The following is a 140,097-nucleotide window of genomic DNA, read 5'->3' as shown; positions in this document are numbered from 1 at the left end:
AAAAAAAACTTCCCTGGGGGATATAAATACCTTCCTGGCTAAAGATAGGACGGGCGCATGTGATGTGGCCCGCAGGCTTGGATGGCCGCCGGGCCCAGAGGGCATCTGGACACCTGTGTGGTCATTCACTTCTGTTGAGAGACTAGTGACAAGGGCCGGTGAGATGGTCCAGCAGCTAAAGGATCTTGCTTGCGAGCCTGGTTGACCTGGTTTCAACCTGGAACCTACCTAAAGGGAAAATCCACTCTACCAAGTTGTCCTGTGGCCTTTGTATTAGCACTGCGGAATTCATGCCACCTCCACACAGACTTTTTTTTTTTTAAGTCTCTCGGATAACTTTTATTTTAAAGGAATAATCGGCGACAGTACTAAGTAGCTGCTGTATACCCACTGCATGCCGGGTCTTGTCAGGCCTGCTTGTAAACATACCCTATTTAACTGGCACCGGGGCAAACTGTGTGCCCTTATACAGAGCATGTGCCTAGCCTCTGTTTCCTCATCTTTAAGATGGGGTCAGTAGAATCACCTATTTACAGTACTGGGACAAATTCCGTAAAGTGTTGTGAATGAAGCCTTGTCCAAGGTCATTCTGCTGAGGACAATCGTACATCAGCTCAAAAGAGTGGGGAAGGCAGGTTGAAAGGAGAAACCAAGTGAATGGTTCAGGCCAGGGTTCTAAGATGTGCCCATTTTTTTTTTTTTAAGATTTATTTTATTTATTTATTTATTACATATACAGCATTCTGCCTGCATACCAGAAGAGGGCACCAGATCTCATTACAGACAGCTGTGAGCCACCATGTGGGTGCTGGGAATTGAACTCAGGACCTCTGGAAGAGCAGCCAGTGCTCTTAACCTCTGGGCCATCTCTCCAGCCCCCATGCTTGCTGGTTAGCCCAGTCAGTCCCCTACTCATGTTTTGCCTGCATGTAAGTGCATCCCATGCACTGCCTTTGGATGCCGGAAGGGGCCTCAGACCCCTTGGAACTGGAATTAAGGACAGGTGAGTCACCTTGTGAATGCAGCTGGAAGTACTGGGAATCGAGGCCTGGTCCTCTGGAAGAGGAGTTGAGTGGTCTCTGGAGCCCTGCCTGAATCTCTTTTTCATGGAATGGAGCATCCAGCAAGCTCCTGTAAGTGGAAGCCACCCCTCGCTTGGGATGGAAGTGGGAAGCTGGAGTTTCCTTTCCACCTGCCTGACCCCTCTGTGGCTGTCATCTTGAGTGTGTAACAGCGTAGGTGCTGGGAGGACGGTGCACTTGTGGATGAGATCTTTTTCACACAGTAACAGCTACACTTAAAGTGCATCACATAAGCAGATTGACTCCTAGTCTTTGTAGTAGTTACTAGGGCCCTTCCCCCAATTTCCCTGTTGAATAGACAATATCCACTTACTTTTTACAGCAACCCTCTGAGCTGGATTTCCCCTCTAGATGGGGTCTGATATGTCCTAGGCTGGCTTCAGACTTGCTGTGCAGTGAGGATGACCCCGAACCTCCAGCCTCCACTTCCCATGTGCTGGGATCACAGGCGTGTGCCAGCATGCCCAGTTTATGTGGTGCTGGGGTTGACCCCTGAGCTTTGTGCATGGCAAGCGAGGACTCTGCTTGCTGAGTCACACCGCAGCCCTGAACTAGATGCTGCTAACACTGGTTGATAGATAAGGAGACTAAGAACCAGGGGGTCAGCCCATGACCAGCAGGTGGAAGATTTGGGGTTTGACCCTAGTGTATGTGCCCTTAAGCATGCTCCTCTGTTGCCTCCTGTGCTGTGAGTCTGGGGCAGTGGAAGGAACCAGAGTGTAAGAAAGAGCCATGCCCAAGGTCTTGCAGCTTGGGACACTCAACCCCAGGCCTGCCACAGTCCAGTCCATGGCATGTTTCCTAGTGCATGGCTTTCCTAGTTGATCACCTAATCAGAACGAAAAGAGTTTGATGACTCCTGTCTCCTTCCACTCCACGCTGCAGGTAAGAAAACTGGGGACCAGACTTTCATAGAATGGTATATGCCCTTTGGGAGAGGTTTGGCTTTGGTCCACCTTTGGGAGGATGGAATAGTTACCCATTACCAGAAAGGAAGTAGAAGGAGAGCAGCAAAGAACATAGACATAGAACCTACAGATGAATCTGCAAGACCCACAGCAAATGTGCCTCCCCTAAGGCACTCCCTAGCTCTCAGCCCATCAAACCAGGCCTAGGGTGTGGGGACCACTTGTGTGAGCCTGGGAAGCCAGAGGCCTGGAAGACAACTGCCAGAAATATCTCCGAAGCTCTGCCCCAGGGACCAGGCAGGAAGAGGGAAACAGATGGGGGTGGGGTGGGCAGAAGTCCCATGAGTACTGTCCCAGGCCCTCTGCCAACATCCCTCCTTCCCTGAGACCAGACATTGTCTGGAAGGGCCTAGAATGTTCCAGGCCGTAGGTATGACAGCCCTTTCTTGGGGACAAGAGGACGCTGTTGTGTTAGATCTTTGCCTATGTCCTTGTTAGGCCTTGGTGACAGGAAGAGTGTCTGGGAGGCTTTCAGATTTTGGGGGAGGTGTGTGTGTGTGACTATGTCTTCCGGCCCTATAGCCTGCTCCCCCACCTAGCCTGGCCTCATCTCTCCGCCTGCCTAGCCTTGCCTCAGAAAGGAGAGGGGCTAGAGAAGGCAGGCTGTCAGGACAGAGCTGCTGCGTAGTTGCCCTCAGCTAGCCTGTTCAGACACCTAGTGGAAGCCAGACTGAGCCAGATGGAACCATCACAGGCCTCTCCTAAGAGCAGGAAGCAAAAATCACAAAACTCTTGCAGACTGAATGAAGTTTATCCTTCAACCCATTTTTCCCCCAAGTCAAGACTTCTTGAGTGGGCGGGGGCATATGCACACACCCTGTTCCTGCCTTCCACAGCCTGATGATGGGGAGGGGTCCGCATAAGGTAAGATCATGGTTCTGATTCTGAGCCGAGGCTCTGCCCTTTCGCCCCACCCTCAGGGCCCCAGCTGCTGCTGTGTGGGACTTTCCTCCTCCCAGATCCTGAGTGGCCCTCTGGGATATGGAGAGGACAAGGAACTGTCTTGGCTGTGGGCAGCTCACAGAGTTCCCAGGCCCTGCCCGACCCCTGCCCGAACTCTAGCAAACCCCCTCTCCACTCTGCACTCCCCACACTGAGAGACATGGGGGTGGGGAGGAAAGGCAGGCAGGCAGGCAATCAGGCTCTGAGCCCTGGAGGGGCACAGTCCCAGGCCTTATTCACATCTGCAGCCACACGCTCAGCACTGAACAGAGTCCCTCTCTCTCTCTCCCTTCCCCCCAGTGCTGGGGTTACAGCCTGGCTTGAGCCTGGCTCAAGCAAACCACAAACTTTTAAAATATTTACTTATTTAATTTTTACATGTATGTGTGTTTCGCCTGCATGTATGTATGTGCACCAAGTGAGTGCCTGGTGCCTGCAGAGGTCAGAAGAAGGTGTCAGATTCTTTAGGGCTGGTGTTAAGGATGGCTGTGAGGCTGGAGAGATGGCTCAGAGGTTAAGAGCACTGGCTGTTCTTCCAGATGGTCCTGTGTTCAAGTCCCAGCCACCACTTGGTGGTTCATAACCATCTGTAATGAGATCTGGTGCCCTCCCCTGGTGTGCAGCTGTACATGCAGATGGAACATTGTCTATGTAATAAATAAACCAACAAAGCTTTTTAAAAAAATGGTTGTGATCCACCAGGTGGGTAACGGGTACCGAAACTAGACCTTCTGCAAGAGCAATAGGTGTTCTTAATTGCGGAGCCATCTCTCTAGCAGGGTCTATTCAAGGGAATCCTGGGTCCCAACCTGTTGGAATCCCCAGTGAGCTGAGGGAAATCCAGTTTCTGTCCTAGAACTTTGCCTGATGGAGGAGACATAACTGTGTCCTTGGAGAAAACACTGCATGAACTGACTCGCGTTCATCCGCTGCTGGACCCAGCGGCGCAGCCTCCACATTTTGGGTGTCTGAAGTCCTCTATAAGTGCCTTGATTGAGGGGGCCAGACAAGGAGAGCTGGGTCACTCTCCAGCACTCCTTCAGTGAGACAAGCCTTCTCCCCCGGGACCCTGTCTGAAATGACTGCACAGGACTGTAGCCAGCCCAGGGATGTAGCTACAACTTGGCTCTTAACTTTCTCAACTCCTACAATCAGAGGAAAGCCCTTTTATCCATTAGTTCTTCAAGCAATTCTGGGCTGAAGGTATAAACAAATCTCTCTGGAACCTCACATTCCTTATATCGGCTAGTTTACTGTGATTCCCCTCAACAGCTAGACCAACTCCAAATTCATATTCTGTCCAGAAAAAAATATTTTTTCTTTTTGGATAGGAGGAATACCACCAGGCTGGAGAAACAGCTCAGCAGTTAAGAGAACTCAGTGTTCTTCAAAAGGACCCATGTTCAAGTCCCAGCACCCACATGACAGCTCACAACTGTCTGTAACTCCAAGATCTGACACCCTCACACAGACATACATTCAGACAAACCACCAATGCACATAAAATAAATAAACTATTTTTTTTTTAAAAGGAGGGGTTCTGCCATCTTGCTTATACTCTGGATCCGCTGCCAGCTGGCCAGGTTTCCATGGTTGTTTGTTTGTTTGTTTGTTTGTTTTTTTCTGGTGGGTGTAACAGGGCCCCCAAACTTAATAGGCCCCTAACACAACTGATGCATGATGGAAATGCCACTCAGGACATAAGACTCAGCACGTAGACAGCACCACCTGCCAAAAGAAAAACAAAGACTTAATCCATCTAAGTCCATGGTTCTGGAAAAGTCTCCAAATTTCTTTTTGCTTCTGTAGTTCTGATTCTGGCTAACTTCTTTCTGAGGTTTGTCATCCAAAGATATCATTTTGTGCTTAAAAGCTTCACCCTGAGAAAGGTCCAGGGCTACGCTGGGATTCCAAACACCCGGTACAGTTGCTGGCAGCTAATAAAGACTTTCTATTGGTTTAAACTAACCATGCCTGAGCAGCCTTCTCCGGTGGGTTCCCAGAGTGAATGGGGATCAGCACATCATTTGGGGCAGAACTGGGATGAAGCTAGTAAGCCCTCCTCCATGCCCCCGTGACTGTTTTCCAGCATACAAGCCCTTCAGGGTTCTAGAATGCACTCAGGGCTGCCAAAATCACACCGGAACATTTTGTATTTATTTGCCCATTAATATTTATAGATGGGGACACCAGAACCCAAAGAAGTGGATGATTTGCCCAAAGTCACCTAAACAGATAGGTTCTTGTGTCTTATCTCCAGCATGACCAGATCTACCCCGAGACCCCGGGGATGACCCCCACTTCATCAAGCTCACCACCAAGCTCAGAACCGCTCCGCTGCTCCAGAGCTGGGGAGGGCGCTCGGCACAGACACAGTCAACTCTTTACTCTCATCAGGAAGCAAAAGTGATCCGGGATGGATTCGACTTCCAGAAGCCAAACCCATATGAACTGGTTGCTCTAGGTTTACTGGCATTCATCAATTAAGCATAATAATGAGTTTGGTTGTGACATTTTCACACAGGCGTATACCGTACTTCCATCATTTCACTGCCCCATACCCCCTCTCGTGCCCCTACCACACACTTATCGCCTCCCTCTTCCCAATTAGCCCCCTTTCAATTGTCATGCCTTTTAAATTAATTTCTTGGCGACCCAATGAGTTAAATTAGGATTAGTTACAGGAGCATGGGTGAACCGTTTACTGTTTGCTTTTGAGCCGGTCTCGAATGTAACTCAGGCTATCCTGGAATTCACTACGTAGCCCAGGCTGGCCTCCAATGCACCGGAGCCCTCCCTCAGCTTCCCAGGTGTTGGGATTAGAGGCATAAAATACCACACCTGACTGGGCCATGAAGTCTTACCAAGGGGCCCAAATCCTCTGTCCCAGGAAGAGTTCTGCAGTGATGCTACGTGGAGTCGCCCACGCAAAACACGGAAGTAGAGTGCTGAGGCTGAGCTGTCTGTGGTCTAAAGCAAAAGTGGTACAGAGACCAGCCGGGAGTCAGAGAGTGATCCTGGCTGCAGGGTGCGCTAGGCAGGGCTCAGCCGCGGTTAAAAGGTGTCTGGAGCGCGCAGGCCACGCCCAGGCCACGCCCCTCCCACAGCGGGCGGACACCGATGGGTCAGTCCGAGGGTGAGTGAGGGCGCGCAGCTCGCAGCCCGTCGGCGGGAGACCAGCGTGGCCATCTGCAGCTTCGCCATGTCGTCTGTGTTCGGCAAGCCCCGAGCCGGCAGTGGGCCGCACAGCGCGCCCCTCGAAGTCAACCTGGCCATCCTGGGGCGCCGCGGAGCGGGCAAGTCTGGTGAGTGGCGCGGGGCGCCGAGGATGGGGGCAGCTTCACGCGGCAGCTTCCAGGAGCTTGCTTCCCCCGTGGCTGGGTGAGTCCCTGTGACTTTGCTCTTTGCCTCAGTTTCTCTGTTGCCGAGCTCCCACTCACCTCGCCACTTTGTTCTCAGCTTCTCCATCGCTCACGTCTATCTTCAGCGGCTTGCCTGGCTCTTCCTCTGCCTCTGTTCTCCCGCCCGTGGTTCCTGCTGTCCCTCCACAAAACTGTCTCTCTTTGTGTTTCTCTCAGGTCCTCCACTCATCTCCATCCATGGGACCAGCAGCCAAGTGTTGTCAACTGACACTAGAGAGACCTGTTGACACTGGTCTCCGGCCCTGGGTCCCCTTTGAATTAAGTGGCATCCTTGCTACTCCTCGATTTGGGCTGTCCACCCCTTCACTACCTCCTCCAAGAGACTTGGTAGAAGTCAGGGAGATTAGAATTTTTCAGGGTTGGCCACTCCCCCGCTGCCAACCCGTGGAACTCTGAAACAGACTTTTTTTTTTTTAATCAAATGTATTTGTTTCAAGCCAGACCCGTCTTGACTTTCTGGAAACACAAGACTATGGTCCTAGGTGCCAGGACTTGTCCTTGGGGAATCTGTGTCTTGGGCTACCACTGAGATAATGTCACTCAACCCTGAACCTTCATCACTTCTAAAGGCCACCACAGAGACCCCCAAAGGAATGTTTGCCCTGCTATCTGACACTCAAGGGCCAAAGACAGACAGCTGAAGATGGGTGGCCTGTGAGCTGTGGCTTTCCTTCTCCTGGTTCTCTGAGATCCCCTGGGAAAGCCAGCAGCCCTGACTCAGAGGGGGACCCAGAGCATGGTTTTCCTTTGAAAACCAGCCCGTTTCCAGTGACTTAGTCAAGAGCATAGGTCAGCTAGCGACCACCTGGATGAAGGAATACTTCTTTATTTTTGATTCATTCTCATGAAGCCCAGGCTGGCCTGGAACTTGCTATGAAGAAGAGGGTGACCTTGCATTCCTGATTCTCCTGCCTCCACCTTCTTGTAAATAATGCACCACTCTTCCTGGTTTCTGTAATGCTGGGGATGGAACCCAGGGCTTCACACGTGGTAGGCAGGCACTCTACCAACTAGACTATATCCTCTGCACCAGAAGGTTTAAAATAAGAATCCCAGGCTAGTAGTTTGCACATTGGCAGTGTTGGGAATCCTTCAAAAGAATCCTATGTTTATTTTTAATCCTATCCAGCGTCCAGCATAATATATTTGGCTGACCCTTGCCTTTATGTGGCTGAGTTCTGAACAGAAGCAATCCTGTTAGTGCACTCTACAGAGGAGAAATAACTACTTTTTCAGGTCTTACATTCTCAAGAGCTACCCCAGAGGAGTGTGGAAATAACACGGAGAACCAAAGCCCAAGGTGTAGAGAATTCAGACTAGAGTGTGTTTGCTTGGGACACAATCCGTCCTGGACCTTGCCTGGATAACTCATGCCCTTGGGGCCTGGGGTGGGTGTCAGAGCTTCCCAGCAGTAGGCAGTCCGCTCTTCACTTACTGCAGTGGTTCTCCACCTTCCCAACGCTCCCACACTTTAATCCAGTTCCTCACGTTGTGGTGACCCCCCAACCATAAAATTGTTTTTGTTACTACCTCATTACTGCAATTTTACTACTGCTATGGATTGTAATATAAATATCTGTGTTTTCTGATGGTCTTAGGTGACCCCTGTGAAAGAGTTGTTTGACTTCCAAAGTGGTCGAGACCCAGAGCTTGAGAACCACCAGCTTACTGTCTCTGGCCTGTAGCCAAAGCTAGAATAAATGCCACATGCTGAAAAAAAGAATCAGTGTGGCCTGTTCTTGGTGGAAGACATGTCCATCTAGTTGAGGTCTCACCGGATGTCAGGATAACTAGATGTAGGGTCTTGTTCCCAGATTTGGGTGTTCTCAGACACCTCTTTGACACGCCTCTTGCTGCCTTTCTTGCTCATAGCAATTTTTAGAAAATAAGCCCAGGGTGCATGCAGTTAGTGGGGCTTGGCACCCCATTTCTGCGCTTTCTGAGCCAATTCGCCTGCTTTGCAGCCGGGGGCCCTTGGAGAGCCATGCTTGCTGTCAGTCAGCGATCAGAGAAATCAACTAGGCCTCCTTAAAGTGAGAGGGACAGTGGCTTGGGGGCTAGCTCCAGACCCAGCAGGAGCCTGAGCCTACCTCTTTCTTCTTGCAGCCCTGACTGTGAAGTTTCTCACCAAGAGGTTTATCAGCGAATATGACCCCAATTTGGGTAAGAAGCCCCTCCTCTCTGGGCCACCTGCCACCTGGGCCCCACCTGGATAGGTACAGAAGAATCACTGCGCACATGATTCAGTACGCAGCAGACAGCAGGGGGCAGGAGCAGGGGCGGGGGCAGGGTGGTCCGGCTCAAGGAACTGAGACTGCCTGCCTAAAACATGCGACGTTAGAAGAATGTTTTGTTGTTTTTTTTTTTCTTAAATAGCAGAATGTCCACAACCAAATAGGCACAGTTATTCAAAATGTTCACGCAGCGTTCTCCCCAGGACAGCCAGCTCTGCCATTTAAGGGATTCTCTATTGGTGCCGGACATTCTTTGAACCAGGAAACATTTGTTCTGTTTTAGATTTTTAAGGTTATTTTATTTTATGTATATGAGTGTTTAGCCTGCATATACATCTGTGCATCCTCCTATGTGTGCCTGGTGCTCACAGAGCCCAGAAGGAGGCATTTGATTTCCTGTGACAGCTGATTGTGAACCACCACTCGGGTGCTGGGAACGGAACCTGGGTCCTCTGCAAGAGCAGCAGGCGTTCTCAACCACCGAAGCCCCTGCTAAGCTTAGCTGTGGGGGCTGTGTTTGAATGCTGGCTCTGACATTTACTGGCTGGGTAACTTTGAGACAGTTACTTAACCTTTCAGGGCTACTCTTTCCTTCTCTGCCAAAGGAGCACAGACGCAGCAGTACCAGAGAACTGCTGTGAGGATTAAAGGCCTAACGCCTGTCAGGCCAGTGCTTGGCAGCAGTAGAGTCTCGGAGCACATTCACTTTTCCTCCTCAAATGGCTTCCCATGCATGCTGCTGGGGGTCCCTCCCATGCGCCAGATCTGTGTTGTGAAACTTATTTTTAACAGAGGGGTCATCCCCTAAAATAAACTCTCACACGGGACCCTAACGCCCAAGACAAGCAAAGTTAGAATCTTTTTAGCATCGAAGTCACTTCTAGCCCATGTTTATAACATTTTTATTTATAAACTGTCCAAATGAGCTTAGCTCTTTGAAAACGATGTTGAGTTGTTTCCCCTTTCGTTAAAATCAAATAAAGTGTTGGTGGAGCCCCGAGAGGCACAGGACTCTGAGTCACAAGATAAGACCCCGCTCTGCAGCACTGCCCGCAACAGGCTAGAAGTTCATCCGGCTTGGAACACAGAGGAGGAAGAGAGCGCTCAGGGCTACGGCTACTGTATTTATTTATTCTGAGACTGGTTATCACGTAGCCCAAGCTGGCCTTTAAGCGGTCAGTGTGGCCAAGAAATCACGATCAGAAATCCTTCTGCATCCACCTCTGAAGTGCTAGGATTATAGGTGTATGCCACCGTGCCTGGTTTATTCTGGGCTGAGGCTCAAACCTAGGGCTTTGTGCACGCTAGGCAAATGCTCCAGCAGCTGAGCTGTACCGCCAGCCCCTGTATTTATTTATTTTTCTGGGCATCTCTTCTTCCTTGCTCTCCATCCATACCATAGGATTCCACCAGACAATTCCAGTATGGTGGTGGTTTGTGCTTCCTGACTGAGCACTTTCGGAATTCTGATCTGATATTAGAACATGTGGTCAGACTGTCTGAGGTGGACGAGACGGCACCTCAGTCTTTGGCCTTGAGTTCTCCTGAGAGCCTATTAGCTAGAAGGTAGCTGCTCCTAGTTCAGACACCCTGGCAGGCCAGACTGTGAGGCCCAAGCCTCTCCTATGGAGGAGAGTCTGGGCATGCAACGGGAGGGGGTGCCTCAGGCACGAGTGGCTAAAACAGCTCTTTGGCCTTTCCTAGGGGCTCCCGGGAGCCTGAGCACACGCTGGGGCCTTCGAGGCGGAACACCATCTGCATCTCAGCCTGATGTGTGGGGAGTAGCTGCAGTTTAGATGGTCTGGCCTGTGGGGTTGAATTGGTTTTGGATTCTGTTTCAAACAATTATTATCAGCCAGGTGGTGGTGGCTCATGCCTTTAATTTCAGCACTTGGGAGGCAGAAGCAGGTGGATCTCTGTGAGTTAGAGGCCAGCCTCGTCTACAGAGTGAGTTCCAGGACAGCCAAGGCTATATAGAAGGACTCTGTCTTGAAATATATATAAATTATATAAATATTATCATAAATATATATATGATTTATATATATATAATCATCTCCATTTTCTTTATTTTTAAAAGACTTATTTATCATTTATATAGTATTTATTTATCTAATATTCTGCCTGCATGTGTGCCAGCAGGCCAGAAGAGGGCACCAGATCTTATTATAGATGGTTATGAGCCACCAAGTGGTTGCTGGGAATTGAACTCAGGACCTTTGGAAGAACAGCCAGTACTCTTAACCACTAGCCATGTCTCTAGCCCTTATCTCCATTTTCTAAAAAAGAGACTGAGGCAGAGATGATGCAGTGACTATCATAACATCACTCCCCAGGTTCAAAGGAAAGAGAAGGTCCATCCACTTCCTGTGAACTATGGTTTATGGGTCCAGAAGGGGAGGTATGTGAGACGCTGGGCATTCTGAGCCTCAGTTTTCCCATATGGAAAATGGGAATGTGTTGTCTGTGTTGGTGTCGTGTCTTGCTGTGGGCTATGGCCAGAGCTGCTAGGCGCTGGAGACTACGGACAGGTCTCTGCCAGTGCTCTGCCCTGGGTGGGGCAGGGCCTCCAGGGAATGTTCTTGCCTGGCTTCTCCCAGGGACGATGTAAGCTTCTTACCTCATTTGCCTTCATCCTGTCCCCTCAAGAACATGGACATTCGTCATGTCTGAGGTGCTGCCTGATGTACAATCTTATAGGACCTCTTTGGTGCCTTTCATAATATTATTTGAAGGACATGAAAGTACCCAGTGGCAAGGCAAGCTCTACACAGCGATGCCTGGGGAAGAAGCTGCCATTCTAGCTCCTGAGCCCAGTCACCCGATGACCTGAGGCTTCATCCAACTTGCATATCTGTGCTAGAATTCCTACTGAATAGAAATTCAGGTCAAACACAGTTGGAGGACCAGGAGATTCCTCATTAGTTAGGGAGTAAGAGGGTCACAGTGGGGAGGCAGCCCGGAAAGCCCAAGTTCAAGTTCATCCCCTGCCCCCACTACCGAGAAGTAAATGAACCCACATGTTTATCATTCACGCTAGGCAAGCATTCCACCACTGAGGTTTACCCCAGCCCCTCCCCACCCACCATTTTAAGGATCTCACTACATTGTCAAGGCTTGCCTTGAACTCATTCTGTGACCCAGGCAGGGCTTGACCTTGCAATCCTCCTGCCTCATCAGCCTCCCAAAACAACCTTGTCATCTTTCTACAGTGGAGCTAGCAGAGGATCTGGCAGGCTCTTGGGTAAAGGGAGTTCCAGGGAGACTCAGGTTAGAGTAATGCTTGTCACTAGGTTGGTCAAGACTTTGCCTGCTCGGACTGAGTGCCTAAAAGGCAACTTTGGTAGAAAAGTAAAAAGTATGAACACAATGTAGGCATCCGGCGACAGCTCTTCTTGAGCCAAATATAGTTAAACATTTGGGGCATATTTTCCATTCTTTTTTTTTTTTTCCTTCTTCTTCTTTGGATAAGAGCAGCTATTTATCCAAGTCCCCAAAGCAGGCTGGGGACGAGGAACTGTCTGTGACTCACGTTGAATGCTAGTGGACCTGGCATGTGTCCAGGCCGCTTGGCTGCCAGCAGAGAGAAGTGTGACTACATTCAGCCAGGGCTAGGGGTGCTGTTCTCACAGTGGCCACTGCCAGGGAGGCAGAGAACACCTCAGTTATGCTTGCGGGGGTGGGGGGGCACCCAGGGAAAGGTGGGGACTCAGTGTTCTCACATACATGTACCAGCAGCACAGAGAAGGTAGGGAGTGAGAGAGGCAACTGTCAGCATGCCAGGGATGGTTTCCGTGTGCCTGACGACATTCTGATTTCTTGGGTTTAAAGTCATAAGAACTAAAAAAAGAAAAGGAAAAAAAAAAAAAAAACTGGTGAAATCCAAATAAGGTCAGCAAGTTAGTTCACAGAACAGAACCAACATCAATTTCCTGGTTTGGCGATTGTGCTGCGGGTTATATGAGGTGTTAACACTGAGGGAAGAAGGGTAAAGAGCACGTCGGAGCTGTGTAAGCTTGTAACTTCTATTACAGTTTAAAACCATTTCTCTATAAAATAAGCGGGTGTGAGGGCTACGGGTATAACCCGGCCAGGAAAGCACCGGCCGTGCAAGCATGCGGGCCTGATCGGACCCTCAGCACCCATGTTTCCATGTTTCCGGTTTGTTGGCATCTGGGGGAGCAGAGGCAGGTGGATCTCCAGAGCACAAGGGTCAGTCAGCCAGTCAGAACTGGTGAAAGACCATGGCTCAAAAAGTGGAGGCGGGGGGAGCTGGTGAGGCAACTCGGTGATTGAGAATGCTTGCTGTTCTTTCGGAGGACCCAAGTCCTGCTTCCAGCACCCATATGGATGCTCACAACCGCTTATGACTCTAGTTCCGGGGAATTCAGTGTTCTCTTCTGGCCTCTTGGGCACCGGCACACATATGGCACATAGGCACATGGGCGCACGCACACACAGAGATACACACATACATGTAAATAAAAACACATGTAAAATCTCTTTAAAAAAAATACTAAAGTGAGCGGGGCATGGCGGGGGCACTCTTTTAATCCCAGCGCTCAGGGAGGCAGAGGCAGATGGAGCTCTGTGAGTTTGAGGCCAGCTTGGTATACTATGAGAGTCCAGGACAGTCAAGGCTACACAGAGAAACCCTGTCTCGAAAACCAAATAATAATAATGATAATAATAATAGTGGAAAGAGCTGGAGAAGACACTGGACGTCAAACTCTGACCTCCACACGTGAACATGCACTCATACATATACCACATACTCATGCAAATAAATAAAAACAAAAGGAGAAAAAAATTACCTGGGAATGTGGACCTGTCCTGTTACACCATTTCTAGATATTTATTATGGGCCAGGCCCCAACTGGAGGCCTACGCAGTCTTCCCACAGTCCTAGAAGACAGGGCTGTTAAATATGCTCCCTCAGGGCCAAGCCAAGCGGAGTGAAGGCTTGAAAACTATTAGCTCTGCCTGGAAAAGAGGTGGTGCACGCCTTTAATTCCAGCGCTTAGGAGGCAGAGGCGGGCAGATCTCCGAGTCTGAGGCCAGCCTGGTCTACAGAGCAAGTTCCAAGGAAGCCAGGGCTATCCAGTGAAACCCTGTCTCAAAGAAAAAAGAAAGAAAGGAAAAAAAAAAAAAGAAGAAAGAAAACTGTTAGCTCAAGTTATCATACTGTTTCCACTTTAAAATGAGAAAGTACCACTGAGAGTTGAAGCAATGTGACTAAATCAGGTAGCTGAAATGTAGCTGAAGTTGGCTTTGGGGGAGGGATGCAGTGTATGTGGTGTGTGTGTGTAAGTTTACATATCTGTATGCATACAGAGGTCAGAAGAGGCATCAAGCATCTTGATCTGTCACTTTCTACTTTAGTCCTTGAAGACAGGGTCTCCATGAGCCCAGGCATAAACTGACCACAATCCCCAGCGACCCTCATGGGCTGGGATTTTATAAAAAGCTGTGACTGGTTTTTTATGTGGGTGCTGGGGACTTGAACTCAGGTCTTCATGCTTCTGTAGCAATCACTCCTCCCCACTGAGTCTCTCCCGTTTCCCTGAAGTTAGCTTGGATTCTACATCACCTTGTCTATTTGATAAGGATGGCTTATAAAACCTTAGAATGTCTGAATGAGGTCTGGCTGCCCCTTCTCCATCACATCCTAAGCTGCTCTTTTCCCTTGTCCCCTCCTGAGGGAAGAAGTCATCTTTGGAGATTCCCTATGGGCCAGGCACTATGGTGGGTGGAAAAGACAGTGGAGAAAATTGGGGTTCTTGGAGGAAGCACCAGGCCTCAGTTGCTGGGCCACACACTCCACGCCACAGACTTTGTACGTGGATCCAGAAACTACCTGTTTCCTGGGCGTGGTATATAGTGGCCTCTGATGCTTCAAGCCTGACAAACGAAGAAGGCCATGGCCTGGTAGCAGCTCCCAAGGCACAGTCAAGGCTACGCTGGAGTCCAGCACAGAAGGAAGCAGGGACATTGACCTTGTCCTTTATTGAGTGGCCTGCCAGGCCTCTGACCTGGTTGACCATCTGTGTTGCAGAGGACACCTATAGCTCTGAGGAGACTGTGGACCACCAGCCTGTCCACCTGAGGGTCATGGACACTGCAGACCAGGTAACATTACCCCCACTCCCTCAGTCCCCCAGAGAGGGCAGACAGGCAGTGCAGCCCCCAGCCCCAAGCCCAGACCTCGCAAGTTGGGTATGGATCTCTTTAGGCTCCAGTGTGCTGTATGTCCCTGAATGGGGCTGACTTTTCTGGGCCTGAATCTTTCGTTTGCTGAATGAGAAGGGTGATTGCTTACACCGGCCCAGATACCCTAAGCTGCAAGGCTTTCCCAGCATTCAGGTGCATGCCCTTTTATACAACACTCCTACTGAGAGCCTGTCACCCCGAGACTCCCCAACATCTCTCTCCATATCCCCTCTACCCACTGTGGGAGTCAAGTCTCAGAGGCCAAAGGGGCAGGATGGACCTGACCTGAAGCCAGCAGGGCCCAGGGACAGCAGGTCCTTGGAGAGCCATGCCAGGATCTGACTCAGTGCCCAAATGGCCAAGGTCTCCAAGTCTCTGGCTGGGTGGTGGGAGGGAGTTCATGAGACAATGTCTCCTTTCACACCAAGCCAAATCGCCACTGAAGTGCTCCTTTGAGAAGGGATCTGCTGGGGAACAATGTAGAGACTCGGGAGGTGGAGAGGGCAGCCCAGGTGAAGGCCTTGCCCCCAAGTTCTTCTGCCTCTGAGCTAGGCTCCTCTCCTCTCCAGGACACCCCCAGGAACTGTGAACGCTACCTGAACTGGGCCCATGCCTTCCTGGTGGTGTACAGCGTTGACAGTCGCCAGAGTTTCGAGGGCAGCAGCAGCTACCTGGAGCTTCTGGCCTTGCATGCCAAGGAGACTCAGCGTGGCTACCCTGCCCTGCTGCTGGGCAACAAGCTGGACATGGCCCAGTACAGGTGAGCGCAGGCATCTGCAGCCGGATGCGGCACGACATCCCTGGGGATTACTGCTGCCAAGCCCAAGTGCCCTCAACTTCGGGTCAAGGGTCTACGCTGGGGGACTGCACCAGCGTCTGCCTGCTAGGCAGCCAATGACAGGAAGGGAGAGACACCGGGGCCACTTAAGACATGGGCTGGGCCCCCAAAAGGCAAAAAGAAGACACCCCTTCCCTTCGGGTGTCTCAGTGGTCTCTTACTTCAGCCTTGTCTGTGACTGTGTCACCCTCCCAGCAGCCCATGGGAGTCCAGGCCCAAGGAGAGGGTCTAATCTGCTCCTTGGATCTGGTGTCTACCGTGGCCCAACCAGCCCTCGCCTCACCCAGGCACAGCAGCCCAGGCTGTGGCCACAGTTGGCTGCTGAAGCAAGCCTCTCTTAGAAAGGCTTGGATCTGAGCCAGAGGTCACCGACTGGGCCAGAGGGCAGATCCCCACACAGCGCTGCAGCCGTATTGTGCTTGGCTGGCACAATGTTTTAAATGACTTAGAACTGGAATGCTTTAAGGTGGGGCGTGCTCTCTTCAGCTGACTACAGGCCCTGCCACTCCCTGCGGTTTCTACCTCCGTCCTCTCCATACATCCAAGTCAGCCTCCTGGCGCTAAGGCCCTTGACACCGAGGCCTACCCTGGAGCACTCCCAATGAAACTCTCCAGTGTGGACATTGTCCCATGTGGCCAGCACACCTGCTAGGTGCAGCACCTTCCACCTGTCCCTTTCTGTCCTCCACTTGTTCCTGCCGTCTCAGACCCCAGAGGCCCAGGGACCGATGTTGGGATTTTTCTCAGACTAGGTCACCCAGGCAAGGGGAGAAGAGAGTTGTGGTTTCCCGAGAAGTAACCATGCTGGTATGGGGCCTTCTCCATGGGTGGTCCAGCCTTCAGCCCAAGAAAAATTGCGTCCTGGGGAATAAGGGAAGCTGTACACTGGGTCAGTCGCTGAAGGTGGTCTTTGCAATATCTCAGACCTTGGAAGAGAGAAGACTAGACTGTGACTGGTGTAAATGTGCATGGCGGATGTGCATGGCGGGCATGGGAGAAGGGTGATACAGAATATTGCTTTGACCCCAGTGTTTACTAAAGAGGCTGCTGAGAAATGGTCTGCGAGCGAGTGGCCAGGAATCCAGGGCTTTGTTGAAACACCCTGTTCCCGTGATGATTTACCCTGCTGAGTGCACTGACAGAACAGGGTTTGGTGGCACACTTGGTCTTCTGTCCCCTTGCCCCTGCCAAATCCGCCTTGCCCAGAAACTTCTCCCCACTACTTCTTTTTTCATTTTTATTTTTATTAATTATTTTTTAAAGATCTATTATATATACACTGCTTTGCCTACATGCCAGAAGAAGGCATTAGATTACATTGTAGATGGTTGTGAGCCACCATGAGGTTGCTGGGAATTGAACTCGTGACCTCTGGAAGATCAGTCAGTGCTCTTAACCTCTGAGCCTCCTCTCTAGCCCTCCCCACTACTTCTAACCTAGGCGTCTGCTCCCATCTTGGGCTGTGCTATGATCCTAAGGAATGTTTGCTGGGGCAGCTTATCAATGCATGGTAATGACCAGCATTCAATGGGTATAACCTTGACCTCAAGACCCGAGGAGTCCCAGTCCCAAGAGTATGCCAGTCATGAGCTTCCCAAGTGATCTGAGGGGTGCAAGCAACTGCTCTTTACTAGAATTAATCTCTCAAGCTGGGGCTGAGGATGGCCAGTCCTGAGGAGGAGAGCAATGGCCTTCTTCCTCTTGTCAGAGGCAGGGTCTAGCATGGGATAATTTGACTCAGCTTTTCTCTTTTCCTCACTTTCATTCTTAAATTCCAGCTTTGGCAATCGAGGGCTAAGTCTGTGCCAGGTACTATGCTTAAGTACTTCATGCAAATTGTCTTAAGCAGTCCTAACAGCCCCAAATGGATGCAGGTACCATTATCCTGTCTCACTGATGAGTAAACAGATTCCGAGGGTGAAGATGGGCCTGGACCACTGGGTGGGGTGATGGGTATGGGCTCCTCCCTGCCTGATTTGGAATGATACTCTCCTGACTGCCTCACCCCTTTCTTCCCCAGGCAGGTCACCAAGGCTGAGGGAGCGGCTTTGGCAGGCAGGTTCGGATGCCTGTTTTTTGAGGTCTCTGCCTGCCTGGACTTTGAGCATGTGCAGCACGTCTTCCATGAGGCGGTGCGAGAGGTACGACGGGAGCTGGAGAAGAGCCCCCTGTCCCGACCGCTGTTTATCCCTGAAGAGAAAGCGCTGTCCCACCAGACCCCGCTCACAGCTCGGCATGGGCTGGCCAGCTGTACTTTTAACACTCTCTCCACTATCAGCCTAAAGGAGATGCCCACTGTGGCCCAGGCCAAGTTGGTCACTGTGAAATCATCCCGTGCCCAGAGCAAGCGGAAGGCACCCACCTTGACCCTACTGAAGGGCTTCAAGATCTTCTGAGGGCCATTCTACAGGAACCTTGGGCTCGGCCAATGCTTGGGGCTTCACAGGAGGGCCAGTTTGTCCTCTCATGAACCAGTGGCCCTTGCCCTGTGGCAGATCGCAGACTCCACCTCCAGCACCAAGCAGGGTCCCTACATGCTCACAGTGTGAGAAAGAGGACCATTGAGGGATTCTGTTCTGAGTCCCTGCAGGCCTCGTCCTCCATGGTAACCTCTGCAGTCACCACCCTGGAAGGAAGCTGTCCCTGTTACAGACAGGAGACCCGGAGTGAGCTGCAAGTAGAAAGGAATTGCTGTGCCCATCCTGCATCATGACTCTTGCCTGCGCCAGCCATGCCAGGCCAGCTGCAGGCCCTGTTCAAAGAAGCTTTATCTATGTGAAGGCTTGGAACAGGCTACAGGATGGCTGGCCCTGAGGTCCAACTGTCACCTGATGGTAGGATGAGGTAGGGCAGCTAGCTGGTCAGAGGCCCAAAGCTGGTGCCTCCCAAAATCCTGGACTACAAACCCTACAGTTTCTCCAAGAAAAATGTAGTTTAAAAAGTTCTTATGTGAAAGTTTCGATAGGACAAAGGAATCTGGACAAGAGTGTTTGATTACTTGGCCCTCAGTGAAGGGCGGGCGCAGAGAGGGGCTGGGGGTTGTCCGGGCTAGGGAGTCTCCAGCATTTTTTTTTTTCCAGCAGAATTTGGGAGACTCTTGTGGCCACTTTATTAGTAAACCCCACCCAGGATCACTCTTCCTGAGCTTAGTGACCAAGGCTGCAGAAAGTCATTCTACCCAGTGATGGTCCTCGGGGAGCCCTCCCTGGCAGGGCCTGGCACTCTCTGGTGGGCACTGCTGGCCTGCCCACCGTTAAGTAGGTGCAATTTGGTTTGGTTGGGATTGTTCAAAGCCCAGTTTGGCAAGATAGATCCCAAAGCATTTGGGGCTGATAAGGCAGACTTGTACATAAGCTATTTGGTGTTTTATCAAGACTCAGATGTGAGAAGGCTACTACAGGCAGGAGCTACAAGCTGTTTCTTTCTTTTAACCACAAACTCTGGGTGAGTAGGCCTAGGAGGAGGTATTAGAAGGGCTGGGCCGGGCACCTGAGCCTGGGAAGCCAGCTCCTTCAGCTCCCAGCCAGCAGCCCCAGGAGCTTGGACTGAGAATATCTCTAACCCAGTTTTCAGCTCTGTTTTTTAGCTGTAGAAGCTGGCCCTGTGTCCTCACCAACAGGCCAACTCTGAACTTTATCTTTTTTTGTTTGGTTGGTTGCATTTTGAGACATGGTTTCTCTATTATGTAGCGCTGGCTGTCCTGGAACTTGCAAGGCAAACCAGGCTGGAGTTGAACTCACAGAGATCCACCTGCCTCAGCCTTCCGAGTGCTGGGATTAAAGGCTTTCACCTCACGTGGCTGAACTTTGTACTTTTGATGCAAGCCGCTTGTGTGTGCTTAGCAGACCACCATTGTTTGAACCAATTATGCAATTCCAACTGCCCACCTGGAGAAGCATTTTAATAAAAGATTTTTTAAAATAACAAATTTTCATCTGATTGTAGTTTATTGTGTCTGCTAAAAATAAGTTAGGCTGCTTGTGTGTGTGTGCGGGGGGGGTGTGTGTGTGTGCTGTCTAACCTGAGGAGTTTGAGGCCCCGAAGCTGAGCTCAGATCACAGTCACGTGTCTGGCTGGGATAGCATGCTCTCTCGACGCCTCCTAGCTCTCGGTTTCCTGTGGGTCCGGTAGAAAGACCAGTGGTATGTCTTTCTCGTTCAACCCAGCTTCCCCGGGGGCTGCGTCTGGAGTCCCTGAGATAAGCGTCTCTCTTAGGTTGCTCAGGCTGCTGTTTTCTTTCGTTCCGGAACCGTGTAGGTGCGGGTCTTCTGGTGCTTCTTTGTCCTGTGGCTGCTTCTTTCGATTTCTGGGGGGAGAGGAAATAGTGTTGATGGGGATGCTGAGTGGCTGGGTCGGGACCCAGAGGTTAGCTCCCGGGAGTTCCGCTGTGCAGCAGTGACAATGGCTCTGAAAGGCTCCCACTCGCATACCTGTCATCTCACTGCAAGCCCCCGGGGACCTAAGCTCTGACTGCCAGCCCTTCTTCTTAGAGATGAGGAATAGGATAGGATGGCAAAGAAGCACAGCCCTGCCTTGTACATCTAAGTCTACCCATTCTGAGTCCTGGGACTTTTCACCAAACCATGCTCTCCTGACCCCGTCATCATACTTAGCATATGTCCTCATCTGCTGCCGTGCTCTAGCCCTGAGATGCTGCCTGAAACCCCTAACTAAGCTTCCATCTCTCCATCTACCTCAAACTTGTTTACCCACACCCCTGGTCACGCACATAAGACCCACCTACATGTGGTCTCCACTGCCTCCTCCCTCAACCTGATAGCCTTTCCAGTAATTCCTGAAAATCTCTCCTTCATTCAAGCCGGTTCACTCAAGGAGCTCCAGGACTCCCTGGCCACGGTAAAAGGAACTGAGTACCACATAACGGGCCTGGCCCACAGAGAAGCAGGCCTGTACCTGCTGTTACTATGGACAACCCTCCTGCCTCTCAGCTGAGTTTGCTGAGAGGAATGCTTTCTGACAGGGTAAGAGGGGCCAGGACCTCTTAAAGGGTGACACCCTTCTGAGTCATTCCAACTTGCCGGCCAGACGAGGGGATGGTAACAGGGGAAGGGGGCAGCTGCTGGGTTGTTTGTTTGCTAGCTTTGGTCCCTGATGGCTGCCACTGAAAGGTGAAGAGCTGATTTCACGAAGCGACATCTTCTTAGATTGCCGTCCAGGAAGGAAGGCCCTCTCCTCCCTCTGGAGACCTGCTCCAGACCAACGTCTCACCTGTTTGACAGGATGCTCCTCCTCAGGAGGACCATACTTATCACCACCACCAGGACCGCCAGAACCAGCATGGAATAATTCCAGGGAGCCGCTGAGGAGGGAAACAGAGAGACAGATCCTCAAGCAGAGGCTAGGCCACTCAGGCAGAGGCCAGGCCACTCAGGCCCACCCATCCCAGAGCACCATTGGTCCCTTGCTATGGAGACGCCCATCAAGACTGTGCTGGGGTGGGGGCAGGTGGATGGGGTGGAGACAGGGTCTCTGCTCTGGACCAGCCCTGATCCTGGGGGGGGGGGAGGCAGCGCCGTGTTTGGATAATAGCTGGGTAAAGGGGTGTGAGTGGCAAGGAGGAGGTGGGCCACCTTGAACTTCAGTCTTCAAGTTTACTGCCTTTAGGAAAAGAAGGGAAAGAGGAGAGAAGGGGAGGGGAGGAGTGGTGACAGGCTAACAGGACGCAGGGACTGCCACCCCGGGGAGCAGGTAAAGGTGGCAAATGGCTGCAGTGAGGCAGGCTTTGGGCTCACGGCTTTTACTTCCCCTCTAGCTGGAAGCCGCCCCCGTGCCCCCACCACCATGTTGAGGTTAAGTTAGGAATCCTCACATGGCAGGTACTCCACCACGGAGCGCCAAAACCTTTTTAGATTTTGAGATAGGGTTTCGCTAAGTTGTCCAGACTGGACTTGAGATCACTGTGTGGCTCAGGCAGGCCTTGAACTTGTGATCCTTGTGGCCGAGCCTCTTGAGTAGCTGACGTTGAGGGCTTGTGCCACCAGGCCCAGCCTGCTTCTTTTGCCCTGCGTACCAGGAACATGTTACACTTTTAGCTGTATATGCTCTACGGGAGTGGACACTGTGTGGGCAGACTCGTGTTTGTCCACCGCTGTAACCCCAGTGCCAGCTGGGGCAGTGCCTGCCACCCAGTACAACTTAATAAATAGCAGAGGTGATTGACAGGTGATTGACAGCCGAGTGAACGGCCAATACCCCGAGAAAAGGGGAGTGAGCAGGCTCAGCTCTACCCTTCTGATAAGGTCCAGTCTCACTCCCTTTTGAAAAAACATGCCACTCGGGGGATAGGAGGGGACTGTGTCTAACTGCTTCACCCACCATCACCTACCATCTTCTACACGAAAAACCCAGACCATTTCTTCCAGCAGTTCCTGGGACACCTCAGGGCTCGCTGCAGCCTCCTCCGCGCTCTGGTCCATGTCCCTGCTCCTGGTTGAGATGTTCCTGGCCTGCGAACAGACAGGTCCTGAGGCCCCAGCCGCCTGCCTGGCCTCCCAGGTTCTGGCCTCTGAGCCGCTGGTCTACCTTTCCTCCTTGCCCAAACAGGCAGCCTCGGAGCCCACAGTTTTAGGGCTGAACGAGCATGAGCCAAAGCCGACTGTGGGAGTAAACACCGTGATGATGGTCAAGAGACTGAGACAGGAGGATCGCTGGGCTAGTTCGAGGCCTGGGTATCATGGAGGGGTCCAGGCCAGCAGGAGCTACATGGAGACACCCTGTCACAGTTAACGATTGGTAGGCAGGTAGGATGAAAGTTCATAGCGTGCAGGGAAGGAGCGTTAGGCCAGTGTGAGGCTGAGCCACTGGCGGGCTGAGGGCTCCCTTGCAGCGGACTCCCTTGCGTCTGCCAGTCCTGCTGCCCCTACCCACTTTAACCTAATTACACCACTCAACTCCCCCTCCCCCCGAGGTAGCCAATCACAGGCTGGTGTCTCTCCACACGACAAAGCCTGGCCTATCCTGCTCTCCCTCTGGGGTCTGGCACACCTGCTGCCCGCAGCTGGGCAGGAAGCTGGAAGAGCCCCGGATGGGCGGTTGTGGGGTGACGCTGTGGAGAGGCGCCGAGCACTAGACGGCGTTGGTAACCGCTACCCTTTACTCGCTACTCAGAGAACTGTTTCTTCTTTTTCCTTGGGGGCTAAGTGGCGTGGAATGGGGTGGGGAAATGACCAGAACTAGTTTCTGTTGTTGGCAAGAGAAGAGCATAAACCACACACCCTGAGACGGTCCCTTAGCTTGAGTCTGTCCCTGGGAGATAAAGTAGGTGAGCTCTAACCAACAGAATCTCAGGTGTTTCAGAACAGTCACACATGTACGCATGTTCACGTGGTAAGGCAGTGTATGGATGTGCACATGTGTGACTGTTCTGGTACACTGCCTTACTACGTCACCCAAGATTTTCTGGACCCATATTTAAAGAAACAGTGAGGTCAATTTTGTTTTTGGTTTTGCTTCCGCTTTTTGGAGACAAGGTTTCTCTGTGTACTCTTGGCTGTCCTGGAACTCGCTTTGTAGACCAGGCTGGCCTCAAATGCAGAGATCCTCCTGCCTCTGCCTCCTGAGTGTGGGGATTAAAGGCGTGCACCACCACGCCCAGCTTTTTGTTTGTTTGTTACAGTGAGGTTAATTATGACAGCATATTTCATCGAAGGCAGTAAGTACACTGAGAGTATTGGTTCAGCGTGACTGGTGTAAAGTTATTGAAGTGTTTTCCGCTTTTTAATACTGGATCTTTGAAATGGGTGTGAACTTCATGCTTGTAGAATGCTTATCTTGAAGCCCGCTAACCACATTGCAGGTGCTCAGTAACAACCTGGGGCTGGAGGCTATTGGCCTGGGCAGTCCAGGCCGTGGGCAGCCTCTGGTCCTCCTGACTGCTTTGCCGGTTCTTGTCATCTACAAGAACTTATAATCAAAAATGTGAAAACCTCACATTTTAAATAAGTTTACAGTTTGGTGTAAGACCCCGTTCATAGCTGTTCTTGGCAGCGTGTGGCCTGTGGGTTCCAAGCTGAGCATCCTGGTAACCAAGACTACGAAACACATGCGATGAAAATTCTAACTCTGGGTGGGTGAACTGGCTCAGCTGGCAAAGGTGCTTGCTATGAAGCCTGACAGCTAAACTGAGTTCTAGTCCCAGGCCCCTCATGGTGGAAGAGAGCCAATTCTCACAAGCTGTCCTTTGATCTCTCCATGTATGCCATGGCATGGACATACCCACACCCCAAATAAATGTAGTAAAAGCTTTAACTGCCTTCAAGGTGAACAAGCTCGACCACTTACCAAAACTGAAAAAAAAAAAAAACAACATATGCACAAAACCACACATTTTACTAGAACAACTGTTAAGGGGCACGCTAAACACACAAGGATCGTTGCCTCTGAGGGAGGAAGAAAGGTCAAACAGAAATCAGAGAAAATTAAAAATAAGCACCTGAAGACATAAAACAGGAGGTGTGGAAGAGAACCGTCATGAAGGCGAGTCCTGAGCCCTCATGAGAGCCACCAAGGGCAAAGAGATGGCGTGGTCTCAAGTGCAGGCGTCTACCCCTCTGCCGAGACAGCCAGGAGCTTTCTTACACAACTGAATGGCAGACAGCCAAAGGGCAACAAAAGAACCAAAGCCTCTTGAAAAAAAAATCAACAGACTGGAAGAAAACATTTTGACACAAATATAAGAGTTACCTGTCCTTAGATGTGAATATTCACTCATGTGTCTAAGCAAGTGTGAATTGTGGGGAAAAGGAAAGACCTTTGGGGGGCTGGACAGGTAGTTCAAGGGTTAAAAGCAAGTACTGAGCGTATAAGGCAGAAGTTTCTCAACCTGTGGGCTGCGACCCCTTGGTGTCACATATCAGCTATTTTGTATATTGGGCATTTAGGCTGGAATTCATAACAGCAGCAAAATTACAGTCATACAGTAGAGGCAAATGATTTTATAGTTGGGGGCCATCTCACCATGAGGAACTGTATTAAAGGGTGGCAGCACTGGGAAGGTTAAGAACCAGTGCTGTGAAGAAACTGAGTTCAATTCCCAGCACCTATGTGGAGGTGGCCCAGAATCCCAGTACTGTAGTTCCAGAGGATCCAGCTCCCCCTCCTGGTCTTTAGAAGTACCTGCACACATATGCACATACACACAGGCACACATACAAATAATTAAAAATAAAATAAATCTTACAAAACATGAAGACCTTAAAGACATTTGAGGACTCAGATACCCACACTCAACTTCCTTGATTTGAGGGGTGTAATAGAAAAGACAAAGAGAATGGCTAACCAATGGGATCTGCGGTTTCCTCCAGGAGGCTGTGCAGAATGCCACCTGAGAAGAACGAGGCAGTCTGCCAGCCGCAGCGCCTGGGTTAAAATGCCAGGTTAGCCCTGCTCCCTGTCCCACAGGTAGAGAAGATTGGGGAGTCTGGGGAGCAGACACTGTCCCCTGAGGACTGTGACAGAGCCCAGACACTGACCTTGAAAACTTCTGTGCTTACTTCTTTTGACTATGCCACTCATTTATGAAGGCAATGGGTGTAATTTCACTCCCCCGCCCCCCCCCTGTGTGTGTGTGTGTGTGTGTGTGTGTGTGTGTGTGTTTTGCTGGAGATCAAGCCACGGGCTGTACACATGTTAGGCAATTAATCACTCTACCACCACTGACCTGTAACACCTACATTTTTTTCAGTTTTATTTATTTTATGTATATTAGTGTATATATTTTTGACTGCATGTATGTCTGTGTACATGCATTCCTGGTCCCCATAGAGGCCAGGGGACAGTATTAGATCCCCTGGAATTGGATTACAGGCAGTTGTGAGCCACCACACAGGGCTGGGAGTCAAACCCCTGGTCCTCTGGCAGCCTGTGCTCTTAACCACTGAGCCATTGTCTCTCCATCGACCCGTACATTTTTCACGTTTGTATATCCTGTACACTTACATACATGTTTCAATGCAAGGCATATTGTACTTTTTGAAACAGCAATTCTGATTTGAGATATTTAACTCACGGAACTATGTGTGTGGAGTTACATGTTTTCTCGGGCTGTAGCTCAGTGGTTGAGTGCTGGCCTAGCGTTCGTGAGTTCCTGGGCCAAATTCCCAGGAGAGGGACAGGGTTAGGGGCAGAGATGGAGCAAGAGGGAGCAAGGGACGGAGACGGAGAGGAAAATGGGGATGAGAGGGAGAACAGGAATGTGTCAGAGAGAGGGAGGAGAAAGAAGAGAGAAGGAAAAAAAATACGTATCTAAATGGAATATGTATTCTAAATGTGTATAATAATAATATTGTAATAAAGATCAAGAGAAGGGGCTGGAGAGATGGCTCAGCAGTTAAGAGCACAGTCTGCTCTTCCAGAGGTCCTGAGTTCAATTCCCAGCACCCACATGGTGGCTCACAACCATCTATAGTGAGATCTGATGCTTTTTTCTGTCATGCAGGTGTACATGCAAATAGAATGCTCATATCTATAAATAAATATCTTTTAAAAAAGATCAGAAGAAGTGGCGCACACCTGTCATCCCAGCCCTCAGAGAGGCAGATAGATCTCTGTGAGTTTGAGGCCAGCCTGGACTACAAAGCGCGTCAATGACAGCCAAGTCTACACAGAGAAACCCTGTCTGGAAAAACAAACAAACAAAATCAAAAAGAAATCCCAGGAAGTGGTGAGATGGCTACCAGCCCGAGCCTGCCCTTCCTGAGAACTCAGCAGAGGAGACTTTCTGTCAAGCCCCGACCCCGGTCACATCCGTCAGCATTTAAAAGGTGTCCGCTAGCTCATGTACTCACCTCCCTGCACGAAGGCTGTGATAGTGAATGTGGTCTGTTCCTCCCGTCTAGGAGGGAGGGGTTAAGTGCAACGTGTGTAAGCCTCTGTGGCCGTCACTCTCTGTACACTGTCACCTCCGCATAGCAAGCCAAGGCCCTTTTTCTACCGTAGTTGACAGCACAACTAAAGTTTCAGAACCTGCCAAGTGTGTGTTTGTGTGGGTGCGCGGGGGAAGAGAGCGGAGAGTGACAGCCGTGTGTTCACATAGCTGCAGCAGCTACAGCTTCTCCAGAGTCTGCCGTCATCCGAGCAACATGCTCCATTAAAGAAAAAAAAGTGAAAATCTGGAGCCAGAGAGATAACCCAGCAGTTAAGAGCACTGGCTGCTCTTGCAGAGGGACTGGGCTCCATTTCTAGCACCTACCCAACAGCTCACACCCATCTGTAACTCCGTTCCAGGGATCCGACCCTGGCATCTGGCGTCTGAGGACACTGCACACGCATGGTGCACAGACACGCATGGTGCAAAACGCTCATACACAGACACTGATTCATTAGAAAGTAAAAATCATATTCCCAGGAATAACAAAGCTCAGTTGCTCTTCCGGTACCTGGCACATCCTATCATTCTTTAATGTCGTTATTAAATTAAACTCCATGCTTTCTTTGGATGTCACTTAGTGGACATCACACTGCATTCAGATGTCTTGGTCTCTTTGGCCTTTCTATCGGACCCCTTTATTTTAAACAGAGCTTAACCACTGGGGTGATCCCTGCCCCAGACCCTGAGCTGCCCTCCCATCCCCACAGCAGACTGAGGGCACTCACTCTAGATCCGGGATTCCTGGGGCCTCCGGCTCCGGCGGGGTGGTACGGCCCTACTTTCTGTGTTTCCCTCTTCTTTCTCCTGAGAACTTTCTCCAAGAACGCACCGTTGCAGCTAGGCAATCCACCTACAGAGCTCACGGCAGCAGGGGCCCATCGGTAGCTCTGCCTTTTGCACACGCCCAGGCCTGGAACCTTTGCTGCCACTTGAGGGTGAATGACCTCTTGACTGCATGACCTCCAGGGACAAACTGACCCTGCTTGACTCACAATCTGAAAGTGCCAGGAGGCAGGTATGATCTGTCATTGTGGAGTTCCCACTCCAGTTCCCTCGCTGTCTCTTAATTATTATCAATCGTTAACCAAGGAGGAAGGAGCGAAGGCTCCTTTTATAGCCAGTGCTTTCTCAGAAGGAAGGTCATCATATGAACTGAAAGGAACATAAAAGTCAGCCTCGGAAGCTGGGGCTTGGGAGAGTGTGTGATCAGGGATCCACAGAGGAGGAGGCAGGACCAGGAGTGAGGTGTTCACCCCCCTCCCCCCAAAAAAACAATCAGGCCAGGCCCAGTCAGTTCTGGCAGCTGCCTGTGCAAACTTGTGGAAATAGGCCGACTGTGGGTGAGTGGCAAGTCCGAGATCTCAAGCGTGTGGGTGGCAGTACTGTCTAGAGGAAGAGAGCCACTGGGTAGATCTCGGAACTGCGTTGGTGGCCACACCCTGCATTCTGTAACGCATTCATTCAATGACTGCTGGTTACCTGCTCTGTGGATAGAGCACGGACAAGACAGGGAGAGATGCCGCCAGCGCAGAGCAAACTCCAGGGAGATGGACAAGAATATGAGCTAGTGAAATGACTCAGAGGGTAAAGGTACCTGAGTCCCATCGCCAAGACCTACACGGTGGAAGGTGAGAACCAAGTCCTGCAGGCCATCCTCTCACCCATACGGAAGTGCCATGACATGCATGTGTCTGCACACACATACATGCACACACACACACACACACACACACACACTAAATATAGAAATTAAAAATAACAATAAAGAGATAGGGTCTGAGGAGCCACAGTTCCATCACTGCATTAAAGAACTGAATGACGAGCCAACCATGCAGATCCCCAAGACAGTGGATTGAAGGACACAGAGACCAGGAACTTAAGGAGTTTGAGAAACAGAAAGAAATGGTGAAAAGTCAAGTCAGAGCATCACGTGGACATTTCAGGCAGAGGAGTAACGAGATCTGATCCCGCTGGCCTTGATCTAAGACAGCTTGTCCTGCTGAGTGGACAGGGGATGACAGGAAGCAGAAGAGTGTGGAGATGCTGGGTGGCTTCTACCCTCCAGGCTGGGGTCATGGAGACTTGAGAAAAGAGGGAAGATTCGGGGTGTGTTTCAGAAAGGAAGGTTGCTGGCTGACCAGAGCTCTGAGAAAGGGGAAGTCAACACATACAAACAAGGAATTTATTGGCTCCTATTACTAGGAAAGGCAGGGTGGAGCTGACCTCAGGGGTGGCTGGTAGCAAGGCTCAAAGATCCTTAACCATTTCCTTCTCGGCCTCCATACCTACTTCTCTCCATGTAGAGTCATCACTCTAGGTGCCCAAAGTCACCAGGAAGCCAGGCCAAAAGAAAGGAAACCCAAGCCCACGCTCCTCCACCCAGAGCAGGACGGGTGAACGTCCCTAGGGAAATGCTGTCCTTGTCCTGACCTGAGTCTCCTATGTGTCTTGGACCAATTGCCCCGGCTAAGGCAGGAGAGGTTAGGCTTCTCAGAGTTCAAGTCTCTGGGAGGCTATGTGCTGGCCAGGTGCTCCAAGGTGATCCCTAGGTGACAGTCAGGCTCTGCCCCGTGACGCAGATTTCCCTCCTCTGCTGGATTCCCTCTTCTATAGTTTTCCCTGCTGTGCCCTCTCCAATGGCCATCGTCCTGTGTTGCTCCAGGGCAGGAATTAGTCGTTCATTCTTGTTGCGTGGTATTCTGTGATTCTCTCACAGTGTTTTTGTTGACAGCCCATGAGAAGTGTGTTTTGTTTTGTTTGAGGGGGTTGGGTAGTTGTTATTTAGTTGTTGTTTTTAAAGTCAAGGTCTCATACATACAGTTCAGGCGGTTTCAAACTCAAAATATATCCGAGGCTGGCCCCTGCCTCCACCTCCCAAAGGCCAAGGTTACAGACATGGCTGCCATGGCTAGGTAAAGAGATGCTGCGGAATGAACCTAGAGCTCTGAGTGACAAAAACTTAGACTTATTTATTGTGTGTGTATGTGGGCCCATGCACACTGGTGCGCTCCTGTGTGGGTCAGAAGACCTTGATGGAGGGTAGAGGAGAGCTCTTACAAGTCGGCTCTCTCCGTCAGCCGCACAGGACCATGGTCATCAGGCTTGGCAGCAAGCACCCACTCACTGAGCCATCTCTACCTCTTGCCTCTTCCTAGACTATATATTATAATAGTAAAAAGGATGTCTTAGAACAGGGGTCATCGAATAATGATCCACAGGTCAGATCTGACCTTCAGATGTTTTTAAAGATTTGTTTATTTTATTTATGTATATGAGTTCTCTGTTTTCATGCACACCAGAAGAAGGCATCAGCTCCCATTACAAATGGTTGTGAGCCACATGTGGGTGGGTGCTGAGAATTGAACTCAGGACCTCTGGAAGAGCTGTCAGTGCTTTCATTTGGAGACAGGACCTCAATATATACACCAGGCTGGTCTTGAACTCACAGAGATCCGCCTGTCTGTGCCTCTGCCTCCCAGAACAATGATCAGGTTTTTTTGTTTGTTTGTTTTAATTTATTTACTTTATTATGTTGTGTAAGGGAGTCTTGCTGCATGTATGTCATGTATGTCTTTTGTGCCTGGTGCCTGAGGTCAGAAGAGAGCCTTGACTCCCCTGGGACTACAGTTAGATGGCTGTCAGCCATCCATGTGGGAGCTAGGAAGCAAACCTGAGTCTTCTACAAGAACAACAATTTCTCTTTTTGTTTGTTTTTTGTTTTTCAAGACAGCGTTTCTCTGTGTGTCTTGTCTGTCCAGGCTGGCCTCAAACTCACAGAGATCTGCCTGCCTCTGCCTCCCTGAGAACTGGGATTACAGGCGTGCGACACCAGCCAGCTCCTAACAATTGCTCTTAACTGCTGAGTCAACTCTCCAGGCCCAACTTATTAATAAGTTTATTTTTGCACTTATTTATGTGTGTATGCACATAAACATGGGTGAGTATTGTGCTTGTATGTGTGTCTGTGGTTATGTATGCATTGCTTCACGTGTGTGTAGGCCAGAGGACAACTTGGAAGCAGATTCCTGGTATTGAGCTCAGGTCGTCAGTCTTGGTGGTAAGCGCTTCTGACACTGAGCGCCCTTGCCAGCCCCTAGAAGACGAGATAATACAATCTTTCAAACAATAGTTTTTCCGAATGCCGGTAGCAGCACCTTATCTTCACAGCAGAGAAAACTTCATCAGAAATCAAGTGAAATCTGAAGGGTATTACAAGGAGAGGACCACACAGGAGCAGAGGCGCATGCACAAGCTTGTTCAACAAGGACAGGTGTAATGGCACCGCTGTAATCCCAGCACTCTAAAGACTGAGACAGGAGAATTGCTATGAGTTCAAGGCCAGCCTGGTGTATATATTGAGGCCCTCACAGCTAGTGAGGACCACATAGCGAGATATTATCTTGAGATAGTGCAACAAGCAAATGTTAAGAAGGGTCAGTGCTGGGGGATAGCGCAGTGGGAGAGCATTCGCCTAGTGTGCTGGAGACGCCGGCTGCAACATCTAGCACTAGAAAAAAAAATGCACAAACTGGTGCTGCTCTGGCACCATGCACTTGTAAGCAGTAGGTGGGAGGCAAAAGACAAGAGACTCATTACAGGTTTTAGGTCAGCCTGGTCTCTGTAGAAAATTTCAGGACAGCTGGATTCCCTAGTGAGACCTTGATAACAAAAGATGGGGCATGTTAACACATGGTTGCTTGGGACTAGGATCTCTGTGAGTTCAAGGCAAGCCTGATCTACAGACAAGTTCTGGGACAGCCAGGGATGCATAGAGAAACCCTGTCTTAAACAAACAGACAAACAAACAATCAACAACAGCGAAAATGTGTACCTCACCATACTTCTTTGAGGGACTACTTTTCGTGTTAAAGCCAGAGGAGTAGGGGGAGTGGGAGGGGTTGGGGGGAAGCAAACACTGGAATTTGTGAGATTTAGGAAAGGGGAGGGGGAATAAATCCATAATCGTTGGTTATGGGCCCTGACTCGATCTCTACACATGAAGGGTGGTGGAGGGCTGTCACATGCCCCAAGGCAAGATGTCTTTGTGCAGAATAAGATGGTCTTGGAGAAAGGATACTTGCCCAGGAGATGCTACTGAGATGTAAAACTTTTTCAGTGTGGGAAGTTTGGGGTGCAGGTGGTGGAAACAATGCAACAATGTAAATACTTTCTCCAACACCAGGCTTTCTGCTCTTCCTGCCTTCCTCCTGTTTATCTGGAGTGCTGGGGAATTTCTGTGTCTTTGACCTTAGTTTATCATCCTCATTTCTTTCTATTGCTGTGGCTCCTTGATGCTGGTTATAGTGTAACCAAATACCTTCTTCATCCCCTGGCTGACTCAGGGTCCAAAAGTAAAATAAAACTCAAAGTCTAACAGCCTTCTGCGTAGCCCTACACTGTCCTGGAAGTTTAATCATTGCAAGGTGCTGCATTCTTTGACTAGTTTAATTTTAAGACTAACTGCTCAACACCACACTTGAAGGACACCAAGCATCTTCCAGGAAAGCACCGTGTGTGCATTCCCCGGGGGGCCCTGTGTAGTATGCAGCTGGCCTCAGCATTCATGAATACAGTGACACGTGCCTGTAATCCAAGCATTCAGGAGATGGAATCAGGAAGAGGCGGGGCTTAAGCCCCTCAAAGGTTATGAGAAAAATGGCATCAGAATTTCTTTCCAGAAGGAAGTTGTCAACTAAGTTTTGAAAAAAAAAAAAAAAAAAAAAAGAAAAAGAAGAAAAAAGCAATGAAGTTCTATCGTAGGTGGAACGCGGCACACGGGATCTGTCCTGTGGTTTGGGGAGATTGCTCTGTTGGTAACGTGCTTGTCACGCAAGCATGGTCCCTAGAACCCACGGGAAAACGCCAGGCCTGGTGGCACATGCCTTTAATACCAGGACTAGAGATGTGAAGATAGGGAGAACCCTGGGGTTTGCTGGCCAGGCCAGGGAGAGAAGGTCTCAGAAAACAAGGTGAACACCACGCAGCCTTGACCCCTCTGGCCTTCACACTCCCATATCAAACATCTGTCTTGGTTTACAAGAAAAACAAAAACAAAACGATTATCTCTTTTTCTTTTCTTTTTTTTTTTTTTTTTTTTGAGACAGGGTTTCTCTGTGTAGCCATGGCTGTTCTGGACTCAGTTTATAGACCAGGTGGGCCTCAAACTCACAGTGATCTGCCTGCCTCTGCCTCCCTGAGTCCTGAGATAACAGGCCTGCACCACCATACCCAGCAAGATTATCTCTTTATATATCTCTATGTATTTATATAGTTGATTACTTTTTACATTAAAAAATAAACAAACAAAACCAAAGGAAAGGCAGTAGGCCATCAAAGCACAAACATGCCTGTCAGAGCCCAGATGTCCACACTGACGTTACTCCATTAGCTCAGCTTTTATTTTAGGATGTGTTTCCTAATAAATACAGGTGACTGGGCCTGGGGGCAACTATTTCATGCAGTTTGTGCGTCTGAATTGTGAACGATCCTCTGTTGAACTCAGAAACACACAGAGACTGCTGTAATGGACAAAGACCTACTTGCTACAAGACGTGACCCGGAGAAGTAAACTGTTGCTTACGCATTTTGTAAAGGCCTTAGGTCATTTGTAGATGCTGCTTCAGCCAACAGTGCGCCTTCCTGGAATATCAGGGAATCCTGGGTTGAAGTGCTCAGGTACAGTCTGCCAGGTGAGGCCTGAGGTTTTGTTTTTCTTGTAGTCTCAATAGTTAAGATCCCCAGTGCACTGTCAAGATGCTGCACCCTCTTTGGAAAACAGCTACCAAAGTGACCAAGTGAATCACTTGACATCTTATTTCTTAGAGCTTGTAAGTTGGAAAGCTTTTCTTTTTCGTTTTCATTTATTGGAGTGTGTGTATGCCTGTGCCACAGCACCCGTGTGGGAGGTCAGAGGCCAACCTGTGGGAGTCAGTTCTTCTGCTGTGTGGATCCTGGGATTGAACGCAGGTCCTCAGGCTTGGCGACAAGCACCGTCACCTACTGAACCAGCTCACTGGCTCCGAACTTTGACATTACAAGATGGTGTCACCTAACAGTGTTCTGTGCTGCAGTCAGCTATCTCACGACACATGGGGCCCCTGGGCCACAGCGTGGACACACCTAAGAGCAGTTTCACTTTTGGAAATCCACCCAAAAGAGCTGAGAACGCTTCCACATTAAAACTTGTACACCGATGATCCTAGCAGTATTAGTCATCTGTCTGTTATTGCTGTAATAACTACTGATGTGACCCGTAAGATAAGCATCAGGAATTTTTAACTCCAGTTGATTATAATTATCAGAATATAAATCTGAGTCTTACTTCGATAAAATCAGACATTTGATTTTTCCCCCTGTCTGTCTATCTATCTATCTATCTATCTATCTATCTGAGACAGAACCTTACTCTGTAGCTCAGATTGAGCCCAAACAAATCTGTATGTATCCCAGGCTGGCCTTGAACTCTCCACAAACTTCCCCCTCAGCTTCTAAGTGCTAGGATTGCAGACACGGGTCAACACACCCAACTTAACCATTTTTCTTTTTATCAAAGTACACTGCTCCACACAGATCCCGTAAGTCATAAAATGATGAATAGAATCGCTGAGATGAGAATGTATAGTGCTGGTTGGTTTTCACTGCCATCTTGACACAGACACCCACAAATTGTCCAGGTACCTCACCGAGAGCAGGGGCAGGAAGTGAACTAACCTTCAAGTTCATAGAATTCTATTTGTTGCTCAAACATAACAATGTTTTAATATAAATTCTGCACATGTGTGCTTTGTGTGTGCTGACGAAGGTCAAAGGACACTGTCTGGCTTTGGGCCGCAGGCACTTTCGTCTCTCATGGTTCTGAATCCTGGCCACACAGGCCAGGCTGGCGATCATCAGGCTCCCGGGGTTGTCCTGTCTCTGACTCACATATTGCAGGATCCAAGCACATGCAGGAGTTCTGGGGTCTGGATGCGGATCCTCACACTTGTGGGGCAAGTGCTTTACTTACTGAGCCATCCTACCAGCCCTTGCTTTTAGAAATCTTAAACCAGGCACGGTGGTACACACCTGTAATCCCAGCACTCAGGGAGGCAGGCACAGGCAGAGCTCTGTGAGTTTGAGGCCAGCCTGGTCTACAAAACAAATGCAGGAAAGCCAGGCTACACAGAGAAACCCGTTCTTAAAAAACCAAAACCAACCAAACAAAAATCCTTAAATGAGGCCTGGAGAGATGGCTCAGTGGTTAAGAGCACTGGTTGCCTCTTTAGAGCACTGGGGTTCAGTTTTAGCACCCACATTGCATTTCAAAACTGTCTATAACTCCATTTCCGGGGGATTCATTGTACCAAGCATACCTGTGGTGCATATATCTGTACATGCAGGCAAAATACCATACATATAAAATAAAATAAATAAATATTTTTAAAATAAAATAAATTAATTAAAAATGCCTAAACAGAAAAAATTTTCAGGAGCAACATGATGTATGTGTATTTTTTTCTTTGCATTCATTCTTTCTTTCTCTCTTTTTTAAAAAAATTGTATTTTAAGACAAAGTCTTAGTATGTAGGCCAGAGTGTCTGGAACTGTAGATTTGCCTGCTTCAGCCTCTCTCCCAAGAGAACTGGGACTACAGGTGTGCACCACTGTGCTGGACATTTTTGTTGTTGTCGCTCGCTTGCTCGCTCGCTTGGTTTTTCAGGACAGTTTCTCTGTGTAGCCTTGGCTGTCTGGAACTCACTCTGTAGACTAGGCTGGCCTCGAACTCAGACATCCACCTGTCCCTGCCTCCCGAGTGCTGGGATTAAAGGCGACTTGGCTGGCTGCTGGGCACGTTTATAGGTCTTTCATTCCTTGAATGAATTGTTTTAATAATCAGCATTACTGATTCTTTTTTCTTTTCTTTTATTTTATTTTTATCAGTTACATTTTATTAACTCTGTATCCTACTAACTGATTCTTAAGTGTTTTCCTTGTTGTTTTGGTGGTGGTGGTGGTTTGGGTTGATTCTCACTTATTTGTTTGCTTTTAAATGGGATTTCTCTATGTAGCCCGGGCTAACCTGGAACTCGCTGTGTAGCCCAGGCTAGCTTTCAACTGAGGCTGCCTGCCTCTGCCTCTGGAGTGCTGGGATTAAAGGTGTGTTCCACCAAACTCAACTCTGATTCTCTGGTGTTTTATTCAAACACGCTTTTCCTTTTTTTTTTTTTTTTTTTTTTGCTTCACTTTGTCTTCTCAAGCCACTATTTTTTTTTCCAGACAGGGTTTTGCTAAGTCTCCCAGCCTCTCTTTAAACTTGTGGCTTTTGTGAGCCCCTGACGAGGAAAGTGAGCAGCCGGTCAGATTAGAGTCCCATCTGCGGAGGTTACCCAGGCGGACCCAGGAGAAGCCCACTCAGCGCTGAGCCAGTGAATTGTCCACCATCCCCGACAAGGGGAAAGGTTGACGACATCGCCCTCTTGTGGACTTCTCATGCCACATCAATCTAGAGGTGCTTACGTAAAGGGCGTCCCAAAAGGTTCAGTGGTCAGCGTGGGGTCAGCTGTGGCCCTGACCCTGGGCTGGTGTCTGCGCATAGAATATATTTCCCCTGGTCCCGGGACATTGCTTATCCTGCTGGAGGCAAAAGATCTTGTTTTTACTTCCTGCCCCGGGGCTCTGACTGAGCCTCGTTTTGCCCCAACACCAAATGATTGATCGCATATGTGCGCATGCAAGCATGAATGTACACTTTTGTCCTGTGGCACAGAAGGAAGACACACGGCAGCAGTGTACAACAGGGCACGATGCGTTAGGGGCATTAGGCCGATCTCACATTCCAGCGTTCTACCCTGAGCTGCAGACTTCCCAGAAGAAATTTCCGAACACTAAAGCATTGACCAGAAGTTCATTGTCCGGCTTCCGGTAACTTAGATATGCTTATGGATGCCCTAATGATGTGTAACTTTTTTGTTTTTTTCTGGGGAAGACAAATGTCTGTTTACCCCAGATAGGGCACCAAAGAAGCCACTCCATCCAGTCCAGCATGGTGAACAGTGAGTTTAATTAGGTGCCTTACAGGAGCATGGACAACGTGCAGTAAGAGGAAGTCTCCCCTCCGGCCACTGAGCCCCTTTGTGTCCTCCGATGGGAGTGGCTGTTCCCCTGAGTCCACAAAAGAGTGTTGCTGGGCCTGAGCGGGGTCTGGTGGGTAAGTATAGCCACTCCATAGACGGCAGCTCTCGGCAGTGCCTGGAGGACACAGAGGCACAACAGTTTACTGCACAAGCCTTCTTGCCCTTCACAGCTAGACGCTTCATCTCTATGCTTAAGGTAAGTCCAGCGTGTGTGTGTGTGTGTGTGTGTATGTGTGTGTAGGTTATCTGCATTTGGAAGGGCCTCGCCCCACACTTCTAACTCACAATGAAGAACTTCATAATTTTTTTTCATTTTTGAGCCAGGCAATGATGATGCACACCTTTAATACCAGCACTGGAGAAGCAGAGGCAGGTGGATCTCTGAGTTCAAAGCCAGCCTGATCTACAGACTGAGTTCCAGGACAGCCGGGGCTATGTCTCAAAAAAGAAACCAAAAAAGTTTTTTTTCCCCTTTTTTTTTTTTTTTTTTTTTTTAATTTTCAGGAAAACTTCCAGCCTTTACACTCACACTATGTTCAGCTTTAAAAAGAAGAAGAAGAAGAGAAGTTAATTATGGGCACACACCCGTAATCCCAGCACCCAGGGAGGTAGAGGCAGGCAGATCTCTGTGAGTTCAAGGCCAGGCTGGTCTACAAGACAAGTCCAGGACAAAGAAACCTCTTTAAAAAAGCAGGAGGCAGCTCTGTGAGGATTAGTGCCAGCCTCTTGCTCCAAACAGCTAGCCTGTGGTGGGCATAGGGTGCTGTGAGTGGCAGAAGGCAGCGTAAAGGCACAGCTACATGGGAGGACTTGAGCTGCATGCACGACAAATCAGGCTTGCACCTATGTCTATGTGCCGTGTGCTTGCAGTGCCCTCAGAGGCCAGAAGAGGATGCCCTAGGACTGGAGTACCAGGTGATTATGAGCCGTGATGTGGGCATGAGGAAGTGAACATGAGTCCTTTGTAAGAGTGCCCAGCGCTCTTAGCTGCTGACCCATCTCTGCTTGAAGGATTTGTTTTTTAAAGATATGTGCATGTACATGTGTGTGCAGTGCCTGTGGAGGCCAGAAGAGGGCAGTAGACCGCCTGCAGCTGGAAATGCTAGTGCTGGCAAACAAACTCAGGTCCTCTGGCAGAGCAGCAAGCATCTTAACCACTAAGCCTTCTCTCCAGCCCTAGTAGGTCACACTTCAGTCAGTTCCTTGAGTGTTAGAATCATATCTCACTTCCCTAAGTCAGGGTTTGGGAACGACTTGATTAGAGGAATCTACAGATGCCTTGGGGTCCCCTCTCACTCTCCTCATATGACCAGACGAGCAGGCTAGCAGGGTCATAGTCTTGGCCTCGCTTTCCTGTTTAGCCCAAGGTGAATTTCTACTCTCTAGGTATACATTGGACTACTTTCTTCAACTATGCCAAACAAAGTCCCTCACAGTTTCGAGGGGGCCCGTGGAGAAAAGCATTAAATCTATGAGATAAGAGTTCAAAGCTTCAGAGAGGGTGTCAGCTTGGCGCTGAAAAGGGGATACTGTTTAGAGAGGAAGAGAGAATATATAGGACGGATGGAATGTTCAGAAGCAGGGATGGGGGGAGGACTGGCCCAGGTTCACTGGCTTTCAGGCTGTGTGATGGGAATGAGAGTGGACTCTGCTGCCACTCTGGAACCAGATCTGGCTTCACAGATGTGACCTTTGTCACCTGCCTTGGGAGCACATAGCTAAATGCCAACGGTCTTCAGAGGTACTCTGCAGAGAGCGGCCACTGCGCACTTTCCCTAGAATCTCCCTTATGGCGTCTCACTGTACATGAGGGCGCCCGCAGGCCAGGCATGAGACTCTGTGGAGTCTTGGATTCGTGGAGTGAGTTTGGACACTAAGCCTCAGCATCCTCAGGTGTGAGTGAGAATCCTGAATTGCTTAATAGATAAGATTGCTGTTCAAGGCCAAATGGTTAGGGTCATGGCTTTGGAGCGAGAGGGACAAGTCTCCACCCCCACTGCAGCTGTGCCTTTGCACCGTGGGCCCTACCGGCAAGTCCTTAACTTCACTGTGTCAGGGTCTCCTCAATTACAAAAGTTGAAATAATAGCTCCGTTGGAGGAAGGTTAGCTGAAATAATGGAGATAAAGTATGTAAATTGTGGCATAGTAACTGTTATAGTTGAGAAAGTGATAGTGTTTGTTGTCTCATTGTCTGAAAACATGTGTGATATGTTCTCAAATGAACTCTTTCTGAAGGCAGAGGTGATACAGAGGGGCAGGGCTGGGGGCTGGGGAGATGTCTCAGCAGTTAGGACCACTTACTGTGGTTAAGAGCGCTCATCACTAACTGGACCTGGGTTTGATTCCCAGCTCCCCCAGGCTGGCTCACACCATCTGATCCCCAGCTCCAGGGGGCCCAACAAGCACACATGTGGTGCACATACATGCATGCAGGCAAAACATTCACGCACTTTTGGGGGGTTCAAGACAGGGTTTCTCTGTGTATCCTTGCTGTACTGGACTTGCTTTGTAGGCCAGATTAGCCTCAAACTAGCAGAGATCTGCCTGCCTCTGCCTCCCTGAGTTCTGGGATTAAAGGCGTGTGCCACCATGCCTAGCTACATACTTTTTTTTTTTTAAGCGCTTGCTCCTGTTGCAAAAATCCAGTTCTCAGCAGGCACATGGGACACACACACACATACACACACACACACACACACACACACACTTAAAAATAAAATGTGAGGCTAGAGAGATGGCTCAGTGTTTAAGAGCACTGGTTTTTCTTCCAGGGGCCCCAGCCCCACATGGCAGCTTACAACAGTCTCTAACTCTAGTTTTAGGGGATTTGACACCTTTACACAGACGTACATGCAGGCAAAACACCAACGCACATAAAACCAATGGCAAAGAAACACTTAAAGAAATGTTCAACGTCCTTAGTCATCAGAGAAATGCAAATCAAAATGACCCTGAGATTTCACCTTACACCCATCAGAATGGCCAAGATGAATAACTCAAGTGACAACACATGCTGGAGAGGATGTGGAGAAAGGGGAACCCTCCTCCACTGCTGGTGGAGATGTCAACTTATACAACCACTTTGGAAATTAATCTGGTGCTTTCTCAGACAATTAGGAATAGTGCTTCCTCAAGATCCTAGCTATACCACTGCTAGGTATATACCCAAACTTTGCTCAAGTATACAACAAGGACATATGCTCAACCATATTTGTAGCAGCTTTATTTGTAATAGCCAGAAGCTGAAAACAGCCCAGATGCCCCTCAGTTGAGGAATGGATACAGAAATTGTGGTACATCTACACAATGGAATACTACTCAGCGATAAAAAACAAGGAAATCATGAAATTTGCAGGTAGATGGTGGGAACTGGAAAAGATCATCCTGAGGTATCCCAGAAGCAGAAAGACACACAGGGTATATACTCACTCATAAGTGGATACTAGACATATAATATAGGATAAACATACTAAAATCTGTACACCTAAGGAAGCTAATCAGGAAGGAGGACTCTGGCTAAGATGTTCAATCCGAAATCAGAAAGGCAAAGAAGACGGACATCAGAGGAGGGAGAAAACAGGGAACAGGACAGGAACCTACCACAGAGACCTCTGAAAGGTTCTACCCGGCAGGGTATCAAGGCAGATGTTGAGACTCATAGCCAAACTTTGGGCTGGGTGCAGGGAATCTTATGAAAGAAGTGGGAGATAGTAAGACCTGGAGAGGACAGGAGCTCCACAAGGACAGCAACAGATCCAAAAACTCTGGCACAGGCTTCTGAAACCGATACTCCAGCCAAGGACCACTCATGGAGATGGCCTGGAACCCCTGCACAGAGGTAGCCTATGGCAGTTCAGTATCCAAGTGGCCTCCATAGTAATGGGGACAGGGACTGTCTCTGACACGAACTAAGTGGCTGGCTCTTTGATCACCTCCCCCTGAGGGGGAGTAGCCTTACCAGGCCACAGAGGAAGACAATGCAGCCACTCCTGATGAGACCTGATAGACTAGGATCAGAGGGAAGGGGAGGAGGACATCCCTTTTCAGTGGACAGGGAGAGGGACACAGGTGGGGAAGAGGAAGGGTGGGACTGGGAGGAGAGGAGGGAGGGAGGTACAGGGGAGATACAAAGTGAACAGACTGTAATTAATAAAAATTTAAAAAGAAAAAAATGTAAAGTTTTTAAAAAAATTTCTCTTAAAGGTTTATTTTATGAGTATGAGTTTCTTGCTTGTGTGTGTGTGCAGCGTTCTTTGAGGGACTTAGCTAAATAACACTCATCAAAGCTCCCTAGAATCTTCAAAATCCTTCCTTAGCGCGTCCTCAGTTGGGCCACGCCTCCAAGGCGGCAGACCCCGCCCCGTCCCCTGCGTGAGCCGGACCCTTGGGCCGCAAGCTCCGCCCCTACGCACGCATGCTCATGGTGGGCCCGCGCGGCGGCGGTGATGCTCCTGGTGCGGCGCTGCTGGGGTCCGCGGCTGGCGGGTCGGCGGCCCAGCTGCTCGTGTCGGTGGCCGGCCGGGCCCGGCGGGAAGGACGGCCGGGGCTCCCGGGTCCGCGAGAAGCCGCCCTGGCGAGTGCTGTTCTTCGGCACCGATCACTTTGCCCAGGAGGCGCTGCGGGCGCTGCACGCCGCCAGGTACCGGGCCGGGGCGGGGTCCCGGCCCGCGGAGCCCGGGAGCTCCCGCGGCACCAGGCTGCCTGTGGACCCCGACTCGGAGAGGCCTCGGCAGCGCGCGGGGCCTGCGCGGAGCCGGTTAGCTCGAACGGGCCGCCACTGCCCAGGTCCCGGGTTGCCGCGGCTCCCGGCCGCCCGGGGTGGCCTCCCGCTCCCTGCTTCCGCGCGCCCGAGCTTTCCGGGCCGGACAGCCGCTAACAGATCCTTTTCAAACGCATACATTCCTGAGTTAGAGCAGTGCCGTCTACCTGTAGTGTTTATGAGAGTTAACGAACCTTGTCTGCTAGGGAGAAAGTTATTTGCCATTTAGCGTTTCCTGAAAGTCTGATCTGTCCTCTGCCCCACTTCCCTCCTAGTTTAAGGTTATTTGGGTTTTTGTTTGTTTGTTTGTTTGTTTTTTATGGTTCCCTTGTTTTTTTTTGGCATCTCCCTTCCCCTGATTCTGTCACCTCTATCCCTGTCTCTATAAATGCTTATTTTTTCTTATTAAATAAGATTTATTTTAAAAATGTATTTGTATGCGTGTGTCTCCGTGAGCCTGTGCGTGCTGGTGCCTGTGGAGGCCGGAAGAGAGTGTCAGATTCCCCGGAGCTGGAGTTACAAGCAATTGTGAACGGCACATTGTGGCTGCTATAACAGAACTGACTCCTCAAAGTTGCCATCTCACTTCCCACACACGCCGTAGCCCGTGGCCGCACTTACGCACATATGTGACACGTACACAAATATAATGATAATAAAATTTAATTTTTTAATTAAATGAAAAACCGTATTTGTTGGCTGCACTAATTTTAATTATTTTAACAGTGAATGTGCCATGGTTTTAATCATAAACATAGCTTTGCTATTCGTGAAGTAGTTTAACTTTGAGCTGTCGGCCTAACTGTTGAATTTTTCTCCAATCTAATTCAGAGACAACAAAGAGGAGAAGTTAATTGAAAAACTGGAGGTCGTCACCATCCCTTCGCCGAATCCCAGAGGCCTGCCTGTGAAGCAGTATGCGATGCAGTCCCAGCTGCCCGTGTACGAGTGGCCGGATGTGGGAGCCGGAGAGTATGACGTCGGAGTAGTGGCTTCCTTTGGCCGACTTTTGAGTGAGGATCTTATTCTTAAATTTCCCTAGTAAGTTTTGTGCATAAGGAAATACAGTGTAGAGATCATGTCTTTTATAATGGGTCTACTATCTAAAAATGCCATAACTTAAATGGTGCTTTTTTTTTTAATTTTAATTAATTTTTTTTCCAGACACTGTATGTAGCTCTGGCTGTCCTGGTACTCACCGTATAGACCAGGCTGGCCTCAAACTTTCAGAGATCTGCCTGCATCTGCCCCCCAAGTGCTGAGATTAAAGGTGTGTGCCACCAGACCCAGGTTAAACGAGGTTTTCTTTACTGTCTTCTTTTAAAATAAGATTTATTTTGGGCACAAACTGTCAGATGTGTTAACCTCTTTATTACTCTTTGGCCTTCATCTGCCCTCCTTTAAATCTCATGTGTCTGCTAATCACCCAGGCCAGCCCCACCCTGTCCACAGATCTGTCTCCATGTCTCATAGGCTTCCCTCACTGAAGAGACTCAACATCTCTGCAGTCTTTATCTCAGAGATATCAACCCCAGCCTTCCAGATGTTTGACTAGAGATATTACCCAATGACACGGATCTTATAATGTATCCCTGTTTGTTTGTTTGTTTAATTTAATGTAAGTCAGGCATGGTGGTGCATACCCGTGCTCCCAGCACTCAGGGAGGCAGAGGCAGGCAGATCGCTGTGAGTTCAAGACCAGTCTGGTCTACAAAGCGAGTCCAGGACAGCTAGGGCTATACGGAGAAACCCTGTCCCAAAAAAAAGTGTAGCTATATTTGTTGTATGTGTATGAATGTTTTCCTTGCATAATATATGTATGCAGCATGTATGTGCCTGGTATCCAGGGAGGACAGAAGAGGGTGTCAGAGTCCCTTGGACCGGGAGTTGTGGGTGGTTTTGATCCACTGTGTGGGGTGCTGGGAACCCGAACCTTGGTCCTTTTAACAGGTGCTCTTAGCCCTTCAGCCATCTACTTACTTGCTCTGTTTTTAATTAAGCTTCATTGGTTGCTTATGGTAAGAGAGTGAACTTAACCTCTGACTATGTCTTAGGTGATACAGACCTCAAGGTTGTGTGCTTTTTGACCTTCAGGTCATATATTTTAGGTGATACAAGGTGTCAGGTGTTTTGGGAGTAATGATTGTTTTGACACTCAGAGCGGTTCTCCTGCCTTGCCTTTCCAAGTGTTACAATTAATTTCCAAGTGTTACAATTAATCATGCCACTAGAGCCTCTCACAAAGTTTTGAAGATGCGTTAGTTTGGTAGTAGTAACTAACCTCCACACTTTCTGTCTTTTCTACCTCAGTGGCATATTGAATGTGCATCCCAGTTGCCTCCCGAGGTGGCGTGGTCCCGCTCCGATAATCCACACGGTGCTTCACGGAGACACAGTCACTGGTGTCACAATTATGCAAATCAGACCCAAAAGGTAGAGCTTGTTAACTTAAACTGTGATGTCTGTCTGTCTGGGGTCACGGCGGTCTGGGGAATGGCTGGGATTTGCTGACTTGGGTAACTCCCCAGTGTTGCCCTTTGCCCTTTGCTTTTGTAGTTGCTCTAAGTATTTCTAGTTTCTAATATAAGCCATATGTCTTCTGAGATTCATACAATCTCTTTAAAATCCTTGTAAATTGGTCATTGGAATTATTAACACCTGGATTTCTATAAAAAAATATAAATGAAAGATGGATTTTGAGCTTGGCTTTTTGTTTTTATGTGTTGGTTTATTTCACATTTTTTGAAATAGAGTCATTGTGTGTCCCTGCCTGACCTAGAACTTGCTGTGTAGACTAGGCTGACCTCAAACTCAGAGAGATCCACCTGCATCTTTCCAAATGCTAGGCTTAAAGGCGTATACAACCACGCCCACTCTTTCTTACCTTTGAGCAGTGTTTCACATAATCCAGGGTGACCTCAAACTGCAGTGGCTGACAGATTGATAGCCTGCAAAAACTGTCTTTGTGCTATGTAAACAAACATATTTGTCTTAGCAAATAATAATGTTGGCTGCTCTGTTTTTGTTTTGTTTTTTTTTCTTGCTAGATTTGACATAGGCCCAATTCTCAAGCAGGAAACCATCCCTGTACCTCCCAAGAGCACATCAAAGGAACTGGAAGCAGTGTTGTCAAAACTCGGTGCCAACATGGTACAGTGTGTGTGTCGTCATCGTTGTCACGTCCCCCTCCCCCTTTTATTTAGGGGGCTTCTTAAGCAGTACAGTACAAATCTTCGGATTTGTAACTTTTAAGCTTTATCAGTGAGGGTGGGGTTTGGGGTGGTGGCAGTGAGATGGCGGAGCAGGTGCTTGCCACCAAGCCTGGTAGCCCAAGTTCAATCCCCAGAACCCAAGTGATGGAGGAAAAGAACTGAGTCCTGCAAGTTCCCTGACCTCCGCGTGGGTTCATATACACACTATAAGTAATAATTTGAAAAAAAAAAATCTAATAACATGAGTGAGAGATCAAGACAGATTGGGAGCAAACATGGTCATATTCACCTGTAATCTCAACACTCATGAGCTGAGGCAGAAGAATCCTGAGCTCCAGGTCAGCCTGGGCTAATGAGATTCTGTCTTAACAGCCAAGCAGAGTGGCTCCTGTCCCTGGCTTCCTACAAATTAGGCCTGTATTTGTAACTATTGAGGACTGCAGAGTGGGTCTTTGATAAAAGTTTTCAAATGAAACAGGAGCTCTTCAGTAGCCCTCTCCATTTCATAGTGAGTGTGTAGTTTCTTCTTCTCGGGTGCCCTCTCCCCACTCTTCTCTACATCCCTTGTCTTCTGCTCTCAGCGAGCGGCCACTAGGAACCTGCTCATTTCCCAGCTGTATGGTCAGCCCTTCCTAGTCTAGACATTCCCTTGGAAGTGACTTTCTGTGGAGCTGTTTATTGAGACTGTTTTAGAGCTCTGTGAATTTCTTTTGCATCCTCCCAACAATCTCTGAGGTAATTGTTGCTGCCACTCATTTCACAGACACAACGTTGAGGGCTACAGACAAGCCAAAGAACTTTTCCAAAATGACAGCATTAGTAAGTTAGAGGGTGGGTTGGCACTTGCTCCTCAAGGCCCCACTGCCTTGTGTAAGGTGAGAGTGTTGGTAGCTCCGTGCGGGCTGATGGTACGAGCTGTGCACCCAGGGACAGCTCAACACTGCTGGGAGGCCGTTCAGTGCCCGTGCTCCACAGAGCAGCTTGGTGCGGCCGCCCTTACAGGCGAAGCCAGCTTGATGCCACTCTTGCTGGGACAGGTTACTCCATGGCACTCATCTGTGCCGCTTCTGACTTGTTCTCTTGAATATACTCTGTGTGCTCTCCTTTTTTGTATTTGTAGCTTATCTCAGTTTTGAAAAACTTGCCCGAAAGTCTGAGCAATGGAAGGCCGCAGCCAGCCGAGGGAGTGACATACGGTGAGTGAAGGCTGCTGACTCTCACTTGTGAAGGTTTTGTTTGCCTTGGTGGTGGCTGAATGCTCTGACCTCATCACTGCCTGTGTGCTTGCCCAGATAATGGTTGGTCGCTTCAGCCTCAACATTTTCCCCAGCTTTTTTATTTTGAGAAGTATTTATCACCTCCATTTGCCCCCAAATCTTTCTATGTATATATGTGGGGTATATATTTTAAATTCTTATTGCTCATCTGCAAGTATAAATGATGAAGTTCGTTAGCAATTTCGTTAGCATGCCCTCTTTGTCAAGATAGCTTAGGGGTTAAGAACACTGGCTGCTATTGTAGAAGACCTAGATTAGACACCCAGCACCAACATGGTGGCTCACAGCCAGCTGTAGCTCTAGTCCCAGGAGACCCAACACCCTCTTCTGTCCTGTGTAAGCATGCATGAATGTTACACACACAGAGACACTCATGCAGGCAAAAATAAGACCAAACAACAACAACAAAAAAAACCACATAAAATGAAAAGTTTTTTAATCCTAAAACAAAAAAACAATAAAAACAAAGGCACTGAACATGTCCTGATAGTTTTCAATATCCAGCCAATACAGGTTTTTCTAAATATCCTTTTATATCCATTAAAACAAACAAACAAAAAAACAAGCTAGGATCCAAGGAACACATTTGGAGGAATACTTGAGTCTTTGGTTTTTGCTAGTATAATCCTAATTAGTTACCCCAAAATGTAAAATATTTTGGTGTGTTTTGAGTTTCTTTTTTGTTTTTGTTTGAGACAGGGTCTTTTTAAATAGACCAGGATAGCCTAGAAGTCACAGCAATCCTGCCCCAGCTTTTCAAGTACGTGAATTCTAGGCATATGTTAGCATACCTAAAAATGTTTTTTGGGGAAAAAAAAATTAAACATGCAAAGAGCTGGAGGTGTCGCTGTGGTAGAACGCTTTTGTGGTGCTGGTTTCCACCACATCATAACAAATGCTTCTCCCTTAGAAAAAGATTGCCCTGGGACCCAGTTACTGCTTCTCTTCTTTCTGTTTGCTTTGTGTTTTTCAAATTTTGTCTTTTTGAGACATGGTCTCATGTCGCCCAGGCTGACTTTAAACTTGCTATGTAGTTGGGGATGACCTTGGACTCCTGATCATCCTGCCTTCAACCCCAAGGTGAGGAATTACAGGTGTATGGCACCACACTTGGCCTTTTCTGTTCTTTTAATTTAAAAAGTATTTCCTATCTTTCTTTATGTTGTTTATTTATGCTTTTTATTGATTTTTGCACTTATCAATGCATCTTTGATACCACTTCTTTAATTAGATTTTTTCTCCTTTTTTAAAAAGAGGTTTATTTATCTTATGTGTGCGAGTGTTTTTTGCTGCATGTGTGTATGCATACCATGTGTGGACGGGCTCAGAAGAGGGAGTCCTGGAACTGGGATTGCAAACGGTTGTGAGCCACCATGTGAGTGCTGGGAACCAAAGAACAAGCACTCTAAAACCCTGAGCTGGCTCTGCAGACCCTACCCTTCGTTTTTGTCTTGTGAGCGGAATTCTTGGTCGTGTGGAGCTGTCCTCTTTATTCCCAGGTCCCCTGTTGAGGGCGTGTGAGTTGTTCCTGGTCTTGAATCACTTTATGCATATGCTGCTTCCAAATCCAGTGGGTGGGGCGGAGTTGAGCATGTGGTTCATCCCTGTAATCCCAGCTGAGTCAGGATGCAAGGCAGACAGATCTCTAGTGCAAGGCCAATGTGGGTTATATAGTAAAACCCTTTTGCAAAAAAAAAAGGGGGGGGGGATCAATTCTGGAGTAGTTTTAATGTGGGTTATTCTTGTGAGTGGCATTGGCAATATTTTTATGTGTTTAAGGGGTATTTCTATGCTAGTCCCTTTCTCTGGGAGGTATTTTACTGTTGGTCCATTTTTCTCTCTCAGGATCTTGTTTTTTTCCTTTTTACTTATTAGGAATATTTTAAATAATACCAAAGTTCAGCCTCCGTAATATGAGCTACATGTTCTTTCAGTCTGACATTTTTAAACTTTAACTTAAGTTGTCTGTTTTATCTTTTGAAAAGTGCTTTATTTATTTGTTTATTTTTATTTTTTTTTTTTTGAGATGGGGTCTCACTGTGCACCTCTTGGCTGTCCTGGGACTCACTTGACTATCCTGTAGACCAGCTTGCCTCTGCCCCTGGAATGCTGGGCTCAAAGCTGGCCACCACAGCTGAAGAGCGTGTTTTTGTACCGTCTCACATCATGTTTTCATTGCTGGGCTGATAAACTGTTCTCTTTTTTATGCAGAGGCGAATGTGTAAGCCGTGGCTCTATGTGGCCAGAGAATGGTTTTCAGGAGCTGGTTCTCTTGTCGTGGAAATTCCAGGGACTGAACTCTGGTTGTCAGACTTGGAGGAAAGTGCCTTTCCTTGCTGAGCCATCTTGCCTGCCCTGTCTGGAGTCTGAGTCCTAGTTAGTTTTTTGACTCTAGGTTGTAAAGTAGCTTCCTCATGTTTTAATATTAGGTTTACGTATTTTTACTTTGAATTGTGGCAAGTTTTGGACACATGGAAAGTTGAGCCTTCTCGCCCTTGTCTCCTCTTGCAGCCCCTAAGGTTTCTGCCAGTACCAGCTGTGTCAAGTGGGAAGAGCAAACCTCAGAGCAAGTCCTCAGACTCCACCTCGCCATTAGGGACATAGTGAGTTGAAAAGTTGGGTTGTGGTTTTACCATGTTGTTTCCTTTTGGGTATATTAATTTAGAAACGAACCTTATAAACTAAACCTAGGAAATGTTCTTAAACTTTAAATTTTAAGTTTTGATAGTGGCCTTGGAGTTCAGAAAGTGCTTTCAAATGTAAAGTCTGCAGTATCTCCTGACCAGGTTTCATTAGCTCCTGTCATAGACAAGGAAAATAAAAACAGATAAGTAACTTGGGTATGACCAGTCACTAAGCAAAGTCTAAGTCTTCTAACTCCACCTGGAATATCTTTCTACCTCTGGTCAATATTTTACAGTTGTGTTTTATAAAAAGATTTTATTTTTAGGTGTGTGTGTGTGTGTGTGTGTGAACCCTCTAGAGCTGGAGTTACAGGTGATTGTGGGAGCAGCACTTGCTCTTAGCCACTGAGTCATGTCCAGCCTGATTTGTTCATTTGGAGATCAGGTCTCAGTCTGTGATGCAGGCTGGCTTGGAATGTGTAAATCACATTGTCTTCACTAATAGGTTTTCTCTGCAGATGAAATAAACCAATTCAAACCCAACTAAAAGTGAAAAAGCAGGTTTACTGGCGCAGGCCTTGGCAAGTTCACTGTTCCCAAAGCCAGGGAAATCACCATGCAGACAGGGAGGTTTGGCAGAGTAAGAAAAAGAGAGTGTATGCACACAGGGAGAGACAAATGCAGACAGAGACAGAGAGAGTGCGAGCAAAATGTCTAGAGGAGGAGAAGCCCAGCACCTAGGCTAAAAAGTTTAAGGTATAGGGCAGGCTGTGCCAGCCATCACCTGTAACAGATAGGGACTGAGGCATGCTGGGAACCTGGAGACCAGGTCTGTAGTGATGTGTTAAACAGGCACCTCAGCTGCTGTCCTAGGTCAGAAACCCAATACTCACATCCAGGCATTCTAAGTGCTGGGGTGATAGATATGAGCCAGTCCCTGGATTCTTTCTGTCTTACTGAGACAATCTCACTATAACCCAGACTGCCTTGGGACTCATGATCCCTTGTTTCCACACATACATGTAATGTCTTAAAAATTCAGTATCAAAGTACAGTCTGAAAATAATGAGCTCAGAGAAACTAAGAGGAATTCTTTCTGGTATGTTGGTTTTTATTACACTTTCAATCAGCTTTTGTTGTGTTTGTTTATATTGAAAATGTGTTAAAGTAACAAAGATGGAAATTTGCATTAGGAGGAAGTGGGTTGTCCAGTAAATAGTACTACTGGGGCAACTGCTCCCCCTCCTCCTCTTCTTCTTTTTAAGATTTATTTCATTATTTAGTGTGTACCTGTGTGTCTGAGTATATGAGCATGTGTGTGCGCAGTGCACATATGCATTCATGCACAGAGGCCAGGAGAGGCCGTCTATACTTCAGACACCTATGGTTACATCTGTCTCCTAGATTTCAGGCTTGTTATGTGGGTGATGGGGTATGACTATCTATCCGAATGATTACATAGTAAGCTCTCTCTCTTTTTTTTTTTTTTAAAGCTTTATTTGTTTATTATGTATACAGTGTTCTGCCTGCATGTGTGCCTGCCTGTCAGAAGAGGGCACCAGATTTCATTATAGATGGTTGTGAGCCACCATGTGGTTGCTCATATTTTATGCTCATGGGTGTTTTGCCTGCATGTATGTCTTTGCACCGTATATGTCTCTAGTGCTCCTGAGGCCAGAAGAGGGCATTGAATCCCCTGGGACTGGCGTTACAGACAGTTGTGAGCTGCCGTGTAGGTGCTGGAATCAAACTCAGGTTCTCTGGAAGAGCAGCCTGTGTTCTTAACCACTGAGCCATCTCCCCAGCTCTGATTCTACATTTTTAAAATCATACTGCTCAAGCTTGGTGTGGTGGCACATGTTCTAGTTCCTCTACTGAGGAGGTAGAAGCAGGCAGATCTCTGAGCTCAAGGCCAGCCTGAACTACAAAATGAATTCCAGGATAGCCAGACCTTCATAGAGTGACTCTGTCTCAAACAAACAAGCAACAACAATAAATAAAACATATATATGTGTATGGTTAGTATACGTTAAGGGTATTACATATCTGAAATTTGTTAATAGGGTAAAATTCATGTGTGGTTTTTATTTTAAGAAAACCAAACATGGACTAAGTATTTACACACAAAAAAAAATGAGATCCATGGGCCAGAAAATAGTGGGATAATTTTATAATCATATTATCTTAAAATATAAGGAGGCTTTTCTTTTAAAACATGGTTATGAGCTATTGAAGTCATGTGAGAATGAACTGATGAATATAAATCCATAAAAATTAAAAACTTATTCTTGGAGAAGTGACTAGTCATGAGACTCAGAGTTGACCAACTGGAAGAAAGGTCTGTAACACATACAAGAATTCAGTGACTAGTTTGCTAAATACTTATACAATTCTCATAAATTGATGAGAGATAGACAGTGTTTGGTTTTGTTGTTGTTTAAGGCAGTATCTTATTCTGTTGCCAGGGTGGACTTGAACCCATGGAGCTCCTTTTGCCTCATCCTCCAGAGTGTGGGGCTTTAGGAGTGAACCCCCATACCTGCTTAAATGGTAGACTTGGGAGGAATCTCTTTGTGATTGGATTTTCTTCCCTTCACGAATAAGGATGGAACCCATGGCTTTGCACATACCAAGCACATTTTCTGCCATCAGTCCTACATCTCAGTGTGTGTGTGTGTGTGTGTGTGTGTGTGTGTGTGTGTGTGTGTTTGAGATGGTAGTCCTGGCTTGCCTGTAACTCTCTATGTAGACTAGGCTAACCGCAAACTCACAGTGATCCACCTGCCTCTACCACACGGTACTGGGATTAAAAAGTTTTTAAAGGTGTGTCTACGAAGCTTTCTGTTTTTATCACATTTATTTATTGTGTGTGCACGTTTGTATGCCATGGCATGTGCTGGTCAGAGGATAACTTTCAGAAATGAGTTCTCTCCTCCCATGCAGCCTTCACACAGGATTCACCTAAGGAGCCAGCCAGCCCCACAAAGCTGTTTACTGCCACAGTTTATAACAGCAAGCAACTGTAAATAAGTAAAATGTCTTTTATAAAGGCATTATTGTGTAAACTATGACTAATTCATAGGCTAGGACGCTGTGCACAGGCACAGGTAAAGGAGATGCATAAGACTGAAGCCAAGCTCTCGCTTTTTATACTACTAATATCTGGTGTGAGGGGAATAATACAGGACATACACAGCAAACTGTTAACAGTAGTTGTGTCTTGTGAAAATACAAACTACTATCACTTTCTAAATTTTAATGCAAATGCTTTAATTCTTGCTTCATACTGAGCATACATTGGGAATATTAAGGCTACTAGTTGACTCTTACATAGAACTTAAGATCTTACACATCCTGCAAAGACATACAGACATATTCAGGCTGTGTTTCAGCACTTAGTGACTGAGTGCCCAGTTTCTCCAGACATGGAAGAAACGTCAGAGTGGATTAGTATACAGCAGTGTCCAAAAGGCTTTGGGCATCGTATGCATTCCTTCATGAACCCTTCCATCCCAACTGCAGGTTCCACTGCAGACACGCTGGATGGAGAGCACCGTTAAACTCTTGGACCTTGTAGAAGTTAACAGCGCCATCCTTGCAGGTACTAACTTTTAAATAGCCAACAAGTTGTTTTCACTATAGTTCATTTGAAAATGTGTCAGGCTGCCCCATATTATGTATGCAATGTTCTGTCTGCATGTACACCTGCATGCCAGAAGAGGACACCAGATGGTTGTGAGCCACTATGTGGGTGCTGGGAATTGAACTCAGGACCTCTGGAAGAACAACCAGTGCTCTTGACTTCTGAGCCATCTCTCCAGCCCCCTCCCCATATTTCTAATTTGTTACTTTTCAGTGCGGATGATAACACCTCACAGTTGCTCTCCTTATCCTCTGCAGTGTCCATTCACACGTACTTTCTCATGCAAGCATTACAAACCCAGGAAGCTGGCGGGCAGTGTCGCTTGTCCTCCATTAAATCTGTGGCTTCTTGTGCTAAGGTTGGGGAGGTATGGAATGGCTTAGCTAATTTCACGCTGGTGAATATAATAATGAAAATGTCTGGGCAGTGCAGCGAGAGCACAGCGTTTCACATACGGTTCCTTCTGAGGTCCCTCAGCATTCTCTGGATGTGATGAGCAGGAATGTGAGCTCCAGGGGCAGTGGGAGGTCCAGGAGTCAGGACCCATTTGTGGGGAATGGAAGGACGAAAGGTAGTCTTATGTGGGCTGTGAGGTGCTCCCCTGCTGGGCAGTTAGTCTCTCAGAATGTACTGAGCTGGCAGATTAAGCTTGGCAGGTGATCCCTGGGAGATGAAGCTGGGACTGTGGCTCCTGTGTTGGAGCACTTCCTTTGGGTCTGCGACGTATCCAGAGCACATGGCTCCAGGAGGTTGGATTGCAGAGTTGGGACCTCAGTATGTGTGTCTCTTCCCTCATTAGTTCTGCCTCTGAAGATTCTTTTTTTGTTCTTTTTAAAGTTTTAGTTTTTGAGTGCTGGAGATGGAGCGCAGAATCTTGCTCTTCCTGGGCAAGTGCTGTACCATTTACATCCCACACCAAAATGTCTTTGATTTTTAAGAAGTGCCATGATATTCATGATTATTTCTCTTGTGCCGTTTCCCCCCTTCTTAGACCCCAAATTAACAGGACAGACTGTGACTCCAGGGTCAGTGGTATTCCACAAACAATCGCAAATGCTGCTGGTTCGCTGCAAGGTAGGTTGACTTGAGCTTCAAGTTACTGTGATTATTTTTGCTGAATTTGTATTTTGTAATTTGTATTTCTTTTTCCTTTTCTTTTGAGATGAAGTCTCACTTAAGTAGCCTAGGCCAGCTAGGCCTTAAACTCACTGTGTAGCTAAGGTTGTCCTAAAACTGATCCTTCTGCCTCAGCCTGCTAAGTGTTGAATTTCAGGTGTGGGGCACCATACCAGGCTTGTCCCTTACATTTGTGGTGGTTTTGCACGAGAATGGCTTCTTTGGGGTCATGTGTTTGAAATCTTAGCCACCAGGAAGTAGAATTCTTTGAAAAGGATTAGAAGGATTAGGACTTGTGGCCAGGTTGAAGGAAGTGTGTCATGGGAGTTTGGCTTTGAGGTTTCGAAAGCCCCTGCCAAGCCCAGTGTCTGCGTGCACCAGCCCCTCGGCCCACCCCCATTTGTGAATCAGAATGTAAAGCTTCTTCTCCAGCACCAAGCATGTTGCCATGCTTCCTGCCATGATGCTAGTAGACCAGCTGTCTACACTGTAAGTGAAAGCCTTCTTCTCTAAGAGTTGCCTGGTTATGGTGTCTCTTCACAGCAAAAGAACACTGATAAGACAGCATTTTCATTAAGATTTTACTTAATCGATGGCATCTCAGATTAGGCTACTAGACAATTTCATTTTCTTAAGAAACAGTTGGCTCTCCAGTATAACTTTTGAAAGTGTGAAGTTTTATTGCTACACCATAACAATGGATTCCTGAAAGAGTTACTTTTAGTAATTAATGTAATAAGCTCTTATTATCTGGTGTCAGTCTTCAGGGCATCTGCTTGTGTGACTGTATAGCATGAGTCCTCAACAGCAGGGAATGAGGGCATGCCCTGGCTGTGTTCTGTTGCTGTAAATAAGCACCATGACCAAAACGCAGCTTGTGGAGGAAAGGATTTATTTCATCATCGTATCCAGGTCAGCCCATCACTGTGGGAAGTCGGAACAGGAGCTCAAGGCAGGAAGCTAGAGGCAGGAGCTGAAGCAGAGGCCATAGAGGAGTGCTGCTTGTTTCCATTCCCTTCTTCCCTCCTTCCTTCCCTCCTTTCTTTTTATTTTATATGTATGAGTCTTTTGACTACAAGTACATGCCTAAAACCCACAGAGGTCAGAATAAGATGTTGGGTCCCCTGCAACTAGAGTTACAGATGTGGGTACTAGGAACTGAGCCCCAATCTTCTGCAAGAGCAACAAGTGCTCTTAATAAATGAACTTTCTTTGCAGCCTCTTAGCTACCTTTTTTATACAGCCCAGGCCTGTCTGACTGGGGTGTACTGCCCACAGTGGGGTGGGCCCTCCTTTGTCAATTAACAACCAAGAAAATACCCTGCAGATGTGCTCAGGGGAGGTCAGAAGGCAACTTTGAGGTGTTGGTTCTCTTTTTGCACCATACGCATCCTGGGGATAGCTCTATGTTTTCAGGCATGGCAGCAAGCACCTCTCCTTACTGAACGTCTCATGCCCAGACGGAGTCTTTAAAAACATTTGCGTATGTGTGTAGGGTGTGTGAATGAAGGTACATGCATGCCACAGCACATGGGCTTGCTTTGATTCTCCTCTCTCTGCCTCCCGGTCTCTGCAGCTGTGATGTGTGCTCTTAGGAGCCAGACTTGGGTCCTGATGTTTACATGGCAAATGCTTTATCCTCTGGGCCATCTCCTACTCAATTTTTTTTTTTTTTAATACTATGAAATGACTGGAGAAGGCTATCAGGATGGCCCAGCAGGATGACGTAAGTTCTTTCCTCAGAATTCACACAGAGGTAAACAGAGAGAACTAACTCCAGAGCTGACCTCTGACTTCCACTTGTCCTCCACATGTATGTGTGTGTGTGTCACACACACACAGTAATTGTAAGACTTCTTTTAAAAGTTTAAAGTGACTGAGAGCCTGGTGTTGCTAGCACGTTGGAAGCTGAAGCAGGAGGATTGCCTGAGCAACATCATAATTTTCAGGACATCCTGGGCTACATAGTGGGGTTTTTTTTCTTGGGGGGGGGTGTTATTTGTTTTTCATGACAGGGTTTCTCTGTGCAGTCCTGGCTGTTCTAGAACTCACTCTGTAAACCCAGCTGTCCTCAAACTCAGAGATCCATGTGACTGACTCCCAAGTGCTGGGATTAAAGGCATTCACTGCCACACTCAGCTGCTATGGTGGGCTTTCTAAAGACTGGGGCCACTGTTTGACAGAGCTATGGCATATTTCTGAGACATACATCCCTCCGTTTCCTGGGTATATTCTGTCTTTTGGTAGTTATGTTAGAGTCTGCGTACTCACAAAGCATGATTTAAAGTGCAAGAGAGACTGATCTGCCAACAAAGGCTACAGCAGAGCCGTCAACCACTGCTCAGCTCACGCTGACCTCACCAGGTGACCTCCCTTGGTCTGAGTCTCACAGAAGCAGCTGTAGCTGGGAAATGTGAAGTTTGACTCTGACCAGTTGTGTTACCTTGAAAAAGTCACCCACCAGCTACAGGCCTGCATTTTCTAGTCTGGTGCTGACACTGGATTTGCCTATCTTTTAGATTAAAAAAAAAAAAATTGTGTGTGTCTGTCTGTGTCCGTGTGTAGATATGTGCATGTGAATGCAGGTGCCCAGAGAGGCCTGAGTGTTGGAAACCCTCAGAGCTGGAGTTAGCGGCATTTGTGACCTGCTTGACAGTGAGAATCAAACTTGGTCCTGTATAAGAGCAGTGCGTGCTCCTAGCTGTTGAGCCAACCCTCAGGCCTTGGTTTTTATGTTTAGATAACTATTCACAGGTAGATATGTAGACCTACTTGGAAAACTAAAGCACCTTGCAGATACAACTTTTTATTCTAGTCCCTGTGTTGGAAGAGGTCAGGACAGTTCTGCCTTCGTGGGGAACTTTTAGAGACAAAGCATTCACATAATTCTCTGCAATGTTCTTTGCAGCTAGACACTTAGTAAAAGCAATTGTTTCTATAACATTTCAGGAGGTTTTTTTGCTTTGTTTTTTTTTTTTTTAAGACAGGGTCTGACTATGTAGACCGGGCTTGCCTTGAACTCAGAGCTCTGCCTGGCCTGCCTCCTCAGTCCTGGGATTACAGGCTGTGCCACCATGTCTGACACACTTTATAAAGTACAGTTTATTTTGTTTTCAAGTTTTTCCCCTACTGTCTAGTCACTGTCTGTGCTTTGCCCTTTAGGATAGCTGGATTGGTGTTCGATCAATAATGCTTAAGAAAGCACTAACAGCTACTGATTTCTACAATGGATATTTGCATTCGTGGTACCAGAAGAATTCCCACGCTCACCCAAGCCAGTGCAGATTTCAGACTCTTAGAGTTCCAAAGAAGATGAAGCAGAAAACCAAGATTGTTGCTATGCAACAGTGCATTAAGTAGCTGGGAAGAAGACAGACAAGGACCTATTACACATTGTAATTTATTAAAAGCTTTATTTACAAGCAGCTGCCATGACTGTGAAAGATGACGACCCTGTGGGAGAAAGAATGGCTATCAAGATGGTGGAAGTCGTGCGCGCGCCTTTGTGTGTGGCAGTGAAGAGCAGCCTTTTCTACTTGAATAACAAAAATTTAAATAAAATTGGTGTTCTTAATGTTCAGCTTAAAGGAGGTTGTGCCTTTTGAAGAGTGAGGCAGTTAAATGGTATATATTCCGAAAGGTTGTTCTGAAAAAGGTGCATCTGAAGACTTGGGGGTCTAGCTCAGTAGGTGCAGTGCCAGCTTAGCCCTCGTGAAGTTCTGAGTTTGAGCCTCAGCACCACGTAATCCAGGTAGTGGTGCACACCTGTACTCCCAGCACCCAGGAAGTGGCAGCAGGAGGATCAGAAGTTGAAGGTCATCCTCAGCCATAAGCAAGTTGTGCAAGACGCTCCTATTTGGATTTTTACCATTGCTGAAAAAAAGTTTGCTTTACCTCAGACTTAAAACTGAACTCAGGCTTGGGATGGAGCTGGGTTGGTAGAATGGTTGCCTGTTGTGAGCACAGCACTGGGCTTCACCTCTAGCAGCCCACAAACAGGCATGGTTGTGCCTGCAGTCCTGGTACTTGGAAGACGAAGGCCACCACTACAAAGCGTGTTTGAGGCTGCCTGGGATGCATGAGAACTTGTCTAAAAACAAAAACAAATGAAAAAAAGACTTGATACTAACTTCTAAGTGAGCAACTCAGCACAACTTACCTACATCTTTCAACGCTGATTTCTCAGTGTAATAACATGGGTGATAAATAACTGTCTCACAGAATGGTGCCATGCACAGGAAATGACCAGGGAAGCACCTAGCACTTAATAACTGGTAGTTTTGACTGTCATACTCGGGGTATGTCTGAAGGTGTCTCTGGATGAGATTAATAGCATTTTAGTAGGTAAACTGAGTAAAGCAGATTATTTGTCTAATGTGATTTAAAGGCAGAATGCTGGGCTTGGGTGATAGCTTGGAGTTCAGTCCCTGCCACAAAAGCATAAGGACCTGAGTTTGGCTTCCTACTCTCTCATAAAAGCTGGACATGGTGGCATGCCTCTGCAACCTCAGTACAGGGGCAGCAGAGGCAGGTGTGTCCCAGTCGAGCTCAGTGAACTCTGGGTTCACCGAGAGACTGAGTCTCAAAAAGAAAGGGAGGCAGGGAAGGAAGGAAATAAGAGAAGAAAAAACCAAGAGGGAACCGTGGTAGACTTTATTAGAAACTTTTGCTCTTCTGAGACGTAACCCTGTTGACCTTTGAACTGGAGTCATAAACCAGTGGCTCTATAGTGTCTGTGAAACTGCAGATCCGGGGACTCAGCTGGCCTTTAAAACCATGTGAACCAAGTCATTATACATCTGCTGCTTCTCTGCAGAGCTACGCACATCAGTCTGGTCCTGCTGTTTTCCCCTTTTGGACCTTCTACAAATCTTTCCACTGGGGCCAGCCACAGCGTGGGAACACCTTTATGCCAACATGACGAAAACAGTTTCAGAGTGAGACAGGATCTGTGTAGCTCAGAATTTCATTTCAAAGATGAGGAAAGAAGGCTGGGTGGTGGTGGTGCACACCTTTAATCCCAGCACTTGGGAGGCAGAATCGAGCAGATCTCCTTGAGTTTGAGGCCAGCCTGGTCTACAGAGAGAGTTCCAGGACAGCCAAGGTTACACAGAGAAATCCTGTCTTGAAAAACTTAAAAAAAAAAAAGAAGAAGAAGAAGAAGAAGAAGAAGAAGAAGAGTTCAGGCATTGCTGCATTGTGAAGAATTAGAAGCCCAGGACTTACTAGGTTCATGTATGTGGGCGGAGGGCATGTGGCAATCAATTTTCTCCTTCCATCTTACAGTCCTGGTTGACAGGCTTGGTGGTAAGTGTCTGTCCACTGAGCTGTTTTGCCAGTTCTTTTTAAAGGACTTTTTACTTGGTTTGGGAGACAGTTCTTCTTTTGCATAAAATCCAGTCTTGAGAACAGCTATTGAGATATTGTTCTTTGTATGCGTTATACTTTCTACTTAGGAATATACAAGTTTTAACTTTATTTCTTTCTATACATCTAACAGCTTCTTTATGCAAACATAATTTTGAGTGGCAGAAGCTTCGAAGCAGCAAACCTAGCTTGGCCCTGGCCCTGCACTAACTGAAAGCCTAAGCTGCTCTCTTATCCTCTCTGAATCTGTCTCATGTCTGTAAAATGACAACTGTGCCCACTTTGCAAAAGATGGGCATCAGGCACAGAACACACATAATACTCACCCAGCTCAGAGCCTGGGTTCTCTACATCATTTAATGTATAACATACTGCTTACTGAGTGCCAGCCAACAGTCTAATGACCTGAACCCTCGTTTCACCTTCACAGTAACCGTCTTTTCTCCACAGAGTTGATAGTTCTAGTGATCGGGCTCCTTTCCGTGGGTTTACTTTAATCAGCCCATGCTTCAAATAACTCAAGAACAATTTAACATTTACTTTGTGTTTGTATGTGCCACTTTGTACATGTGGAGGTCGAGAGGATAACTTTCAGGAGCTGATTCTCCTTCCACGTGAGTCTCAGATCATCAGGCTTGGTGGCGAGTGCCTGTAGCCACAGAGCCTTCTCCATGGCTGTGAAGTTTATTCTTGGTTAGAGGATTTAATGTCCTGGGCTGTAGTGCTAGACAATTCCAAAAAGGCTTTAGTTACTGTTTAATCACTGAAGGTTTGTGCGGGTTTTTTGTTTTGTTTTGTTTTTGTAATCTCTGACATTCACTCTTTTCTGGAACATCCTGTCAGCCTTCTTCTCCTCTTTCTATTGTTGGATTGTTAGTGAGACACGAGGCTGGCAGATGTTAGAAAAGATGTGATACAGTGCCCAAGGGACTTTTAATGGTTAATAAGGGGACTGGAGAGATGGTGCAGGTTGAGAGCACTTGCTGCACTTGCAGAGGACCTGAGCTCAGTTCCCCGCGTCCATGTTGGGCAGCTTTACAGCCGCCTATAACTTCGGTTCCAGGGGATTCAATGCCCTTTTCTGGACTCCTGTACTCATGTCTACATGCACACAGACACACACATACACATAATTAAAAATAAAATAAATCTCGGGCATGGTGGAGCACACCTTTAGTCCTAGCCCTCAGGTGGCAGAAGCAGGTGGATCTCTGTGAGTTCAAGGGCAGCCTGTGTAGAGAGACTCGCTTGTGTACTGTGGCAGGGGATGGAAGCATCACCTGTCAGTAAAAAGCTGATGGCCTATCGGCTGAGGCATGAAATAAGAGGTGGGAGTTCCCGTGGAGAGAGATGAACTCTGGGATAGAGTCAGGTGGGACATTGCCCCTGGACTCTGGAGAAGATGGACACTTGAAACTGAGGGGAGGTAACCAGCCACGTGGCACGCAGAATAAATGGGTTTAGGAACTAGTTGGAGAATGAGCCTAAGCACTTATTCATAAATAGATGCCCCAGAGTTGTTATTTTGGGAACTAGGGCATGGGAGGGAAACACAAAGATAAGAAGGTTACAAGCCCTTTCTGCACCGTGAGTTCCAGGACAGCCAGAGCAACATAGTGGGACTTACCTTGGAAAAATAAAAATAAATCTTTTTTTAAAGTTAATGCTAGGGCTAGAGAGAGGGTTCGGGCAGTAAAGTTGTTGCTTCACAAGCATGATTAGCTGTTTGATCCCTGCACCTTATAAAATGTCAGGCATAGTAGCACATGCCTGCAATCCCAGTGCCTGGTCAGTTAAGCCCCAGCAAGTCTGCCTGGTCTAATCGGCGGTGGACCCCAGATTCCACACAAAGACTGTCTTAAAACAAAGCAGTGGCGGGTACGTGCAGAGCTGGAGAGCTGGCTCAGTGGTCAAGAGCACTTCCTGCTCTTACAGACCTGAGTTTGTTTCCAGAACCCACATTGGAGTCTTAACAGCTGCCTTTTAATATCTCAAGCCTCTGAGGTACTTGCAGTCATATGCATGTACCCACATGCAAATACACATACTTATCAGTCCTTTAAAAATAACAAGGTGAGGGCTGGAGAAATGGCTCCTTAGGTAAGAATGTCTTTTATGAGCCAGGTCTGGTGGCACACTCCTTTAATACCAGCACTCAAGAGGCAAAGGCGGGCGGATCTCTGTGAGCTCCAGGCGTACAGAGCGAAACCCTGTCTTAAAAAAAAAAAAAAAGTTTGCGTGAAGATCTGAGTTCTAATCTCTAGCACTGCCAGAAAAGCCAGGCAGGGTCCTGGATATCTGTAATCCCAGTGTTGTGGTGGCAGAGATAGGCAGATTCCAGGACTCGCGGGCCACCTAACCTACCTGAAACCATGAGCTTTGGGTTCAGTGAGAGACCTTTTTAACAAAATCTCAGTCATTCCATATTGCCAATGGAATGACTGAGGATCAGGGACCAGATGCTAGGGTAAAAGCCTGTTAGCTTAGAGAGGCAGAGAAAGCATCCAGCTGACCTTCCTCCTCAGCCTAAGTCCCAGAAGAAACGCCTCCTATGCTGTCTCACACAGGACTTCTCAAACTGAATGTCCCTCCCTTCTACTTCCTATCAGTCCTCCTGACTCCCTCTTACTCTCAATGTTTGTTTGTTTTTTTCTTACTAATCCCATGTTCGATTTCTCTCATGGGTTGCTTGCTCCTCCTCTTGACCTATGGTTGACTTTATTTAACCCTGTTTACAATGTTCAAGCAGAAAGCTCTTGGATTAAAGGTGTGTACTAAGGCTGAGCCACACCACAACTAAAAACAGGTTTGTCCAGTAAGTGACATAATCTTGGGGTTCACAGTGTAATCAAATATCCTGCAATACCCTGTCTCAAAGGGATAAGGCAGAAAGGGATAGAGGAAGATATCTGTCTTAGAGTTTCTACTCTGACAAAGTCCATGACCAAAAGCAATTTGGGGAAGAAAGGGTTTATTTTCCCTTAGTCTTCCCTAACTCACTTTACCATCAAAGTTCAGGTCAGTAACCTGGAGGCGGGGCTGATGCAGAGCCCTGGAGGGAGGGCTGCTCACCAGCTTGCCTCTCATGACTTCTCAGCCTGCTCTTTCTTACAACCCAGGAACAATAGCCTATTTGTGGCCCTGACCGCAATAGCCTGGACCTTCCCACATCAATCACTAAGAAAATGTCCTACAGGCTTGCCTGCAGCCTCATCGTACGGACTGGTTTTTCAACAGAAGATTCTTCCTCGAACATGACTCTAGCTTGTGTCTAGTTAATGTAAAACTAACACCGTATCTGACATCTTTATCTGTCTTTATGCACCTGCACACACACACACGCACGGCAGAACAAAGCAAACCACGGTGACTAGGCCTGAGGAATGACTCTTGGGTTCACATGCATGCATACCTATGTATGTGTACACACATACACAACAATAGACCTTTCGGGAGCAGCAGCGCATAACTCGATCACAGAGCACCTATTCTTCATATGTGAGATCTGATTTTATTCCCAGGACTTAAAAAGAAAAAAAAAAAGTTAACACACGTAAGTTAAAATACTCTTTTGGGGTAAGAGATCTAATTCGGTGCAAGAGCACTCCGCCTGGTGTCCTGGTGGCCCTGAGTTTGGTCCCTAAACAGAAAACTTAAAATCGTGCTCTTCCATATCACAGTTGACCATTCATTCAGTACACTCAGGACAGTGACCTGGAGTTACAGTTGATGCCATGGAGACGTTTTGTATGGGGCTACTCTAAAGATTTTTAACTAGCTTTAAAAAGCAGGTTCTCTCAGGTTCCCTTCTCTCCAATTTCAATACTCGGTATGGAAGCCAGGGCTCTTCAAGTGCTTTACTGCTGAGAGGCGCACTCTCACCCATCTCATGGCTGTTTTTTCTTTTAAGATTTATTTATGTATTTGGTGTATATGGATGCTCTTTCTGCATGTATGCCTGCATGCCAGAAAAGGGCATCAGGACCCATTACACATGGTTGTGAGCAACTGTATATTTTCTGGATATTGAATCACGTCCTCTGGAAGAGCAGCCAGAGCACTTAACCAACAAGCCATCTCTCCAGCCCTGCCCCCCATGTAGAAGGGTTCCTGGTACATGTCTTTATGAAACTCAGTATCTTGTATTATTTTCCCTGAATTTTAGGTCACTTCTTCGTTTTTCTTTTAATTTTATGTTTGTTTGGTTTGGCTTTTTTTTCTGCTGTGTTTGGAGATCAAACTTAGGGCTAGAGTGTTGTCCCTGTGAGCTGTGTCCACAGCTCTGGGTTGCTCTGGGTTGGTAGGGAGTGGGCAGGACTATCAATAATGGAGGGAAAGCTGCTGTACCTAGTCCTTGATTGATTTGGTGATGTCACTCATTTGATGTAGCTCACTGCATAAACTAGTAATCCCAGCACTCAGAAGGCTGTAGCACCACATTTGAATCCAAGGCCAGCCTGGGCTACATAGTGAGATCCTGTCTCAAAACAACAAAAAGATGGTATTGAAGACTCAGTATTGTCTTTTTAAAAAAAATGTGTGTGTGTGTGTGTGTGTGTGTGTGTGTGTTTGAGTCACTTCTTCACAAATCCATGGTTTCTGGGAATACTCAAATAGGTCCAATAAAAGGAGGCATTTTAGGTCCAAGGCCAAGCATATACAAAGGTCTAAAGTGCTGAGACATCGCCAGATGAGGGAGGGGAGGGCCCTTCAAGTAATCGCCATGGTCCCACTGAAAGCTTATTTGATATAAAATCGAAGGCAATGGGAAGCCATGGAAGGATTTAGGCTACAGCTTTTAATATAGCTGCTTTACTTATACTAATCACAAGTAACATATGAGTAGATTTTTTAAATTGTTTTATGTTTGTGTGTGTGCCTCAGTGTGTGCACCATAGGCCTGCAGTGCCAACAGAGCCCGGATGTTAGGTTCCCTGGAGCTGGAGTGCTAAGTGGCTGTGAGACACCACGTAGCTGCTGGGAGTTGAACCCAGGTCCTCTGCACGAGCAGCCTGTGTTCTTAACCACTGAGCCATCTCCAGCCTCACGAGTTTTTTGTTTGTTTGGTTGGTTGGTTTTGTTTGGTTTTCTTTTTGGTTTTTGAAACAGGGTTTCTCTGTGTAGCCTTGGCTGTCCTGGACTCACTTTGTAGACCAGGCTGGCCTAGAACTCAGAGATCTGCCTGCCTTTGCCTCCCCAAGTGCTAGGACTAATGGCGTGTGCCAACACACCTGGCTATGTGTACATTTTTATATAAATGTATACACTAATCTACAGTGAAAACTTTTATTCATCGTTTATTCAATCCGCAATTTCTGCTCAAATCTAACAATTACATTGTTTCCTGTCTATCTTTTAAAAATTGCCAGGGAACCACCGGGCATGCCTTTAATCCCAGCATTCAGGAAGCAAAGGAGGGCAGATCTCTGAGTCTGAGGCCAGCCTGGCCTAGTCTACAGAGTGAGTTCTAGGACAACCATGGCTACACAGAGAAGCCCTGTCTCGAAAAATCAAATAAGTAAAATTAAAAAAAAAAAAAGTGTGTGTGTGTGTGCAAGTGTTGGTAGGGGCCAGAGAAGATAATTAGATCCCCAGGAGCTGGAGTTTCAGGTGGGTGGTTGAGTGTCTGACGTGGGTGGTGGGTGGGAACTGAACTCAGGTCCTCTGCAAGAGCAGCGACAGCTCTTAACTACTGAGCCAGCCGTCGTCCAGCCCTCTGACAGCTATCCTCCTCAGACATGCATAGATCTGTCTACGGTTGTTTTGTATATTTTTAAACATATGTTATCTTGTCAAAAGAGAAACAAGCCCATTGTGACAGCACACACCTGTAAACCCAGCACTCAGGAGGCAGAAGCAGGAGGAACTGATCTATGTTTCACCAGAGACCTCTCAATAGGAAGTCTTTTTAGCCGCCAGCAACTACATTGGGTATTAGTGATCCTAGTGTAGCCTGAGCCTTTCTTGGTGAGTTTTTAAGCACAAAAATCATGTCCTGGGTTGACATACTTCAATTAACAGAAACAGCCAGAAGCAGACTACATAAGCCAAAAAGCAAGGTTAGTACTTTTAGAGATTTTCCCAGAACTAAGGACTTTGATGAATTAGGTGTTTTCATTATTTTTGTTAGATGGTGTTGTCTATGTGCTGAGTTTTACAGCCCGAATACACTTCCATCATGGAGTCAGTTGTGCTAAATTCTGGGGCCTGTTACACTTGGTCCTTTTTTGTTCCAGGCCAGCCAGGACCACAGAATAAGACTCTGTCTTAAGGCACTCTCTCCACTGTCACTCTACCTGCCTCAAGTTTGGGACAGTTCCATAAGTCCCTGGGCCCCTTGTTTACTTTGCTTGGTATTCACAGCATATTTTGTGAACATTCCACCTTTCCAGTGAGAGCCTCACACAGGCGTAGACGCTGTGGGAACCTCCAGCAGATGCCGCCCAGGACAGCTGCAAATTCTTAGCTCTCTGCCCAGCAGGTCTGCCCAAGCTGTGGCCTGCCTGGCTCAGTGGTCTGCAGCCAGCAGTTGTGCATTACCAAGACAGCTGGACTCGCAGGCGCTAAACACTGTGCTGGAGTTAAGGGCCAGTGTGCTTGCCATGTGTTGTGGAACAACTGAGGACACAACCCCAGGGGACTTCTCCAAGAGACACAAAACATCTCGACCTTTCACATTGTAAATATATGTTATAAATATAAATATACATATATATATTTAAAACAAAGCCTATCTACAATGTGTTTGGTGAAGAGCTCTGAGTTTTGTGAACTGGTAAAACCTCATTTCAGATTCTATATCTGCCCCCTTTTTTTATTATAATTTTAAGCAATTCAGTCAGCTTTGAGATACAGTATCAGTAAAACTTGACTTTGAGATCCCTTTGAGGGTTGAGACGTCACTGTGCTTTGGGGGAAATGTGTCTGGTATTTCTCTAAGTTCTAGACTAGAACCTAAGACTCCTGAGCCATAGTTCAGTGGTTTTATTTTTTGAGGGTGTTTTGTTTTGTTTTGTCTTAGACAAGGTCTTACTATGCTTTGTAGCCCTAGCTGGCCTAGAACTCAAAATGGAAACCAGGTGGCCTTGAACTCAGAAACCTCCACCTGCCTCTGCCTCCTGAGTGCTGGGATTCATGGTGAACACTAACACACCTAGTCAGTGATGACTAAAGATGGAGTTTACTTGGTAATACCTTAATATTAATTTCAAAACAGTGTCTGACTAAGGGCAAAGCTCTCCGGCCCTGGAGAGATGCTAGACCACAGGGCCAACAAACTTGTTCTCGAGGACCAAAGCTGAGTGTCTAACACTCAATTCAGCCTGCTCATTTAGCAGTTCCAGCTCCAGGGGTCCAAAGCCCCTTTTCTGCCCTCTGTAGGTACCAACACACACACACACATTTCACACACACACATTACACACACACACACACACACACACACGGGGAAGGGGGGATTAAAATCTAGAGGTTGAGGGATGGCTCAGGTTAGAGAGTACATACTGCTTTTGCACCCATGTTGGGCAGCTCACAAATGCCTGTAATGTCATCTCTAGGGCATCCAGTACCCTCTCCTGCCATCCTTACACACTACACTCATGTACACCACATACTCTCCCACAAACACAAAAGTAAAAATAGTAAAATACATAAATTCTCCCTAAAACATTAGGATCTTGCTTTAGGATCCCTACAAATTTTCAAATAAGATTTACATATATATATATAAATATATCGTATATATGTATACGATATATATATATATTTGGTTTTTCTAGACTGGGTTTCTCTGTGTAGCCCTGGCTGTCCTGGAACTCTGTAGACCAGGCTGGCCTCGAACTCGCAAAGATCTGCCTGCCCCTGCCTCCCGAGTGCTGGGCTTAAAGACATGCGCAGGTCTAACCACACCCGGCAGGTTATTGAATATTATCACATTATTTCATAGAAAAACTGTAATTGCTGAAAGAAGTCATGATGTCTGCCACATCTTTCGTAGGAACGATGATCAGAATGTGCCTGACAGAAGAGGGCAAGCCTGGTGCCCAGGAGGTGCCCTTCAACATCAGCACAAAGCTGCAAAAGGAGACAGGGCTTCGAACGGAGTCCTAGGGGACGTCAGCAACTGTACAAAAGCGAAAACAATCTGGCCGAGAAAGAGCACGCAGCTGAAGGGGATGGGAGCGAGCGAAGCAGACAGAGAGCAACCGAGGATCCTCAGAGTACTTTACATGAGTCTAAAGTCGCGAGTAAGCCATTGCGATAAGCTGAGGTATACTAATCAGAAAAGACAAGACTGTGTCAAGCCCCATTCACCGCAGCCAGGGCCCAAACGGGTCTCTCCCAAAGCTCGAGGACACCAGAAAACCGAAGGCAGAAGCAGATCCCCGGGGCCTCCCGCCCAGACTTCCGCGGCCATGCTTCCTTCTCCGCGCTCCTGTCAGACAGGTGACCGAGGACTGACCTTTGCCCACCGCCAGCCCTGGCTCCATCCTCCGCACCCCGCTAGACCGACTAACCGCACAACCCCAAGTCTCCCTTCCGGGCCAGTCCCGTCGCCATAGTGACCGCCAGAGTCCCGCCCCTTCCTCGCCATCTGGCCCCGCCCCTCGGAACCCGGAAGCGGGAGGTGCGCCCGGGGAGCTACCCGTTCCAAGCTGGGGAGGCGGCGGCCTCGGGCTGCTCCGCCGCGCGCCCCTTTGCCAGCTGCTCCCGCGGGGCCTCTGCTCTGCAGCTGCTCGGCCCGCCCGCGCCCCGCCGCCTGCAGCCGCCGCGCCCGAACCGGGGCAAAGAGTCATCTGCGCTGGAGAGAAAGGGACGCGGGGGCGGCCACGGCAGGTGAGGGGCAGGCCCCGGAAAGCCGGAGTGTGGGGGTGTGGTGCGCGTAGGGTTGTAGGGGGTGTGTATCGAGCACGCGTGACTTGGGAGCCTAGTGCACGAGTGGACCGGTCCTTGTGACCATGCACGTGATCTAGATCCGCGTCTCTGTCTAAGGCCCAGCCTCCGTGCATTGCGGATGGTTGTTGTGCCTGTGAGCCCACCGCTGTGTGGCTGAGCTAAGTGGGACCCAGGAAGCACTTACGGGGATTGGTACACAAACGTCTTAATCAAACATCCTCATTTTCTTGAGCCACCCGTCCTGGGGCTGTGGGCCAAAAACTCGGGAACATTTGGTTTCAGTAAACTTTTAAGAACTGCTAGTAAAAGCAAGTTGTTGTGGGGCTCCTCAGACCAGGCGTGAGGCTTGTTAATGCGTCAGGAGGAACGTAGCGGGGCTACAGTGTCCGTTTCCTTCTTTTCCGAGGGAGTCAGGGGTTAGGCGGATGCTGTTGCTTTGTCTCCATCTGCAGTGGTCCCGCTCCTTTTGGTGCAAGGATTCTTCAGACTGGGAAGTTATGTAGTAGCTATGTCTGAATTTTCAAAAAGCTCTTAACACCAGGACTTTGGAATGAGGTGTCAGAGATGTCATGCAGGCACCTTCTCCTCTTAGAGCATTTAGAAATAAGCGGGGAGATTCCTGGAGAAAGGGATATATCTTGCCTGAAGAAGTCTCCCCGGAAAGATAGCTATCTAATACATACAGGTATGGCGAAGGGTGATGCTCTGCAGTCAACAGCCTGCTGTAGGGCTTCAGATGGAGTGTAGTGGTGAAAGCTCGTGCTTAGCGGTCTCCAGGCCAACGGTTGAATCCCAACACCGACCATCATAGTCCTGTCACCCAGCGTCTCTCAAGTTCTAGTCCTGGTTTATTGGTTGTATTAGCGATCACAGGCCCTTTGTAAGCCTACTGTCCATTGAGTAAAGGACCGGCAATGTGTGACTGGCCATCGAGTTAAACATTTGTGAAGATGATTTCCTCAGCTATGAACTGCAGGTTCTATTGAAACTCTGAAGGACAAGTGCACGCTCACAACTAGCAGATTTATTGTGCAACAACCGAAGGTCCAGAAAGGACTGGGTGTCGCCAGCACCCCGGGGTGGGGGGAGGGCTTTCCTTAATCGTGATTAAAGCTTATCTCTGGCCTTTTCCTCACCAGCCTGCTTTTGTTTGTGTAAAGAACTGGATCACAAGAAATCGAGTCTGTCCTGAGCTCACCACTCACATTCTTTTTTCATCCTGACTGGTTTGGTCGCAATATCAGCTAACTTTCTGGGCCACAGACAGGACATTTCTCTTGTGACATGGAAAAGCATCCGTCTCAAGTGGATGAAAGAGAGCTCTTTTCATGCTGCTCACAGCTGCCTTTCCTTTGCATCGTTTTTTGTTTCTCCCCCCCCTCATAGCCGTCAGCTGGTCACACACATTTGGTAAATGTCTCGACTTTCCTTACTGCCAAACCAGCACAAGTGTTAGAATCACTTGTCCTTGCAAAAGAATCGTCACAGCTGTGCAGTCTCTTTTCCTTCAAGAGCAGTTAGAGTGTGTTCAGTAGTGAGGTGCTTGTGTGTTGTTCTGAAGACTTTGGTAAGGACCACCCTTCTCTCCTCTGCTGTGTGAGAGAAGTGGGTAATTCACTTGTGTGCCTGCCTGTGTATTTGCACTGTAGTTTGGTGTGTGAGTGGCAGCTGATTCCAAAACTGTGACTAGTTTTTATCGTAAGTTGGTTGGCTCTAGGCCGTAAGCTTGGACTCAGATCTGTCGGCCTCCTGAGTGCTGGGAATAAAGCTGTCCACCACCGCGCCTGGCTGTTTAACTATGTTTAACCTGTTTCTACGATTTTCCTGCAGAAATTGTGTCTAGAAAATGTCTTCAGTTGAAAGTGTACAGATGACATGGTGGTATTTCAAGTCTGTCCTAGTATAAAATATTCCAGGATTAACTGTATGCACTGCTAGTTGCTTTCATTTAAAAGTAATAGCTTAAGGGAGACAGACTTAAATTAACTAGTCTATTACATAAATGTGTGAAACTACCAATTAATAAAAAATAATAGTGAAAAATATGTTAGAAGAAATCGTTTAAATGGTTTAGATTTTTTGTTTTGTTTTTTTTTCCCAGACAAGTTTTCTCTGTGTAGCCTGGGCTGTTCTGGACTCGCTTTGTAGACCAGCCTGGCCTTGAACTCACAGTGATCTGCCTGTCTCTGCCTTGCTGAATGCTGGGATCAAAGGCATGTTCTACCATGCCCGGCTGGCTTAGATATTTTTGACATGTTACTATTTCAGATAAAATGGATTTTGTTCTTTTAGTGTTCATAACCACATCTGTGTACACTGGTTTCAGCATAAGATTGGTGGTGATTTAGTTGGTGTTTTAAAATTATTTACAATGTTAACAACTCTCTCTTAAAGTATCTCCTTTGTTTTGAGTTAAGAGACTGGTACCCTATCAGCATGGTAATTAGAGTTTAATATTGGACTGTCTGCATTTACTGTCTCCTGGAAGTTCAGTTTAGTGACTCTCAAGGTAGCAGTCCAGTGTTGTGTTCCTGAGGGAGGGCTGAGGAATGAGGAAGTGCCCCACTGAGTTTAGAATCCTCTGCCCCTTGCCAGTCCAGAGCTTGTTCTAAAATGGATATTCAAAGCCAGCCTAGAATTAAGTTCTGGACTCTCAAACTCAACCTGCTCGGGAATCTAGTCCTACCCAGAAAGTAGGGGAGCAGCATGCAGGGCAAGTATTTGAATCTTCACAGGTGGCTGGGTGGAAGTGCAACCTTAACTTCAGGTTCCTGTTAGGACATTACATGGGAGAGCAAAGGACAGCTAGCCCACAGCCCAGAGGTAACATGGCGAGGAGGGGTTCTCTCTCAGAGCCTAGTTCAATCTCTGAAGGATTCGGTCATCTTTAGTCAGCAGGTCAGGCGGTCTGACTGCCAAACTGTTCTAGGCTCTAGGGAAACAAAGATGACACCCAGGAGGTTTCCCAAGAGGGGAAACAAGTGCAGAGGTGATTGACTTACCCAAGGTCGTGAAGGTAACTAACACCTTTAATCTCAGCACTTGGCAGAGGAGGTGAATCTGAATTTGAGGCCAGTCTGGTCTACAGAATGAGTTTGAGGACAGCCCAGGGTTACACAGAGAAACCCTATCTCAAAAAACAAAACAAAACAAAAATCTAGAAGACACACCTTTTTTCTCTAGAGACAAACATTTTGTTGTACATTACAGCATAGTTACAGTCATTGCAGGTGTTTCAGAGAGATTTTTATGTCACTTTTTAGCACTGAACCCAGGACTTTGTGCATGTCAGGCCAATGCTCCACTACACCCAGCCACATACCAACGCATGACCCTTTTAATCACATCAGTGAGAATGGCATACGTGCCCCTCCCCCACTTTGGGTATTAACTACATATGAATTAAAGTTAGATTCTTGGGGTATTGTGAATTATCTGGAAACAAGCTTGCTAATCCCATTATCATATATGTCCTGTAAACAGATGGGAGGTTTATTAAGATAAAACTTTTTTTTTAAACAGAGTTTCTTTGTGTAGCCTTGGCTTTCCTGGATTTGATTTGTAGACCAGGCTGGCCTTGAACTCGCAGAGATCCGCCTGCCTCTGCCTCCCAGAGTGCTGGGATTACAGCGCTGGGATTACTTGCATGTTTGTTTGTTTGTTTAATCATTGGTTTGTGCACCACAACAGCCAGCTTAAGATGGATTCTTCAGGTGCTGTCCAAAGAGACTCCTAAGCAGGATGGGGTTTCTATAGAGTACTCTGTATCCAGTCTGGTTCTTTAATTCTGCATGGCCAGAATCCTCTTTGGAGGTACTAAACGGATTCACCCTGTTGTCCTCTAGATTAAGTCTGTGCTGATAAGGTAAACAACCCTGTCTCTTTGGTTAGAGTATTGTTGGTTTGACTAGACCAACGTCTGCATTGAGTTCAGATGTAATGAGAATTCTCACTGTGAAACTGTCATCTGCTTTTATTTCAGGATTAACCTCTGTTTCCCCTCATCATGGGAGAGATCAAAGTCTCTCCAGATTATAATTGGTTTAGAAGTACAGTTCCCCTTAAAAAGGTAAGTATGGTTTTACTGCGTTTTGTGGTCACAAAAGCTGATATTTGTATGTGGTTTAGAAGCTGTGTGCCTTTAGTATTGTATGAGAGTGTACACTGTTGCCAATACCATGACTAGATGTTACAGAGGGTAAAGTTCATCCGCTCCCTGTCACATGGAGTCAGCTCTGGACGGTCATGATTTTCTTGTTTGCAATTCCTCTTACCTACTCAACTTCAGATAATGTAATGAAATACAACGTCATCCAGCTAGTAAGTAGCCATTTCTGTTTCCATTCCTGAAACTTACTAGAGCTCTGTGTACAGTGATGCTTTCTTAATTACTTGCCTTTTATTGTGACAAAATACCATGACCAAGGCAACTTATAAAAGTTGATATGGAGGTTATGGTTTTAGAGGATTAATTGGAGCTTTTGACTGTCATGGCAGGGAGCATGGTAGGCAGGCATTGTGCTGGAGCAGTCTCTGAGAGCTTACCTCCTCATCAACAGGCATGAGGTAAAAAAAAGACGTACTGGGAATCTTTTGAAACCTCAAAGCCCATCCCTAGTGACACACCTCCTCCAACAAGCCACACCTCCTAATATTTCCCAAACAGTTCCACCAACTGGGGACCAAGTATTCAAACATATGGAGACCATTCTTATTCTAGTGCCATAGAGACATCCTTACTCGGCCCTAGTCATCCTCTGGAGCCCATTTGCTTAGGATGAGTGTGAACCCTCAATAGTTCAGTTCAAATTTGCTATTGACTATGAGGCCCATGTTAATCCTAGACAAAGGCTGTTCATGTCACAGAGGGAAATGTTTGCTGATCCCCCTGCAGCTGTATTAGAATACTGTGATCTTGGGATCATCTGTGCTATGTTATAATCATTTTAGCAAGACACAGCTAAGAAAGTATTGTGCAAGCCTGAATTCATGTAGAAATCTTAAGTACATTTTGCCCAGGCATAGGCTGCCTGCTAAGAGGCCCAGGTACCTTACTTAATTCTTCCAACAGTTTGACACAGTGGGTGCCAGGGTCCATATTTCACAGATGAGAACTGAGGTTTATGGTGTTATTAGAATACTAGAGATCACATCGTCTACTAGACTTTGACCTAAAAATCAGATTAATCCACCTTCAAAGTTAGACAGACTTGGTGTGCTTACAAAGGGAGCTCCTTTTGCTTTTTGCTTACTGGGAGGCCGTTGGCAGCATTGAAGAAGTGGGGTCTCTCCACCTCATCCTTTCAAATAACTCCATGAACTCTTAGTGAACTTACCCGCTCAGCAAGCTGATCAGCCCCAAGACACCCAGGCTGACCTAAATATTCTTAGAAATCATTTCATTGATAGTTTTTCCCCCCACTTGTCCAACATGATAAATTTGCTTGAATTTTTATCATACCCTGATTTTAAGTTGTCAAGCAGAGCCTGGTGGCTTAACTCTTTTTTTTTTTTTTAATGTGCTTTAGTGTAAAGGTGTCAGATCCCTTGGAATTGCCATGTGGGTGCTGAGAATTGAACCCTGGTCCTTTGCAAGAGCAGGCAGCGCTCTTAACCACTGAGCCATCTCTCCAGCCACTGCAGAGCCTGGTGGTAGTGACACATGTTTTAATCCCAGCACTCGGGAGGCAGAGGCAGGTGGATCTCTTGAGTTTGAGGCCAGCCTGGTCTAGAGTGAGTTCCAGGACAGCCAGGGCTACACAGAGAAACCCTGTCTTGGAAAAAAAAAATTGTCATCAGATACTGTGTGTTCTAAAGAAGTTCTGATGAAACTGCCCTTCAGAGAACTAGAGGAAGTTGAGGTTAAATCCCCTTAGGTATTCATGGCTTATGTTCAGCATGCCCCGTCACTTCATAGAACATGCTGTTTCATGACATATGTGCATAAGCTACTCTTTCAGAACCTAGAGTTTGTGTTACTTTCCTTCCACGTTAGATTATTGAAACAAAACCGTGGAAGATTGAGATCTGTGTTTTTCTTACATGATTTTAGAAGACTGGGATTTGTTATGTGGGCTGAAAGGTCATAGGGTTTTGTTGTTTGCTGCTTTTAAAACCACAGTCATAGGGAACCGATACATGGGAGTAAAAACAAAGGGCAAAACACAAAGGTCAGAAACATGAGATAGATTGTCACCATCTGGGGAAGGCCCAACACAAATTATTGGGATTCCCTGGACTTTGCCTTGTCCCATTTGTCAGCTCTTGGTGACACCAGTGACCCTGGGTAGTTAACTCCTATCCACAGAGGGCCACTGTGGAGTCCACAGTCCCACTAGCTGGGAGCACTCAGAAAAAAAAAAAAAAAAAAAAAAAGGGTAAGTATTGATTTGAAGTGACAGGTGCTGATGCAGTGAGGTATAATAATAACCAGCCTGCATCGAAATTGTGCAAAGCGCTCGCCTCGCCTCGTTTTGTGTGCTTTCTTCCCTGTCAGGTTAAGAACACTACATGACAAAGGCTCTGACAACCTCCTCCACCTCCCTTTCCTAAACAATTCGCTTTCTCCCACCACCCACCCTCAAGTGAATGGTTTGAAGCATTTCCTGGGACAATGACACACACATATACTTACTTGGTCCTTCATCTGTCGATGAAATCCCCTCCTCCCGACTGGATCCTGAAGCACCTAGGGTCTGCCTAGCTCTCCCCAAAGCCTAGATTCTCAGTTCTTCCTGGCCTGGCCTAGTCGGTCTCTGACTCTGCTGACCCCAGCCAGTCCTCTTGGGATAGCACTCAAGAATAAGTGAAACTGCGCTTATGTACAAGCACGCGCACACACACACACACACACACACAGTCTGGCAATATAAAATGCCATTTGGGGTTTACTGTAAACAAAACAGACTTCCTGTTATTCTAGGTAGATAGGCAAGTTAAAAAATGGCTGTTTGTGAAGCACACGGAAGAAGGGAAAGGAAAGCAGTTTATTGCAGTCTGTGATCCCAAGTTGCCCTGTAACGCACGGGGCAGCTCTGTTGAGGTTGCCGTGACTGTATGAGCTGGCGCCTCAAACCCCCGGTCATGAGGATTTCCTTTCTCTCGCCCGCCTGGCGCTCCTCCAGATCATCGTGGATGACGACGACAGTAAGATATGGTCGCTGTATGACGCCGGCCCCAGGAGCATCAGGTGTCCTCTCATCTTCCTTCCCCCTGTCAGCGGAACTGCAGATGTGTTTTTCCAGCAGATTTTGGCTTTGACTGGATGGGGTTACCGGGTTATAGCTGTAAGTATGGCCACTTCAGCCCTGAAACTCAGATTCGTGGGCCTTTGCCCTTCTGTTTCAGACTAACTATAGCAATGAGAACTTTTTATTTGAAGTAAGATTATAGTTTCCTGATTTACTTTTCAATCTCGCAGTCCTTTATTTTTCTTGTAATGCATCAAACCCATGGCTGAAAGAGTTCCACACCACTAAGCTGTTTTGTTTTGTTTTTCACTTAAAGTATCCTCAAGGTATCATTAAAAAAATGCTTTTTATTTATCAGTGTTATTTAACAGAGTTGGGGCTTGATCTAGAATAAGGGTGTTTATGGGAAGGTTCTGTTGCTTGTGACAAAGGTTGTGATGCCTGCGTCTCAGCACAGGAAGCTCCTGTCTTCAGCTTTGTATAGCTGCAAAAGCTTCTGGGACCTGCAGTATTATGTTCCCCAGTTCCCTGTGGGGTGCTGCTGTTGTGATCCATGTCAGTCACTGAGGGAGAGAAAGTGGCTTCTGTTGGGAGGGCATTAATTACTTTGCATGCACCTGACAGGAACAATATAAGGAGGGAAGGGTTTATTTGGCACCCAGTTCAAGGGCCATTGTGGAGATGTCAAGGCAGCAGGAGCCTGAGGCCGGTGGTTATGGTTACAACTGCAGTTGGCAGCAGAGAAAGAATGAGGGTGCTCAGCTCTCTTTCTCCTTTCTATGTCAGGTCTGCCCAGTCCACAGAATGGTGCTCCACGTGATCACTTGGTTTTCCCACCTCAGCCTAATGCAGATAACCCCTCACCACCATGTCACAGGCTGGTCTCCAGAGTGAGTCCAGAACCTCCAGTGACCCTGGGTAGTCAACTCCTACCCACAGAGGGACACTGTGAAGTCCAGGAGCCAGTATAAATCATCAGAGAAGGAAACTGGCTTCCATATCAGAGGGCTCATCACACAACTCCAAGTTCTCTTTCTCCTGACAGCCCTTCTCTGGGGAGAACAGTTTGCATCAGGCCTTTTCTGTGGCTTCATCTCTCATTTATTCTGCCCTTCCTCAGATAGCGTGAGTCTCTGTGGCCAATCTTGGGTTCTGGGTGTTCAGTCATCCTTCACACATAGCACCTCCAGAGAGTGAGCACCCCAGCTCTCCACAGCTATTGGAGCCTGAGCTGCCCTCAGCAGCTAGAAAGCGAACACTGACAGGGCTTCCTGCCTAAGACTGGCAGGTCTCAGAGGCCTTAGATTGCTATGATTTTCTTTGCCATTGAGGTTCTTTTCTGTTTTGGTTTGGTTTCGGATTTTTTGGTTGTTTGGTTGTTTGGTTCGTTGCTTTTTTGTTTGTTTTGTTTTTGTTTGGGTTGGTTGGGTGTTTGTTTTTGTTTTTCAAGAAAGGGTTTCTCTGTGTATCCCTGGCTGTCCTGGGACTCCCTCTGTAGACTAGGGTGGCCTCAAACTCAGAGATCTACTTTTGCCTCCCAACTGCTGGGTAAGCCACCATGCCCAGTTTGTTTTGTTTTGTGTGAGACAAATTCTCTGTAGGCCTGGCTTTCCTGGAACTAGCCATGCCAGGCTGACCTCAAACTCACAGAGATCCACCTGTCCTTGTCTCCTCAGTGCTGGGATCCAAGTTGTGCATCACCACACCCTGCAGGTTCTTTTAAAATTACGTTTGTTTGTTGCCAGAGGACAACAAACTTTCAAGAGTCGTTTCTCTCCACCCTGTGGATCCCAGGGATCAAATTCCCATCAAGTCTCAGGCTTGGTGGGAGGCTCCTCTACTTGCTGAGCCATCTTTCTAGCCCACTGTCCCCATCTCTTTAGCCATAGGGTGGTTACAGAAAAGGCCGGTAGTATCTCCAAGCAGGCTGGCAAGATAACAGGTGGACAGAGCCCTTGCTGGACAAGGCAAGCACCTTCACCTGCTGAGCCATCTTGCCAGCCTCTCTACCTTGTATTTTAAGGTAGAGTCTTTCATTGAACTTGGACCTCGTAGTTCAGCTACATTAGCTAGCTAGCGAATTTTTGGGATCTGCATCACCCCTCCAAAACCTTCACTGGGGTTACAGACACACATCACCTACCAATTTCTACGTGGGTGCTGAGAATCCTTCATGCTTGTGCCCCAAGCGCTTCACTCACTGAGCCACATCCCTAGCCACTTAAGCGAATTTCTCATTGACAGCCACAAAGTACTGTGTGGCATTCATATATTGTAGACTCTGTTCATTCACCATATGTTGCTGCAGGGCCTACATGCAGGCCCCTGTTAGTTATTAACGTGTGTCTTTTGAGATGTTCATGTAAATTAACATTTTTATTGTTTTGAGAGAGAGAGCGAGAGCAAGCACATGCATGCTCACCAGAGGGGTTGGGTTCCTGTAGCTGGACTCACAGTCGATTGCGAGCTGCCCAGTGTGGATGTTAGAAGACTGAGCTGTCTCTCCAGTCCTAAAGGATGTTAATTAAAGTCTACTGATTTTATTCAGCTCTGCTCTTGTATACAGCTTTATCACCTGCATAGGGCATTGATCTTGGTTTGGTTTGTTTGGTCTTCAGGGATTAAACTCAGAGCCTTGTATACGCTGAGCGTATGGTCTGCCGCTCATGCCCTACTTTAGTGTGAAGACGGTCAGAGCCTTTACAGATACACCTCCTTTGGTAGCAGCTACATCCTATTCCAGAAGCCTTATTCACAAATAGGATTTTATAATAAAACATATCAAAGCCACAGCACTATCTATTCCAGTGATTTTTTTTTCAATGACAATATGAAACAACAAAATGAGACTGTCAGGTAGATTTTATGTATTTTTTTTTTAAATGAGGAAGCTGAAGGTAGATAACCTCATGGAAAGAGAAAGAGAAAGAAAAAGAGAGGCATACACAGTCCCTAAGTCCCATCCCTAGCACCCCACACACACACAACAGACACACACACAGAGAAATTCTTAGGAGAAAAGTCTCAGTCCCTAGAAGCAGACAGGCTTTTTAGGATCAGGTGTCATACTTTTTGTCTTTTCTTTTTTTTTTTTTTTGGTCTTAAGTCAAAGTACAGAAAAACAGAAAGACTAAGAAGACTGCAAAGGATCATTTTATTGAGCAATTCCTTAAAGAAATGCTACTAAAATGTCAGGGGAAGCCTTTTAGAAAGGATTTTACTTCCAGTTCTCTGGTCTCTTTGAACCTCATGCGCAATTTAGAATGAAATTGGCTTTCTTTATCTGGATGGTTTCTGTAGTTGTTCCTGACCCTCAGACTGTTTGGAAAGAAAATTAATGTGATTAAAATTGTGTGTAGCTGAAGTGATGGATGGCTCAGTGGTTAAGAGCACTGGCTGCTCTTCCAGAGATCTCAGGCCTAGTTCTCAGAACCAACATGGCAGCTCACAACCATCCATAACTGCAGCCTCAGGGGATCTGAACTGCTTCTGGTCACCATTGGCAACCACGTGCATCTGGCTTTCAAACACAAACACATAAATAAAGACAAAGCTTTTTTTTTTTTTTTAAACAGGGTGGTTTCTCTGTGTAGCCCAGGCTGGCTTAGAACTCATTCTGTAGCCCAGGCTCTCCTCTAACTCAGAGATTCTTCTGAGTGCTGGGATTAAAGGTGTGTACCACTATACAAGATATATCTTTTAAAAAAAATTAGAATTTTTAAAATGGTCTTATTTTTCACATACTTGAATAAGAAGCAAAGCTTGGACAATAGGAAATGTTATGTGATTCCTGAACTTTTCAAATATGAGCTGGCTGCATTTTAAGTTTTTCACATAAATTAAAATTTTTATTTCAGTTGCAGTATCCCGTTTATTGGGACCATCTTGAATTCTGTGATGGATTCAGAAAACTTTTAGACCACTTACAATTGGATAAAGTGAGTACCCTAAACTAATAACTTAACATGAGATTATAATGTGCATCTTGTAAAGGCTAAGGCTGTCTTTTGTTTTTATAATAGCTTTGCTGTGGTAGAACTCACATATCACGCCGTTTTAAAGTAGACAGTCATTTGTTTTAAATTTGCAGATATATTTGTAGTTGTCAGTACTGTCAACTTTGGAGCATTTTTTTTTTCATCCTCCTTTTTTTGGAAATTTATTGGACCATTGAAGACGGTAAAGGCACTTGCCACCAAGCCATCCCAGGAAGAGAACTCATTGCTGTAGGTTGTTCTGGGGCCAGTTCTCTGTGACTACCAAGGCTAGCAAATAATAGTCTGAGAGAGATAAGGCAGTTAGAGTCAACACAACTCAGTAGCCACTGAAGAGTCTGACACGAGCAGTTTATTTTAGGCATATTTAAGCACAGCACAATATGAAAAACTGTTCCCTGAGATAATTAACTCATCCTGTGTGCACAATAAAGCTTAAGGCATGACTACATCAAAACTTTCCATAAAGATGGGTGCTATAGATTGACTACATGTGACATCTTAAGGGTCGCCTCAGGAGGGTCTCCTGTGGTCTCAGCGGAGAGATCACTAGGCTGTCATCCACCCCCCAGCCTTCTGGGCAGAAGACAGGTTATATATCTCTGCCTTTGAAGAGACAACCCGCGTGTTCAATATTCTTGGCTTCCCTGGTGCTTCTCTATGAACCTCTGCCTCCTGCTCCCGCTTACCTCCAAGCAGGCCATGGCGTCTGTGTGTCTGTGTCTACACACACACACACACCATTCTTCCCTGATGCAAAGAGAAAAGGTGCCAGCAGTCATTGCCCATCTTGTAATCTAGTCTGCAACCAAATCTGTTCTGTCACTGTGACCTTATCTGGTCTGGACATTTTACCTAAGTGTGATCATATAGGATGTGTGTTCCTTGGTAACAGGCCTATTCTGCAGACTGTAATGTGTCTGAGGCTCTTTCCATTGTAGCATGTGTCAGCACAGGTTGAGTATCCCTATCTGAAATGCTAGACATGGCGTCTCAAATTTTGGAGCAGTAGCATGCATTTTACTAGTTGAGTGTCCCTGATCTGAAGATCCAAAATGCTATGAAATCTAAGACTTTTATTTATGTCCTCAAAAGGTTTTGGTTTCAGAGCATTAGATCATTTTTTTTGTTTGTTTGTTTGAAACAGTCTCATGTAGCCCAGGCTGGCCTCAAGCTCACTATGTAGATCTTCTACCCCTTAAATGCTGGGAGGATCAGAGGCATGAACCATCACTCTCTGCAATCAGCAGCTCTGGATCCTAGAAACCTGACTGAGGTGATGAGGGAACGAAGAAAGGAGAGACACACATACAGAAAAGCTGGGACCAGAGGGGACCAGCAGCTGATTTATCAGCGGGTTTATTGTATACTGCTGAGCAAGGAGGCGGGTTTTGCTAATCTCAGTAGAATATAGACGGGAGCAGTTTCAGGTTACGGTCATCAGGGCGGAGGAAGCTGAGGTTGCTGGTGTCTGCACACTGACAGCTAAAACACTGTTCCTAGCTGAAGGTCAGTTTTCGTCAACACTGGCCCACAGGAAGGCTTTGCCATTCCCATGGGTCACGTCGGTGGTGCACATTGACTCACCTCTGCTCCCACAACCGTACCCAGTTTGCTGTTTGCTCCCTAAAACTGTGTGACTGTGTGCGTGGAGACATGTGCTAGCAGAGGGTGTCGCGTGTCCTGTCACTCTCCGCCCACTCCGTGGAGGATTACCTGGGCTGCCGGTATGTGCAGAACACCAGCTTCTCACATGGCTGTTGGGATCCACTCTGCAGCAAGCGCTCTTAACTGTTGTGTTTCCAACCTTCAGTGCATTGTTTTCTTGATAGGGTATATAAATTTATTCAAGTAAAATATTTGTTAAAATTATAACTGCTGTAGATATTTCAACCTGCTAGGTAATGATGACGTATTCTGTGATTAACAACAATTAAAGCAACTCAGTGTTTTAGGATCTGCCTTACATTTGTTTATAATTAGGTCCATCTGTTTGGGGCATCTTTGGGAGGCTTTTTGGCTCAGAAATTTGCTGAATACACTCACAAGTCCCCCAGAGTACACTCCCTCATCCTCTGCAATGCCTTCAGTGACACTTCCATCTTCAACCAAACGTGGACTGCAAACAGGTAAGAACAGGCATATTGAAATGTTGGCTTTGGGAGAGTTTTGATGCAGTGGGGATAGAGGTGGACAAGAAAAGGATGCCATCAAAGAAGGAATTCAGCCCTTCTGTTTTCTCAGTTTGGGTTTTGCATGTGGTCTTGTCTTTCATAGTCTCTGGTGTGGCTACAGTAACAGACATGACTCTGTCTTGTGAGATCAGTTCTCTAAATTGACCAGCTTCCTGTGGATGTCCCCATTTTCTGTCTTGCTCTGTTGTAAATCTTTCGTTTGTGTTCCTTCTCCTTTGTGTTACTGCCCTGAGGGGTGATTGCTGTTGGGAAGACAAGAACATTTAGTCCATGGTGGTGTGATCATGACACCTGATGCCCTGTTTTCATTAAGGTACCAGGTTCCTCTCAACTGTCCTTTCATTGATTTTTTTTGTTTGTTTGTTTGTTTGTTTGTTTTTCCAGACAGGGTTTCTTAGTGTAACAGAGCCCTGGCTGTCCTGGAACACGTGTTGTAGACCAGGCTAGCCTCAAATTCACAGAGATCTGCCTGCCCCTGCTTCCCAAGTGCTGGGATTAAAGACATGCACCACCATGCCTAGCCCTTCCGTTGATTTTAACCTTTTATTTTTAATCTTTGTGTGAGTGCGAGCATGTGGCAGTCAGGACAGCTCGGGTCCAGTGCTGTGTCCCCAATGCTGGGCTGGCAGGGCTGGAGACAGAATGATTGCTAGCCAGACAGCCTAACGTAATCAACAGTGAGCGCCAGCTTCAGTGAGAGACCTTGTCTCAAGAGACTGTGACAGAGAGTGGTAGAGGAGGATAGCTGTGTCCTCCGGAATGTACCACACCCAAAGCCCTGTTCTTTAGGCCTTTCTTCTCTTTATCAATACATGAAGGTTTACATTGAGATGAACTTGAGGAACCAGAGATCCAGTTAGAACGGAGCTGTCAGCAAGCCCAGCAGCCTTCTGCTCTGCTTTATGAAGCAGCTTTCCACTTGCGAGGTTATTCCCCTGGTAGCCATAACAGTAGATTATGGTCACCTAGGGATGCTGAGCAGCTACTGGTAACTGTCGCCTTTTAGCAGCCTGCTGTCTCTTGGCTGAGCTCTCACCCTAGATGACACTTTGTGCCTGCTGAACCGTTGCTCTAACTCTGGTTTTCTCATAATGCTTTGCCATGTGCCCAGCCCAGCAGTAGGCAAAGCCTGATCAGAGAGGCCCAGGTGGCTGAAAGTACTAGTTCAGTAGTTTAGAGGCAGGTGTGTGTGTGTGTGTGTGTGTGTATGACATCATTTGAGAACAGAGTGGTACAGCTCACTGCAGAAGTACCTAACCTCTTATGCTGGGACTGGCTGGGAGAGAGGCTGAGTAGTTTCCCATTCTCATCTTCAGTAAGATTTAGGAGGGAATTTGCACAAAGGTTGTCCAAAGGGTTTCGTGCATGCCAGGCAAGTGTTCAGACAATGCGCTCCACATCCAGCTCTCAGGATGCAATTCTTTCTAGACTGTAATGTCACCTAAAAGCTTCATGGTAGAAGCAGGCTGTGGTGATATGTATTTGTCATCCCAGCTCTAAGAAAACTGTAGAAGTTGTCATGAGTTTGAGACCAGTCAAAGCTACATGACAAGAGTCTCAAACCACAAAAACAAAAGCCTCATACAGTGCTTTTACGTAAAACCCATAATTGGCATTCCAAATTCTGCAGAGGAAGAAAACAAAAACAGCCACTTACCCCACATCCAGGCAGTTGCCGCCTGGACTTGTTTAACCACTGACAAATGTTTTCTTGCCTCTAGGACAATTTTCAAACTATGGGCCACGACCCTTTTGGCAAACCTCCATCTCCAAAACTATTTACATTATGATTGTAATAGTAGCAAAATTGCAGTTACGAGGTAGCAACAAAAATACTTTTATGGTTTGGGGTCAGCGCAACATGGGGAACCGTATGAGGGTCGCAGCATCGGGAAGGTTGAGAAGCACTGCATCTAAGATAAAGCAGGTGTAAGTGGGCGAGTTGTGTGCGTGAATGTGGCTTAGCGCAAGACAGTTTGTATCCACAGTTGGCTAAATAATTCAGTCACTTCAATGTTGGCAAAGCTCTGTTGAGCAGAGCCACCTAAATGCAAATGGTTCTTGGGATTATTTCCTCCTGGAGCTGTGAAAAGGGGTTCCTGTAACCTCTACGGGCAGTAGTTGTCAGCAGAGTGGACGGTGCTGGGGTGCAGGTTCCTGACAGTCTGTTTCCCTTAGACCTTGACGCTCAGTTGAAGGTAGTTTTTCGAGTGTTGATGTTATATGGAGCCTGGCAGGCTTTTATTTGTATTAAAATTTTTATATTTACTTTTTTTTTTTTTTTTAAAGACAGATCTCACTAAACTCAGACATCTGCCAGCTTCCCCTCCCAAGTGTTGGTATTAAAGGTGTGCCATCAGGCCCAGCTAGTAAGTCTTGTATTAATGGGCTCCAGGCAAGCGCGTGGTGCACAAACAAACATGCAGATAAAGCACTTGCACATTACAGTGGGACTTTTGGACCGCCAGTGGCAGAAATGGCGACACAGAGGCTTTTGCATGTTTTAATGCTTAGTCCTTTTAGCTGGGCAGACGGGCTTTCCCAGACAGGCTTTCTAGCCTAACCTGACTGACTCATCCATGCTACGTCATTTCACCACATGGCCAGCTCTCCGTCTCTGCTCCTGTTGACGTTCATCCATTCTGCCTGTTCACTGGCAAATCTGCCACCTTTGCTTGCTTCTCCAAATGTCATGCCCCTGTCCCCAGAAGTTCTGCCCTCTACTTCCTGCCCCGCTAGTGGCCGTCAGACCTTTAGTACATCCAATAGGCAACTGAGGAAGGATAAAGGTGTGACGGGCCACAGAAATTAACAGCACCAGGATTAGCCCTGCCCTTGTTTAGGGATCAGTCATCAGATACGCAGCGACACTGTCACACACAGTAACCCAACAGCACATGATGAAGTCTAATCACAGAAAGACAGGAGGTGTTATCTCTTCTTTTTTCCAAGGTGCTGTTTGTGGTGAGGGTCTTTGCCCCTTTTAAGGCAGTTCTAACTGAAGATGTAAACTTTCTTTCCCTGTGAGCCCTGTCTGTCCCCCTCCCAGGGCCATACCTGTGTCCAGTGAGTTCAGGTCCGTTCAGCTGGACCTTAGTGCTGAGTTGTCCTAGTGAAAAGGTTACTTGAGCATGTGGGGTACAGAGGCCGTCTTGTCCCTGAAGGGAATTGGGCATTCCAGCATCTGTAAGAAACTGCTCTGTGCTGAGAGTTCCAGGATAGCATTCCGAAGGTTACAAAAGTGCATCCTCTGCCCTTCCCCAGACTCCCATCAGAAGAGTAGCCTGGTAGGTGTTTTGTTGTTTTTACCAACTTAGTATTTCAGTTCTGAACAAATAGTACCAGTGTCCAGCAGGAAATCAGTTCATTGCCCACTGTCAGGTTTACCCAGGGCTCCTATGGGGCAGTTTGTATAGTGCCTTAAATTCCTTGAGCCTTTCTGTATCTGAGAACCTCCCGGTCTTTTTTCCCTGTCCTCATACCTTCACAGAGCACTCTAGTCTACCCCACCCCACCCCACCCCCACCTCCGTGCACTAGATGCCAGTCCTGTGCCTCAGGCACCTTAGTTTTTGGAGAGGCCTTTTCCTGGAGTCTAATGCCTCAGCCAGCAAGCAGACCTACCGCTGCTGTGTATTATTAAGCTCCGTGTCACCTCCCCCGGAACAGGTTTGCATCAAAAGCTCCCTCCGTCCTTTTTAGATTCCTCCTGTTTTCTGTGGGGGCAGAGATTGGCAGCACATATTCCCCTCCATCACTGTCTCACACAGAGGCAGAGTCTCTCACTTGAACCCCAGAAATTTCTGAATAGCTACTCTTGCTAGCCATCTTGCTCTGGGAATCCCTTGCCTTCACTTCCCACGTGCTCCCAGCATGCACTCAGGCACTTTTACAAACCTTTGAGCTATCTCCCCAGCCCTGTTTGTTGGTGTTTGTTTTGAGACAGGCTCTCATGTTTTTAGGCTGGCTTCCAGCTCTCTGGGGGTGACCAGTCCTGACCCTCTCAATGCTGGAATTATAGGCATGGACCACCATACCCAGCTGATGCAGTCCTAGGGATTGAACCCAAGGCTTTTTGTATGCTAGGCAGTCACTCTACCAGCTGAGCCACATCCCAGCCCTTACTCTGCTCTTCCATATCATTCTCATGCCACATGTGTGGTGCGTGCTGAGATGAGATATACATAGTAAGACCCTGTATGAAAACAGAAGAGGTCATGCTTACCTTTCCCATGTGTTGTGTTACCTCATGGTCAGCACTGATACAGTGTCTAGGAACTGGAGTGGATCTTTGGAGTTTTGTAGCTCCTGAGTCTTGTTGAGTCTTTTGTTTCGGCACCCCTTCATCCCTTCCAAAGCCTAATAGAGTGCATCTCCAATAATGCTCCAAAGGAGGCATTCCCCTTTCAGTTGGATGCCAGTATAGTCTCACTGAAATGGTTTCTTTTAGCCTCTGGGGAACTACTTAGTTTCCTCCAGCAGTTAGAGCTGGTGTCCCTCCTGCCTAGCCTCGTCAGTAAGACTCCCTTCATCTCCTGGTAACAGCCTGTACAATCAATGCATTGCAGAGATAGAGGTGAATTATTCCTGGGAAGGAAGTGGGGAAGATCAGCAGTCAGTTAAGCAAGCCCAATGTTGTGACGCGCCCAGCACCCAAAGCCGTCCACGGGCATTGTCAAAGGGGAAGGCGGCTGCCCAGCTTCCTCGCTCTGGGTTCCTCTTGTGAGGTATCCTTCACAGACTCTTATTTTCTAGGCTCTTAGGCGTCTCCTTGCCTTTCTTACATTGTTTAGAGTGATCTAAGCATCCTACTTTAGGACTAAGGTTTTATTTTCCCAAACACATTCTGTTTTTAACTTTCCTTTCTACAAAATATGTCTTCATACTTACACATTTCTTTGTATCTCTCTCTTGTGTTTCCTGACTCCTTTCCTGCCTCCTTCCTTCCTTAAAATATATATCTTCAGGCCATGTGTGGTGGTGCATGGCTTTAATTGTGGAAGAAGTGGATTCAAGGCCAGCCTGGTTTATATAGCAAGTTCCAGGTGAGCCAGGGCTGTTGGATAGTCTCAAAACAAAACAGTAACAGCAAAATTTTATTTTAAAATAAACTTTACAAAATCTCCAAATTTAGACAAGATTTTTTTTTCTCAGTAAAATATATTTTATGATTTTGTAATTTTTTTCATCAAAAAAAATACAAAAATTCCTTTTTGTAGTCTCTGCTTATATAGAATTACATGTAATTCCAATCTTAACTGTTAGTGACCCTGCTTTTGGGTGAAGGTCAAGAATACAGCAATCTTAAATTGTTTCCCTACGTGCAAAAAGTTTGGGAAAGCTTGTTTATTAACAGACCCAAATGATTTTCACCTTTGCTGATAGATTCGAGATAGATTGGTCACCGCTGAGATTTACCCAAGTCATGTAAACCTAAAGACTCTAATTTCATCATCAGTTCTGTCTCATTTAGGTGTTCATTTATCTGTAAACCAACTTGAAGAATTTTTGAGACTTTTTCCTTTTCAGTCATTGTCTCCCCATGTTCGCCTGGCTAGCTTCACTCACTGTGTAACTTGGGCCGTGCTGGGCTCTGACTGGGCTCAGCTCTCCTCTGGATTCCAGGCGTGCGGCCATGATGGCTTCTGTGCTGAAGGTTCGTAGGTCAGTCACCAGCCTCTGCCCTTGTTTTGCAGCTTCTGGCTGATGCCAGCGTTTATGCTTAAGAAAATAGTTCTTGGGAACTTTTCCTCTGGCCCAGTGGACCCGATGATGGCCGATGCCATCGATTTCATGGTGGACAGGGTAAGGACCATGACACTCTGAACAGTTTGACTGGGATATTCCGTGCACATGTAAAAGGAAGTCTGTGTGTCTGTGGGTATGTGGAGGAGGTCTTTGTTAAGCGGTCCTCTGTGTTCACTTCAGTACTTCCAGGCAGACCCTATTGCTGGTGAGAGCTTAGCTCCTCCATCACTGTCTCCCAGCAGCTGCACCTTCAAATCCAGCAGGCGCTTAGGAAGTATGGTAATGCCTGTGGGGCCCAAACCCAGTAACCCAGCACTTAGGAGGCAGAGGCAGGCAGATCTCTGAGCTTGAGGCCAACCTGGTCTCTGAAATGAGTTCCAGGACAACCAGAGATACGCAGAGAAACCCTGTCTCAAAAAAGAAAAAACTAAACAGTGGATAATTTTAAGAGGCTGGAGAGATGGCTCATTGGTTACGAGCGTTTGCTGTTCTAGAAGGTCCAAGCTTAGTTCTCAGCACCACCCTTGGTGGTGACTGTGCTGTAGGAAGATCCAGCACTCTGCTCGCTGAGGGCGGCTGCGCGCGTGTGAAAGCCCACATGCAGATGAACATGTCTTCTATGTCATAAATAGAAATCTTAACCATCTTTCTAGCATATAATTTTTGTTTAAGAGTATGTACTGCCCTTCACTTCCATGTGCATACACATACAATATAGGCATAAAATTATGTCTTTATTTAAAAGTAACTATTTTTTTCAGCCTAGCTATGGTAATTATGCCTGTAACCTCAGCACTTTGGGAGGCTGAGGCAGAAGGGTCTCCATCTTGAGGCCAGTCTGGGTAACATAGCAAGACCGTCTCCAAAACCAAAAGCTTCCAGTGCCCCTCCACACCCTGCATCTGGAGTTCTTGGGCAGCCCAGAATCTGGCTCCTTTGAGGTGGGGAAAGGTTTTGTTCTTTTTTGAGACAAGGTATCTGGTGGCCTCAAACTTCACCTCCTGCGTGTTGGGTTGCAGGGGTGTGCAGCCATGCCCAGCTGGACTCTGTACCACTCAGGTCAATCTGATAAGCGAGTCTGTATGCTGGCATTTCAGAACCACAGGGCAGGAGATCCCGGAGGTCCTTGCGTGCTTGTTTCTCACATTTGAGGTGCATAAATTAGTGTGCTGTGCCCAGAGACACCTGGGTGGTTAAGCAGACAATATGTGCCGAAGCCAAAAGACTTCTACATTTCATTTGTAGAGCCTGACTTAGGTGTCACAATAGAAAAAGGACACCGCCTGAGAGTCCCAGATCACAGTCTCTGATCCATTGTGTGTTTTCATTGTTGGTTTTTCCACCACACACATAAGCATTAATGTCACCTATGGACCTACTGTAAGGATAAAAACAAAATGACTGCAGACCCTTACCTGTGTCTGTCTCTTCCTGCAGCTGGAGAGTTTGGGCCAAAGTGAACTGGCTTCAAGACTAACTCTCAATTGTCAAAATTCTTATGTGGAACCTCACAAAATTCGGGACATCCCTGTGACCATCATGGACGTGAGTTTCGTTTGAAGTAATGGATGGGTGCTTGCCATTAGACATGTAGTACACCAAGATGTAATTATTTTGTGACACTACCATGCTTTTCAAACACGCCTTGACTTTCTCAATTCCAAAGTAACCTGCTGCTCGTCCTAGACCTTTCCTCACAAGAGTGACCCCCATGCTGGTGGATGCCTGTGGTCTCAGCACTGCAGAGGCAGGAAGACACTAAAGTTGGAGACAACCTGGTTACATAGCGAGTTCTAGGCCAGCCAGGGGTAAATAGTCTCTCAGACTGGAGAGATGATGGCTCCTTTGAAGAGCACCTGGGCATGTTTCTCATCACTCACATGATGGCTCATAACCATCTGTTACTACAGTTCCACGGGATCTGATGCCCTCTTCTGGCCTCCTTGGCAATCAGGCATGTATGTGGTTCCCAGACATTCATGCAGGACAAATGCCCACACACATAAAATAAAGACACATTTAAATAAGCATGCTAGTCCTTACCCGCTTTAGGGGTGTTGCTTTTAGGGTGCTGGGAACAGAGCCCACAACTTCCGTGTGCTCTGCCGGCACTCAGGCCTTTGGGTTGGTGGGTTTCTGTTTTCTCACCAAAGACTCTCAACATTTCAAGTCTGGTGGCAAAGAGGTTTGCCTTACAGGAGTAGAGAATTTCTCTAAAGTAGGACTGGCAAGATGGCCCCTCTGAGAAGCCTGAGTTTAAGCCCAGAACTGTTCGATGGACACTATCTCCCCACGCTCCATGTCCCGGCAGCTGCTGGTGACAACAGTCGACTTTGTTTCTGTGAACTTGCTTGCTCTAGGTGTACCATTTGTCCAAGTCTGGACTGTCTCACTTAGCACACTGCTTTTAGGGTTGGCTGGAGCAGGGCTGGGAATATGGCTACTCACTGAGCATTTGCTGCTCTGACCGAGGACCTGAGCTCAGGTCCCCGCATCCACATCTTTTTGCTCACAGTTGCCTGAAACTCAGCTCCAGGGGATCCAAAACCCTCTTCTGGCTTCTGAGGGCACTGTTCCCACATGCATGCATATAGCCAAACAGAGATATGCACATGTACACATAATTAAAAATAAAAATCTAAAAAAGATTCATTCTGGAAAGATGGCTCGGCAGTTCAGAGCAGTGGCTGTTCTTAAAAAAGACCTGGGTTCTATTCCCATCGCCCACATGACAGTACACAACCATTGTTTGTGTGTGTGTGTGTGTGTGATTTTTCAAGACAGGATTTCTCTGTGTAGCCCTGGCTGTCCTGGAAGCTGCTCTGTAGACCAGGCTGCCTTTGAACTCAGATCCTCCTGCCTCTGCCTCTCAAGTGCTGGCATTACATGTGTGCACCATCACTGTCCAGCTTCACAACTATTTTTAATTATGGTTCAGAGGATATGCTACCCTTTTCTGGCCTGCACGCAAGTGGCACCCAGACATACATGCAGGCAAAGCACCTATACACATCAAAATAAAAAATTGAAAAAAGATTTGCTGGCCCCATAATGTATTTGAGTTATCATTTCCTTAAAGCAGAATGATACTCTGTACATAAATGTATCTTGTTGATGTCTTCATCTGTCAATGGACATCTAGGTTGTTTCCGTGTTTAACTACTGTGGATGTGTCTGTTAACCTGGCTATAAAAGGAGCTGAGTCCTTGCTTTTAAGTCTTGTAATTTTGGGCTGCAGACATAGCTCATTGGTTGAGAGCATTACTGCTTTTGTAGAGGACCCGGGTTCTGTTCTAAACACCTACATGGCTGCTCGCAAGTGTCCTTATCTCCAGTTCCAGGAGACCCAGTGCCCTCTGCGGCCTCCACAGGTAGTCACATACATAATGACACAATTCTTTAAACTTTTTTGAGGAACTGACATGTCTTCTGATGGCTGTGTCATTTTATATCTCCCTCAGTAATTCATGAGGGTTCTGATTGGTTTAACATTCTGACATTTCTGTTGTAAACCTAGCCTTTAGTGGCTGAACCATCTCGCCAGCCTCAGAAACTGCATTAAAAAAAAAAAGTCAGGCATGGTGGCACATGCTTGTGATACCAGCATTGGGGAGGTGCAAACATGCAGATTCCTGGCTTGCTGACCTGCCAGTCTAGCCTGCTTTGTGAGTTCCTGGCCATTGAGAGATCCTACCTTTAAAAAAGTTTTTGTCAGGCATGGTAGCACAGGCCTTTAATCACAGCACTCGGGAGGCAAAAGCAGGCAGATCTCTGAAAGTTCAAGGCCAGCCTGGTGTACAGAAGGAATTCCAGAACAGCCAGGGCTATTAATGAGGGAAACCCTCTCTCAAAAACCATGGATGGATGGATGGATGGATGAATGGGTGGGTGGGTGGGCGGGTGGGCGGATGGATGGGTGGGTGGGTGGGTGGATGGATGGGTGGGTGGATGGGTGGATGGATGGGTGGATGGATGGGTGGGTAGATGGGTGGATGGATGGGTGGATGGATGGGTGGGTAGATGGGTGGGTAGATGGGTGGATGGGTGGATGGATGGGTGGGTGGGTGGATGGGTGGATGGATGGATGGATGGATGGATGGATGGGTGGGTAGATGGGTGGGTGGATGGGTGGGTGGATCGATGGCTCGATGGCTCAATGGATGGCTTTTGAGGATACCTGAGGTTGACCATACACATAAACATGCATGCATATACACACAAAAATTATACATGTATGTGTGTACGCTTATCTTTAAAATATTTTCAAGCTGGGCAGTGTTGGCACACACCTTTAATCCCAGCACTCAGAAGGCAGAGGCAGGTGGATCTCTAAGTTCAAGGTCAGCCTGATCTAGAAAGCAAGTTCAAGACTGCCAAGACTAGACAGAGAGAAATGCTATCTCAAAAAACAAAACATTTTCAGAAAACATTTTGTGCGCATGTTTGTATTGAGAGCATCTGAAAGATGTCCATAACCACATGTGATCAGCTGCCAGAGCAACTCCCCCCCGAAAGTCTGAGCTTTTCGCCTTTAGTCTTATATTTGTAAAGATGATTAATTTATTCTGTGTGTGGGGGTGTTTTGCCTGCACCTGCGAGCATCATGCAGAAGAGGGTGTTGTAGCCAGGGAGCTAGAATTACAGCCATGTGGTTGCTGGGAACCTGACCTGGGGCCTCTGGAAGAACAGCCAGTGCTGTTAACTCTGAGCTACCTCTTCAGCCTCAAGATTTCATGTTTTTTGAAGCTGGCATTTCCAGTGATTATTCACTATTTCCAAAATCTATGGCTGAGCTCTTCTGTTGGAATTAGAATCTTATCTTTCTCCTGGTGCTGGGATGGGGCCTTGCACATGCTCAGGAAGTGCTCTCCCACACAGCCACATTCCCAGCCTCTGGGGTCAGAGTTGGATGTGACCAGGAACAGCAGGGGAGGTGAGCTCCGGCTGCTCTGACAGTCAGGAACATGGGGTGACACTTTGGTGCTGAGCTAAGAGCACCATGAGATTGCAGCCTTGTGTGTTTCCAAAGGTGTTTGACCAGAGTGCACTGTCCACGGAGGCCAAGGAGGAAATGTACAAACTGTACCCTAATGCCCGGAGAGCTCACCTCAAGACAGGAGGCAATTTCCCCTACCTGTGCAGGAGTGCCGAGGTCAATCTCTATGTGCAGGTAAGTGCAGCCTGCAATCCAGGGCACAAGGGTTTTAGAGACTCCCAAGGAAACTCTCTCTTAACAACCCTTGTCTGGATTAGCACGCCTCGCATCCACACACTGTGGTGGCCCTTGGTATGGTGTGACCTTGCCTTCTGCAGACAGGGAATTCAGCCACAGCAAAACATCACAGAGAAATGGAAACAGTCTGAGTCTCAGAAAATGACTTTTTAATCTGAGTATGCACTAGTGGCAAAAGTAAAACACCACTTCATTCTCTCAAGAGAGTACTAGGATGGGGTGACTGCCATGCTAACCTGGCAAGAAGCATCAGGTGCCTTCCACAGCGAGTCCTGTCTTTAATGCTCTCGTGGAAGTAGATCCTAAACATAGAGAACTGATGCCCAGGGATGTTCATCATGCTAGTAAGCACAGTCGCAGAAGATTGGAAGGACCTCGCACCACTGTGGAAGGCAAGGCTGCTCCACTGATGGAGCAGCATGGGGCTGGGCAAATGGCTCAGTGGTTAAGAGCATTTGCTGCTGTTACACAGGATCTGACTATGATCCCCAACACCCAAATGGTAGCTCACAACCATCTATAACCCCAGTTCCAAGAGACCCATCACTCTCTTCATCCTCCACAGACATCAGGCATACATGTGAGTAAAGCACTCATAAAACCTTTAAAAAGAAAAGAAAGATGGTAATGAGGGCTGGCAAGAAGGCTCCATGCATGCAAACATGAGGACTATAGTTCAGATCCCAGAACTCACATGAATGAAGCTGGGCAGGTAGCCTGCCTGAACTTACAGTCTGGAAAGGCGGAGTCTGGGGATTCCCCAGAGCAAGCTGGTGGTCAAGACTAACCATATCAGGGAGCTGGAGGGTAAGTCAGCAACAGTTAAGAGCACTGGCTGCCCTTCCAGAGGACCCAGGTTCTGTTCCCAGCTCCCACACAGCAGTGCACAACTGAAAACTCCAGATGCAGGGGATCCAATGCCCTATTCTGACCCCCAAGGGCATGAATGTGATACATAGGCATACATATAGGCAAATCCCAAAAGACTGTCCATATTATTAGAGAGCTCTGGATCTGATTGATACCTGCTTTCCTCAGTAAGGGAGTGTGATCAGCCTTGGGCCTCTTACATGCATACACACAAGCCCATGCACATGTGCCCATAAATGTAAATATGCATATATACATGAAACATGGGAGTTGGGATATCCATAAAGACATGGCAAGAGTGTGGAGAAGCTGCTTAAAAACACAAAACAGTTTGCGGTCAAAGGTCCCACCAATTCCGTCAGCCACAATGGTAAATACTTGTAATCACAACTCTTTGAGGCTGACCTAGGATTGCTGTAGGTTCAGAGGCCGTCTGAGCAACACAGGGAGACCAGTACTTGTTTGTTTGCTGTCTTTTCTCCAGTTACTTGGAACTAGTGTGTGATTTTAGGAAGATTTTCTGTTCTTCAGCCGTGCTTGTTAGTGACGTGCTGCACCTTGTCTGTAATACAGTCACTGAGAAATGAAGGTCCTGGGGTGTAAGACCTGGGGTCTCACAGCTCAGGAGTTCAATCGCGCCCTTCCCAGAAACTCCCCCAGACCACGACTCGTTGCAAAAGCAAGAGGTTTATTAACCATTGCACAATGGGGTCACCCCTGCCAGTCACCAAAGAGTGGCCCTGGGAGACAAAGGCCTTTAGGTTTTTAAAAGAAAAATTGCGGGAAATTTGAAGTTGCAGTTTTGGCAATTTAGGATTGGATGAGGAAGCTATAAAGCAAGATAATTGGTTAGTCTTAGGTGCTCAAGCTTGGCCAGTCCTGCCAAGTGTGGATGCAGCTGCAATTTAAGGTGGGGGTGGTTAGCTCATCCTTGAAGATTAGGGGCTGGGGACTTTTGGCTGGAGGTCAAAAGCAACTCAGAAGAAGTCTGGGTTTGTTGCTAAGAAACACTATCTTGAAGGCAAGGGTCTGGTCGTTCTTTTTGCTGAGTGAAGGTCATTGCTTGCTTTTTTTTTTTTTTTTTTTTTTTTTTATATCTGTCCTCACAGATAGGGTCACATTTCTCCATTCTCTGGAAAGGTACTAAGAGGCTTTAGCTTAACCTGAACCTAAAACTCAAAACTATAGGCTTTAGAAGACATACAGGTTACAAAGTTAGTCTGACCCTTTCAGGGGCAGGGGAGAAGGTTCAGTTGGTCAAATGTTTGCTCTGTGAAGAAGAGGACCTGAGCTCAGGCCACATAATCCAGGTTCTTAAAAAAGCAGGTGCTGAGGCCAGACAGGCAGAGCCTACTCGTCACGCTTGACATCATCGAGAGACTATTTCAGAAGACGAGGTGGAGGGCCAGTGAGATGGGTCAGTAAGTAAAAGACCTGCCACAAGCCGGGCAGTCAGAGAGGAGACGGCCAACCCGCACGGCTTGTCTCTGGCCTCCGCACATATACACAATGAGTAAAATGTAATATATGTATTTTTAAAGAGCCCTCAGGGAACTGGAGAGGTGGCTCGGAGGTTCGGAGCACTGGCTGCCCCTCCAGAGGTCCTGAGTTCAATTCCCAGCAACCACACGGTGGCTCACAACCATCTATAATGGGGCCGATGTCCTCTTCTGCATGAAGACAGAACATGTACATAAACTCCCTAAGGAGTGGCTCCAGTGTTGAGCTCTGGCTTCGTGTACACAAAGATTCAGGACTGGAGAGGGCGCCCGGCGGTGGAGCGCTTGGCATGGCACTCCTGCAGCCATCACTTCAATCCAGCACCATAAAACAGGTCAGCCAGATAGTAACCCGATTGTGCACTCTTCCAGATACACTTGCTGCAGTTCCACGGAACCAAGTACGCCGCCATCGACCCGTCGGTGGTCAGTGCAGAGGAGCTGGAGATGCAGAAAGGCCGGCTCGGCCTCAGCCAGGAGGAGCCGTAGAGGGGCTCCTGACACCCGAGCCAGCGAGGTCTTTTACAATCAGTTCAGGTTCATGGGGCACACTGGTCCTCATGGTTTAGAAGCAGGACTGTTGTCATCTTCGTGACAGGAATCCACCATCTAAGCCAGTGTGACAGTCTCCTCTCCAGGCTTGTTTTTGCTTGTTTTTGGGTTTGTTTTTTTTTTTTTAACTTTTGAATTTGAAGAACTTTTAAAGACTCCCATTTAAGAATTGTGAAACTTTTGCTACCGAAAAGTCTTCTCTGCCATCGCGTGTTTATTTCGAAGGCTTGGGATCACGTGGCATTTTCTCTTTCCATGTCTTCTTCCTGCTTTCTCTGTTACGCACTGTAACCCTGCACATGCAGATGGGAAGAGGAACATGGGCTCTTTTATGCATTCCTGGGCATAATCAGAGTGCCAAGGCTGGTAGCCTGCTGGCCGACCCTACAAACCAGCCATCTTAGTTCCTGGTTGAGCACACCATTTCGAGTATTAGCTGTTGTATTTCTAGACATTACAGTCATTTGGAATAAAAATTGAATTTCAGCGAGCGTCTCTTGTGATGACTGTTGCTGCCTATGTGGGCTGCTGTCCAGTGCAGTGTGGCCATCGGCGAACTGCTCGGTCACCCTAGCACACAGTTGGCCGGTGACAGAGTTGCTGTTTCCTGCTGACTGCAACTATATGACAACGCTTTTCTTTTCATCTTTCTCACTAACAGATTTGTTAAAAAGGTAGAGTCTCATTTAGGCTAGCTTCTACCGCCATATGCTGGGATTCTAAGTGTCATCCTAAAAGATCACCTGCCTCCTAATAGAAGTGTTTTTAATACTTATGGAGAAACTAGAACAAACTCTCTCCAGCTATTGATTCACCTTAAAAGATTCCAACCTGTGCATAATTTTGTCTTCTCCCTCAGTCTTCCACATACATTCCTACCCTAGGTGACTATAAAGCCTTTTTGATACCATATCATTTCTGCATGTACTTTCAGGAGATAAACTAGGTTATTTGAGCAGCTGGGGAATGGCTCAGAGGGTGAAAGTGCAGCTTTACTAGCATGAGGACCTGAGTTCAAAGTCTCCAGTGCCCGTGTACAATATCAGGAGTGTCCACACAAGCCTGTAACTTCAACAGGCTGCAGGGCATCCTCTGGCCTCTGCCCGCGCACACAGGATGCACACCCATGTGTGTGTGTGTCTGTGTTATACACCTTGGTCACACAAAGAGGTTATTTGATAAAACAGGTTGATGTGTCTCTAGGTAAGAGACCATATTCAATCCACATATAAGAAAGCTTATATGATCCACAAATTGAAAGCTATAATTAACATTTTTTAAAAAATTAAGCTATGGAAAGTTATCATCATAAAGCTGGAAGAAATTAATATTTTAACTATAATCATAAATCGCTCTTGGGGCTGAGAGATAGCTCAGCTGTTAAGAGCACTGGCTGCTCTTCTAGACATCCTGAGTTCAATTCCCAGCAAGCACATGGTGGCTCACAACCATCTGTCCTCGGATCTGATGCCCTCTTCTGGCATGCAAGTGTACATGCAGATAGAGCATTTCTATACATAAAATAAATAAAATCTTTAAAACAAAAACAGAACTTGGATCAGCAAATGGTTCAGCAGGCAAAAAGCCCTTGTCACACAGCCTGATGACCAGTCTCTAGTCCCTGGGACCCACAGTGGAAGAAGAGAACCAATGCCAGCAAATTGTCCTGTGTTCTCCACATGGGTGCTTTCACGTGTATATGCCCGTACCCATACACACAATAAATTTTAAAAATAAGATGGCATGGTAGCACATACCTTTAATTTTAGCACAGCAAAAGCAGGCAGATGTCTGACTATGAGATCAGCTTGGTCTATTTGGTGACCCGTAGTGAGTCCCTCAAAATAAATAAAAACCAAGGCTGTGGCAGGCAAGATGGCTGCTTTAAAGCAACAGGTTTACAGCTGTGCACTGAGATGCGTGACTGCAGGCGACCCCAGGATTCATCAGCTTAGAGGGGTCCGCTGAACCCCAGAGATCTGAGAAAACAGCAAGAGAAAAAACAAGCTGCCACCTGACTGAACCCCACACAAACACTCCACACACAAAGGATAAAGGTGACAGTTTCCTGGCCTCACCGTTTCTCTGTGCCTGATTTCCCAGCCACACGTGGGGCTGCCGTGAGCAGCCGACACAGAGCCAGGAGATGAAGTGACTGTAGGGGCCGCCCTGTGTTTCCTTTCCATATCCTCCCTGCGCAAGTCCACTCCTGCTGAAAACTAACTACCTACTCCTACACTGGGTGACTCAAGCTGCCATTTCCAGTCCTGACTGGTTTGGTTGCTGGCCTGCTACACTTTTTCGGGTCTGTCATTGAGACTAGCCTTCTGCAGGAGCCTCAGACAACTCCAGGCAAAACTACAACCACTCCTCGACAAGACCGTCAAACCTGCCCTGCCTCTTCTCCCAGGCATCAAGGAGCCTCTGAAGCTCCCACCGAGGTCTGAGAGGCTCAGAGTGAAACCAATGCTAAGACAAAACTTAGGTGTCTTAGCTGAGGTGTGAAAAGAAGATGGAATGGGCAGACCCCACCCCCACAAGGAGCTTTGGGGCTTGGGATGCCTCTGGTTGAAATAGCTGCCTCTTCTGCCATGTGCCTTGCGCAGGTCCTGACGCAGGCTGCCGTGAGGGAACACGGTCCTGGGTGAAACAGGCAGCTCTCTCTGTACTAGAAATGGGCTCTAAATGGGCTGACAGTGGGAGGTGGGGAAGAATTTTAATTTAGAACATGGCTGCTCTGGCAAGAGATCACATCCAAAGACCTAGGTCTGTGTGATCGGGGTGGAATACAATCATCACGCCTGTAATCCAGGAGACAGAGGCAAGCAGGTCTGAGCTCAAAACCAGTCTGGTATAGAGCAAATTTCAGGTAAAGAAAAGCTTAGGTCCAGGCATGGCTTTAATCCCAATGAAGGTAAAGTTAGTTTGTAGAAAGAAGCACCTATGTTTGAAAGTGATGTTGAATTGAGTGGCAGAGAAAGCGACAAATCAGAAAGACTTGACAGAATAGGATACACCCAACTCTCATGAGGAGAGAGGAAAGGGAAGCTACTTAAGGGGTGAGAGAGAGAGAGAAGGCAGTTTTTACCAAACTCAGGTCCTCTGGAAGAGCAGCCAGTGCTCTTAACCTCTGAGCCGTCTCTCCAGCCCCATTTACTGTTTCAATGTTTTCAAAATGTGGAGGTGCATAAAAGACTGTGGCATTCCGGAAGAGATTAAATGCAGACACTATAAAGACCAGCTTTGACAGGGGCTCGGGGCTCGGGGTGGGTTGATGGCCCCCAGGGCACTGTGGCACAGTGAAGCTGTTCTTTATGGTAGCTGTGGATGAACCTATGAGGCATACATCACTGTGAGGCCTGATGTGAGCTGTGGACTTTGGCTAGTGATAAAGTTTCAGCACGAGCTGGGCGCATGGCTGGGCTGGCTTAGCATTCCCAAATGCCCGGGCTCCAGCTCTGGCTCTGCGTGAACCAGGTTGGTGGCACGCTCAGCAGTGTGGCAGCTCGAACTACATGAGACCCTGTCTGAAAAAGGAAGGAAGGAACAAAGAAAGGCAGAAAGAAAGGCGTGTCAGTGTCGGCTCATCAGCTGCGCCATAGCCCACAGACGTGAAACAAGGATGGGGGAGCTGCGTGCCAGAGAATGACAGATGGGCGTTCAGCTTTCCCAGTCATTCTAAAAGTAAACTCCCTTAAAACAGACAATTCAGGAGCTGGAGAGGCTGCTCAGCGGTTAAGAATGCTTGTTCTTCCAGGGACCAGAGTTCGGTTCCCGGCACCTAAGCCAGGCAGCTCACATCCGCCTGTAGCTGCAGCTCTGGGGGATCTGCACTTGTGCGCACACATCTGCACAGACACAGCTTAAACTAACCAACTAACCAACTAACTAAAATTGTGAAAAGAAAAGGACACTTTAAAACCAGCCAGGTGGGTCAGGAATGATGTCACGTACATGGAGTCGCAGCTGCTTGGAAAGCCGGGGCCGGAGGCTTGCCTGAGCCGGGTGCTGCAGTTTGTATCTGCGTGCATGTGCCTGCTTGGGACACAGCCATGGCCGCTGTAAGAGCTCAAGTGATGTCAGCCTTGAGGTAAACAGCTCTCTTACCACACCTGTGTAATGCTGCCCCACGGCAGGCCAGAAGCAGCTGGAGCAAGAGACACAGACTGAAACTGTGAGCTGAAATCTTTTCTCCCGTTTCATGTGTTTTGCCAGTGAGGGGACGCTGTGGTAGTCTGGGCAGGAAATACCAAGTCCTGGCCGGTGCCAGGAAGGGTTGGGCTCTGGAGGATAGTTGGCAGATCTCTATTAGTCTGGGGATGTGGTAGGTGCAGAAATGCGCTGCCTAGACCCTTCCTCAGGAAAGGCCTCTGTTTCTGTTTGTCTGTTTGCTGAGACAGGCTTTCTCTGTGTAGCCTTGGCTGTCTGGACTAGCTTCATAGACCAGGCTGGCCTCGAAGGTGCAGAGCCACTGTGCCCAGCTAAAGAAGGCCTTCTGCCTGATGATGTCAAGCGCAACAGGTACAGCCTCCCTGTAAAAGGAACTATTATTTGACTGTTTCAATTGCTGTCTTAGAGGCTTACTGCCTCTGTCTGCTAACCTAGGCCCTAGTCCTGGAAGCTTTTAGCCTCCACACAATCTAACCTAGGCCTAGAACGGTTTCTGCCTCTGAGACTCACTAGTTCTCACCCTTTCTAGTTCTGAGCTCATAGCTGGCTGGTTCAACTCAGCTGTTCTGGCTCAAACTCCTCTCCCAATCTTGCTTTTCTCTCGGCCTCAAACTAACTCCAGCAATCTTTTTCTATTATTCTGGCTCCTTCTCATTCTCTGGCTCATTCTGTCTTCACTTGTGTCTAGCTTGTTCTCTCATTGGTTCAACCTCTCCAGTAAAACCCTTCCTCCTCTATCTCACAACCATCTGTAATGAGATCTGGTGCCCTCTTCTGGTGTGAAGGTGTACGTGCAGACAGAACATTGTATACATAATAAATCTTTAAAAAAACAACAACAGTAAATTATTCCATTAAGGATTCGTCCTCCCACCTTCTCCCCAGTCCAAAGGACACCACTCCTGTTAGTTTCTGGGCCTTCATCTAGCTTTTATTTGTAGAAACATATACACATGAAAATACACTTCCATTCCACAGGCAGCAAGCAGTTTACACATGGGTCTGTCTATCAATTTTCTTCGCTGAATTGATCTTAAAGTTCTTTCCACAGCAGTCCTTATCCTCAGGCTCTTTTTCACTGTTGTGTACCACTCCACGATGCAGACAAACCAGATTTCATAGTAACAATCTCCAGAAGATAATCAGTTGGTTTGTTTGGGGAAAAAAATAAAACACAGAAGACTGGAAGTACTGTGTGATAAGGGACCTCAAGCCATGTGTGCTGGTGACCCCTGTAACCGCAGCACCCTGGAACTGCGGCAGGACGAAGCTGGGCTGCACAGGGAGACAGTCCTGACTGAAGCAGAGTATCGCCCAGTGCATGCTGGGTAGGCTCCTTGCCTCAGTGTCAGCTGCTGCAGGTTGGCTAGTACGCTGAGCTGCACACCCGGACCTCAGGGCCACAGCCTGAGTCCTGCAGGCTGACTGTGGGGGCTGGGGGTGCCCTGTCAGGCAATGGGGAGCAAGTGAGGTGGGCCAGCCAGAGCGAGGGGCACCAGCTGGGTCTAAAGCAGCAGACTGTGAGCTATTCGAAAATTAAAAAATAAATTAATTAAAGTTTCAGCAACACCACAACCATATCGCAGGACCCTGAGCAACGCCTCACTATACAGCCCTCTGTAATCCAGCTCCCACCACCAACCAGCGCCCACCCATCAAGAAAGGATCACAGGGCCGCACGGTCTGAGGGAACACCCATATCTGACCCACCTCAAACAAAAAGGCCTGTCCTTGCTTCCTTGGGGCTGCAGAGTCCCAACAACCTGCCATCTTATTAAGAGTCTTTAGTGAGACTTCTTAGGCCCTTGGCCAGCTGGTTTTCCTAGCTCAAGACCTTTCGACTGCACCCAGCCATGTGTGACACCTTCTCTAGGGAGAAAATGCTTTTGTTTTTTGTGACTACTTTGTCCCATTGTCCCCTCCGCTGCCTTGCTAACTCTGCCTGGTCTGAGCACTCCTCTGTCACTGAGTAGGCAGCCCCTAGTGGGGGCTGCTCATCTCTAGCACAATGCACAGGGGTCCCTTCTTCTCTCGTACCTACCCCTGCGTCCTTATCCCCAGTTCCTCCTGGACAGTGTCTGAAGAGCTCTGGGTCCAGACGTCACTCCTTCTGGGAGTCTGACTAGAATCCCACCACCCTCCAGTTATATCTTTCCTCTCTCCTGCCCTCAGGTCCTGGGAATGCTGCTGGCGCCGCTGATTTTTTTCTTTCCTTTTTTTTTTTTTTTTTTGTGGGGGTGCGAAGGTGGGGAGGTGTTTCGAGACAGGGTTTCCCTGTGTAGCTGTCCTGGACTGGCTTTGTAGACCAGGCTGGCCTTGAACTCAGAGCTCCGCCTGCCTCTGCCTCTGCCTCCCTGAGTGCTGGGATTACAGCACACACGCTCGGCCACTGCTGTTTTTCAGTAGTTAGAACTGGATTAAAGTCGGCCAGGTGGTAGCGGTACAGGCCTTCCTTAATCTTAGTGCTCGGCAGGCAGAGGCTGGCAGATCTCTGTGAGTTCAAGACCAGCCAGATCCACAGAGCGAGTTCCCGAACCATCAACACCTCCCTCCCCCCCCCCCCCCCCCCCCCCGCCTGAGAGGGTGTCAGAAAAAGAAGCTAGGAGGATGTGCTAGCCTTGCTGCTGGGTCCTGCTGGGCCACCTCTTGACCCATGGGATGAGCTGTAACTGTTAAATAAGGCATTTATATTGTTTTTAAAAAAACATGATCTGTGATCCTGGACCAGATATTAATCCAGGAGGTGAGAAAACACTGACAAAATTTGAGTATGGTCTGAAATTAATGAATAGTTTGTAAACACTGTTAATTTCCTAATTTTTAAAAAAAGATTTTATGTGTATGAGTGTTTGGCTGAACACATGGATGAGCGCGTACGGGCGCGCACGCACACACACCACATACAGGCAGTGACACTGAGGCCAGAAGAGGGTGCCAGATCACCTACAGTCGGAGTTACAGACAGCTGTGAGCTGCACACGGGTGCTGCTGAACGCAGGTCCTCTGCAAGGAGCACCCTCAACCACTGAGCCATCTCTCCAGCCTCTGACTTCCTGGCTTTAAAAATCCACACTGCCTTTAGGTAAGAGTTGATATTTAGAGACCTGCGTGCAGAACCCTTGAACACTCTCAGTACTACTTTGTGAGTTTTGTAAGTCTGAAATCATTTCTAGACACAAAAGATCAAAAACATACAAAGCACAAACCCAGATACCCACTCGGAGGGAAGAACAGGGGAGGGCCTGGCTCCTGGTCAGCCAGCATACACAAACGGACTCACAAATGTATGCAGGTTTACTAATATAAACAGCACGGCGGCTTCTGCGTGTGTGGCACTAGAGATCAGTGAGTTGTCCTGAAGTTAAGGACCGTCCAGTGAACAAATGAAGCCCTCCCTGCAGGGAGGACTGCTGGTTTGACAGCACTGGGTTTGTGGTATGACCTGAGCAAGCTGCTCCTCCTCCCTGGACCCCAGTGTCCTCGCAGTAAAAACATCCCTTGCACCTCATGATGTTCTAAGATAATGGAAGTGAAAGTTAACTAGAGGCCTGGGGAAACAGCTCTGCAGGTACAACATTTGCCATGCAACATGAGGACCTGAGCTTGACACTCAGAACCCACATGAAAACCAGGGCATGGTGGACATGCTTGTAAGCCCAGGACTAGGGAGGCAAGACAGGAGGGTCACTGGGCTCACTGGCCAGCCAGTCTAGTTAGATCTAGGACAGGCCCTGTCTTGAAACAACAAGGACTGCTAGGAATAGAGAGAGAGACTGTCTCAAAACAAAACAAAACAAAAAACACAAAATGGACAGTGCCTACGGAGGAAAACCCTGCCAAGTGCCCTCTGGCCCCCACATGCTTGTAATGAACACATTCCACCCTCACAAACACAGCAAGCTGAGAGCTATAAAGGGCCACATTCCTGGGACAGGATCACCCAGAAAACCTAGACTGCGGCCCATCCTCCGAAAAGCGTGTTTCCTGTAGCTGACGCGGCTGAGGTCTGTGTGCGGGGTCTGCTTTGACAGCTTTCATGGATATCCCCTTCTGTGTCGGTGGTCCCTCGGCGTTCCGGCAGCTCACATGGCTGTGCACCTGGGGGCCTGGGGCTCCCCATTTGCCATCTTCCTGGCACGTTCTGTAGAACACAAGATTCCTGTTGCCTGGAGCTGCATCAGCCCTTCCTCCCGGGGCTGGCTTGTGTCCTAATTTCCTGTGAGTCTTTATGCTAAGAGAAGGCACACTGCCATTCTTCAGAATATTTGGGAAGGTTGAGCTACTGCTTGGTAAGAGCATTTGCTCTTGTGGAGGACCTGAGTTCTGTTCCCAGCCCTCAGGCACAGCTTCCTGGTGATCTCACACCTTCTGATACACGTGCAAACATGCAAGCAAGGCACTCGCATACAGATAAAAGAAATAAACACCTAAACAATGTTTAAGAGTAGTTGGGGGAAAATAATTTTTTAAAACTAGAAACAACAAAAAGAATATTTGGGGGCCCGATGTGGAGGCACAGGCCTTTAATCCCAGCATTGGGAGGCGGAGGCAGGTGGATCTCTGTGAACTTGGGGCCAGGTTGGTCAACAGAACAAATCCCAGGCTAGCCAAGTCTACATAATAAGACCCTGTCTCAAAACAGCAAAGAACCCCAAAACAGCAACAATATAATAAAAACTGTCAACATCTTATATTACCTATATAAGTACCTGAGGCCAAAATAGAGTAATTTTTACAAACTTAATGTTTTTTCTAAGCATTTATATGTGGGTTATTTCTTTTGAGACAGTGTCTCACGACATAGCCTTGGCTGGTCTAAAACCTGCTATGTAGACCAGGCTAGTCTCAAGGTGGTAGTGAATCCCCTGCCTCTGCCTCCTGGGTGCTGGTGTTAAAACCCAGGTGTTTTGTGTGGTTGATTTAATGGTATTTTGGGGAATGAGGTAAGGCCGAAGCTCAGTGGGCAGAGCCCTTGCCTGGCATGCACCAAGCCCTGAGGTCTTCCCCTATCAACACATACAGTGGGGTGTGTTGTCTGTCACTCACTCTGATCTCAGCACTTGGGAGGCAGAGGCAGGAGGATCACAACTTAAAAAGCATCTGAGCTACAAGTTGAGTTTAAGGCTAACCTGGGCTACATGAGACCATGTCTCAAAAAAATAATAATAATAAATGTTCTTGGGGAAAAAAGGCTATTCCCTAATCCCCTCGCCTGAAATGACTGCATTTTCTCATCTGGCCTAGAGGAGTTGAGGGACGGCTGCCATACAAGAACTGTTTTCCTTGCTGCCTCATAGCTAAGGTAGCCTCCAGGGCTGCCGGTAACTGCCTAGCTGTCAAACCTGAAGCTGCCCCACAACGCCCATGCTGATGGACTCTTCCACTGCTTAAGGCTTTTTCGTCAGCCAGTTTGCCCTTATTGACGGATTAGCTCCACAACTTTTGATCCTGTGAATCTGAAAGCCCCAAGCTTTCACTATGGGAATCCCAAATCAGGCTTCTGGGAGTGGTGTGGTTAAGTACCTTATGCTGGCTTCAGAAGCCTTAGCTCCATGTTTAAGTCAGTCTGTGGCTCATCTCTCCTAACACTTGTGAAAAAAAAGCCCCAAGACTGTTCAGAGACAATAGGGGAGGTAAAGATACAGTGTCATGGTGACCCTGGTGGCTGTGAAGGGGGGTTCCCTGGCACTATTATTCAAAGACACTGATGGGTAAGTGCTGGAATGACCCTGCTGTCTGAAGTCCAGGTAAGGTGCAGGACTCCCTCCCCTCAGCAGGGCCTCCTGCTCTCCGCCTCACTTCATCTGGAGAGTGTCTTTAGACACAGACAACTCCAACAGCATTTGATATATGGCCTTTGACACAGCTCCCTGCTGCTCCCCTCCCCGTGCCTATTTGATAGTTAGGTACTGTGTTCCCATTCCTGTGGTGGGAGCGTGGCTGTGTAATGCTAATCAAGCATCCTTAAACTACCTACTTTCAACTAGTTACGTACACCTATCCCTGGGGCTCCCCAGCCACTCCCCAAGGGAGATACAGCCTTTGTTCTCTGGAGTTAACGTTGAACTAGCTCCCTGCAGTGGTTGCCAGGATGTGGCATCCCTGTGTGGTGCTCACCGCCATTCCAGGCACCCTTCTTGTCTCGTGTCCCTTCTGACTTGGTGGGTCTCAGTTTGCCCAGGACACAGGGCTCTGGTCTGGGTGCCCCTGTGAGGGCCCAGGCATTGCAGCCGGGCTCGCTTACCAGCCAGGCCTCTCCTGCCGATGGCCGTGAGACCCTCAAACAGCGCCTTGCCGGGGTTCTTCCCAGCCGTGGTCACACCGTGCAGCCAGATGAGCAGCATCCGGTGACCGTGCTCCTGGTAGCTCCGGGTTCCTGTGGAGATGAGAGGAGAGGCCGCCCTGACTTCCCTGTGTAGGCTGCCCTCTACCGCATCCTAAATGACCCAGCCGCACAGGGGCCCTTCTCCCCACGGTAGGTGGCCTGGGTTGGAGGTTGGGGTTGGGGTTAAGGTACAGCTTCTTAGATGGGGTGGCTTGGTGACCGGTGTCTCAGGCCATGCCTTGGGCACACGTCGGATCTAACACACAGATGAAAAGCAGCCTGGTGAGAGGCAGCTGGCCATGTTTTTGCCCCAGCACTGGTTCACTAGTTCTCAGCCTTAGACACCTCTAAAAACTCTATCTACTTTTGGTTCTTCTATTGACAATACATAGTGCTTGTATATTTTATCCTGTAGTTAGCCATGTCATTCAGCTGTCAATTTTCTGTTTGTTAAATATTTGAGTCTTCTGGACCTTCTCGTGTATAGGAGTTGAAATATTTGAAATGAAGCATTTGCTCTTTCCATTATGTTCCTCTGTGTTTCTCTGTCCCTGTGTCTGCCTCTGTGTGTGTGTTTACGGTACGTGAGTGTGTGATGTATATAAATGTATGTGCCTGTGCCTATGTTGTGTGCACCTGTGCCCTTGGATGTAGGGATGGGGCGGGGGGAACCGCTGCAGTGTCACTCTTGCCCTTCCTGCCTTGAGACAGGCTCTCGCTGAAGCTGCAGTTTGCTGTTTGGGGATAGGCTGGCTAACAAACCCCGTGGTCCTTCTTTCTCCGCACACCGCCCTCTCCCAGCACTGAGGTTAGAGGTGTCCAGAGCCGCCCCCAGCTTGCCCGTGAGCATTACATGTCTGAACTCAAGTCCTCACACTTGCAGGCTGAGTGTTCTTACCCACGGAGTCATTTCTGTGCCTTTGGACCAGGGCCAAGATTTACTGCTGTTAAATAGGCGAGGCAGCGGTTGCCTCTTCTCCCCCTCCTTCCCCCCCATAGGGAATGGCGTTAACTGATTGCAGAAATAGTAGGAATGGGTTCCAGTTGATTCTGCAAAATGCAAGGTACAACAGGGATGCCTCGCCTGTGCAAGAAGCCAGGGGAGCTTTGGAAGTAGGGTGGGCTAGGCCGTGGGTGCCCCAGCACACAGAGCACGGAACTCCTCCCACATGCCCCTCCCCACCAGCTGCCCTGGCGTAGAGCACCTGTCCACTGTTGCTCGATGGCACAGACATGAGCCTCGGTGAACTCCCAGGAATAGGCCAGTCTCTTCCACTCGCTGGGCCTCAGATCCTGGGAGGCCAGCCGCCAAAGCACGGAGCGCAACTGCTGTGTTTCCTGCCCATGGTCTTGCTTAAAGGTCAGGTTCTTCCTCGAGGGGCTGCTGGCACCCCTGCAGGGAGGGTGCTCCTGTGGGGCAGATGCCAGAAGTGCAGGAGCCACCTGGAGCCTCTTGCAAACTCTGCCTCATGCTCTTAGACAAAGGTGATACAGAGCCTGAGAACCTGCATCAGCACGGGGTTCCAGCCTCATGTCTGCCCTGTCTGCCTTGAACACTGGGCCCCAACTTCCTCACACCGTTCCTCCATCTAGAACTCACCTCCCTGACTTCCAACCCATTGCCAAAAAAAATATTACTACAGGCCACCTCCTCCAGGAAGCCTCTGGCCAGGGACCTCTCTGTTCTCACACCATCTCTTTATCACCTATGAAGTTTATGATTCAAACCAATTCATTCCTTGGCCAGGATCCCACCAGCTCAGATGGGAGTCTGCCTCGTCTCAGCGTGGCTGGGTGCTTGCCCATCCAGGGCCTCACAGGCTTGGTGGTACCCAAGGCAGAGATGACTACCCACTTAGAGACAGGGCCCCAGATTGGTTGAGGCTGGGACTCGGCGCCAGCTCCATGCGTAGCCAAGGCTTTCCAGCAGGAGAGGTCAGTAGAGGTGGTACCTTCTCCCATCTGTAGAAGCGGTCAGCTTTTATGAGCATGTCCACCAGGCTGACATGGTTGCCACGGGCAGCCACCGCCAGGGCGGTCTTTCCTTGCTGCAAAGAAGAAGCAAAGGGAGGCTGCAGTTTCTACAGTGTGGTGCAGGGCTGCCTCTGGGCTCACCCCAAAAACCCCTGCCCAAAGGAAGGCCTCCCAGTGGTCCACACTGGAAACAGAAAGGTTTTCTGGGATGCATGGTAGAGATGTCGGGTAATGACAATAACAACAATAATAGCTTTATTATTATACTTTCTATATTATTATTATTATATTGTTGGTGTTGGCATTGGTAGCAGTGTCTGATATGGAGGAGGCTGGGAAAGAGGGGCTGCTTAGAGCAGAAGTACCTTATCCCTCAGGCTTAAGTCAGCTCCGGCAACAAGGAGCATCTCTGCTACATCCTGCCAGGCATGCTCGGAGGCGAGGTGGAGTGGAGTCTGCTGCCTCTGGAGAGAAGGCAAAGGGGATGGTAAAGCACGCAGAAAGCACGTGGGGAACCAGGCGTGGTGGCACTCAGGAGGCAGAGGCGGGTGGATCTCTGTGAGTTCGAGGCCAGTCTGGTCTACATGCTAGGTTCCAGGATAGCCAGGACTACACATGAATGAATGAATGAATGCATGCATGAATGAATGAATGAATGAATGAATGAACGGGGGCTGGAGAGGTGTCTCAGTGGTTTAGAGCAAGCACTGTTCTTGCGGAAGCTCCTACTTGAGTTCCCAGCACCCACATCCCATGGTGCACAGCTGCCTGTAACTCCAGCTCCAGGAGAGCTGAGGCGCCTCTGGCCCCCCAGGGCACCTGCACACAGGTAGCACATACTCATACCGACACACACAAGCATACACATGCACACGAACGCACACACACGTGAATTTAAAAAACCCAGCAACCTTGGAAAGCTAAAAAGGAAATGTGTTTCTGAAGCCGAGGCCAGGCTGGAAGAGCCCTGGCTCTGAATTGCGGTCACTCACAGTGTCCACGGCATCCAGATCACTGTGGGCGTCTATGAGAAGCTGGACCAGGCCAGGGAAGTTGTGCTTCACAGCGAGGTGCATAGGAGTGATGCCCTGCTACAGAAGAGACGCGCATCGGTCGCCTGCCACCCAGGACTGCACATTGGCGGTGGGGTGGGGTTAATCTGCCATGTCGTCTCCCCAACGACACTAGGGGACCCGAGGCCAGCGCAGCCATAATGCCTGGAGCTAGAGGCCTAAACTGGTTGGTGAGGAGGCCGGCAGCCTTCATGGCAGGTTAGAGACTCTGCTATGGCAGCCTTGGGCATGCGTGCGTGGTATGACCTCAGACACAGCCACCTTCCTCTGTCACTCCTCACCTGACGAGTGATGGCTGTCGAGGACCCTTCCAGCAATGCCACCTTCTGATGCTCTATCTCAGTAAACCCACACAGTGGGTTAAAGAAAGGTTTGTGTCCTTGTGAGCATCTGCGTCTTACAAACGGAAGCACAGAAACTCACAACACCAACTAGCAGGCACCCAGGGAGGTGTCTGACAACAATGATGTACAGAATGAATGAATGAATGAATGAATGAATGAATGAATGAGAGCCTGTCAGGCACATAAGAGAGACCTTACCCAAGTCCAACACTCATTCAAGGCCTAGTTCAAGGATGAGGAGCACCATTTCCCGACAGCCACCGTGGCCTCCTGACTAACAACTAGAGTGAAGATGCCCCGTGTCGCCCCCCTCTCTGAGTGACAGTGACATTCTATGGAATAGCACCACGCTGCTAAAATCGTTGATGTAGAAACACGCACTTACATAGCGGACATGAAAAGGTTATAGAGCATAACAGGTGTGCACATACCCCCGGGACCGCCCACAACTGTCGTTAGGAGCCCAACTCAGCGAAGGGGTGTTTTTAAACTTTATTTCTTAGAAGTATTTTTAAAAATTATTTTTAAACCATTAATTTAAATTTGGATTTATTTATTTTATTGTTTTTATGGGTATGAGCGCTCCGCCCGCATGCGTATCTGTGCAACGTGTGTGCGCCTGAGCTAGTGAACATCAGAAGCCGACGTCAGAACCCCTGCCTGGGACCAGAGTTATAGATGGTTATGACCCGCCGTGTGGGGACTGGGAATCAAACCTGGCTCCTCTCCAAGAACAAGTGCTTCTAACCAAGCTCCAGCCCTATTACTGTTTTAAAGACTTGTTATTTTTAATTTGTGTGTTTGTGTGTGTGTCTGTGTGAGCGTAGGAGACCTGGCCTGTGGGGCAGGAGCCATTCCATGTGGGTCCCGGAAACAGAACCTGGGTCCTGTGGAAGAGCAGCCAGTACTCCTAACTGCTGAGTCATCTCTTCAGCCTCTGCCTGTTAGCATTTGAGTTTATATTTTGAAGCAGGGTCTCACTGTGTAGCCCTGGCTGGCCTGGAATTCACTCTGTAGACCAGGCTGACCTCAAACTCATAGAGATCCACCTGCCTCTGGCTCTCAAGTGCTGGAATTAAAGGTGTGGGTCACCATGCATAGCCACTGTCAGTATTTTAAAGGATTTTAACAGTATTGTCATTTGTAAGTGAAGTAATTACATGACTAGACAGCTTTAAAGTTAGATGGGCAGTAAAACCCTGAAATTAACTTTTTAAAAAGCCGAATAGAAAAGAAAAATGCCCAAGTCAATATCACTCCTGCATTCATGCCTACAAGAAATGACACAAATGTTTGCTTTTGAGACGTGGTCTTGTGTAGCCCAGGCTCGCCTTGAAGTTGCTATGAAGCCGAGAATGACCTTGAACTCCTGGACTATGGGATGACATCATTTAAAAGATGTCCTATTCACAGTGACAGCCAAACTAAATGTAAACTATTGGAAGGGTATAATTTCAAATGGATAAAACAAGCCAGGCACAGTGACACATGCATGTAGTCCCAGCACTCTGGGAGGCAGAGGCAGGTAGACCTCTGAGTTCAAGGCCAGCCTGGTCTACAAAAGGATAGCCAAGGCTATACAGAGAAACCCTGTCTCAAAAACAAAAATAAAAACAGACAACTGAATAAAATACTAGTAAACCAGAAGCCATTCGGCAACCTTGATAAACAGAAAACATAGAGAAATGAAGGGCTGCGATGCGGCTCAGTTGGAAGAGCGCGGGCCTAGCATGCTCAGAGCCCCGAGGTTTGATCGCCAGTACTGCCTTACCCAGGAGCGGCAGCACACATCTCTAATCCCAGATCTCAGTACCTGGGGAGGTAGAGGCAGATGATCTTCTAGTGTGAGGCCAGCCTGGTCTACAGAGAAAGTTCCAGGACATTCAGGGCTACACAGAGAAACCCTGTCTTAACAAAACAAAAACAAAAATTGTATGTTTTTCAGCTACATAATGAATACCAGGCCAGCCAGGGCCATATAGCAAGACTATTTCAGAAGGAAGGAAAGAAGGAAGGGAGGGAGGGAGGGAGGGAGGGAGGACCTCTTTATTTCTAAATTTCTATGTATTTTAAGTACATTAAATACATCTAAATTCTATGTATTTTAAAATACGTAGTTCTTGGGCCAGAAAGCGGCTCAGTAGGTAAGGGAGCTTGCTGCCCAGCTTGAAGACCCGAGTGTGATCCTGAACCACATGGTAGAAGGAGAGAAGTGACTGGCACATGTTGTCCTCCGACCTCCACATGTGAACACAGAGAGAGAGAACGAGAGAGGTATATTTTTGAAATATCTGTTTCCTTATTTACATAATGGTAACAATCCATATATATGAAAACAGGCTCAGTGAGGTCAAAACAAGTGGTAAATTGTGTCAGGGCTCAAGGCCAGGTTCTTTCTCTCTCTCTCTCTCTCTCCCCCCACCCCTTCTCCCCAAGAGTGAACAGAGGTTTATTAAGCAAAATTGGGAAGAATCCCAAGGTAGGAGTATCTGGGTTTTCTAATAACAAAATCTGTCTCAGTCACAGAAATACACTGTCCCTAAAGAGTTGTAATAGGAAAAGAGTTAACAACTGGGGTGAGGAGATGGCTCAGTTAGTAAAGTATTTGCCATGCAGGAGGACCTGTGTTCACACCCCAGCACCCACGGGTGTGTGGCAGTGCACACCTCTACTCCCAGTGCTTGGGAGCAAAGCCAGAAGGACCCTGCTGTCTCAAAAGATAAAGTGGAGGGTGACTGAGGAAGACACCTATTGTTGACCTCTGGCCTTTACACACACACACACACACACACACACACACACACACACACACACACAGGAGAGACAGAGAGAGAGAGATGGAGGGAGGGAAGGAGGGAGAGAGAGAATATAAGTGGCTGGGTCTGCAAAACAACTTTTTTAAAGATTTATTTATTTATTATATATACAGCATTCTGCCTTGATATATACCTCCAGGCCAGAGAGGGCACCAGATCTCATTATAGACGGTTGTGAGCCACCATGTGGCTGCTGGGAATTGAACTCAGGACCTTTGGAAGAGCTGCCAGTGCTCTTAACCTCTGAGCAGCCTCTCCAGCCCATGGCTCTGCAAAATTTAACGACTGCCAGGCATAGTTAATTCAGCTGGGAGAATGCCCAAGCTTGGGTCCAACCCTGCTTCTGACAAAATATCAGAACATGAAAACACCATGTTCCTTTAGTCCCTGCCCTATCCTGACCTCAAGGGGCTGGAATGCCTCGATCTCCCTCCCGTGCCTAATTAATACAGTTATGGGAGGCTGCAGTGTGGGGCCCTTCAGTCCCGGCCCAGCCTTACCTTGTCAGCCACGTCTGTGCACCCTCCTGCCTTGATAAGTGCCCAAGACACATCCTCAGAGCCACCAACGGCTGCATAGTGGAGGCAGCTCCACCTTTTCTGGAAGGAAACAGGCATCAGAGCAGTAGTCCACGGACCTCTCACGGTGGGTGTGACAGGGCACCTTGAGACTCATATTCCACTCAAGTCTCATGGCAGGAGGAATTAATGATTTGCTCAGACCTAGTAACTTGCAAAAGAGCCCACTGTGGCTTGCCCTAGGCCACACAGCTAAGCCGTGGAGAAGCCAAGAGCAAACCCAAGATGAGTGCCTCAAAGCCCCTGCTCACAGACAGCTTAGGAATCGATATTTCTGATTGGCCTATTGTGACTCAGTAGCCTGGGGAAGCCTTCAGTCTCAGGGGGGCTGGCTACCTGGGTGAGGGCATTCACGTTGCTCCCAGCACCGATGAGGAGCTTCACGCAGTCGGCGTGGGATCCTTCGGCGGCTGCATGCAAAGCAGTCAGACCCTCCTGAAACAGGAAGGAATGGAGACTGGGGAAGCTGAAGCCAAACCTGTGAAGGGCATGTGTCTGTGCTCTGACCCCTTGAGCTCTCAGCCACTGACTGGTGAGGACGAGCGTCTTGTTACCTGTGGCTCCTGAGCCACGGATGTTCTCCTGTGTGGAATGCACCTGCCATGCTGACTCTCACCAATACCTCTGTCCACATTCTTCTTGCCCTTTAAGCCAGCTCACGCTCACTAGTCTAGTCCCTCCTATGTCAGAAAGCCAGCCCTGACCATCTGGACGGTGGCAACTGTCTCATGTTTTGACAACCCAGCCTGTCTGGCTCCCTGCCCAGCCAGGTTCCTGGGCTGCTGCTCACCTCCTCTTGGTAGGTGCTGAGTGTGAGAACACACCCCCAGCTCGCTGCCCCAGGCCTCTGCCAGGGCAAAGTCACACCGCAGCACAGGCTGAGGGGCTTCTCCAAGACGGAGAGCCACCGAGCGCTCAGCTGTGAGTGTCCCCAGCTAACTCACCGCGTTCTGCTCTTCCAGGTCCAGCCCAATGTCCACAAGCCTCCGGAGCACCGCCACGTGGCCCCGGCTGGCAGCCAGGTGCAGGGCGCTGTTCCCCTCCTGCAGGATGAAGACTGCCTGAAGGGCTCACCGACACAGGGTCCCCAAATTTCAGGGGGTCCCCAAATTTCAGGGGGTCCCCACTAGAGCTGCTCCCTCATTTTACAGGCACGGGAGTTAAGGCCCAGAGTGACATGTCTGGGGTCACAGAGCAAGTCTGACAGGCGCCATGCCTGTGCACTTCCCAAAGCCAAAACCATCGGCATTCTCGGGGCCCAAGCCCTGCATGCACTCTTGCACTTTATGACTCAAGGCGGCTGCATTACTTTAAAAATAGGGGCTGGGAGTATAGCTCAGCTGGTAGAGTGATTGCCTAGCATGCACAAAGCTCTGGGTTCGACCCCATGAGTCTATAAACCAGGCATGGCAGTGCTACCTAGAAACCAGTGCTTGGGAGATGGGGCAGGAGGATACGTTCCAGGTCATTTCCAGATGCATAGTGAGCGTGAAGCCAGCCTGGACTACATGAGACAGTCTCAAAGAAAGGAACAGAAGGGAGAGAAACAGGAGGAGAGAAAGGGGAAAAAGTAAAAGAAGTCTTATCTTGGGTATCTCATACCCCTCCAGCTGGCCCGTGTACACTGAAGTGCCAGCTGGAAGAGCTCAGACGAGTGGCACATGCCGGCTTCTGGAGCCTTTCCCTCTATCAGAAGTAGGCTGCAGGAGGCTGGAGAGATAGCTCAGTAGTCAAGAGCACTGGCTGCTCTCCCAGAGGACTGGGTTCATTTTCCAGCACCCACATGGCAGCTCGTACTGTCTATAACTCCATTTCCAGGTGATTGGACACCCTCACACAGACAGACATGTGGGCAGACCACCAATGCACATAAAATAAAAAATAAAAAAGATAAATACTTCATTAAAAAAAAAAGAGCACTTGTTGCTCTTCCAGAGTACTGATGTTCAGTTCTTAGCAGCGACATGGTGCCTCAGAACCGTCTGACCCCCTCTTCTGACTCTGAGGGTGCCAGGCATGCACACGGCACACATGTATTCAGGAAGAACATTCATGCACATTTTTTAAAAATATGAAAAGAAAGGTAAGTGGGCTGTAGGAGGTGCCAGGACCAAGGAGGTACAGGAATGCTGTAGCCTGGTCAGGGGTTTTAGAGGGCCTCTCGGTCACAGCACCTTGTCTTTGACACCGTGGTCACAGCCAGAGCCCACGAGGAAGTCCACAGCGTCCAGATGTCCGTGCTCAGCAGCTCTGTGAAATGCTGTTCTTCCCAGCTGACCAGAAGGTGAGGGACAGTGAGTCAGTGCACACACCCTGCCCCGCCCTCGGCTTTCCTCATCTCTCTGTACTTGTAGCTGCCTCTCCCATCCCATTCCCCTGCCACCTCTTACCCAGCCTCAGCTTCCGAACAACAGCCCTTCTGTTGGGAGAAAGTCCCCCTTCTACTTCAGCCCTTCAGTGGCCCCTGGCTGCCCGCCCCACGAAGACAGAATCCTCAGGTTTGAGATAGGTGGACACGCAGCCCCTTTGGCTCTCCTCTCATGATTCCAGTCCATCTGAAATCACACACTCAGAGATCTTTCCTGCCTTTAGAGTTCCAGGGATACTTTCTAACACTTCCCAGTGACTCTAAATCTCCCCCTCTCTAACTGCCCCAAATGTCTCCTTCTCTGGGGAACAGAAAGCAGGCTCCTTCCTTTGGCCTGTTTGGCCCTTGATGGAAGTGAGAGTCAGCCATGTTCTGTTTCATCCTGCCCATCCACATACCCTTCGTGCCTCCTCTGGTGACACTCAAGGTAGAGTACAGTTTTTCTAGCTGATCAAAGAATACACTCTGGGTGTGCAGTTCCCTAGTAGAGCCTGAGCCAGTAAGATACATCCAGTAGTGCCCCAACAAATAGGGCACACCCAGCGAAGTCTCAGCCAATGGGAGAGTCAAACAGCTTTGCATGGCTTTTACCTTGTCTGCACGGTCCAAGGCCACGTCCTCCAGGTCTTCCATGACAAAGGCTAGCACAGGCACGTGGCCTTTCTGAGCCGCACAGTGCAGTAGGGTCAGGCCCTCCTGGAAGGAAGGCCAGGAAGGGGTCTGGAGTCTGTGAAGGGAGGCCCTCCTCATACACGCCCTGTCTGCCAGCACACAGCTGCCCAAGGCAACAATGCTACCAATGACCAGCACAGCCCAGGGCATGATCGAGGGAGGCAGAGGGCAACCAGGATGCCAGAAGCCAAAACTTAGCTCCACACTCATCAATTCTGGTTTTGGGCCAGTCGCACCTCTCTGAATATCCACTTATGCACAGACTGCCTCAGGGCAAGTCAGAACACAGGGAAAGTATTTATGTGTTTCTGTAGGCCAGGCTGGCCTCAAACTCATAGAGATCCTCCGCCTCTGTCTCTTGAGTGTTGGGATTAAAGGTTTGTACCACCGTGCCCAGGTAAGAACAGAAAAATGATTCCAAACTACAAGGTGACACAGCACTTGCAGGCCCAAGAACATCCCATAGAACAATTGTGTGAGAGTTCTAGGCACTAGCCTCCTTCATACCATACAGCTACAAGCGAAGAAGCCAGGGACAGGGCTGGAGAGACGGCTCAGCAGTTAAAAGTGGCTGCTCCTCCAGAGGACCTGGGTGCAATTCCCAGCACCCGCATCAAATGGCTCACACACACTTGTAACTCCAGTTCCAGGGGATCTCTTAGGACACCTAAACGCATGTAGTGCGCATAGACTCATTCAGGTGCGCACACACACAATGAACTGTGTACAGACACACCCACAGTGAGCACCCAGTAACTGAGTGCTCAGTGTAAGGTCACTACGACTGGCTGGCCCCCTAACCTCCGGGAAGAACAAAGGCCAGTGCGCTCTGCAGGCCTTTGAGAGGGAGAAAGAGTGATGTTAAATGAGGAAGTCTTAGCTGGGTGAGGTGGCGCACACCTGTGATCCCAGCACTCATGGAGGCAGAGGCAGGTGGATCTCTGTGAGTTTGAGGCTAGCCTTCAGGATAGCCAAGGCTATAAGAGAAACCCTGTCTCAGAAAAACCAAAAACCCAAAACCAAAATAAATAAACAATAAACAAATAAACAAACAAGGGATACTTGCAAAGGACTAATGACCCAGAACTTCCATGCCTGCCTGCATTAAGGTTGGCGTTCCTGGAATGCTCTCTCTCTCTCTCTCTCTCTCTCTCTCTCTCAATTTTTACAGCTGAGACCTGGCTCAGCAATTAAGAGCACTTGTTGCTCTTGCAGAGGACCCCGGTTCCTAGCACTCACATGGTGGTTCCCAGCCCAGTTCCAGGGGATCCAACAGGTATATATGTAATAGACAAAACAGTCATTCATTCATGCAGGCAAAACAGTCACACCCACAAAACAAAGATTTCTTTTTTAAACATGTGTGAGAGTGTATAGCCTACGCTACCCCTTCTCCCCCCCCCCCCAAAGGCCAGAAGAGGGCATCAGCTCCTCCTGGATCTGAGGTTACAGGTAGTTACGAGCTGACCTTGGGTCCTCTGTGAGAGGAGTGCTCTTAACCACTGAGCTATCTCTTCAGCTGCTGGAGCAGTGTTTTTCAGTTCTCACCAACCACTGATACACCCTAAGAATCAGCAGAACACTGGTCTACATCTTGACAGCTGTATTGCTTTCATTGTATGTAAACTCGAGTATGCTGAAGTGTTCAGAGGGGAATAGCTGCTTAAATTTTACTTTGAAATGTATCCAAACATATAAAACACTCAAAAAGTTTACCAGTGAGAAATTAACGCAAACTTTGAAAAAAAGCCAGGTGTGGCACAAGACTGTAGTCCTTTCAGCTATTCAAGAGGCTGAGCAGGGAGGATCTTGAGCCAGGAGTTAAGGGCTAGTCTGGGCAATACAGCAAGACATCCCTTGCAATAAACAGCCTCAACTAGCCTCAGATTTGTTGTGCAGCCAAGCATAACCTTGAACTTGTTATCCTTCTGCCTCTACCGCCAACGTGACCACTGTGCTCAGTTTATGTGGTCCTGGGATCAAACCCCGGGTCTTGTGTAGCCTAGGAACGTGTTCTACCCGCTTAGCTACATCTCTGGCCCTCTCGTACTATTCTGTTATCCGAGGAAACCACATGGGAAGTCTGCGATGGTTTTTGTGAGCCACTGGAGAAAGTGGGAGCATTATCCCAGACACCCCAACCCTCCTGACAGAGGCTCCACATATGCTACAGTCCAGCCAGCCTAAACCTACCTCATGGGTTAGCCTGAGCAAAACCAGAGAGATGGTCCAATCAGCCATGGAGCTATGAACAATATCGGAAAAGCGCTGAGGAGGCCGAGGCAGGCGGATAACAAGTTCAAGAACATGCAGGGCCACGTGGTGCCCTCAAATCAAAGAAAGAAAAGAATCCCAGGTACACTGACTGACACAACAATCCACTTAAGAGGCGGAGGCAAGAGGATTGTCTTGAGGCCACCCTGGGCTACAATAGGGGGTTCAAGGCAAGCCTGGGCTACAGAGTAAATCCCTATCTACATGAACAAAAGAAGAAAGGGGAAGGATAGAAGGGGAGAGGGAGGAAAGAGAGAAAAAAAAGTCCTATTCATTTTAACTAAAGTTCAATTAAACTTTAGAGTGTTGTGTCGCCAAGAACAGGATAGTAAAGCAAAGGAGATCTAAAATGTAGTCCGTCACTCAGTACCTCCATAGGACAACACACATCACACACGCACACACAACCAAGGTGCATTCACAGCAGTCAGTCTCTTCATGGCAAATCTATCAAGACAGCTACAGATTCCCCAGGGCTAGGAGCCCTGGGCAGAAGGACCATGCATTTGCATCTGGGCGTCTCCCCTCGGTGCCCTCTAGGGTCCCTCGCCCAGACCTACGGCCCAGAAACACAGCAGCATCCCTGCTGAGAACTGTCACACTCCTGCCATTGTTGGGTTCCTGTCCTGGTTGGGTCTGTGGTGGTTTTGTTTCGTTTTTGGCCGACTTGACACAGATGTAGACATACCCGGGAAGAGGGAACCTCAATTGAGATAATGCCTCCATCTAGATTGGCTGTAGGTAAATCTGTGGGTAATTTTCCTTCCCAGCCCGTGGGGGCAGTGCCATCTTGGGCTGGTGGTCCTGGGCTCTGTAAGAAAGCAGGCTGAGCAGGCCATGAGGAGCAAGCCAGCGAGCAGCGCCCCTCCAAGCCCTCTGCACCAGCTCCTCCTACAGGTTCCTGTCCTGCCTGCGTCCCAGTCCTGATTCCCTCAGTGAGGCAGTGTGACCTGAGAGTCGTAAGCTGAAATAAACCCTTTCCTCCCCAAGCTCTCGGGCATGGCCTTTATCACAGCAATGGAAGCCCTGACTAAGACAGCTCCCAACGGTGGCATAGCCCTTGGCTAAGAACTGCAGCACTGGGTTACGGCCTCAGTGTCTGCCAGAGACACCCCCTTGCAGAGCGGGTGCTCCACCTCGGGTCCATGTGTCCTAGGCAAGTACTCTACCGTTGAGCCACGTCCCAGCCTCTGTCGTCCCCTTTCGGCATTTGGTAAAGCCTAGGAACCCCTTCTCAGAACATTTACTTAAACATATACGTTACTTGAAAAATGCTTAAATCAAATATGCAGGTTTATGACAATAACATTGATTTTCCATTGCTGCTACAGGAAATCACTGTAAACAGCATCTACCTGTCAGGTCAGGAGAAACTTGGGACAAATGGTAACTGTGCTGCCTGTTGGCATACCAAAGTGCATGCCAGCCTCCAGCTTCCCTCAGCACCGCCAAGAACCTGCTACCGAGTCCACGCTGGCATCCTGGCTGCCCCAGCCTCTGCGTCCTATATAATCCTGCCATTCCAGCCACGTGCTCGTGTTCTCTTGGCTCTCTCTTGGTCTCTTTTGTTCTCTCTCTCTCTCTCTCTCTCTCCCCTTCCTCTCCCCTTCCCTGGTTCATGGCCCAGTTCAGTCTACTTGTCGTGTTCAGTCCACTACTTTGTCTCCCTGCTCTGAGCTCTTCCGGAGGCATCTCCACTCTACACTAAAACCTTTCCCTCTACCCTACCTTAGAGCGGTTATGTCCTCAACGCTACACATCTGGTGCCCAAACCCCACTTTATACACAACTTTGTCTAATTTGGTTTGTTTTTTTTTAAGACAGGCACTCAATAGGTAGCCCAAACTGGCTTATAACTTCTAATCTTCCTGTCTCTATCTCCAGAGTGCTGGGGTTACAGGTACATGTTACCATGGCCAGACAGATGTATTCACGTGCACTTCCGGGCCTGGAGAAACAGCTCGGTGGTGCAGTCACTTGCAGCCAACTGACAGTCTGCATTTGATGCCCAGATCCCTCCCACACAGTGGGAGAACAGAACCAACTTCTGCTAGCTGTCCCCCCCTTCTCTTCTTCTCTCTCCCCCCTTCCTCCCCTCTCTCACACACTACAATTTTTAAAATTAAAGGATGCCTAAAATGGGTGAGCAGGGCACATTTCTTCTGTCGGCCTGGAGAGAAGGTCGGGCTATGGTTACAAGAGTTACAAACAGGGGCTGGAGAGATGGCTCAGAGGTTAAGAACACTCGCTGTTCTTCCGAAGGTCCTGAGTTCAATTCCCAGTCAACCACATGGTAGCTCATACCTTCTATAGTAAGATCTGGTGTGTAGGCAGAATGTTGTATAAGTAATAAATAAAAAAAAAAAAAAAAAAAAAAGAGTTACAAACAGTTGTGAACCGCCCTGTGGGTGCTGGGAACGGACCTTGTAGACAGAGCCTCCTTTGCCAGCCCTTCTCTGCCTCCTCTCTTCCTGTGATCACGAGGGATCCATGTGAGGCTGGAAGTGCTGGAGCATGCCTTTAATCCCAGCACTCGGGAGGTAGAAGCAGGTGCATCACTGTGAGTTCAAGGCTAGCCTGGTCTACAAAGTGAGTCCAGGACAGCCAAGGCTACACAGAGAAACCCTGTCTAGAAAAACCAAACCAAACCAAACAAACAAACAAAAACAGAAACAAACAAAAAAACAAGGGGCCCATGTGGCCCATAACTTGGAAAGAAAAGCAAACTTCCCACTTCAAGAGCTATAACCTCATTTACAAAATTCCTTTTGTCATATTAGATTCTGGGAATTCCTAGGTCTGAGTTAAGTTAGACATCTTTTGGGGGATGCTTGGCACCATGAAAGGAAACCGATTTTGATAAAGAATAGGCCTCGGTAGGTGGCGTGGTAGCCGAGCATGCACAAAGCCTGGTCCCATCCCCGGCACAGGACAAACACGCTGTGATGGCGTGCCCCGGAATCCCGAATGCAGATGGTAGAGGCAAGAGCATCAAGGTCATCCTCAGCTCTCTAACGAGTTCAAGGCAGCCTGGGTTGTATGAATCCCAGTGGAGGAGATTCCAGGCACTCAGCTGTGTGGGACCCTGCTCCCCGAAGTCAGCCACACACCCAGGGCCAAGGGCGAGCAGCTTCCTAAAGGTAACACCCACAGAGCCTGAGGCGTCACCCCCACTACCGCTCTTGCTTCTCGACCACTTTGAGGTGGGTAGGTACACTCCCATTTCCAAATGGAAAACGGGCTTTGGTGATAGAGTAACCACACCAGGTGTAAGAGTTGGTATCAGGGTTCTGATCCTTCCATCGGCCACCCTGAGGATGAGGAGGGCAGAGCCTGGCAGGAGGCCTGCCTCTGCTCAGCTTCCTAACTGCCGTGGGGCATTGGGCAGATCCCCATCTGTAAATATGGAAACCAGCTGGCCAGACAGCTGGAGAATTTCCAGCCCAGGACAGGGAGGGGTAGAACAGCCAGATGAGAGACAAGTGCCTGATGAAAACTCTCCTGCCCTTTCTCCAGTCTGGGGGGGGGGGTCTCCGCTCTGCAGGAGCTGCGAGGTTGCTGAGGGGCAGAGGCAAGCTGCCACAGGCAGAAGCAGGTGGGGAACGGAGGGGAGAAGCGGGAAGGCAGAGGGGTTAGGGCTGCCGGTTAAGGCCTTACCTTGCTCTCACAGTGAACCTTGGCCCCAGCATTGACCAGGATCTGCACAATCTGCAAGTGGCCGAACCAGGCAGACAGGAGAAGCGCATTCATCCCAAACTAGGGGAGAAGGCACAGGGTAGTGAGGGGAAGGGGAGGAGACAGAGGCGTGGCTGTGGCCACACAGGCCAAACTATCCATCTATCGGTACAGCTCAGTTCAGAGAGCCCCAAATTTGAGGCATTTAAAAACCGGAAAGTTGAGGCTGGAGAGATGGCTCAGAGGTTAAGAGCACTGGCTGCCCTTGCAAATGGTCCAGAGTTCAATTCCCAGTAACACATGGTGGCTCATAAGCATCTATAATGAGACCTGGTGCCCTCTTCTGGCGTGCAGGTGTACATGCAGGGAGAGTACTGTGTAAATAAATATATTTTTAAAAAACAGAAAGCTTTGCTTTTTAAGAGATTTATTTATTTTATTTTATATGTGTGAGAGTTTTGCCTGTATATGTGTATGCATACTGCATGTATGCCTGTTGCCATAGGAGGCCAGAGGAAGGTATCAGGTCCTCTGGAGCTGGAGTTACAGATGGTTGTGACCCACCATGTGGGTTCTAGGTATCAAACCTGGGTCCTGTAAGAGCAACAAGTGCTCTAAACCCCTGAGCCACCTCTGCAGCCCCAGTTTCGCTGTTATTAAAATGGAGACTGATACAGGATCGGAAACTTGCTTTTGCTGGATAAAAACCTAAAAATAAAAAAGACGCTATCTGCTCTCACGGCCACTTCAACAGAAAGACCATTTAAAATGAAATGTTTGGAGGGAACACGTCTCGGGTTTGTTTGGAATCTTTTTTGTTTTGTTTTTGAGATAGGTTCACATGTAGTGGAGGTTAGCCTCAAACTAGGAGGCAAAGGATGACTCTGAACGCCCCTCATCCTCCTGCCTCCGCCTCTCAAATGCTGGAATCAGAGGTGTGCGCCACCACACCCAGCCCATATTTATTGCGTGTACTCGAAGTGGAGCTTGTGGGAGGGTGAAAGAGAACCCTGCACCTCACTCTTTCCTGAGTTCAGGTTCCCGGGCTTGTGCGGCCTGAGTGACTGAGTTCAGGTTCCCGAGCTTGCACGGCCTGCCCTTACCCGCTAGGCCGTCCCACCGGCCTTACTCTGAGACAGGGACCCACTAGATAGCCCTGATGGTCTGGAACTCACCGTGTGACAGGCTGACTTCAATTGACTTCAAACCCACAGAGGTCGCCTCCCTCTGCCCTCTAAGCGTTGGGATTAAAGGCTTGTGACACAACGCCCAGTGCTTTCTATTACATATTTAGTTAGTTTACGTTTAGTTTGGGGCCTAGGTGTGTAACTGGGCTGGTACAGTATTTGCCCAGCGTGTGTGAGGTCCTGCTTGCAATCCCCAGCGCCCTATAAATTGGGCATGGTGGTAGATGCCTGTAGTCCCCAAACTTCAGAGCGTTCAGGGAGGGAGGGCAGAAGAAACAGAAGTTCAAGGATGTCCTTGAGGCCAGCCTGGGCTCCCTGAGACCTCTCTCTTCTCTCTATATATACTTTTCTTTTTTCTTTCTTCTCTCCCCCCTCCCATTTTATCCCCATGCTCTAGCCTCAAGTGTCCATTTTTTTTTTAGATTTATTTATTTATTTATTATGTATACAATGTTCTGTCTGCGTGTACACCTGCAGCCAGAAGAGGGCAACAGATCTCATAGATGGTTGTGAGCCACCATGTGCTTGCTGGGAATTGAACTCCGGACCTCTGGAAGAACAGCCAGTGCTCTTAACCTCTGAGCCATCTCTCCAGCCCCCAGTGTCCATTCTTAAGTATATCTGTATCAGATGTCACTTTCAGATTCAGCCCTTCTACAGCTGAGGAGGCAATTCTGGAGAGCCTGTCTTTGGGGCTCCCTCCCTTTCATGCAGAGTGCCATCCAACCACATGCCCAATCTGTGCCAGGACATGGTTTCTTAGCAAGTTGCCTGTTCAGGTGACCACCGGGGCAGAACCTCACGGCAGCCTATCACAAGAGACCGTCTGCTTGAGCCCTTTACTAAGCAGGCCATTATTGATCCACATGATTATATGTTCTGTGGCTTACTAATCTCCCTCATCACATGCTATCATGAAGGACTGAAAAAGTTCCCAGAACTGAAAGGCCATTGATACTAAAGAGCACTTTTGTCCTGTGCCAGAGAAAAGGGTACAATACTTGCCTAGTATCACTGGTCCAGTATCACTGGTCCCTAAGACTGAGCTGGGCCCAGCCTTAACCTAAGCATCTGCACTTTACGGGCAATCTTGCCAATGACAACTGCTCAAAGACATCTAGGACGTCCTTGCCCCTGAGACAGGAAGGTGGACAGACAGACAGACAGACAGAGCCCTCCCTACCGAGTCTGCGTCGTCCACAGCGGCCCCGTGCTCCAGGAGCAGCCGTACAGCCTGCTCGTGCCCAGCTCCTGCAGCCCAGTGCAGGGCCACTCTCCCCACCTGCCAGGGGGAGAGGAAACTTGTCACTCTGCCCAGATGTCTGGCCTGCCCCTGGCACCCTCCCTACAAGACAGCTGGCCTGCAGGAGGAAGGGCTGTTGGTGGCTCTGGTAACTAGCTGGGTGGGGACTGAACCTTTCTTGAGGTTCCTTCTCCCTGACAAGGTACAAATGTCAAAAGATACATTGACTGGGCCCATCTGTCCCTGCCTGAGACTCTTCACAGCTTCCCACTGCTCTTGGGGCAAATGCCTGAGCCTGGGCCTACAAGACCCTGTGTGGCCTGGCACTGCCCACCCCTCCCTTCTTCTCAGAGAGACCAGATGGTTTCCAGCAACAAACCTTTCTTCCTACTGGGAAGCCACATGTGACCTAGGACAGCTCTCTAAGTCCCCAGGGAAAGAGAGTGTCTGGTTCTTCCCTCACAATGAGCTGAAAGGGGCCTGGCCGTCTGTCTCACTCTCCACCACCCTGGGAGTTCATCCTGGTTTTTGGGCCCCAGTCCATGTGAGCAGCCTGGGCCATAGGCCTCCCTCAGTGTAGAGACCTTCTCTACCACCTCAGCTTCTGAGAGGCAGCAAACGGAAGTGCTGCTTTTCTGTGTGATGTCCAGAGACCAGCTCTGCCTTCCTCAGGGCTTCCGCCACACCGTTCCCTTTGCCTGAAACACTGGCCTTCATCTCACTCCGTGGAAGCTTTCTGGGAGACCTCCAGGTGTGACAAAGCCCTCAGACCCCTCCCTGCGCCTATAGGACAGTTTATGGCAGTCGGAGTGAGATAGTTGGCTTGCTGTCCTTGCTACCCTCGCCAAACTCCATGAATACAGGGACCACAGCTGTCATGGGTTCTGTGCTGTTCAAGAACCCTGCATAGAGTATATTCCCTGAATAAACTCCTAGTGAATGAGTGAATAAGCCAGTGCGCAGGAGAAAATACACTTAGTGAAGGAAGACACCACCAATGAATGTGTGAGTAAATATAATTAGTGACTAGATGGATAACCGGATGGATGGATGGATGGATGGATGGATGGATGGATGGATGGATGGACAAACAGACAAAGCACTGCCATCCTTCAAGGCCATGCTTCCCTGCACGTACTTACTTGTTCAGGAGCTGAGACCAAAGCTTCAATCACCAACCACACGCTGCATGACCTGAAGTGACCTGCCTCTGCCCCATTGCACCTGCCTTGAACTATACACAGAGCCAATACACCTACTCTCTGACTCTCTCCAAAGCTGGGTGGCAGCTACCAAGAAGCTGGTGGGAAGTGCTCTGAAAGCCAGAAGATCTCACACACACTCATAATCCTTTGTTGTTGTTGGATTTTGTTTTGTTCTCAGGACAGGGTTTCTCTGTGCATCCTGGCTGTCCTGGACTCACTTTGTAGATGAGGCTGGTCTCAAACTCACAGAGATCTGCCTGCCTCTGAGTGCTGGGATTAAAGGCCTATGCCACCATACACACACTCGTAATTCTTTTTGCTATTCCTACTCCTCCCAAGCCGGCTCTGAAGACTGATTATCATACCCCTGTCCCATCACCCCTGACAGCGCGCCGTCTGCTGCCGTCAAGGAGTCTGCACTCAGTGCCTGCTAATCAAGCCATGGCTTATCCTCCAGGAAGTCCCTCGGAGCCAGATAGGGGCCACCTGCATGGATCTGGGCCCATCTTCAGTATCCACTTAGAAGGCACGCTTCTTCCATGGACCCTAAGGCTTCCCTGTCCGACCCTTAGACTACCAGAATGGACCTGTGCCTCTTTTCACACACAGTGGGAATAGCTGGTGTTGAGAAGGCTGCCCCAGCTGCTGCCTCACACACATTCTCCAGAGCCTGGAGCCTGGTCCCTTGTGGTCCCCAGAATCCTGCCCACTGCACCTCTCCACCTTTGTGTCTTAGATGGGCCACACAGGTTCCAAGTCTGAGCTCTGGAATTGCCAATGCCTGGCTTGGAATCCTGACGTTTAGGCTGGTTCAGGTAATGGAGACACAGCATGGGTCTCCCCCACAAGTCAATGCACACAGACGCCCCTCCCCTGACAGGGTGGCAGCGCTGCCCAGTGCTCATACTCACATGGTTTCCAGCCCTGACGTTAACCCTCTTCTCAAACAGCTCCTTCATCCTCCCCACCCGGTTCCAGCGTGAGGCCTCATGCAGCTGTCTCTCCAGGGGAAGCACTGGGGAGAAAGGGGGATTCGGGATGAGAGGAAGGAACCCCACACTCTTAGAGATGTGCGTGGAGACAGCTGGGCCGCGTTCCCACTGGAGTGGGTGGCCATCTTTGCTCAGACTCAACCACTGGAGAAGACAGCGAGGACTAACTGTGCCAATCTGAGGAAGGCCAGGGTGGGGACTCCCTTTTCAGACCCTCTTACTCCTTGTTTCTCCACCTCTTCTCTCCTCGTGCCTTAGATCTAACCCTTCTACCTCCACATCTGGGGCCCACTCTGCACTGCCTGGCTGGAAGACTCCCATCTCCACATTCTTTCTCTCTCCTCAAGGCACCTTCAGGGCACAAGGCGACGGCTTAGGTAAAGCACTTGCCTTGCAGATGTGAGCACCTGAGCTAGTGGCTTCAGATCCCTAGAACTCTATTAAAAAAAAAAAAAAAAAGACTGGCAAGATGGGTGGGAGGGTCACGTGAGCACCCTGGTATACTACCTGCACATACACAGCATAAATACATAAACATGTACTTTGAAAGACGGGTCAACAGTTAAGAGCTCTTACAGCTCTTTCAGGGGATCTGAGTTCAGTTCCCAGCACCCATATTGGGCAACTGACATCGCCCATCACTCTAGCTTCAGGGGATTAACACTCCCTCTGGGTCTGCAGGGACCTACCCATGCACATATTTACACACAGACAGGCACACGCATACAAATAAAAACAAACAAAATCTCAAAAAGAGGGGGAGGAAGGGGATAGTGAGACAGCTCACCCGGTAAGGACATTTACCAGCAAAGCCGACAGCCCGAGCTCAATCCCCAAGACCCAACTCACACAGTGAAGGGAAAGAACCGATTCCCAAAAGCTGTGCTCTCATGAGTGTCTGTCTGTGTGTGCACGCGCGCGCGCGCACGCACGCACACACACACACACACACACACACACGCATGCACACTAAGAAAATGTAAAAGAGAGCTCAAGATGGCTCAGTAGGTGAAGGTGCTTACCAGGCAAGCATGAGGACATGAGTTTGAGTCCCAGAGCCCATGGGAAGAGCCAGATGTGGTGATGCACATCTGTAATTTTGGCATTAGCTAGGAGGCGGAAACTGGAGACCTGCCCAGAACCTTGCAGGTCAGCTAGTTTGGAGTATGCCCCACAGTTTGGCAGAAACAGCAAAAGAGACGCCACCTCAAAAACAATGTGGAAGGAGAGACTCGCTCAACTCCTGAGAGTTGTCCTCTGACCTCCACACGTGAGCCTAGTCATTGTGCAGCCAGGGGCAGATGGCCAGTGTCTTGGCAGGAGAGCATGCACTGAAGTGACAGAGTTAGAAAGCAAACCTTCTCTCTTCCATGCACTCCCCCCACACACTCCCAGCCTGCACAAACGCGCATCAGGCTCTCCGACACCTGAGCTTTATCAGCGTTGGCTTCTCTGCCCAGAATCACACACTCTCACCTCTCCACTGCTCTCTCTCTGTCTGGGAGAACCTTGACCCAGCAGAACTGTGATCCCTCTGAGCTAATCAGCGCCTTGCTGGATGTAGTGACGCTCCGATAATTCCAGCACTTAGGAGATGAAGGAGGATCAGGAGTTGGAGGACAGCATCAGCTACTTAGCAAGCTGAAATCCAGTGGTGGCTACATGAGACCCTGTCTCATGAAAAGGTAGGGGCCAGGGCATGACCTAGAGAGATGGCTCAGTGTTTGGGTGCAGTTGCTGCTCCTTCAGAGGAATTGAGTTTGGTTCCCAGCATCCACGTCTGGCTTCTTCCAGTACACACACACACACACACACACACACACACACACACAAATTAAAAATAACAAAGTAAGGCATGTGCCTTTAATCCCAGAACTCAGGGGCAGAGGTAGGCAAAACTACATCCTGGTCTAAGTAGTAAGCTCCAGGACAGCCAGGAATACACAGTGAGAGTATGTCAATAGTAGTAGCATTAGTAATTTTAAATAAAATAAAAACTTAAAAAGCAACACTTAGGCTCAGTGGAGCCCAGTGTGCATTTGTCACTCACCCAGGCAGATGGCAACATCTGGCTTCAGCATTTTGCAATCCACTGTACAGGACTATGGGATTTGGAAAAGCACCCCAGGTTCAATGGCCAGGGCTCAGCCTGGACAGCAAGACTCAGAATTCTCAAAGGAGGTGATGGCTCAGTCCTCTTCCTCTCCCAGGCAGGTGTCCCAGGACAGCTGAGGCCCGCAAGCATGCGTCCCCCACATTCAGGGGTCCTGGGTCTGGGTACATTCTGGAAGAGGCTCTGAAGTGCCTCACTCGGGGCTGGGGTTGACCACAGAATCTCTTTTTCAGATCCTGGTTTCTCCTTTGATATCTATACCCCATTTTATTCTGGGCGAACTGGGGTGTTTAGGCTTTTGTGGGGGGGGGGGGGTTGACAGGGTCTCATATAGCCCAGGCAGCCTTGGAGTACCTGTGTAGCCAAGGATGGCAGATGATCTTAAATTCCCGATCCTCCTGCCTCTACGTCCTCAATGCATGTGCATGTGCCACCGTGCCTAGTTTCACATGGTGCTTGGGATCGAACCCGGGGCCCCGTGCATAGCAAACAAACATTCTGCCAGTTGAACTGCATGCGCCCCTATTCCTGATTTCAGCATTTCTACCACTACGTGACCTCACCCTGTCCCTCAGCTTTCTCCTGAAAAATGGAGACGACGGCAGGCCCTACCCACACGGCCGCGAAGGTGGCGGACCGGCCTGACCCTCTTCAAGGCACACAAAGCGACTTATCACCGATCGCTGTCGCTCCGGACTTGCCGTGTCCCATACACTGCCGCCGCCGCGCCCTGCGCCTCGGTGACGGTCCTCCGGGAGCTACAGAGGAGCAAGGGCCAGCCTGTGCGGTGGGCCGCCCTCTGTGAACTCGGGGTACCCCCCCCCGGGCCGCGGTCCCCAGCCCATCCCCGCCGCGCCCACCCGCCGCGGCCCCGGGACTCACAGCCCTGGGTCTCCCAGGTCAGCTCCTCCTCCATCCCGCTGCTCCGCTGGGCGCTCGGGAGAGCGCGGAGGAGCCGGCAGCGCGCAGAGCAGAGCGGGGTGCGGAGTGGGCGGCGAGGCTCCTCATCTCCCCGCCCCCGCCGCTGTCAGCTCCCACCCGCGCTCTGGGCCTTCACGCTACCCCAGGACTCCTCCACGCAGCTCCCCTGGGACCCTCCCAAGCTTGCTGCCTCGACAGGCCCTCCCACTCTGCACTCTTCAGACCCCACTACCCCACCCAGTCTGCAGACACAGGACAAGAGTGGTCAGACGTAGCCACCATCATCCAAGGAACATGAGATATCAGTCACACTGCTTAGAATGGCCAAACGAAATGCAAACAAACAAAAAAAGACAACGACAACAAAACAACGCGGAGAAAGCCGGCCGGGGCCAGATGTCAGGGCAGAAGGCGCAGCCACTGTGCTCTGCAGGTGGCTGCAGCCTGAGGCTGGCACTCTGGAATCCAGTCTGGCAGAGGGAGAGAAAGACCCTTCAACCCGAAGGAAGAAAAATACATAAAAACCAAAGTCAAGAGAATTAACCTTGTAAAAATTCCTCCTGGAAAATGAACCACCCTCTGCTGCCGAAGGGTCTAAGAAACTGCTATTCCTTTCTGCGCGGAACAGCACTTGCAGCCTTTTTCCTCAGCTGGCTAGTTCCTGGTCATTCTTTTTAGAGACTAGCTGAGTGTCAAATGCCCAGTGTTAATTGTGCCACCTACACTCTCCACAGTAGCCTTTCATTGTTAGACCTTGGTCACAATCTTACAAGGCTGTGATACTCAAATCACACTAGGGTCACTGATCTCCACTTTGAGCCGATTCCCCTATGAGTCCATACTCAAAAAACCCAAAAATTTGCTCTTTTTTTCTCCTTTGTCTAAATGCTGTTGTTTGGTTTGTGTGTTTTGTCTTCTCCTGAGACCGAATCTGGCTATGTTGTCCAGGTTGGTCTCTGACACATGGGCTCATGGTGCCACCTCAGCTTCCCTCTGAGTCAAGTGTGTGTAGTCTCCGACCACCATGGCCTCCCCCGGAAGCTCAGAAATTCAGCTAGGCCAAAACTATTGAGCACGGCGGTATTTTACTTGTGGAGGTTTGTTGTTAGCCCTCTTCCTCGCTTCCCTTCCTGCTGTTTTGTTCCTCATTAGATGAGCAGAGGCATAACAGGGAGAACGAGGGACAGTATGTCAGACTGCCTGAGGAAAGCAGCGCCAGTGCAGATGTCTGCAGCTCCGGGTGTTCCTGTGATGTTCGGAAACTGTCCAGTTGTCCTGGATTTTAGCCCCACCCTGCCCTTGCCGGAGCAGGATGCTGACTGGTGGCATAAGACCAGGTTTCTCTCAGCCCAAAAGGACTGCTCAGAATGGGCCCTGGAGGCGCTGCTAGGCTGTGGGGCCTCCCTCTGGAGCAGATAAATAAAAGACAAAGAGATGGTTGGGAGGGGTGGTTGAGACAAGGTTTCTCTTTGTAGAGAAATTATCTTTGCCCTGCTGAGCTATTCAGAACAAATTAAACCTACTCTACAGAAAAGATAAAAGAATAGTGCCACTGAAAGGGGTAGACTAACTTTGTAACCTATATGTCTTCTAAAGCCTATAGTTTTGAGTTTTAGGTCCAGGTTAAGCTAAAGCCTCTTAGTACCTTTCCAGAGAGTGAAGGAATGTGACCCTATCTGTGAGGACAGATATAAAAAAAAAAGGGCAAGCAAGCAATGACCTTCACTCAGCAAAAGAAGGACCAAACCCTTGTCCTTGAGATAGCGTTTCTTAGCAACGAACCCAGACTTCTTCTGAGTAGCTTTTGACCTCCAGCCAAAAGTCTGTAGCCCCTAATCTTCAAGGATGAGCTAACCACCCCCACCTTAAATTGCAGCTGCATCCACACTTGGCAGGACTGGCCCAGCTTGAGCACCTAAGACTAACCAATTATCTTACTTTATAACTTCCTCATCCAATCCTAAATTGCCAAAACTGCAACTTCAAATTTCCCGCAATTTTTCTTTTAAAAACCTAAAGGCCTTTGTCTCCCGGGGCCACTCTTTGCTGACCGGCAGGGGTGACCCCGTTGTACAATGGTTAATAAACCTCTTGCTTTTGCAACGAGTCTTGGTCTGGGGGAGTTTCTGGGAAGGGCGCGATTGAACTCCTGAGCTGTGAGACCCCAGGTCTTACACCACATAGTAACATTTTTCCACGTTTCAGACTTGACCTTTTTTTTAATTAAAAAGGTTGATTTTCTGTACGTGAGTATTTTCCCTGCGTGGAGAAATGTGTACACGTCATAGGCCCATCCCAAGTGAAGTTAATACACTGTGCGCTGCCGCGTGAGTGATGGGAGTGGCCCGAGCCTCTGTGGGGCAGCAAGTGCTCTTACTTGATGAGCCACCTCTCTAGCCCCAGATTTGAGTCTTGTCTTGCGTTTTTTTTTTTTTTTTTTTTTTTTTTTTTTGTTGTTGTTGTTATAGAAAGGTACAAAAAAGTAAAGAGAACAAAATTTGAGCCACACAGCCAGCCGTCACCCTTCCTTAACAGCTATGGTCAACTTCCTTTTCCTCCTCCCAAATGATCTTAAAGCAGTTTTTTTAGTTTAAAGATTTGCTTTTCTTCCTTTTAATCATGTGTGGATGTACGCTAGGTTTTTAATTATGCCCTGATGCGTGTGTGTGGGTTATGTGCAGGAGCGCAAGTATTCACCCAGGCCAGAGGCATCAGATCCCGAGGGCTGACTTACAGGCAACTATCAGCCAACTGACGTGGGTGCTGGAATTGAACCCAAGTCCTCTGCAAGAACAGTACTCAGGGCTGGAGAGATGGCTCTGAGGTTAAGAGCACTTTGAGAGGACCCAGGTTCAGGTCCCAGCACCGACATGGCAACTCACAACTGTCTCTAACGTAACACCCTCATACAGACATACCTAATACAGACATACATGCAATACAATAAAAATAAGTAAACCTAAAAATAAAATTTGCCGGGTGATGGTGTCACACTCCTTTAATCCCAGCACTCAGGAGGCAGAGGCAGGCAGATCTCTGTGAATTTAAGGCCAGCCTGGTCTACAGAGCAAGGTCTAGGACAGAGCCAGGACTACACAGAGAAACCCTGTCTTGAAAAAATGAAAAACAAACAAACCAAGTACTCAATCTTAGCCACTGACCCAGCTCCAGGAAATTCATTTTTGCTTTGTTTTGTTTTGTATTTGTCTTTAAGACAGGGTCTCACTTATCCCAGGCTGGTCTGGAACTCACTATGTCATCCAGGAATCAAACGAGATTCTCCTGCTTTGCTTTGGCCTCCAAAATTCTGGAATTACATATGTGCACTACCCTACCCAGCAAATTAATAAACATTTTATCTGAATGCCACTGTCTATCGCTATAGATAAAGTGTATTAAAAAAAAAAAAAAGCAGAACCAGGCAGTATGGCACATGCCTTTAGTCCTAGCGCTCAGAAGGCAGAGGCAGGTAGATGTCTGGGAGTTCCAGGCCAGCCTGCTCTACAGAGTGATTTCCAGGAATAGTCAAGGCTATACACGGAGAAACCTGGTCTTGAAAAACCAAAGAAAGGAAGGAAGGAAGAAAGGAAGAAAGGAAGGAAGGAAGGAAGGAAGGAAGGAAGGAAGGAAGGAAGGGCAGCTGAGCAGCCACAGGAAGCTAGGGAGATGGAGCAATGGCTAGGAGCTCTTGCTGCTCTTCCAGAGGACGCAGATTTGAATCCAGCACCCACACGGCAGTTCCAGTTCCAAGGGATCTGATGCTCTGACCTCCTCCAGCATCAGGCACACAGTACAAAGACATACATTCAGACAACACAGCCATTCACATCTGCACAGCTAATTACCAGTCCTCTTTTTTTTTTTTTTTTTTTTTTTTTGAGATGGGGTTTCTCTGTGTAGACCTGGCTGTCAGGGAACTTGGCCTGTAGACCAGGCTGGCCTCTGCCTCCTGAGTGTGCCACAACTGCCCAGCAGTCCTCATTCCTTAAATCAGGAAATATCCAGTCCATGTTCATTTCCTCTAGCTCTCTTACAGGTGCGTGCTTATGTGTTTGTGTGCTACAATTTATCTGAATTTATAGCATGAAATTGATTAATTTGACTTTTTATTCTTAATTGGATTTTGCTTTTTTGTGTTTTCTTTTTTATTTAATTATCTTTATTTTGAATTGTGTGTGAGAGAGAGAGGGAGAGAGAGAAGAGTGTGGGTACCCACAGAGGCCAGAAAGGGTGTCAGATCCCTTGGGCTGGACTTAGAGGCAGCCGTGGGCCGCCCGATGTGGGTTCTGGGAACTGAACTCAGATAATCTGCAAGAGCAGTGAACATCCTTGGCTTTTGTTTTTAGGACAAGTCTCACGGTGTAGCCGCCTGGAACCTTGAACACTATGTAGTCAAGGCTGACTTTGGATTCATGGCAGTCCTCCTGGCTTCATTTCCCTGGTGCTAGATTTACAGGTCTGAATTGCCATCGTTGGTTCACTGTCTTCGTGTGTGTGTCTGAGTGCATGAGCACCTGTATGTGATTCTGGGGACTGACTCTCAGGTCTCCCGTATGCAGCCTGGCAAGCACTGTACCTCTGTGATTTTTAAATTTTTTTCTTTTCCTTTAAAGATTTTTAAATTTGCCCAGCGGTGGTGGTGCACACCTTTAATCCCAGCACATGGAAGGCAGAGGCAGGTGGGTTTCTGTGAGTTTGAGGTCAGCCTGGCCTACAGAACAAGAGAGCCAGGTTTATGTAGAGAGACCCTGTCTCAAAGAAAAAAAAAAATTTAAAGAAATTAAAAACAAATTTTGAATGTATGTGTACGTATCTCTATGGGCATACATCCATGCATGTGGGAGCCTTCAGAGGCCAGATGAAGAAGGCACTGAACTCAGGTCCTCTGCAAGAGCAGCAATGCTCTTAACTGCTGATCCATTTCTTCAGCCTCCACATTTCAAACTACAGAGACAGGGCCTCACTATGCAGCCCTGGCTGGCCTGGAACTGGCTGTGTAGACTGCCCTGGACTTGAACTCACGGAGATCCATCTGCCTCTGCCTCTCTAGTGCTGGAATTAAAAGTGTGGGCCCCCAAACTGCCTACAACATATTTGGCTAAGACACTGTAGGAGTACGAATTCACAAGGCACAGTGGACACAATGTAGGCATCGTGCCATGATCCGATCAGGGGCCCTGCAAACCCTCACCTCAGGCACTGATCATTTCCTTGTGCTAAAATGTTCAAAATCCCTGTGAGTTGACATTTTCAGTTTATTTATAGATGTCCTACTGTGCTACAGAACATTACAATTCATGGCTTCCAACTGATATGTTGGAATGTATTACACGCGTATGTACGTGTAATCCTAGCACTCAGGATTCAGAGGGGAGGCTGGGCGCCACGGCAAGTTCTGGGTCTGGCTTCATGGTAAGACCTTACCTCAGTAAATCTATCAATAAATGGATGAATAAATAGAGAGATGATGATGATAGATAGATAGATAGATAGATAGATAGATAGATAGATAGATTCCCCTATCAAACTGCATCCTTAACCATCTGCACCATTAACCAGCTTCTTTCATATCTTCCTCTTCATGGCCTCTCTAGACTGTAGGAACCACTATTTATTTATTTACTTACTCACTCATTCATTCATTCATTCATTCATTTTTGAGACAGGGTTTTTCTGTGTAGCTTAGCTGACCTGGACTCACTCTGTAGACCAGGCTGGCCTTGAACTCACAGAGATCCCCCTGCCTCTGCCTCCCAGAGTGCTGGAATTATAGGCATGAACCACTACTTTTGTCTCTGCTTTAAAATCAACTTTGTATCTTCTACCTAAAAGTAAAAACATGTATCTGCCTTTTGTTGCCTGAATAAAGGGCATTTATTTCAATGTCCTTTCTTTTTTCAAGAACTCTATGCCTCCCCTTTTCTGAGGGACGGGGGATGGGGAGGGAAGAAGGGTGGGACAGGAAGGGGAGGAGGGAAGGGGCTACAAGGGTGTAAAGTGAATAAAATAAATAAATGATAAAAGAAACAACAAACAAAACAACAGCAACCCGGCGGGGAGGAGCTGCCTCTGCTGAAGCTTGTCTCCTCAACACACGGGGGAGCCAGAGTCGGGAAAGCTCTGCCACTCGCCGGTACCGTAATTTGCGGAAGCCTGCGCGCATGTATCTGTTCCCAACACTAACAGGAGCGCCACAGGGGTGAGAGCAGGGTGAAGCTGCGGAATACAGGCTGTAGTCTAACCTGACAGATACGCGGGATCTACTGGTGAAGGAGGAGACTGCGGTGGAGGACAGACAGCAGCAGGAATTTCTTCTTTCCTTCTACCCGTGCTTGGGGATTGAGCACAAGTCTTCAGGCATGGCAGCACGTGTCCTTACCTGCTGGCCCTATTTTTTTTGTTGTTTTTATTTTTGTTTGTTTTTGTTTTTAACGGGGCCTCATGCAGCCCAGGCTGACCTCTATCTCAGTTTGTAGCCCAGTATGGCCTCATTGACCCTGCCTCCCCCTTGAGTGAAACAAGGCCTGAGATTGCAGATGTGGGTTTTGTGAGTGCTGGTGACCGAATCCAGGATTTCATCTCACACCTGAGCTTCATCTCCAGCCCTGATTGGTTTTTTTCTTTTTCTGTCTGTCTTTCTTCTTTTTTAGATAGGATTTCGTATGGAACAGGCTGGCCTCCATCTGGCCACGTAGCTGGGAATGACCTTGAGCATCTGGGCCTCCTGCCTCTGCCTCCTCCAGTGTTATGGCTGTACCGTCCCTGGCTTAGCCTGCCCGTTATTACTATACATTGCATACATAATATATATTTAGATATAGATATGAGACAGGGTCTCACGAGCTCACTAAAATACTAAGGCTGGCTTTGAACTCATTCTGTAGCCCAGACAGGCTTGAAACTCATGATTCTCTTGAGTGGCTAGGATTACAGGCCTGGCTCCAAATGAACCCCTAAAAGCCAAATTTCTAATACCGACAAGCAAGTAGCAAGAGGAAAAGAGATGCTGGTCTAGAAAACGGATGGGCTGACACACGTACGTAATTTAAAATAAAAAAATAAATCAGGGCTTGGAGAGATGGTGCAGTGATTAAGAGCACTCACTGATCTTGCAGAAGACCCAGGTTCTTCTGCAAGAAGTTCCCAGGAACCATGAGGTCTCACAACTGTCTGTAACTCGATTTCCCTCTTGTGGCCCTGTGGAAACCAGGCATGCACATGGTATACACACATATATGCAGGCAAACACAATGTTAAAAAAAAAAATTAAACTGGAAAAAATAAATCTTACAATAATAATAATACTATATAATAATATACTGACTAGTTTTATGCCAACTTGACACAAGCTAGAGTCAGCAGAGAGGAGGAAGCCTCGAAAGAGAAAATGCCTCCAATGACTGGGTTGCCGGCAAGCCTGTGGGGCATTTTCTTGATTAGTGATTGATGGGGGAGGGCCCAGCCCATTCTGGGTGATGCCATCTCTGGGCTGGTAGTCCTGGGTCCTATGAGAAAGCAGGCTGAGTAAGTCTTGAAAATCAAGCCAGTAAGCAGCACCCCTCTGTGCGCTCTGCCTCATCTCCTGCCTCCAGGTTCCTGCCCTGCTTGAGTTCCTGTTCTGGCTTCATTCAATGATGGACTATAATGCAGAAGTGTAAGCAAAATAAACCCTTTCCGTCCCCAATTGTCTTTTGGTCGTGGTGTTTAATGGCAGCAATAGAAACTCTGAGACAATGCCTAAAGCTGTCGTGAGAATTCAATGCCCCGGTGGTTCAGAGAGTGTCCAGTGCAAAGCCGGGGCAGAGCTTTTCCTCCAAGGAGGCTACTCGGCTTGCTCCAGTCCCAGGACACAGCTCCTGGTCTGTGGCATCTGTCTGGAGGCTCCCGGTCGGTGGTGTCTGCCGGATGTGACTGCTCTGCAGCCCTCACTGCCCTCCCGTCCCAGCAGCAGGCTCCCCACATCCCTGCCGGAACGTGACCTTTTCAGAACAGAGGCCATGACTGATTCATCCCTGTGTGCTTTCCCAAGCTGCCTTCTGGTCATGGTGCTACGCAGCCAGGTAAGAGTCGGCCAAATAACACTAAAACTCATCAAAGAGAAGTCTGTAAACACAGACAACAACATTAAGAACACAAGCATGGTGGCAGGAGTTGATGGTGTTGAACAGCTGGAGAGAAGCTGACAGAACTTTTATTTTTTTGTAATGTACAAATGAAAATGCCTATGTCAGGAGCTTGGCTTGTTGTCTTTTTCCTGAGGGCCCCAGGCTCGATCCCCATCCCTGAAAAAAAGAAAGCGCGTACTCTTTACGACAACAACTCTCTCTAAGAATCTATGTCTCTAACAGGTGTGTGTGTGGGAGGGGTGTTTTGTTTTCTTTGGTTGTTTTTCAACTGTAGCCAAGAACTGGGAACAATCCAAGGGTCCATCAATAGAACACATCCAAATAAAAAGAGGTGCAGCCACGATAGCAATGCTGAGCGGTCATTAAAGAGGAAGGGTGGGTCTGTGCTTGCCGGGGTAGAACAGCTTAGAGAGACGCAGCCCAGGAAGTGTTAAAGAAGTCTTTCTTTCAGTGTTCTTTCTTCTCTCTCTCTCTCTCTCTCTCTCTCTCTCTCTCTCTCTCTCTCTCTCTCTCGGACAGGGTCTTTATAACTGTGGCTGTCCTGGAACTCACTCTGTAGACCAGGCTGGCCTCAAACTCAGAGATCCACCTGCCTCTGCCTCCTGAGTGCTGGGATTAAAGGCGCTTGCCACCACATCTGGATAGTTTTTTTGCCTGTTTTTTAGACAGAAGCAGATATGTAGAACAGGTTGGCCTTGAACTTGAGACAATCCTCATGGTAAGTTTATTTCTTTCTCTTTGGCTTTGTTCTTTGTTTTGTTTGTTTTCTGGAGCTGAGGACCACTAAGCTAAATCCCCAATGGTAATTTAAAAAATATTTATTGGCCAGGCATAGTGCCACATGCCTTTAATCCCAGCACTCACGAGGTAAAGGCTACCAATCTCTGTGAGTTCAAGGCCAGCCAGAGCTACATAGTGAGACCTTGTCTCAAAAAAAAAAAAATTATTTATGTAGAAACAGGAAGGGAGGTGGAGCTGCTGGGGTACCCCAGGAGAGACAGTGGGGGCTCAGAGGACAGTGCAAAGGAATGAGAAGGATCTAGTGTAGATGTGGGACCAACAGGATTTGCGGAGTGGGGGACAGGAGACAAGGGTGGCTTCGAGACTTATGGTCTGCTAGCAGGACTGCTGGGTTCCATCCTTGGGTCCTGCCCTCCTTCTCTGGGGCCTGTGCATGCAAACGTCCAGACCCAGCTTTCTGGCAGGTCTGGAAATGTACCAGCCTTTGCCAGGAAAGCATGCTGCCATGAGCCACAGTTAGTCCCCCACGTGTGACTGGCCGCCTTCTGGACCTAGTCTGGGAAGGGGCACAGACTCAGCCTGTTGGGTACTAAGAACCTACCCCTGCTCCCCAGAGGCTGCCCCAGGGAGCTGGCTGCTGCATTAGCGCCCTACTTCTGACCCCCAAACTCTTGCCCTCTAACCTAGGCCTATGAGTCAGCTGAGTGTTACCAACTTCTCGTTCCACTTTCTCCAGGGCCTTATATGAAGAACCTGCTCAGAGATAGCCCAGCACCCCTTCCTCAAGGCCCTGGGCAGCCCTTGCCTCTCCTGTTGGATGTGATCTTTCAGAACCCCATTTTGGAGGCCTTCCTCCTACAGCATCCTGTAGGGAGCATCCTGGCTGGACTCCCACTGCCTGAGACCCAGCGTTCAGGTCAGCGGTGCCTTCCGGTTGGCAGGACCTGGCCTCCACTGATAACAGCACTACCACCCAGCTCTTTTCCAGAACTCGCTCTACACAGCCCATCCTCACAGGCCTGCTGGTTTCTCCTGCCAGTGCCCGCACAGAAGGTTCCGGAGTCTGGTGGAATGGCACACACCTGTGAGCTCATCATTCATGAGACCTAGGTCAGGGAATCCTGGGTTTGAGACCAGCCTGAGCCACTTAATAAGACTCAAAAGTAAATAAGGAGCTAGTGAGACAGCTCAGTGGGCAGAAGCGCCTGCAGCCCCGTCTGACCACCTGAGTTCCATCCCCAGGATCCTCATGGTGGAAAGGGAGAAATGACCCTATCCCACCAAGCTCTCATCTGACTTCCACATGTACACCAAAGCTCAAGAACACACATATACACTCAAGCAAACAAATAATATAATAAAAACTACAAAAGGATGTAGCTCAGTTGGTAGAGTGTTTGCCTAACATCCGAAAAACCCTGAGTTAGAGCTCCCGCACTGCATGAGCTGGGTGTGGTGATACATGCCTCTAATCTCGGCACTTGGACAGTAGAGGCAAAGGGATCAGAAGTTCCAAGTCATCCTCAGGTACATAGCAAGTTGGGGCCAGCCTGGGTTACATGAGACTCTGTCTCAAAACCAGAACAACTACAACAAAACTTAAGTGAGGAAACAAATGAGAGTGAGCGGTGGCTATGATGAGCTTGGCCAGTCACATGACTTCTCCATATCTTCCCGGCTGGCAGTGTCCCCAGCGCACTGCAGGCCCTTGTAAAGTCCTTTCTGTCCTGTAGCAGGAAGCCTTGCCTGGAGCACATTCCCAACTTACCTCATCTCCACCTGCGGATGCAGAACACTGACATTCACAGGGAGCCCTGTATCTTGTCGGGGCCACAGGCTGGAAGTGATAAGGCCAAGTCGCCTGAGTCCTGACTCATCATCCATCCTCCCCTGCATCTGCCTCGTCATTTTGGCCCCGGGAGGCTAACACATGTGTTGTCAGCCCAGGGGGGAGAATGCAGAAGCCAAAGCTTATGCTCTCTCGGAACTCCTGGGGAGACGTCATCGAGGGAGACACTACTGGAGAGGCGTGGCTGTCATCTCTTCCACAGAGGAAGCTTGCAGGAAGGTTTCTGGGTTCACCACTGGACACTGAATCAGCGATGGGTTGGAGGGCAGGGACAGTAGTTAAGTTATGGATTTAAGTGAATAAGATCAAAGGAATGGATAAGAAAAAAAAACCATATAAAAAGTGGCAAGTGCACAAAACAGAAATATAGAGTTACATTGTTTTCAGGAAAATAGACACAAACGGACTCATATTAATTAATTACACCAGTTTCAGAAAAGTAAATATTAGAGGTTTTTTTTTCACTTTTAAAAACTTCTGTGCGTGTACACTTGAATGTAGGCATGCACACACACCATGCGTATGCAAGTGCCTAAGGGTGCCTAAGAGGGCTGCAGATCCCCTGGACCTGGAGTTACAG

The 140,097-nt window shown here is 48.1% G+C and overlaps 6 protein-coding genes and 1 long non-coding RNA gene across 13 annotated transcripts in view; 3 read left to right on the top strand and 4 right to left on the bottom strand.

Annotated features, from left to right (window-relative positions):
- Kbtbd13 (kelch repeat and BTB domain containing 13) overlaps nt 1-166 on the bottom strand; it is a 3,397-nt gene extending 3,231 nt beyond the window's left edge. The window contains exon 1 of the mRNA XM_021626432.2: nt 1-166. This exon is cut by the window's left edge and continues 3,231 nt beyond it. The gene's annotated coding sequence lies outside the window, so the exon portion shown is untranslated.
- A 4,323-nt stretch (nt 167-4,489) lies between these two features.
- LOC132654606 (uncharacterized) lies at nt 4,490-6,114 on the bottom strand. Of its 2 annotated transcripts, none has more exons than XR_009592246.1 (3): nt 5,857-6,114; nt 5,308-5,461; nt 4,490-4,720 (listed from the first exon to the last, which is right to left on the bottom strand). It is a non-coding gene; the product is annotated as an uncharacterized LOC132654606 (long non-coding RNA). The 2 variants fall into 2 exon arrangements; XR_009592245.1 differs by having other exon boundaries at nt 4,491-4,720; nt 5,834-6,114.
- Nucleotides 6,110-19,628, top strand: Rasl12 (RAS like family 12). Of its 2 annotated transcripts, XM_021626434.2 has the most exons (5): nt 6,110-6,297; nt 8,521-8,577; nt 14,704-14,777; nt 15,428-15,618; nt 17,717-19,628. In XM_021626434.2, exons 1-5 carry the CDS (start codon nt 6,195-6,197, stop codon nt 18,090-18,092), a joined length of 801 nt encoding a protein of 266 aa, XP_021482109.1. In that variant the 5' UTR covers nt 6,110-6,194; the 3' UTR covers nt 18,093-19,628. The 2 variants fall into 2 exon arrangements, with proteins under 2 accessions (XP_021482109.1, XP_060240861.1); XM_060384878.1 differs by lacking the exon at nt 8,521-8,577.
- On the bottom strand, nt 19,562-27,608 carry Slc51b (SLC51 subunit beta). Its single transcript, XM_021626435.2, has 4 exons — nt 27,310-27,608; nt 22,043-22,163; nt 20,926-21,016; nt 19,562-20,002 (listed from the first exon to the last, which is right to left on the bottom strand). The coding sequence occupies exons 2-4, from the start codon at nt 22,131-22,133 to the stop codon at nt 19,798-19,800; spliced, it is 387 nt and encodes a 128-aa protein (XP_021482110.1). The 5' UTR covers nt 22,134-22,163; nt 27,310-27,608; the 3' UTR covers nt 19,562-19,797.
- Nucleotides 27,609-41,111: 13,503 nt separating this feature from the next.
- On the top strand, nt 41,112-58,734 carry Mtfmt (mitochondrial methionyl-tRNA formyltransferase). The gene is made up of 9 exons (XM_021627019.2): nt 41,112-41,336; nt 42,288-42,497; nt 43,767-43,889; nt 44,504-44,606; nt 45,789-45,864; nt 48,457-48,548; nt 52,092-52,170; nt 53,204-53,286; nt 56,491-58,734. Exons 1-9 carry the CDS (start codon nt 41,143-41,145, stop codon nt 56,686-56,688), a joined length of 1,158 nt encoding a protein of 385 aa, XP_021482694.1. The 5' UTR covers nt 41,112-41,142; the 3' UTR covers nt 56,689-58,734.
- Nucleotides 58,735-67,300: 8,566 nt separating this feature from the next.
- Nucleotides 67,301-95,357, top strand: Spg21 (SPG21 abhydrolase domain containing, maspardin). Its single transcript, XM_060384876.1, has 9 exons — nt 67,301-67,530; nt 71,573-71,659; nt 74,715-74,876; nt 78,638-78,718; nt 80,759-80,904; nt 86,666-86,774; nt 88,155-88,262; nt 91,747-91,887; nt 94,692-95,357. Exons 2-9 carry the CDS (start codon nt 71,597-71,599, stop codon nt 94,806-94,808), a joined length of 927 nt encoding a protein of 308 aa, XP_060240859.1. The 5' UTR covers nt 67,301-67,530; nt 71,573-71,596; the 3' UTR covers nt 94,809-95,357.
- A 4,593-nt stretch (nt 95,358-99,950) lies between these two features.
- On the bottom strand, nt 99,951-139,713 carry Ankdd1a (ankyrin repeat and death domain containing 1A). 5 transcript variants are annotated; one of them, XM_021644210.2, is made up of 15 exons: nt 139,437-139,713; nt 125,687-125,790; nt 123,511-123,609; nt 121,123-121,221; nt 115,111-115,215; nt 114,326-114,424; nt 113,096-113,194; nt 112,488-112,586; nt 112,074-112,172; nt 108,333-108,431; nt 107,706-107,804; nt 107,319-107,414; nt 106,572-106,776; nt 105,286-105,417; nt 99,951-103,182 (listed from the first exon to the last, which is right to left on the bottom strand). In XM_021644210.2, the coding sequence occupies exons 2-15, from the start codon at nt 125,732-125,734 to the stop codon at nt 103,124-103,126; spliced, it is 1,437 nt and encodes a 478-aa protein (XP_021499885.1). In that variant the 5' UTR covers nt 125,735-125,790; nt 139,437-139,713; the 3' UTR covers nt 99,951-103,123. The 5 variants fall into 5 exon arrangements, with proteins under 5 accessions (XP_021499885.1, XP_021499884.1, XP_021499889.1 ...); XM_021644209.2 differs by lacking the exon at nt 139,437-139,713 and adding an exon at nt 128,763-128,992 and having other exon boundaries at nt 108,333-108,428; XM_021644214.2 differs by lacking the exon at nt 139,437-139,713 and adding an exon at nt 128,763-128,991.
- Between the last annotated feature and the right edge of the window lie 384 nt (nt 139,714-140,097).

This window comes from Meriones unguiculatus, chromosome 6 (genome assembly GCF_030254825.1).
Source record: "Meriones unguiculatus strain TT.TT164.6M chromosome 6, Bangor_MerUng_6.1, whole genome shotgun sequence".
In the NCBI taxonomy this organism is placed as follows: Eukaryota; Metazoa; Chordata; class Mammalia; order Rodentia; family Muridae; genus Meriones; species Meriones unguiculatus.
The sequence above is the reverse complement of the archived record's forward strand: the minus strand, read 5'-3'. Positions and strand labels throughout refer to the sequence as shown.

Coding starts and splice junctions, on each gene's coding strand:
- Rasl12 (XM_021626434.2), top strand. CDS start 6,195: ATGTCGTCTGTGTTCGGCAAGCCCCGAGCCGGCAGTGGGCCGCACAGC. Junction 14,778..15,427: donor TCATGGACACTGCAGACCAG/GTAACATTACCC, acceptor TCTCCTCTCCAG/GACACCCCCAGGAACTGTGA. Junction 15,619..17,716: donor CTGGACATGGCCCAGTACAG/GTGAGCGCAGGC, acceptor TTTCTTCCCCAG/GCAGGTCACCAAGGCTGAGG.
- Slc51b (XM_021626435.2), bottom strand. CDS start 22,133: ATGGACCAGAGCGCGGAGGAGGCTGCAGCGAGCCCTGAGGTGTCCCAG. Junction 21,017..22,042: donor GGTTTTTCGTGTAGAAGATG/GTAGGTGATGGT, acceptor TTCCCTCCTCAG/CGGCTCCCTGGAATTATTCC. Junction 20,003..20,925: donor AGGAGCATCCTGTCAAACAG/GTGAGACGTTGG, acceptor CTCTCCCCCCAG/AAATCGAAAGAAGCAGCCAC.
- Mtfmt (XM_021627019.2), top strand. CDS start 41,143: ATGCTCCTGGTGCGGCGCTGCTGGGGTCCGCGGCTGGCGGGTCGGCGG. Junction 44,607..45,788: donor CAAAACTCGGTGCCAACATG/GTACAGTGTGTG, acceptor TTGTATTTGTAG/CTTATCTCAGTTTTGAAAAA. Junction 48,549..52,091: donor ACCTCGCCATTAGGGACATA/GTGAGTTGAAAA, acceptor TCCCAACTGCAG/GTTCCACTGCAGACACGCTG.
- Spg21 (XM_060384876.1), top strand. CDS start 71,597: ATGGGAGAGATCAAAGTCTCTCCAGATTATAATTGGTTTAGAAGTACA. Junction 74,877..78,637: donor GGGGTTACCGGGTTATAGCT/GTAAGTATGGCC, acceptor TTTTTATTTCAG/TTGCAGTATCCCGTTTATTG. Junction 91,888..94,691: donor AGGTCAATCTCTATGTGCAG/GTAAGTGCAGCC, acceptor GCACTCTTCCAG/ATACACTTGCTGCAGTTCCA.
- Ankdd1a (XM_021644214.2), bottom strand. CDS start 128,796: ATGGAGGAGGAGCTGACCTGGGAGACCCAGGGCT. Junction 114,425..115,110: donor CCTTGGACCGTGCAGACAAG/GTAAAAGCCATG, acceptor CCTTCTGGTCAG/CTGGGAAGAACAGCATTTCA. Junction 103,183..105,285: donor CGGCAGGAGAGGCCTGGCTG/GTAAGCGAGCCC, acceptor TGTGTTCTACAG/AACGTGCCAGGAAGATGGCA.